Source organism: Pecten maximus, chromosome 6 (assembly GCF_902652985.1).
Source record: "Pecten maximus chromosome 6, xPecMax1.1, whole genome shotgun sequence".
Lineage (NCBI taxonomy): Eukaryota > Metazoa > Mollusca > Bivalvia > Pectinida > Pectinidae > Pecten > Pecten maximus.
In genome coordinates, this window is record NC_047020.1 from 15,527,034 (window position 1) to 15,643,255 (window position 116,222).

Genomic DNA, 116,222 nt, shown 5'->3' on the forward strand with positions numbered 1-116,222 from the left:
GTTCTCATATTAACAGTACTTTTGCACTAAATCCGTTTCCTACTAATGTATTGGTTTTCAGAGTAGATTTTGCTCGCTAATCGCATGTGTAACGTATATGAATATGCTTGTTTGGTTTCACGGATTTGTGACAATGATTACCACGAAACTTTTATGGAGTTTCGTATGTGACACACGTATGTTGATATTACGTGCATTACTCCCATGTTGATATTGGGATCAGGGGTGACGGTTTTGTTTGTTTGATTTTTTTTTTTTTTATATTTCAGTTTTACTTATTTCAGAACTCGGAATTCAAATTAGGTGAAGTATGGTAAGAAATTAACAGTATGGAACAGCCTCTTCTGAAGCATCCAATGTTGAATTCGTAGCAAAAGCTAGTCATGCTAACAATACAAATAAGAAATACGAACTTTTTTTTACGAAGTTCAGGGACTGGTGCAATTTAGTCAAGTTGGATTATTTACCAGCTAAAGTCTAGTACTGTAGCAGTTTATCTATCGGTTTTGGTTCAGGAGTCTGTTTCTGTTTCGGTGTTAAATTCACATTTTTACAGCATAAAATGGCAACATGATTTTGCAGCGGTGTCATACCGTTGCAATGACAAATTTGGAAGGTGCAAGAAGGTTGTTGTCTAAACCTGTTGTTAAAAAATCACCATTGACGTCTAGTCACTTAACACAGATAGTGAACAAATTTAACAATCTAAACAGTTTGATAGATGTTAGAGTCTGTACCATTTGTTTAATTGGTTTTGCAGGATTTTGTCGTTTTAGCGAGCTTGTACAAATGAAGCTGTCAGATTTGTTTTTTCATGATTCTTACGTGGAAATTAAGGTAAAAAACAGCAAAACAGACGTTTATAGACAAGGTAACACCGTGGTGATTGCTCGCACGAGAAATCTTACATGTCCAGTTACGTATTTAGAAAGATATATAATCTTAGCTAAGTTGAATACAGAGTCTGGTCAATTTTTGTTTAGAGCTTTGATTTTTTTGTAAAAATGTAGATGGATATTGTTTGTGCAGAAAAGATAAACCTCTTTCATACACGCGTGTGAGAGAAATTTTTCTTGATGCTATATCTAGGATAGGTCTGAATAAGTGTGAGTTTGGATTACATAGTTTAAGAAGTGGGGGAGCGACCCGAGCAGCGAACAGTAATGTTCCGGATCGGTTGTTCAAAGTTCATGGGAGATGGAAATCGGAAACCGCTAAAGATGGTTATGTCTGAGATGATATACATCATAAATTATCTGTGTCTAGATAATTGGGGTTGTAAACAATAAATAACGAATTTCCGTTCTCCTTTGGTTTTCGATTAAACTATTACCAATGTAACAATCACAGATGCTAATTATAGAGTTAAAAGAATTTCAGTTTTGTGTTCTTATTTCAATTAAAATGTTTAGAAATGAAATAATTTATGTACGTATGAGGAACGAAGGAGAACATAAATAAATTTCGTTTCGTTATATTTTAAATTATGTAAAGTCAGGTGGGGTGTGTTTGCACGTGCAGAGTGAGGATATTGTAGGTCCTTACCTGTATAGAGTCGTTACCTGTATACAGTGTACGTCATCGACGAGATTGTTACCGAACAAAGCGGGCGTACAACATTTTGCAAATTTTGTTTTCTCATTTTAATTTTTTAAGGAATAGGTTAAGTTGTAAGTAAAAGTTGTTAAATTTGACTGTTACGCATATTATTCATGTAGCTAATTATAATATTTCTGTTGTAGAATCTGATTGTTATTTGTACTGGAACAATTTCTCACCAGGATTTACTTGGGATCGCGCCAGAGGACTTTCAGTGTGTGGACTTGTAAAGGCGCGGTCTTAAGTGGTCACTGGACGCGCTTCTTTATTTCAATTTATACGTCATGTTTTCGAGAAGATTAGTTTGTTGTTTTGAGGTTCAGACTAGTTTCATGTTATCATTTCATATGTATGTACAACCAACTAAACTATTACCAATGTAACAATCACATATGCTAATTATAGAGTTAAAAGAATTTCAGTCTTGTGTTCTTATTTCAATTAAAATGTTTAAAAATGAAATAATTTATGTACGTATGAGGAACGAAGGAGAACATAATAGAATTTCAAACAAGTGGCATATCAAAAAATAATATACCAGAATATGATATTGTTAAACATGTACTACATGTATATAGGAACATTGAACAGGAAGCATGTAAATATGCAATGTCACTGGATGTTTAACAGGCAATACATGAAAATCCGAAGCGAAAAAACAGGGGAGTTAGGACACAAGACATGGACAGAAGGAAAGTTGGTGTCCTGCCGTCAGGAGGATGGAAATGCATGTGGTGCATTTGTTCTTCTTGTTGTTAAGTACACTTGTAAACAGTTTTGATAAACAACTTACCAACGCAATGCCTCTTTAGTTATTTTTATCGCCCTTTTTAAATACTGAGGAAAATAGCAATATACAGTCATTTAAGCTATGGTGTAAAGACGTCTTTAAATTTGGTAAAAAAAGCTCATTCAGCAAATTATCAATAACAGGAGATTTACCTGATTTAGCATCTTTCAAGACAACAATGATTTCACTTTGGGATATAGAAATGTCAACTAAAATGTCTGCCACTTCCTTGGAAACGATGACCGGATGATATATTTATCACAGGGAACATCTCCAAACCATTTCAATTATTTTTTTCAAAACGAAAGCGTTTTATCTTGCGTTGTCAACTTTAAGGTCCCCTACAATGACTACAGTGCATATGTGTAAGTAATAGGGATGAGGTGACAGGCCTCCTATGTAAGCCTATATAGAGGTGCGCTGAGGTGACGGGCCTCCTATCTAAGTCAGTATAGAGATGTGCTGAGGTGACGGGCCTCGTATGTAAGTCAGTATAGAGATGGGCTGAGGTGACAGGCCTCCTATGTAAGTCAGTATAGAGATGGGCTGAGGTGACAGGCCTCCTATGTAAGTCAGTATAGAGATGCGCTGAGGTGACAGGCCTCCTATGTAAGTCAGTATAGAGATGGGCTGAGGTGACGGGCCTCCTATGTAAGCCTATATAGTGATGCGCTGAGGTGACGGGCCTCCTATACCAGTCAGAATAGAGATGGGCTGAGTTGACGGACTGACTATGTAAGTCAGTATAGAGATGCGCTGAGGTGACGGGCCTCCTATCTTAGTCAGTATAGGTTGCGCTGAGGTGACGGGCCTCCTAACTTAGTCAGTATAGTGATGCGCTGAGGTGACGGGCCTCCTATGTAAGTCAGTATAGTGATGTGCTGAGGTGACGGGCCTCCTATGTAAGTCAGTATAGAGATGCGCTGAGGTGACGGGCTTACTATGTAAGTCAGTATAGAGATAGGCTGAGTTGACGGGCTTACTATGTAAGTCAGTTTAGAGATGCGCTGAGTTGACGGGCTTAACTATATAAGTCAGTATAGAGATGTGCTGAGGTGACGGGCTTACTATGTATGTCAGTATAGAGGTGCGCTGAGGTGACGGGCCTCCTATACAAGTCAGTATAGAGATGGGCTGAGTTGACGGGCTTACTATGTAAGTCAGTATAGAGATGCACTGAGGTGACGGGCCTCCTATCTTAGTCAGTATAGTGATGCGATGAGGTGACGGGCCTCATATGAAAGTCAGTATAGAGATGCGCTGAGGTGACGGGCATCCTATGTAAGTCAGTATAGAGATGGGCTGAGGTGACGGGCCTCCTATACAAGTCAGTATAGAGATTGGCTGAGTTGACGGGCCTACTATGTAAGTCAGATTTCAGATTTCAGATTTTATTCAACACTCAGACACATAAGATATGTGTAACATGAGGAGGCATACAAATACATTTGACAGAATGGACAGTTAACTTTGGTAATAACAGTTACATGTACATGTGTGTATATAATAACACCAGCCACACACACACACAATGCATACGTTCAAAAACATAATATTCTCATACATGAGCGTGTAATTATACAATTTAGACACGCGCTCGCACACGCACCTATATATAACTCATTCTTATAAATATACACTATGTTTATAAATGTATACATATAAACAGCTTAATATTTAAACCAGAATAGATTTGCACAAGAATTAATTACAAAAGAGGAGACATTTTGGTTACGAAAATAGATAAACCTATCAGAACTTGTTGGTTGCATATTGATAAAAAAAAACTTTAACTTATCGATATTTGGGTTTGTATAATAATAGCGAGGTATATATTTGTTTCTTAGGGAAGATAAAGCAGTATTGTTGCATACAAACAAGTAATGAAATTCGTCGCCAATACTTTCCCCGCATAAATTACATAAACGATTCTCTCTAGAGATATTATACCATCTACCCGTTTCTATTGGGAATTTAACATTCGAAGTGCGCAGTTTTGTTATTTGTATTCTGGCATGTTCTGGCAGATTTAGTAAATATTTTTCTATACAAAATTCTGTTTTGAAAACAGAGTAGAATTGTCCACGAGATGAGTTAGCACAGTCGGAAAACCATCTTTGTATAAACTGATCAATCAAACGTTGTTTCAAAACATCTTTGTAGAAATTATCAGGCATCTGTATTTTATTATCAAATATAAAGGAAAATCCAGTTTCGTTAAAAATATTTTGTAAACATTTAATCCATTTAAAGGAAAAACTAGCGTCATTTTGCAATTGTAGGGCTAATTGTAATAGAATGCTACTTAATTTATTATCATTGCTTAACAGTCTATTCCAAAAACATACCAATCTTAATTTAACATTTATTTCTAACGGCACACGACCTAGCTCACCATAAATCATAAAATTTGGGGTAGTAGACCTCACTTTCAGAATCCTTTTGCAAAACTTAAGGTGAAACTGCTCGGTCATTTTCAAATTTTCGAATCCCCATACCTCTGACCCATACAATAGGATCGGCTCTACTAAGGAATCAAAAAGTTTTAGTTGTATATCTATCGGAAGAGAAAGATTCCTGATTTTTTTATATATAGAAAATGTTGACTTTTGTGCCTGATCGATCAGTCTACGTCTCGCGTTGACAAAATTGCCATTGTAATTAAACGTAATTCCTAAGTAAGTGAAATTATCTACATTTTCTAAAGTTTCATTTTGCAATAAAAATACATGATGTTGTTTGCTTTTTTTCTTACAAAATACCATAACTTTTGTTTTATTTATATTAATTTTAAGCTTCCAAGTTTCACAATAAATCTGAAATACATTTAACGCACTTTGCAATCCTTCTGGACTTTCTGAGAATAACACAGTATCATCAGCATATAAAAGCACAAAAATTTCAACAAAAATATGTAGTTCATTAAAAAGCTTATCCCGTAAAGTTTCAAGTGGATGACTACCTAAAGAGGCAAAATAACTTTCAATGTCATTAAGAAATACAGAAAAAAGAAAGGGAGATAAATTTTCCCCTTGTCTGACTCCAATTAGGCAGGGGAAGAAATCAGACGTTTTGGAATTGAATTGAACACATGATTTAATATTATTATACATGTTAAAAATAACTTTGAAACATTTACCACTTACATTACTGTTATGTAATTTTTGCCAAAGGCCTGCTCTCCATACAGTATCAAAAGCCTTTTTAAAGTCTATAAAGGTACAGTATAATTTTTTTCCGCTTGAAAGATATATAGATATGAGAATGTGCATAACGAAAACGTTGTCTATAGTTGAGTAGCCTTTCCTAAAGCCTGCCTGATTTCGAGATATTAAATTAATTTGTTTTTCATATTCATTAAGGCGAGTATTTATTATTGAAGTAAATAATTTGCCAAGACAACTTATCAATGTGATAGCTCTATAGTTATCTGGGTCTTCCGGACTACCTTTATTTTTGTATATCGGTTTGATGATACCGACACTCCAACTATCCGGAATAATCCCCGTGTCTAAAATTATATTGAATAATTTACAGTAAACAGGGAGCATCTCCGGTGGGGAGTTTTTCAAATATTCATTCAAAATACGATCTGGGCCGGACGCTTTGTTATTTTTTAGTAATCGAATAGCTTTCTGTATTTCTAGCTCGTTTATTGGTCGGTTCAGTGTATTATTGACGTCATTATCGTTATCATCAAGGTTATCAATTTCATTTACAACATTATCATTTTCTTCTTCAGATGTGTTAAGTTTTTTAAAATAATCATGTAAAACGTCTATAGGTATGTTCGTTTCCGTTTTCTTGTTTTGTGAAAAATTGTTCAGCGTTTTCCAGAACTCTTTTGGGTTCCGTTTCGAGTTCTCCCTTAATTCTTTTACGCATTTCGCTTGATATTTTTTGTAGTTCTTTCTTAGTTGTTTTCTATATTCTCTCCCTTTTATATTCTTCGTGAGCTTAGTTTCTGTTGATTTGTTAAATTTGTACCTTATTTTATATTAAAGGCGTTTCTGGCAAGTTTACAATCTTTGTTAAACCAAGGTTTATTTATATTTTTATTCTTTGTTTTATGGCGGTGAGTCACACCTTTCGTGTTTGTAGCGCTATTTGTTAGTACTGTACATATGTCTGTCACTAGACCATTCACTTGATCACTTGTGATAGTACATGTATCACTAAGTAACACATTATTTAAATTCACATTTATATTATGCAAGTTGTTTTTAACTTCTCGTGTAAAATCTGTCGATTTCAAGGGATCCCATTTGACATAATCTCTATTAGAAAAACCTTCTTCATCTCGGACAACTTTTTTTTTCCGGAAAAGCGAATAAGAAATTTATTAGATTATGCACATCTGAAAACAATGGGTTAAAATCACTTATTTCAAAATATTTTATGCACGGAAAGAAATCTGGCATCAATATAAGATAATCAACAACGCTGGAGTCTTAACATGTAGTTTTTCCGAGAAATTTGTCGTACGAGACTCGTCCATTCACGATAAATAAAGAGCTCCGTTTACACATTTCGATCAATTTTGACCCATAATTATTTATACGTCCTTTATCTTGAGAAGATCGAGCGAGAGGGATGTCATATCGAGCTAATCGCTCGAAAGAATACATATTATCGGTAACATTGTTATTATCAACTATATCTAGGATATCATGCAAATTTTCATCTGGTATGATATAATCTATGGCGTCAGAAGTTCTTGAGTTAAAATCGCCCACAAGCATGATTTTTTTGTTTTCTTGTGATAGAATTATCAACTCGTCTTCAATTTCTGTAAATGCATTATCTGATGAATACCTAGAGTTCTCAGAAGGAATATATATACAGTCTGTAAGTATACTTTCATTTAATTCAGACAGAGTTTTAGATATTTCAAACCATAGAACATATTCACACATTGTATCATGAAAATGTATATATTTTGACAAGCGGTTCTTAAAAATAACAGTGATGCCGCCAGATTTTCTTTTGAATTTGGTTCTATATTTTGAAAAGGATACATAACCATTTGGTAGGTCTAATTCATCGTGTTCATCAATTTTTGTTTCAGCACATATTAAAATATCGTAATTTGTAATTAGGCTTCGAAATTCTGGGTCAATTAATTTCGAAGTAATACCACATACATTCAGGAAGCCAATGTTAAGACCATTAGACTTCTCTGGAGCTAAGTTTGGGGTGTCCGATGTGTTGTCCTACAGGACAGTCTCTCGTTGGGTCTGAGTGTCGGCGTTGGGGTCTGATGGAATGTCATTTTCAAACAGGGGCGCGGAGGCACGAGTAGCGCGATCGTCAGTGATTCCGTGTGTACGTCGATTCTCGTGAGGGTGTCCACTGGATGCGCGGTAGTTGCCTAGTGGTGGGCGATTGTTACCCAGGGGTGCGCGGTGAGATCCAGGAGGGTCGTAATGGTTGCCTCTGGGTGCACGCTGATTGGGGTGGCGACTATCCGAGGATTGACGGAAATCTCGCCGGTTTCCAGGGAGTTCTGGTGGGTAGTATGGTCTATCATTCACATATAGTGTATCGTAGACTATTTTGGCCCTGTCCCCTTTTCGCCTAAACTCTTTCATAACCGGATAAAGGGCGGACCGACGGTCACTAATTTCCGTCGGGTACTGCATCTGTATGGAGTATTCCGGTTTGTTACGTAGTTTTTCGGGAGCAGCCTTTAACACACGGTCAAGGTCGTGGTGGTTTACGAATTTGGCAATAATGCTGCGCGGTTTTCCATCACGACGCGGACGAAGACGGTGTATATTTTGGAACGCTATGTCTCTAGCATCTGCTACCTCCAGCTGCTGAGCGATGAAGGTTTTAAGAACCTCCTCTGTGTTCTCCTCGTCAACATTGCCTTCACCTGCGATTCCCGAAAAGATCAAATTATATTTCATGGAATGGGTTTGGAGTCGCAGGAATTGCTCTCTGAGCTCGTAGTTCTCCCGTTCGAGATCACTATTCAATGTTTCAATATATGAAACACGATCATCTATTTCATGATGATGGGCCTCTTCCCTCACTAGAATGTCGCTATGTCGCTTTACTTTAGAGACAATATTTGCGCGTTCATCCTTCAATAAACACATACTGGTGTCAAGGGTTTCGAACTTGGTGTTTATATCCTCAAGGATATCAAGCTTAGTAAGCTTTTTATTCATAACTTTTTCAAATTTGTCTAGTCTATCGTTCATCAAGTTAATATTAGTGAATATCATTTGCATTGTCACGATTGATGTTGATGACGGCGGCTGAGTGGTGGGAGGCTGAGTAGGAGGCGGCCGAGGAGGAGGAGGCTGAAAAGTCTGTATGGGTGGAGACGGCGATGTGATAAACTGGGGAAATGGCGGCGGGGGCCTGTTGGACTGGCCATTCACTATGGAGTGCACATCAGGTTGAAAGTAGGGTGTACTGTGCGATACATGTACATGTTCACGTGCCGGTTCGCATGACTGACTATGAACGGCGTGAACTGTAGACATGGGCATCGAGTTTGATAATTGTTGATATGATTGACTGTTTGGAACATGTTCATTAAAAGTAACATATCCGGGTGGGACAGAATTGTCGGCCATCTGCGGACCAAACAATGAACCGTGGGCATCGGACAAAACCTGGGAAGTCTGTAGATTACTCGTCGGTATACACGTACCCGACATACCTGACACGGCCATCGTACTGTTGTTATTCGCTGTTTTGCACGGCGGGGTCACACCTGAGGTAGAGTTTTTACTTCTGCGGCGTTTTTTCGATGATTTCCCCATTAACGAAGTGACATTATAAACCACAAATATATAACATACAAAATCTCACAGGAAAAATTAGAAAAATGTCATTTCTAAAGGAGTAATATTGTAATAAATCGCCAGCTCTGTGAATACCGACCTGTCCACTCAGTTTAGAGATGCGCTGAGGTGACGGGCTTACTATGTAAGTCAGTAAAGAGATGCGATGAGGTGACGGGCCTCCTATGTAAGCCTATATAGAGGTGCGCTGAGGTGACGGGCCTCCTATCTAAGTCAGTATAGAGATGTGCCGAGGTGACGGGCCTCCTATGTAAGTCAGTATAGAGATGGGCTGAGTTGACGGGCTTACTATGTAAGTCAGTATAGAGATGGGCTGAGGTGACGAGTTTACTATGTAAGTCAGTATAGAGATGCGCTGAGGTGACAGGCCTACTATGTAAGTCAGTACGGAGGTGCGCTGAGGTGACGGACCTCATATATATAGAGAATACATGGTCAGTGTCTTGACTGTCTTCAAAATAAGCTGTATATTGGCAAGGGTAAAGAGCCACTTTTGCCTTTTTTTGAAGACACTGACTTTATATGTGTATTCTATGTATCCTGCAACACTCATATAAATAAGCATTTTTAAGTGAAAAGTTATCAACAATGTTTCAAATATACTCGCCTTTTTAATGTTGTTTCACTTTGAAATAGCTCAGTCGAATTGATGCACTTGCTAAGATTCTAAAATACAACCGTTTTCCGTCACTGCCGAATACAGCAAAATGTATATGGTGGGTGTATTCCGACAGTGCGGCACAGTTGCAGGATAAAAGCTACATTATGTAGTACAGAGATGCACTGAGGTGAAAGGCCTCCTATGTATAATTAAGTCGATATAAAGATACTCTGAGGAGACGTGCCTCCTACAAGGCCAGAATAAAGATGCAATAAGGTGAGGACCCTCCAATTTACGTCAGTAATGAGATGTTGTGATGTTTGTATACAAGACAATGTAATGATGAATAGAATTAAAGCTCTATGTCAATATAGCAGTAGTGAGATGGTCAGAAGATCTAGAATCGTCCAGTGAAAGGTCGTAATAATCAACTTTAGACACATTAATGAACATAAGTGACAATCATATACGTACAATATCAATGTAAGTCATTTTAGTGAGATATAATTACTTATCGTATGTACAGTGAGATTAATAGGGCTGTATGTGATTATAAGTCTTTCTTCGTGTTATTACATGTAGATAGCTTTATTTACACTTTGTTCCCAGCGGAAAGTAAATATAGTATACTAGATAATGAATTCAGATATGAATAATTACTTCCGATTCTGCACTGCACCACACAGAATTATTTTCATTTAAAGTGTACCCTGAACGAAAAACGATAATCAAATATGTTATTCTTTGTAACCACCAAAGAAGAATGTCGCAAACCGCATCAAAATCGGTTGGCCGAGTGCCGAGATATCGCACATCGAAGTACGCGATTTGCACCTGTCGGTCGACTGCTAATCAGCGTATCGGTCAGTCACGCTGATTTGGAACTCTTCAGTCTATGACGTCACAGGTTGAACGGAGTGACTGTTATGGTGGCCAGTAGCATAGAGGACAGTGTGAACAGTAGCAGCACAAACATGTCTGAATACGATCTGGACATGATATTTGAGGTTGTTGAATTTGGCGAATATTGCCGACAAGAAGTCGGAATCCAACAATATAAGTTTGAGTTTAATTTTTTTTTTTTTAAATAGTGAAATTGACTCTGAAAATGACCGCTTGGTTAACACAGACTGGTGTAATAATCGGTCAATCACCAATAAATGTATATTAGTTAAGTGTTTACCATTTCTTACTCATTACTAAAGAAAGGAACACAGCATCAACATTTTAAAATAAAACAATGTGCCATTTTATTCGCAAATTAATATTCAAATAAACATACCAACAATACAACAGTTCTGGATACTCTGGTTTGTGAGAAAAGACGAACACACGTACAGTAAATTCATTCGTTATATTCTATACAAACCCGCTTCTAGTCATGAAGGACACTTAATTTAGAAAGTAATATATTATAATCATCATGATCTACAATAGACTAAATCTCTCCCCCGTATGAATACCAGTGTTGAAGTCTACAACAAACTTCTATACATATACAGATTTTATCCCATATTTTACATGCCATGGTCTCGGGGATTAAGGACGATTAAATGCTTGAGAAAGATATAATTTATATACGATCGTTGTCAGTGAAATTATATAAAAGTGATTCGCAACAATTATAATATAATTGATACTTTCTGTACAGGTATAAAGCATAGGTACTTATTAAAACCATCATTTTAGCTCCGTTTTTTTATGATAAAAAACATACAATTTACATTATTGTATTTCATCGTGACTAATCATAATCAATACTAAAACTTATAAACTCGCAATGATTTTCGTGTATGTTTTTTTCTTCAAATTTTATGTATTTTTGCTATTATTTTTTTAATTGTGTCATTATTATGAAGTGATCGAGATCCTTGTGGTTTTGCTTTCCATTCGTGTCGCAAGTCATATCTTCACTTAAAAAGGGGCTTTTAATAGATGTATAAACATGTTCGGAGAATTACGAATTCTCAGAATTGAATGGGTTAGTATACCGCTAAACAATTACCAGGTGAAGAGACCTATATATACTAGTATAACAGGATTATGGATTGGGAGAAAGAAAATAGTATTTTGACAGATGCACAATTCGGATTCAGAAGGGGAAGTTCAACAGTCGATGCCATTTTTGTGTTACAAACTTTAATCAATAAGAGACTAAGAAATAAAAAAAGACTTTATGGTTGTTTTATAGATTATAGGAAAGCTTTTGATTTTATCGATAGGGGGAAATTATGGAGTAAACTGATTAACGTTGGGATTCGGGGAAAATTTTTAAAAATTATTTGTTCACTATACGAAAACGTCAAAGGTTGCGTTAAATTTAATGGTCAACTGAGTCAGTGCTTCCCTAACAGAACCAGGCTCTTACAAGGAGAAATATTGTCACCAATACTGTATTCAATATATGTAAATGATTTTGAAATGAATTTCATTAGTGATAATTGTCCTAGTTTTGAACTGCAAATGCTTAATCTCTTTTTATTGATGTATGCTGACGATACAGTCCTATTTGCCGATAGTCCAGAAGGTCTACAATGCATGGTAAACTCCTTATATGATTATTCTAAAAAATGGAACCTGGAGGTGAATGTCGAAAAAACGAAAATTATAGTCTTTAGAAACGGTGGGAAAATTAGATATAATGAATCGTGGAAATATAATGAGCTGGATGTAGAAATTGTTAATAGCTTCAAATATCTAGGTATGCTTTTTAATTACAATGGAAAATTTACAAAAACACAGAAACATCTGGCAGAACAGGGTAGGAAGGCATTATTTTCGTTAGCATCTGCCTTTAAAAACCATTGCCTCAACATAGAAACGTACTGCTCAGTTTTTGATTCACATGTAAGTAGTATATTATGTTATGCAGCCGAAATATGGGGACAGCACAAAGCGCCTGATGTAGAAAGAGTACACTTAAACTTTTGTAAGAAAATACTGAAGGTTCAAAAATCTACAAGCAGTGACCTAGTATATTGTGAATTGGGTCGTTTTCCTATGTTGGTTGTTAGGAAACTAAGAGTGTTTAAGTATTGGCTAAAATTGAAGAAAACAGAAAACCTAATTGTGAAAACTTGTTATGATGAACGTGTGACAGAAAATGATGAGTGGGTAAGTAATATCAAGACTGAATTAGCAATATTAGGGCTTAATTATATGTTCGATGCTTTCATTCCGATCAACTATGCTTTTCAAATACTAAGACAGAGATTAATCGACATTACCACCCAAAACATTCTAGCAAAGATATCTGTTTCACCAAAAGGTTTATTATATCAACATTTGATAGATCATTTCTGTGTCCAGCTTTATTTACGTAAACCTATTGAAGATAAATATAAACATATGATTACAAAATTCAGGCTGTCATGTCACAAACTGAATATTGAATTCGGTAGACATCATGGTATTATACGTAGAAACAGAATATGTAATAAATGTAATTTAAGAGATGTAGAGGATGAATTCCATTTCATTTTGATATGCCCTTATTATAATGATTTAAGGTTAAGATTTATCAAACAATATTATCATAAAAGACCATCTGTTTTTAAATTAACGCAACTTCTAAGTGTCCATAATGTAAGAGAATTGTCCAATTTAGGTAAATATCTTTACCTAGCATCAAAAAGGCGTAATTGAAAACTGTATTGATCATATAGACAAATGTATTATATATATATATATATATATATATATATATAGATATTATCTTGGTTATTATCCTCTATATATTGATAAGCATGATATGTTTTCTAAGTAAAACCATTTTGAAAGATACATGTATATTTTTTTTTCGAATTATCGTTTCATGTAAAATGTAAAATGAATTTATGAAATTACATGTCATTGCACCATAATATGATATTATGTTGGTCACTCTCCTTTTTACTTGTATAATTTATTAATTGATATGTTATCACATGTTGTCATTTTCACCTATGGGCCGAAAGGCCTACGGAATAAAATGAACTGAACTGAAAAAAAAAATATATATATATATATATATACACGTAGGTCTCTGCCAGGTGTGAAATTACGGTCCACAAACTCGTCACACCTGTCACTGCACCACAGGTGTCTGTGATTTCTGATGTTCTAATCGGCACACGCCGATAATTGCTTGTGAGTTCACGCGTTTGGTTTCCGTGCACTTCAAAAAAGTCCCGAAGACATGCTTTTACAGGTTGTACTTAAATTAAGTTTGAATTTTATTAAGAATTGCGTTTATACTATAGGGAATACATTTTCAAGTTGTTGAAATCAAACACATTCTTTTTGGAATTCAGTGAGTTTCGTTTTCCTTACAAACGAAAAAATTCGTATATCAAAGGTTTGTCTATAGAATAATAAACCTAAGTTACCTCATTCATATATATATATATATACCCATGCTGTTGAAAATTTACGCTATGAATCTTGTCTGGGAGTAACTGGTCGCGGACAATTACCCAAAAATCACAAATAGCGGTATCATTGCTGTTTTGGCTAATAAACAATTAAAAATGATTAGCATTTATTTCACATCTTGTATGAATTGCATTTTAAACTTGTATTACTAGAAGTATTATAACCGAAATCAATACTGGTACATTTGTATGTAACAAACCGGTCATGTCCTCATAATAAAGGCTATATGATGTAAGTCGTTATAAACGGCCCGTTATTCAAAAATGTCATACATGTTACAACGACCCGTTAAAATAATTAAAAAAAATATCTAAATATACATGTTATATACGACCTGTTATAATAGAAAATAAATAAGATGATACACGTTGTATTTTGCCCGTTATAATAGAAAATTAGTAAGATGTTACATTTTGTATATGGCTCGTTATGAGAGAAAATTGGTGAAATGCTACATGTTATATATGGCCCGTTTAAAAAGAAAATTATATGTCCCTGGTTTCGGTAGCACTTGTAATTAACTAATTCACAAATATAACTCGGAGAGTTTATTCAGCACTTTCATTTTTGTTGTCTTATTCGCATTAATTACAGGCACGTGTTCACGTTTGTTTCTATATATTTCCTATATGGTGGCGCCGATCGTGTTCAACCTATGACGTCACAGGTCAGAGGTTACCAAAACGAGGTATTCGGCTTTGGGCTTCAGGTGTGTTTTCGAGAATACTCGCAATTACTCGGTAATGGGTCGACCGATTTTGATGCGGTTTTCTGCATTCTTATTTATTAATCAATACCAATAACATATTTAAATATAATTTTTCGTTCAGGGTAAGCTTACACTTTAAGACCCGAAACGAAAGTAAGCTTAGATGACGTCATCAGATGTTGTGTAGCTGAAGTGACGGGCGCGACAAGGTGACGGAGATTTAGCCTCTTCCAAAAAATACGCAGTGGTAGTCAAAATTATAGGAAAATCGGGAACCAATAAAGATTTTATTCACATCGCTGAGGGGGGAACCACAGAATGGTCACATGTCCCTCGCTTCGAAAAGTAGTCATCGTTAGCCTAGATCTTTGTCACCAAAGAGCTTACACGCGCCCGTTGGGGAAAGCTAACTGGCATGGCTAACCAGGATGTGTGGCGGTAAGACACGAAATATATTCAGTTGCATTAGTCTATTGCCTTTGTTAAGATATAACCAGCACTGCCATTTTATTGCGAAGGTTGCATAGTCGTCGTTGTAAAGCAGTTTATTGAAAATGTTTGTAAACAGTATCGTTCTCGCATACTATGGTAAGTCTGTTAGCTGTCTAGTATGGGGCGATGGCCGATCAAAGACTATGACAAGGATCGCATGCAGATAACATAACTTGAAATTATGTGCAAGAAGGTAATTGAAGTTTGCCAGATATGTATACGCAACGCAAACTCGCGTATCTTACGCATTCTTGAGTATGGATTAGGCAGAGACCTAGAATATTAATATATAGGTCTCTGGGACACGAGTTAAAAATTAAAAAAATTACCTAAAAATAATGAAAACCGCTAATATAGATTAAGAGAGTCATCCAAAATATTGACAATGGACATTTGTTTGACTGTAGATTAATTGCAATTTAATCAATGTGTTATTAAATGGGTCATGATCAGTAAGAGGGATATGTTTAGTAACGGAGGGGAAATAACTCCTACAGTATAGTCAGTTTCTCGGGTACTAAACAAATAGTAACGGAGGGGAAATAACTCCTACAGTATAGTCAGTTTCTCGGGTACTAAACAAATAAACTGTTTTTATCATTACTTTAAAATTACTCTCAAGAAAGTACATAAGGTAGTATAATATAATCAAATAATTTTGTATATCATGATTTGTTTGTTATAAATACTTCATGCCAATTTACAACAAAAATGAAGATGTAAATTAACTAATCTGGAAAAGTCTATATCACGAAGGGAGGTAATAGTTTGTGTAATTTTATCAAAATATTAATGAATTTTCTCCGCTTGCATGTAGAAGCTTGAAAAATTCACTAAAAATGCCTTGATATATAAGCTTTCAATTAACATATAGATATTATAAATATTTTCTGGTTAAAAAAAGCAAAAACTCAAACGAACATACCACACTCAGGTAGGGGATTGTTTTTCACCTATGAAAGAACAAGTATTTCACTAAGCCTAAGAAACAAGAAAATACTTTACATCTCACAGATAAATGGTGGCCCCCTTCCTTACTTTGACTTTGATACTAAGCATCAAGGCTTACTTCAAATGCACTACCAATAACATGTGCTCAGGCAAACTGTCCTGGCAAATTTAGACATTGTAGTTATACATCCCTTTTCACGCCATCTGGCGATAACTGAAGTCCCTAATGGATTTGTTACTAAGAATAGTCAAAATCACTTAAACAGTAAATTTTGCAATATATTATTTAATAACGGTTTAATTTATCTGATACAAATGTAACTGACTATAAAATCCAATTTTAAATTTCTTATTGTATGACCTCAGACCCTGACGTTTCTCTGGGCCTTTGGCCCTTTGATTTATTTTTGCATTTGTATGATGTGAATGCACAGTAATTTAATCAAAGTACTGAAAGTACTGTAGCGCTTAAACTCATGTGCAATTTTATCATGATCAGTTGACAATAGTTTTACAGAACACCAGCTGCAGCTAAAGAGGTAAAGCATTATTCATGCTCTTCTCTCAAAGGCAGTAACAGTTGCCCGGTTTCAAATAATCCATATATTAAATCCCAGTTTACTACTATATAAATAGACTATATATTATATAATAGTAGTTGGATTTTTTAACGTCAGGGACCTTTCAGGTCCTTTGCCGTTTTAGACGTCAATGAGAAAAGTTATGGGGGATTGAGGCTGATCTGGCCAATCACAGCTGTCCCAATTATATACCTTCCCTGTTGCGTATAGTTCCTGTTTTACCAGTGTAATGACGCTCGCTGGTCGCAATCAGTGTATCCTTGTTATCTACTACTGTTTCTCAATTTACAATTAGCATACTATTGAAATGTCAGGAAGTTGCGAAAAAGAACTGAATAATTACTGCTTATCAGGTCACATAGTTATACAATTCACGAGAGTGCCGGGGTGGGCATTGGATTGGTTGTCCAATCACTGCGCTTCTACATCATCAGAGGCTGAGTATGCAAATGTTGCTTGTCACTACGTACATGACCATCTTTGATTTTGAGAACTGAAGATTGTTATTACTTACTCTTAAAAAGTACTGGGAAGATATTTCTCAAATTTCACTGGTAGGCTTACTGAATGGGTTTCTCCTTGGTATAGTTGTGCCCAATCAATTCAATTTTGAGTCTGATTTTGAAACAAAATGGCCAAGAACTGGCAACAAAAAGCAAGTGGATTTTGACACTTTAAGTTGGTTATCGGTTTTTTTCTCCGGGTACTCTGGCTTTCCTCCACCCCCAAAACCTAGCTGGCACGTCCTTAAATGACCCTTGTTGTTAATAGGACGTTAAACAAAACAAACCAAACAAGCGCTGTTTTTATACTGAAATTGCATTTAATTTATACATCTAAATAAAATCCTATTCGATAGAATTGGAATCCTATAGGTTTGATATCAGACTTCAATCTCTGCCATCTTTGTTGTTTCATATAAGCTGTATGAAATCTGGGTGGGAGAAGTAACTTTTTTCCCCTTTACATATCTTTATGCAGCAAAAACAATCCAGAGTCTTTGTTATACTGAAGATCATATCAACACATTAGTGTGAAGGCACTTTTAAATGTTTCAATCTATTTTCTTTTCCTGAGAAAAGGTGGTGGTGTGCTTACAAGGGCAGGTGTGCTTGTTAGGTCAAATACCCTTCCTTAAAAATACTCATTTCAAATTGTTGACTAAATTAACAAGTTACATAAAAGTAAGATGATACAATTCATGATTAGTGGTGTAACGATTTACTGATGCATCAATTATTGGATCACAGAATGGTGCATCGATGCATCGTCTATCCTTGATTTGTATCGTGATACATGGAAATTTGTAGTTATCTCCCTTGACCAACATTTGCCTACGTTTTGCATTACACAACATGGCTGACGAGGCCGTTTCAGCGACTTATAAAGCTGCCTGTTGGAGTTCTTTCAAATCCGAATTATCTAAATTCAAGAACGCTTTGTGGGAAACGGGCCAATTTTTTTTTTTTTTTTTTATCAAATGTAGACGAAGTCTCTAATATTCCCGAAATACCAAAAACAAAACACAACTACAGTACGATGGAATATCAGATATCTGATAGGTCACCAGCTTCTCGTATACTGTGATACATATCGTATGTGACCCCTGTATCACGATACAAATCGTATCGCTACCCAGTACCCACCTTGAGATTAGTGTTGGGAATCGGTTGAATTTTTGTGATCGATCATCACTTGTGTGTAACCGATCGATGATCGATTAAAATCGATTAATTTCCAAATGTATATTTTGTATTCATGTCTCAATATTTTGTGAAATGCTTTCAACAACAATTTCAGTAACTAATAACTGTTATACCTATATAGCTACATGTATACTATCTTCCTGTGTGTTCATTTGTTTATTACACAGATAAAAATGAACCAAAATTGTTTTTTTTAATAATTTTATCCAACACATAAAAAACAACAACAAAAGGATTGTTCATTGGAGTATTTAGCTCATTGGAAGTTTTTGCACGGGCTGTAAAATGCTTTAATCCATCCGTTATCGAAAGTCTAATATACTTTGAAAACAAAAGTAGAACTGTGACTTACCATTGAAGGAATACGACTTTCTGCACATTTTATAAATAGTTTTTGTCATATTTAAGGTATCAGTACTTAACAGACCTAATGCTTCATGTTTTCATTAAAAACCAAAATGTTTCCATAAAATAGACCCTGTGCGTTTACCGGGAAGAAGGATCGTATACATTGACGTTGCTTTTATAGCTAGTCGCTTATGTTCTCACAAACAAAATCTTAGTCATCGGTACGTTTGCATTCCTCCTAGTATTACAACACTGTACCAGTTATTGCGACGCTTGATTTTGTATGATACAAGCATAACCATTTCCCGCAGGCGACTGTTGTAGGCCTAGACATTGTCAAGCTGAACTTGCGGATGTTAAATCGGCGAATATATTTTCATAAAACCTGAAGTAGGGCACTTCCGACGAAACTCGATTACTTATTTCTTACTCGATTAATTGATCAAACGTCTCAAACAAGTGATACTCGACGAACTCGATTAATCGGAACACCACTACTAGAGATACACAGCTCTATCCATAATTACAGTTATGTATTGAATATACTTAATAAGATGATATAATCCATAATTACACTTAAATTTTGAATACTTATCAAGATAATATAATCCATAATTATATACACTTATATATGTATTGAATACTTAACAAGATGATATAATCCATAATTATATACACTTATGTATTGAATACTTAACAAGATGATATAATCCATAATTATATACACTTATGTATTGAATACTTATCAAGATAATATAATCCATAATTATATACACTTATATATGTATTGAATACTTAACAAGATAATGTAATCTATAATTATATACACTTTTTTTTTTTTTTTTTTTCGTACTCAGAGTTGGCTCATATAGTCACATCTTTGGTAACTCCATCAATACAAATAATAAATAATAATACTTTTTTTTTTAAATAGATAAACCTTGCGAGGTGCGTGTTAGTATTTATTAGTTCGTGACGTTAATTGTCTAAAATGTCTGTAACTGCATACGTGCTATATTTTTTCATCTGACATCGAAGTATCTGGTGCTATTTAGAGCACCGAGCCATTTCATCATCGTACAATAATTATTAATATTATTATTAATATTTCTTCTTCTTTTTTTTCATTCATCATATTCTTTTTCTTTTAATATTTCTTGATTTAATTTACACTCTTAACTAGTATACTCTGCCGCTCTCTTTCATACACACATGTTTTATATATATAAACAACAGTAAAGTGTCACTTTCTTTTCTCTCTTTCAGGACATCTTCATGCGTTCTCTTTCACACTCACTCGGTTAAATTTACGTGTTGTTAATTTTGATAGTTTTGTTAGTAATAATTTTTATAATATTGAAATCTAGAAACAAACAAAAAAAAAGAAAGGCGAACAAAGTTTTTTCCAGCGGTTGGGGAGCCCCCTACCAGCATGGATAACCTTTGGTTACATCAACATTGTGTCTCTTTTAAAACAAACAAAGGTTATATATATATATATATACATGGGGCAAAGAAGTAATTCAAACAGTGTAAACAATAAGGTTTGTTAAATTTTCGAGGCAATCCGCCCCTTTATCAAAACACAAAAAATCACAAATACAATCACATAATATATATAAGAAGTACTGGAAATACAATAAAATACAATAAGAATGTTTTAGTAACTGGAGAAACCACAATGAACCCTTCGGCAAACGTGGGCCGAAGGCGGATACTATCGTGATTATATACACTTATGTATTGAATACTTAACAAGATAATATAATCCATAATTATATACACTTATATATGTATTGAATACTTAACAAGATGATATAATCCATAATTATATACACTTATATATGTATTGAATACTTAACAAGATGATATAATCCATAATTATATACACTTATATATGTATTGAATACTTAACAAGATAATGTAATCCATAATTATATACACTTATGTATTGAATACTTAACAAGATGATATAATCCATAATTATATACACAGTAACACTTATATATGTATTGAATACTTAACAAGATAATGTAATCCATAATTATATACACTTATGTATTGAATACTTAACAAGATGATATAATCCATAAATACAATTCAATATTGAATACAAGATAATGTAATCCATAGGTTTGATATTAGACTCCTCTGCCATCTTTGTATTGAATACTTATATAAAATAATAGGAATGCGCTAATTTTTAAAACTTAAGTAACCAGCTTTTGGTTAAAAAAAAATCTCTTTATCTGGATTGATTGGGCACAACACTGGTAGCCAGAGGTCTGGGTTCATTCCTTAGCAGAGGTGTTGAAATAATTATAATTTCAATTACTTTTCTTTATAGTGGAGGCCATGTAGGAACCCGGAAATACTAATTTTAATGACTTCTACAGTGGAGCCCATGTAGGAACCTTGAATTACTCGGTTTTGCTTCCTCAAGCATTGGTGTAACCCTTGAAAGGTCAAAGAAGATTCTTTCCTGGATGAGAGTGTGTAACCCTGGTAAATACTATATAGCTGCAATATATATATATTTCTTAACTGGAGAGAACTTCTTTTTAGCTTGATAAGACAATTAAGCCAAGAGTTCCCGATTTTGATTCCTATCAAGGCTTTAGATAAATATAATCTATACTGGCCGCTATCAATTTGTAACATTAAATCGCAACGATTAAGTTTTCCTAACAAACTTATAATTACAAAACTGTGTTTTCATTTCAGCAGGTGAAGAGTTTTGACAGCTGCAGGTATCTGTTTAGGAAGGATAAAGTAGTGCCATACCTTCAGTAACATGACCTCTCCAAGATCGACCCCCCGAGACTTATTCTCTGTGTTTGTTGGACATGTACAACAAAGTGTCACCAAGGTATATATTGAATTGGATGATTCCTACCCTTAGGGAACATTTAGTCGTAATCTATAACTTGTTCTTATATTGCCTTCATTGTATCAATTTTGAATTTTGCTTTCACTTGTATGTCAGTATTCTCTGCTGTTTACAATACGACTGGATATGTGCCATTTATAAAGCAATTTACCAGGACCCTAAAGCCTTTAAATTAATGAACAGATAGCTATGTCCCTGACAAGTACCCTGCAGGAAATTTTGAAAATATAATCGAAAATTTGACAATTTACTTGTCTGTACTTTCGTTATTACTACTTGACAATTATATACAAGTATATACACGTAAATGTACATAAATATATATATGTACAGATCTATAGATTAAATTAGTAGTAATGGGAGAGATCATCGTCCAGTGGCTTATAAAGGAAAGTACATCAACACCATAGAGAAGGACAGACCGGTTTTAGAGCTGGTAGGGGAACAACCGATCCTTTTGCTGCTAAACAAATTAGAGCAGGTTATAGAATGGAATTCTAACTTAGATACATGTACATCCTTTGTAGACTTTAAAAAAAAACATTTGACAGAGTGCACCGAGACTGCGTGATTATGAGCATATATATCTTAAAGTGTACCCTGGAACGATTTGCTATGTTAAGCTTAAAAAATGTGATTTAGGATGAAACTAAAAATGCTGAAAGTCCGACTTTCATAGCGACTTTAGTTTTAGAGTAATTAATAGTTCAATCGTCAGGCAGATGCAAGTAGAAAGTTTCTTGTACAAACTTTCTGCTTCCCACTAATGTTGTAAATGAATTAAAACTAGAAAGACCATCAGGTTTGGGTGATAGCTAAGGTTTATTACTGTATTGTCATTGTTACGTAATATTGCGTAAATTATCTGTCATTACATAATCTGACTAAGATTACATAATATTGCATAAAGGAATACGTAACATATTCATAATTAATACAGATACATTTAGAGGAAAAACATGTAATAAACCATGTAGTTAATTGTCCTGGACAAAGGAACCCTAGCTTGACTCTCTAAACTACTGATACAATCACAAAGTCTACTTCTACATAACACACATTAACCTACTCTACAGATACAAATAACTGACATTTTCTAACATAAGAGAATTATAATAAAGGGTGGGTGGGAGAGGTAGAGTTTTGAAGCTGCCGACTTTCAAAGCAGCAACCTACGTGGTCTTTACAGTAACGCAGAATTTTTGAAAGTGAACGTTTATCCGAGATTTCAATATACATACTAGAATTTTGGTTTGATTCAAAATGATTGGATGTTCCTTACCCTATCGAAAATTTGTTGTGTCCCAGGGGAAAACACAACTGGGCCACCATTTGTTTACATCGCTACGCAGTATGAAAAAGTCCGAGAGGATCGAAAGGATCGTAAATCGCGGGACTACGAGACATAGAAAATGTTACTTATGTTCTAATAAAAACGATGTAAAAGGCTTACAAAATCACGAATATAGTAAATTTTAGTTCTGACAGATTAACAAACCAGAGGATAAGATTTTCTTGCGTGTAAAATTATAAAGATTTCCGATGCGCAATACCGGAAGTAAAACTTTGTATACACACAACCGGAGAAGAAACACGTGTGTAGCAGACCACGTAAGAGTGCTTCCTCTCACAATTAATAACATATTATCACAATAATACATACATTGCGATTTTTCTCAAAAACACACCTGAAGCCCAAAGCCGTTGACCTCGTTTTGGTGACCTCTGACTTGTGACGTCAGAGGTTTAACGGGATCAGAGCCGTCATATAGGAAATTATATAGAAACAAACGTCAACACGTGCCTGCAATTAATGCTATTTTTTGAATTAGACAACAATAATGAAAGTGCTAAATAAACTTTTTGAGTTATATTTGTGAATTAGTTAATAAAAAGTGCTACCCAAACCAGGGACATATAATTTTCTATTATAACGGGCCATATATAATTTTATCATATGACTACCGTTATATACGGTGTCATAAACCCATCACATAAATTTTCTTTATGACACTAGTGTAATAACACCTTTCGCTACGCTGATTGGCTGGTTCCGTGAGAACTGTATTCATACGCGTGGGAACGACCTACTTCTTTTTACTACGACTCGTAAAAATGGCGACTAGTGCTTGTAAACTTTGAAAAAAAATCAACTGAACGACAAATTGGTCTATTAACATAACATATTGTACAATCAAAGATAAAATCCAAGATGTAAACATCCTAAGTTTTTTAATTATATTTATACTATAAGATGTTAGATTAGGCCTGGCAAACATCTATTTTATGACCCCTAGTAACATATTTCAACTCCGATAGAAAATTGCGGTTGTGTTGTCCGATGAGACATATCTAGTCTAGCTTCTTTTCAAATAAACAAATAATAACATTATTTAACAAAATCCTCATGAAAAACGGCAATGTAGTTTGTTACAACTTGCCTTCAACGGTTACTCAGAATAACATGCTGACACTGTCGTCGACAAACACGTGTAATGTCAAAACAAACAACACTGCCAACAAATCGGCATCCAAAGTCGCTTTTCACGGCAGTCTGAACACAATGTTCAGTGGGAATATTCACGGTGGAACATTTCACATCTCCATAAACTCCCGCGAGGACGAGGATAAACACAAAGCAGTGAAAAGGCGCCGTACAATGGTTCTGTACGACAGCGACAGCGAATAGACATTTGTACAACGAAGCCTCCATTATCGCGCCAAGTGACGTCACGGCTTCGTCACATCAAAAACAGTCGCTCATGAACTTTCAAACTAAAAAAATTTCCTCATTGTTTCAAACACCAAGGACAATTTATCTATTATAGATTAAATGAAAAAATGCTGAAATTTTGTTTTGAGACGTGTATTTAATAAAATGAATCCTTTTCAAGAGTCAGTTGTGTTAGAACTATTTCTTCTCTCGTCGGTATAATTGACCTACTTCGAAGGTTCGGGTGATTTGGTTGAGATGTGACGATTCAAGGCAAAAGAGAAAATCAGTTTTTGATGGGGAACGATGAAAGAAAACGTCATATGATAAAAAGAATCTGTCATTCGTTTCCCTTCATATTAGATTTATGATACTCGTTTAGAATTTTTTATTTTTGCTCGCCAGAGGCTCGCAAAAATAAAAAATTCAAAACTCGTATCATAAATCTAATATGAAGGGAAACTCATGACAGATCCTCTATATATATATATATATATATATATAACATGTAGCATCGCACTAATTTTCTCTCATAATGAGCCATATGCAACATGTAACATCTTACTTATTTTCTATTATAACGGGCCAAATACAACCTGTATCATCTTACTTATTTTCTATTATAACAGGTTGTATGTAACATGTGAAATTTGAATAATTTTCTATTTTAACGGGTCGTAACATGTATGACATTTGAATAACGGGCCGTTTATAACGACTTACATCATATAATTAAGATCTAGTAATAGAAGTTTAAAATGCAATTCATACACGATGTGAAATAAATGCTGAAAATTTTGAATTTTTATTAGCCAAAACAGCAATGGATACATTGCAAATACAATTGAAGATACCGTTATTTGTGATTTTCGGATAATTGTCCGAAATTGATAAAAAAACTTGTCCATGAAAGATTAGTAACTCCCAGACAAGATTCATTGAGTAAATTTTCAACATCGTGGGTATATGAATGAGGCAACTTAGGTTAATTATTCTATAGACAAACCTTTGAGATACGATTTTTTTTCGTTTGTAAGGAAAACGAAACTCACTGAATTCCAAAAATAATGTGTTTGATTTCAACAACTTGAAAATGTATTCCCTATAGTATAAACGCAATTCTTAATAAAGTTCAAGCTCAATTTACGTACAACCTGTATAATATACACAAATGTACTAATTACACTAATGTACATTTTACACCAATGTACAGATTACACTAATACAGATTACACTAATACAGATTACACTTATGTTACAGATTACACTAATACAGATTACACTAATGTACAGATTATACTAATGTACAGATTACACCAATGTACAGATTACACTAATATACAGATTACACCAATGTACAGATTACACTAATGTACAGATTACACCAATGTACAGATTACACTAATGTGCAGATTACACTAATGTACAGATTACACCAATGTACAGATTACACTAATGTGCAGATTACACTAATGTACAGATTACACCAATGTACAGATTACACCAATGTACAGATTACACTAATATACATTACACTAATGTACAGATTACACCAATGTACAGATTACACCAATGTACAGATTAGACTAATGTACAGATTACACCAATGTACAGATTACACCAATGTACAGATTACACTAATGTACAGATTACACTAATGTACAGATTACACTAATGTACAGATTACACCAATGTACAGATTACACCAATGTACAGATTACACTAATGTACAGATTACACTAATGTACAGATTACACCAATGTACAGATTAGACTAATGTACAGATTACACCAATGTACAGATTACACCAATGTACAGATTACACTAATGTACACATTACACTTGTGTTACAGATTACACCAATGTACAGATTACACTAATGTACAGATTACACTAATACAGATTACACTAATGTACAGATTACACTAATGTACAGATTACACTAATGTACAGATTACACTAATGTACAGATTACACTAATACAGATTACACCAATGTACAGATTACACTAATGTACAGATTACACTAATGTACAGATTAGACTAATGTACAGATTACACTAATGTACAGATTACACTAATGTACAGATTACACTAATGTACAGATTACACCAATGTACAGATTACACTAATGTACAGATTACACCAATGTACAGATTAGACTAATGTACAGATTACACCAATGTACAGATTACACCAATGTACAGATTACACTAATGTACAGATTACACCAATGTACAGATTACACTAATGTACAGATTACACCAATGTACACATTACACTTGTGTTACAGATTACACCAATGTACAGATTACACTAATGTACAGATTACACTAATACAGATTACACTAATGTACAGATTACACTAATGTACAGATTACACTAATGTACAGATTACACTAATGTACAGATTACACTAATACAGATTACACTTATGTTACAGATTACACTAATGTACAGATTACACTAATGTACATATTACACCAATGTACATATTACACTAATGTACACATTACACTTGTGTTACAGATTACACCAATGTACAGATTACACTAATGTACATATTACACTAATATTACACATTACACTAATGTACACATTGCACTAATACAGATTACACTAATACAGATTACACTAATGTACACATTACACTAATATACACATTACACTTAAATCACCACTTTTAACGTCCCCTTCTTCATATTGACTGTACATGTACCTCTAAATAACCTATCAGATAATCTCAGTGAGAGAGCATGCCCATGACAGCTCCCAGGGGAACTGAATGTCTTTGTTGAACATATAGTGTAAAACATCTCTATTGTTGAAATAGAGAAATTGCTCAGGAGATTACACCTACTAATGTATTAACCTTTGCATTTCCTACAGGCTGATTTGATGGAGTTATTCAGCAAATGTGGCAGAGTTGAAGATCTCTTTGTTGTGGAAAATCAGCGAGCTGGAAGCTTCAACTATGGGTAATAATTGAATATAGGACAAAATCATGAATGATCATTTGTAGTATGTAATACCATTTTTATCTAAGAATAAGTCACTGCTCACCCATGTCTATGACAGTTCGGTAAAATTCCCGCTTCATTCTTTAAAAAATAAATCTCTTGGCTGCATGCCACTTCCTGCACCCTCAGAATCCTGGATTCCCATTGTATCAGAACTTGTGGTTGCTAGGGAAGTTAATAAGGCTGCTAAGGCAGTACTTCCCCTACCAAAATCTCAAAATACTGTACTCTGATTTTAGACTTCTTATAACAAATTATTTGAAATTAATTTGGTAAAAACATTGATTTCAAGAAAGAAAATATACCTTAATTGTACATTGAAGTTGACTCTGTTTAAACCGGACACTGTCCAGTCCAGATCTTTGTAAAATCTTTGGGTAAGATTCTTAAGCTGCCAAACACTTGGCAAGTCTTGTTTTTGGCAATTTAAGAATTGTCCCCCTATGGTTGAGATCCCCCTGTCTCACTCGGTCCCAAGGGGGTGAAAGATTCTATTAATTATGTATGTCCTTATCTACTTCATGCATTGAAAAGGACAGAGGACTCCATTATTAAGATGAAAGCAAGTTCTGATTTAAAGGAAGTGCCATAAATCATAGCTTTTCAATTGACAGAAGAATGATGTGATAAGGAATGTAATAGCCTTATTAGATTATATCTTATAAGTTTTGTACCTATGTTACATTTTAAGACAAACACTTTCTACAGATGCAATATATGTAATTTCAAGATTTGTGTGTACAATGTATATACATAATATTACATACATATCTAACACAGTAACACAAATGATGAAGGAACACAACTTTATGACTTGTGCCCTGACCAGGCCCCTAACTCACGATCTATGGCACCCAATCATCTAGCCAGAAATACCCACAGCTTATAACGCTATGCAACATCCATGTTCTTCAAAAAGAATGTTTCAGTGGCACAGTGATGGTCAGACTACCCTGACATGATCATAGTGACAAGTCGTCTTTTAGATAATAGGAATACCTGGATCGCAATGTATATACATGTATACATATCGCCATGGATGATACTACATTATATATATATAACAACTATATTATTATATTGTACAATCCTAAACTGTCTACAAACCCGGCCGAATTGTATAGTCCTAAAGGAGTCTGGTTTAGACAGAGTCCATTTTACCAAATATGAGAACATGAACAAAACAAGTTTAAAAGTTAAGATTGATCTTGAATTTCTTAATTTTGTGAGACTCTTTGCCATGTTATGTTTGACCCTGAATGTCTTCCAACTATCAATTCACTATACAATAGAAAAACAAAACTTAACAGGATAAATGTGTTATGATACACGTTTAGCTTCCATACTGTTTAATTGAGAATACCTTGTCTCCTTAAGCTCTTAAGCTGGACAAAGATTGGCAATAAAATAAGATATTACTGTAGTATTATAGTATATTGATTTTTGTTGGAAGGTTTGTTCACTTCAAGACAATTGACAGTGCAGTGAAGGCAGTAACAGAGCTACACCGCTGGCCACTACATGGAACCAAACTTGTGGTTGATCTGGCCAAAGACACTTCTAGGAGGATTGAGAAAGGTTGTAATAAGGCATGCACTGTATTTATCCACAAATAAGACCCTTCCCTCAAAATGAGCCCCCTTCTTTATTTTTGCAGAATCATCAATTTTAAAATAGTAAGCTAAAGCCTAAAATCTCTCCTCAAACATTTATACTAAACTTGCACCGGGGCAGGGAGCTAGCTTATTAGGTCACCTGAGACAAAGTCTCAGTTGACCTATTGCGATCGCCTTTTGTCCGGCGGCTTCCGTCGTAAACAATTTACATTTTCAATTCTTCTCAATTACCAACAGACCCAGAGACCTGATATTGGGTGTGTAACATGCTGGGATGAAGGGCAACAAAGTTTGTTCAAGTGGATGACCTTGACTTCATTCAAGGTCACAGGGGTCAAATATGCTAAAATCTTTAAACAACTTCTTCTTGTTAACCAAAATTCCCGGAGACCCAATATTAGGTCTAGCATGCTGGGATGAAGGGCTACAAAGTTTGTTCAAATGAATGACCTTGACCTTTATTCAAGGTCACAGGTGTCAAATATGCTAAAATCTTTAACCAACTTCTTGTTAACCAAAAGGCCCAGAGACCCAATATTAGGTCTGTAGCATGCTGGATGAACAGCTACAAAGTTTGTTCAAGTGGATGACCTTGACATTCATTCAAGGTCACAGGGATCAAATATGCTAAAATCTTTAAACAACTTCTTCTTGTTAACCAAAAGGCCCTGAGACTCAATATTAGGTCTGTAGCATGCTGGGATGAGGGGCTACACAGTTTGTTCTAGTAGATGACCTTGACCTTTCTTCAAGGTCACAGGGGTCAAATATGCTAAAATCTTTAAGCGATTTCTTCTTGTTAACCAAAAGGCCCACAGACCCAATATTAGGTATGTAGCATGCTGGGATGAAGGGCTACAAAGTTTGTTCAAGTGGATGACCTTGACATTCATTCAAGGTCACAGGGATCAAATTTGCTAAAATCTTTAAACAACTTCTTCTTGTTTACCAAAAGGCCCTGAGACTCAATATTAGGTCTGTAGCATGTTGGGATGAGGGGGCTTCAAAGTTTGTTCAAATGAATGACCTTGACCTTCATTTAAGGTCACAGGGGTCAAATATGCTAAAATCTTTAAACAACTTCTTCTTGATAACCAAAAGGCCCTGAGACCCAATATTAGTTATGTAGCATGCTGGGATGAAGGGCTACCAAGTTTGTTCAAATGGATGACCTTGACTTTCATCCAAGGTCACAGGGGTCAAATATGCTAAAATCTTTTAAAAAACTTCTTGATAACTAAGTGGCCCAGACACCCAATATTGGGTCTGTAGCATGCTATGATGAAGGGCTACCAAGTTGGTTCAAATGGATGGCCTTGACCTTATTCAAGGTCACAGGGGTCACATATGCTAAAATATATCATAACTGAGGTGACCGTTAAGGCCCATGGGCCTCTTGTTTGAGGATAAGTTTGGTATTTTTAGCTCACCTGGCCCAAAGGTCCAGTGCGCTTATGCCATGATGGAGTGTCCGTTGTCATTGTACCTCCGCCAGTCATCAATGTTTCCTTTAAATCCCTACTAGTCCAGAACACCTGAATTTATTTTGATGATATTTGGTCTGGAGCATAAATGGAAGGTGTGGTTTATTGGCAGGAAGAATGGGGCCCATAGGGGAAAGGGAGGTAAATCCTTTAAATTCCTACTTGTCCCGAATACCTGAATGGATTTTAATGAAATTTAATCTAGAGCATTATTGGGCAAATGATATCTAAAAGTTGTATAAACAAATGTTTTGGATCCCCAGGGGTCCAATAGGGGAAATCCCTACTAGTTCTGAACACCTGAATGGATTTTGATGAAATTTGGTCTGGAGCATTATTGGGCAAGCAAGATCTAATGTCTATAAACGAATGATGTGGCACTTTTTGGGCAGGAGAAAGAGGGTCCAATAGGGGAAATATAGCAAAAAAACCCTTTAAAATCCTTTTTCTTTTTCAAGAATGACAGGATTTGGTCCACCTGTATTTTGAACCGTTGTTAAGAGAGGCAGTTCAAAAGTAGGAAAATATTTGAAATAGAACTTTTTGCCATAATTACTGAAATTTTCAGGTGAGAGATTTAGGCCATCTGGGCCTCTTGTTTGTAGGTTAAACTTAAAATATGGTCCTCCAAATCACCTACATATTTTCATGGGTTGCCTAGGTGAAAGGCAAGTGTGTTGTCAGTGTGCCACCCCACCATCCGAAGTCACAGAGGTCACTGAGGTCAAGGGTGTCTAGTTGCATGATTCACATAATGTCACATTTTAAATGCATACTCTGCCAGTTTATATATATTCATTTAATTCAAAGTTTTTTTCGGTCTTTCAGCTGATGAGTACATATATGATGTGAATATTTTTATAGGAGACATTTGCTTGGACGATTTGTTTGAGGGAAAGAAGGAAGACTCATCCACGACTCATATTACCAGCAGTCCAGCCAATGTGATGTCTGGGACCAACCAAGGGGTCAAAGATGTGATGTATGTGAGCAGGCTGAGGGAGACCTGTGTATCCCTGGGGATGCAGGCTAGACTACAAATGTCACCAAGCTCAGGTAAGGTTCAATAATCACAATATTTGATGGATAGTCATTAAAAGTTCTTGCGTATTTTGTAGTATAATAATGTAGAATAATGAGCTACTTCCTAACCATGTGTAAAAATGATTCCTCCCTAATTATATTCATGAAAGACGCAGTAAAGTAATAAATAACATTTGGTCTGAAAGTATGACCGTTGTCAATGTTTTCTGACTTGTGTGTAGCAGAAAGTCCTATCTATGGAGGAAAATTCTATACATTTCATAAGAAGTGGAATAGTAGCAAGGTTTCAAACACTTAATGATAAATTGTAATTTGGTTGATAAATTGTATTACTGGAAGAGATAATTGACCTCATAATCACAATGTGGGATATTAAAAAGCTGTCTTATGACTATTTTACCAACATTATGTATCCCACTTGACCCTGACAGAGAGACAGTTGAACCATCTAGATGTGGACTGCCTGATGTCGAATATTAGTAAAGCTGAACGTGGCCGTGTTTCTGCCCTGGCTGAGACACTCCCAGAGGAGGCCAGCATTGAGAATGTCACAGAGAAACTCTTGCTTGGGTAAATATATCATCTTTTTGTACAACTGAAGCTTTTTAGCTAATTTATCAATGTCACAATCAGTTATCCTTGTTATCTAGTCACAGCAAATCTGGTTGCTGATGTCACTACAAACCTACCAATTATTATATGTTATTAGAAGTGTTCAACAAATAAAACAAATTGTATGAGGAAGCTTATAACAACTCTCGGTGATAAAAAGTACTGCTTTACTTATATAATTACATCAGGTAATTTCCCATAATAATACACACTATACTGTCAACAACTCATCTACCTGCTCGCTCAAGAGGAACCAATCTCTGACACACTTCACAGTTTAATCTCAACCTTGGGTCGGTACTCTGCTGGTGTTTTCATGGGTGTAGAAATGAAATGATGCCTATTAAATCTTTAAATGACTGAAACAATAGCATTACTACCAAGGTGCTCAGAGTACATCTAAATAAATAGTCACTGTCGTCTATTAAATCGGATAACATACACAACTCAAGTAACAGTAACATTTTATACACACATGCGCAGCTCAACTTCCTGTACTTGTACATGGAAATGGCATGGTGATCAATGGGTTATCGGTAAAACGTAAGTATAGGCCCATCAAACTGTATTTTATTAGCCCATCATCATCAGATGGTGGGCTAGTCAAATCGCCCTGCATGCTTCCATGGACCATGCTTTCAAGAGGAAAAAAAAGAAAGAATTGAAAAGTAGAGAGAGGATTAGTTTGACATACAACCCAATAAAGATCATTCAATTGTGTGCGCTAAGATCTCTCTGGGATCTCTTGTATGTAAGTGTAAGGTAATGGTTTTGTTACATTTTATATATAATGTGTGTTAGATTTAACGATTATTTGATGTGACATTAATAAATGTTATTCGGTTGAATTCCGTTTCATCGTTATTCCTTTTGCAAACATGATATGTACATCATATTGTATTGAAGTGTCTAAGTGAAAGAAACTATCATGTCTGTATATCAGCAAAACTAAACTTATGAGTGACAGAGCAAAGTTATAATGATGATAATAATGTTGACAAATATTAACCGAGCTTTGCACCAAAAATGACAGCTCCCTTAATTTGAACACTCGGATAACTCAAACTTTTCTCGTAGCCCTGTCGAGTTTACGAAGATCCACACTGTACTTTGTTTCCATATATATGTATAGCTTCATGTTGATTGGTTTATAATATGATTATCCTATTTCACCATGTTATATTGTACAACAACTGTTGGGCAGTACAGTAGATGAAATGGAGCTGGCACTGAGGATGTAATCCCCTTTGATAATCTTTCTAGTGATGTCTTTACAGGACTGGAGAAGACCTAGCATTGGGGAGAGAGAGGGTGAAAGACTTTGTATCAGCCTTGCATGATGTGATGGGTACTGTTAACACCTTCCTGAGAGAGAACCAAATTGAGGCATTAGAAGATGAAGATAAAACTAAATTTGTCTTGGATAGTACATCGGTCAATGAAGACAAAGAATTTCAGAATGAAGACAACCTAATGAAAGAAGACCAAGATGAGGACAACCTATTGTTGGACCCATCACACAGGACTGAGATAAATGGTATGGTCAGTGATGTTGGTCTGATGAATTTTGAGGACATAGCAGACCAAGCCTCTAAAGAGGAAAGCAGCCTTTCTTCCTCTGATGACAGTGATACCTGTGTGTTAGGTGGAGATTCTGGTGTGGAGTCTGATCATAAGTCTCCCACTGCGAGTTTGCCTTTCGTTCAGCATGAAGTTAACCCAGAACTGCAGTCTGATGTTACATCTGAGGCAAAGAAACCAGAAATCCTGTCTTCTGCTGTTGTCCAGAACTATTTAACCAGAGGTGAGGTTATTACGATGTTTATTTGCCTGGAGATCCAGCACAAACAAATCCACTGAGTTCAGGCATAGGCGTCTGCATCTGATTAATATTTATAGTAAAATATTAGCCCCTACTCCTTCTATAAAAATATCAACAAGGTGTAATAATTGAAGATCGGGTGATGCATCAACTATGGAAAGGAAGTAGGCTATCTGTCTTTGAGCTGTTTTAAAATGGACAGTCTGATTGGTTGACAATTGTAGGTATAGTATTGTTTACAGAGCTGTCGACCAATCAGATTGACCATTGCAAAACCACTCTAAAATATATAGCCTACTTCCATTTCACAGTTGATTAATCGTCAGCTATCACAACCACTTTTGGTTCATTTTCTCATCTTTAAGTCAAGGTTAATTACTGAAGTGTGTGTGCATTTGATATTTTATTCTCATTGAACTTAAATTAAAAGTGAATCGAAGCTTGAAGCCCCTGCCTTTTACTTTTCACATGTTATATCTTGTGGAAGTAGTAGGAGTAGGGGCTTATATGTTTTTCCTATCAATACTATCCAGATGCAGATACCTGTGATGTAGGCTACCTGACAGAAAATTTAGAATTCATGTTGCTGTAAGAGGACAGTAATAATTATACCCTGTACTCAAAACTCGATGATAGACATGATGCCTAAAACTGTTGAAATCCCAGTAATTTCCATTGTTCTAACTTCTAACGTTTACATGTAGAAATGTAGATCTATTATAAACTTCATGTTTAACTAGTTACATTAGTATTTAATATGGTTTCTGTGAACGGAAAGTTTATGTTGAATTTTGTTTTACAGCTTCCTTTGGGCGAGGGAGGGGATATGGTAGAGGCACTCCTGCCGTGATAGGGAGAGGCATGGACACCTTCCAGGGCTATGGCAGAGGTAATTATAACATAAAAATGGGAATCGTCTTCTAGAGGGGATTACCATCAAAACTGTTTTGCTGCACATACATTTGTATACATTACCAAGAAATATTGTGAGGCATAAATAGATTAATTAACATGTTGGACTGTTCATCAGTCACATTGGGGTCAAATTTAGCCAAATTTCCAGCTAAGCTATCTTAGTAAGTAGAATATAACTCAAATGATGGAATACTCAGGGGAAAATGGTCAGCAAATTAATTGGAAAAGGGAACTGAAGCCAACACTCTGATGTATGGTAGATATTTATTGTCCCTCCTCAGTGCTGTATCTGTATATTTTACAGGTGTTGGGCGTATGTTTTGAAACAAGTCAAGGACGATTTGTGGTAGCTGATGTACAAATGGATGCTGTCTGATGAAAATTCACGTGTGAGATTGTAAAGAGCAGCAGGATACATCTCTCTATTGTGGTGGTTAATATAGATGTCTGAAATTATCAGTGATATTTTACTCCTAGTTTTAACTGATAAATTTCAACATGTATAGTTTTTCTGACATTCAAATCGAACAACAATGTTCTGCTCAAATTTCTGTTAACAGAAAAATGTGAGTGTCTTGTATACAGTGGTCGATGTTTAGAACGTAAATATCTACTATCTTACATCAGTGACTCTTATAATCAAAATCTTTGTATGAAAATAATATTGTAACAGTACATAATTATACTGTAGATAAGGAGCATCATTTTTGCTCAATTTATGGTTAGTGTTAAAATGATATATATTTATAAAAAATATCACATCAGTTTAATCTATAATACTCAGTGGCAGTAATTATCAATTCTGAAAGTTGATACCTAAGGGTTAACGATACAAAATGTTGTTCACAGAGTGGTCAGGTTTTTAGTCATTACTTCGATATCTCATGATATTGAAACATTGAACATGAAGCACACGGAAAAGTGCAATGTTTTTTGATAAACAGAAAAGAAATAGTTTCTCGTTGTATACACTGTTGCAATTTTGTTGAATTTAAAATCAAATCATATACATTGAATGTTGCACAATGTAGGGCTTGGAAAACTTACAGTAAGCTATATGACATAATGAAAACCATTAATATTCATTACACTTTATCACAACATGTAATAGTTCATTTCAATCAAATTTAGCAAAATATTTCCAGTAAAAATGTTTAGGATAACATTCCAATTACACATTTTTGATATATACCAGTATCAAAAATATTAAAGCATTCCAGTTATAGATTTCTATTAAAATTTTTGGACATTGTAAAATATTTTCATTATTTTGACAAAATTCAATACATCTGAACACTTATTTTTCCTTAGATTAGAAATTAACAGAATGAATTCTTGATCAGTGAATATGTTTCTTTAATGGTACAAAACCTTTTTTATTGTGGTTCAAAGTGTATTCTATAACATCCAGCCCGAATGTTAAGTCTTTATATTTATACTAAAAGTATTTAATCACACTGTATTTTTTGAAGTCTTAAGAATGTATAATTAAAAATATATTATTGTGTCATAAATTTTCATATGTACTGTTAAAGTTAACACACAGTATGTTACTGGAACAGTGTTTAGCTGCTAAACATCTGTGGGTAGAGTCTAACAGTTTATGTTATCTAACGTCCATATGACTGGGAAGAGTTGGCTGCCCTGGTAACCATATGTAACAAGTTCCGTTACCATAGTTACACATAAGTTATAAAGATTACTGTTACTTTGGCACACTCAAATTTTAGGGCATACTTAGGTAACAAAATATCCACACCCACCATACAATATACAGAAACTGCAATAAGTGCAGTCATTATTTAGCAGAATGTGTTTATTGTGTAAAGTACTGAAATAAGATATCTGTTTGCATGAAGATTTTTGAAAGTATGTAGGAGTAACTATTGTATTATATAAGAATTAATTTTTATATGTCATTGTAAGGTGATCTTAAATCCAAGGACATGTATATTTTGTTTGCAGTTAAGTAATTATTAATGTTGATGGGTTTAAGATATACCTTCAATGACATGCTGTTGGTTAGTGGAGCTTAATTGATACAGTTGGGTCCATTTGTCTTGTCTTAAAAAATAAGTTGTTTTCCAGTGCATGTTGTCATGGTGACAACATGTACTTATCTCTTCCTCTGCATTACAATGATGAAAAAAAAACACGTAAATGATAATTGAATATACTAAGTATTACTTGTATCTTTTATATTTGTAAGCGTCTTTTCTAAGATCAGTTTTATGTACTACATAATTTTTAACCTAATAGAGTTCCATTCAAGATCACCATGACATATGGTAGTGCTGAATTGTGGTAGTGCTGAATTGTGGTAATCTTGAATTAAACTTGGTACGAATAAGGAAGAAAGCTGTAGTGTAGTATATAATGGTCCATGGTGAGTGCTCTAGAAAATCTTACCGTAATTTTAGATTTTCAAGATTGATGTATATTTTCAATATCTTTTTTGGAAGATGGTATAAAAAAAAATTCCAGATATCATTGATATTGGAGGATGAATTTCATTGCTGAAGATATACAGATACCAGCTTCTTTTCTCTGTAAGGTTTGAAATTTAACATTGACACCTATATTTCACCCACTCTTACAGGGATGGTTGTGTAAGTTACATGATTAAAACCTCTTCCATTGGCCATTTGGTCATCAAATCTTATTCATATACACTGTATATGTAAAAAATTTAAAACATTCTCTTGTGTAATTATGAAGATTGTTGTAGGAATAGGTCACCAAAGCAATTAGTTTGCTGGTTTGATTTCTGCATTAGGTGTTCTGGGAAGCAATTAGTGGGTGTGTATAGGGACACTATATGTACTATGGTTTAGTCAATTTGTTTAAAAAAAATAATTACTTTGTTTGTTTTTGAATTTTTCAGTAATGAAAATTTGATCACACAACTCTCTACTCAATACATTTCCCCTCAATTGTGTAATCAATAACTATTTCCTAAAACCATTATCTGTAAATTGATGTTATTACAGGGTGAATTGAACTATGGACTTGGACAACTAGTTTTGGCTTAGGAATCGTCTACTGAAAGAGCTGTTATGAAGCAAGTGAACTTAAAATGGGACACTGATTATGTAGAAGATAAATGATTGATAAAGGGAGGTGCTCATATAGGAGAAGAGGTGCCTTTTATAATATCTGTTTGACCTATTAGTTTCAGAAAGTACTTGTAGTTGAATTATATTCATTTAGATTTGATATATTTTTTATATAGAGTTAGTTCTAGTTTCTCATTTACTCGGAATTCTATTGTTTCCGAAAATTACTTTACCTTGTTCAGTTCATTTTCAGTTTGTTATTAGAATACATTTGTAGTTTGATTCATAATTAGATTATAGTGGTAGTAGTAAATATTATATACTTTAATTGTACAACATACAACAAGGGGAAATAGTATATTATGTTAATGTCCCAAGGGACCCTCATTATCTACTGGGGTGATGGTGTTACTATATTGTCCCGAGGGACCCTCATTATCTACTGGGGTGATGGTGTTACTATATTGTCCCGAGGGACCCTCATTATCTACTGGGGTTATGGTGTTACTATGTTGTCCCGAGGGACCCTCATTATCTACTTGGGTTATGGTGTTACTATATTGTCCCGAGGGACCCTCATTATCTACTTGGGATATGGTGTTACTATATTTTCCCTAAGGACCCTCATTATCTACTGGGGTTACGGTGTTACTATATTGTCCCGAGGGACCCTCATTATCTACTGGGGTTATGGTGTTACTATATTGTCCCTAAGGACCCTCATTATCTACCGGGGATATGGTGTTACTATATATTGTCCCTAGGGACCCTCATTATCTACCGGGGATACATGGTGTTACTATATTGTCCCCAGGGACCCTCATTATCTACCGAGGTTATGGTGTTACTTTATTGTCCCCAGGGACCCTCATTATCTACCGGGGATATGGTGTTACTATATATTGTCCCTAGGGACCCTCATTATCTACAAGAGCTACATGGGATATGATATTGTGTTATTGTCCCTAAGGACCCTCATTATTTACAAGACCTAAAGACTCTTGCTTTGGCTTCTTTCCTCTGATGTTGTGCTGCCAGGTTTCTTGGCTGTGTTGCATTTAATATTTTCTCAACACAATTCAAAGTTTTCTCTCAAAGACTTTTAAGAGTAACATGTGTATAGTATGTAACACAAGGATTTGTCACAAATTCCCATCCATGTTTATGAGTACTGTACAAATAATTACTACATGAGGAGGTGCCATATATCTGTAATATTTCTAACAACATATCTATGATGTCAGTGTGTGCCATAACCAGAGTACGGTTAAGGGGGCCTAATCAAGTTGGGTTCCATCAGAAAAATCAGAGTTGAGGCCGACATTCAAGGTCACTGATTTGTCAGTTGGCTCGGAATCGCTATTAGCAGCCATGGCAGCCTCTGTACCTGGGCTTGTTTCAATCGACAACTACGTATACACATGTGCAGATCATTTGGTTGGCGATTTGTACCAAGTCCCAGTCGATTGTACATAGATATTGCTACTAAAGTCCTCGGTTACAAACTTATGTTTTCTCCTTCAGTTTGGTAAAATTCTACAATGTTTGACTTTATTATCTTGGTGCAATTTTATAGAATTAAATGTTTGTTTCCTCAAACATGTAAAAAAAGAAAAAGGAAAAAAATATCGGTCATCATACATATATCATACATATATGTCTGATATTTGTGTTGCTTTAAAAAGTCCAAATGTCTCATGCAATTACGTTTTTTATCCATTGTCTGTCAAGAAAAATCAAAACTGTGAATTACGAATGTATATTATAATAGCAAATTGAATATTTTAGAATCATGATACAGTAGATATATACACACTATAGGGAAAGTCCAAATACATGTAGACTCAATCTAATTAAAATTAGACTTGTAATTTCCGTTCCTCTACGATACACTGCAATACAAGATCTAACGATGCCCCGTAGGAGTTCATCTCAGCATGACCTTTGAGCTCAGCCAATCAGCGTGTCGCCTATGAAATTTTCGGTGTGATTTCATTCTTCGGAAGTATAAATACTTACGTAACGTTCCCGGGGTATTCCGATGGTCGATAGTAACGGTAAACAACATGGCTTCACCCATTCCACCTCACCGAGAACACTCCAACAGATTTATATTTTTACAAACGCGTGCTGCCTGTGAGATTTTTCATTAATCATACAAAGAGAGAGAGAGAGAGAGAGACAGTGAGGACAGCAGCGTCGTGTAAAAATAGTTTGGTAGGGAATAACGTGTACGGTAACGGTTTTCGAAATCCGGTTGCCAACACAGTCCGTCCTGTTGACTAAGACAATATATAGGCCTTATCGATTTCTGTTCTTCTTTCAATGTAACGCCCAGGGATTAGCAACTTTTTTTTATTATCGTAGCCATTTGAGTAGTCTACGAAAGTTTGTGAAATTTTGCGTATTTCAAATCAAGCGCTGATTTGAGTCTCCAATAATAAGGAGACGCAACCGAAGGCTCGTATAAGGCTGTTTGTCATTGGTTGACTGATGACGTCATTGAACAATTATCATTGGCTTATATTTAAAGCTCAAAGGTCATGCTGAGATGACCTCCTACGGGTGTTGTTAGATCTTGTATTGCAGTGTATCGTAGAGGAACGGAAATTACAAGTCTAATTTTAATTAGATTGCATGTAGACTGTAACAAATTCTCAAGTCCCTGCGTGAAGAATTTTTTTTAAAGATATTTTAGGAATTTCGGTGGGCTATAATCAAAGAAATATGCATAATTGGGCTGAAAAGCACCGTAAACTAAGAAAAAACTAGCTAATCGATCTTAATTTACTTCAGATACAGTAATCAGCTTTATAGATCATACTTAGAGGTATAGATTTTATTCGACTCTTGAATTAAAATGTTAAAAAAGGACAAGGGAGTTTGACACATTCTAGGTATTCGACACTATTCATGTTTTCAGACATGACAGGGTTAGTTTAACATGTCCTGTGTAGTTTTGTTTGTTTTATGATAATACCATGTTTTATGATAATACCACAGTTTTATGTTGCAAAAAGGTGATAGATCAAGGCAGATATATTTTACCAGGTTCAATTTTGACTGTTTTTATCACTTCAAATGTATATAAAGATTTGTTTCTTTACAATAAATGCTTACTTTTGATAATCATAATGATGTATACAAATATTTTATGATGCAGTATGTAATTCTGAAACCTAATCTCTCTTCTGACTGAACTCTTGTTTTTTTCTTCAAAATTTAAATTATAACGTTGTGAAAATTGCCATTAATTTTGCTTCCACTTTCATACGAATTTTGGAGAAGTGAAATTTCAATTGATTTAAAAAAAAAAAAAAAATTCACTTAATGTTTGAATTATTTTCATAAGCTGCCTGTTTATCAAGCAAAATATTGCTTCTCATATTCTTCCCAATGTAATTGGACTACATAATAAACTTGATAAAGATTACATTGATGTCCTTAATTCAGTTTAGATATTTTTGACAAATTCTAAATTCTATTGGGACATTTTAAGGCATGTACAGTTTAAATATTTTTGACAAATTCTATATTCCATTGGGACACTTTCAGACAAATGTTGTACACACATTCTTGATATTGTCAGATGGTATGCATAGTAAGGCAGCATACACCCTTAAGTTTAAAAATGTTTAAACAAAGCCAAAATAGTGACTATCTTGACAATTGTCATTTGTGATTTTCATGTAATAACAGTAAATATTTTGCAACATTAATTTTACGCAGATTATCTAGTCAACCTACCAATATTTTTCGCATTAATCATTATCTTGGAAGTTTTCACCAGTGGTGGTGACAGTTTAATTTTTTATGGACTACTGGTAGTTTAGTTTATTTCCTTAAAGGGGCATTCCTTCGTTTGGCCATCAGAAACATGCACAATTTCTATTGCTGAAATCTTTATCCCAACTATGATAATATGAGTGTTTGTGCCTACAGTCCCTGTGGCAATTTCAGACATTAAAAGCTGTATATTCTTGTGAAAAATGTGAAATCATATTTTGATAACAGTACCTCAGTGTACATTTTTTTCATTTTGTCTTAAATGATTAAACATACTGTACTATATTTTTATTTTGTTTTAAGAGATTAAACATACCGTAATAATAATACACTCTTATTTTGGAGGCTATTCATTTTGTACAAATCATTAACAAGTAGCATTTCACAAGAGTTTAAGGACACAAAACATTTCTGGGTTATGATAGTTTCCCTGTAACCTGCCAGAAATCATGTGTATTGGATGTATAACTCCTAAATTTCTGTTCTGAAATTAATAGACAAACGAGGTATTGAATAGAAAGTTGGTAGAATCCTTGAAATATGCAATTCACAAATCCTTTGAAACTGATGTAAAGTAAAACCCCACTTACTCGAACCTGCATTCCTCAAACATTTACCGTTGAACTATTCAATTGGTCCCTACATCATCCATATTGTAATTTTTTTTGTTAATTAATCTTGGATAACTTAAACTGCCATTCATAGAATACCCTGTATTTCTCCGACTTATTTTTGTCTCCTTCCCTTCATATTCATAGCATTAATCCTACCTATTTGTCGAACAGGTGTGACACCTGACAATTTTTTACCTGTTGAACACATGGTAAAGGCATGAGATAGAGATTTTACCGGTATGCTCTACAAGAAGATGTATTGTAATATTTTCTTCATGACATAAAAGGGACCGATTATAGTGCTTTATTTTATATGATATTGTATAACGTGACTAACTTCTATACCTTATTTCTATATGACTGTTAATGCTATTTATCAGGATGACTACAGACCTTACCTTAAAGAGGCTTACAGCATGACGGGCGTAAACGGACATCTCCGATCATTAAAAGCTCATACACGTTTCGATGTACAATAGGGCTTTCCGAACTTTTATTCTATGAAAACATTACGACTATGTCATAAAGACGGCTGAAACTCCAACCTGGAGAAACAAGGTGGAATATACGGCAAATCTTTTTTGTTAAATCGCGCAGCTGTTTGAAGTTATCACTGACGTGCGGCACTGTGCACGTGCTTGTTTCTTTGATGTGTCAATCAAATTAGACTCCACTTTATAGCGGGGACTTATTGCGGGTTGCGATTAAATAAATAATATTTTAAAAATGAGGTTTTAATATCACTTTTCAGCATTTTATAAGGAAAATAAAATGAAAAACTCAACAATTCCAACAATCTGTCATGTGTAAAAAATCTTTTTCTATTAGCCAATTTTTCTGATCTCTGCGGGCAAGCCTCTTTAATTAATACAACTGTAATTACGGAGAATGCAGCTTTCTGGTTGGTTGAGTTTTTCCTTTCATACCTCTCTGAAAGAAAACGTAAATGATGCAAAAAACAAAATCACAATACAACCATGAATGTTGCTTAATAATTTGTTCGAAATAATCCCTTATTAAATAAATAAAAAAATGCATATAAAACGTTTTATAAATATCAAATACAGTTTTCAGTACTGGATTCTTAGAAAAATTTGCAAACAATTTTTTTGTCATACCCTAATGAAACTTAAACAATATTGACATCACTGCTGGTAACTAAAATGGTCAAGTGTTTAAATTTTTTGTATGTCTTCCTTTTCCATACCACACTAATCAAAATTATTATGAATATTGGCTATCGGAAAGGTTTACTGTGAGACCACAAAATATACTGTAGGGAAACATCATAATTTGTAATACAGTGTAAACATATGATCACTACCTAACCTCTTAGTAATTTGTATCCCTCAAACTATTGATGTGGTCTTTGGAGTTCGAGTTAGCGGTATTTTACTGTATCATCATAATTTCTGTTGATTGACTGCATTGCATGTTTGAAGACTTTTCCAGTATCATATAGTATAATATTCCAGTATCATATAGTATAATATGAAAACATTGAGTGGAATGCACTGTTAACACATTGTAAAACATGTCTTGTTATCATATATATTTCCTATTATCAGACTTTTAAAAAATTGTATCATTATATTAGTAAATATTTTTATTGAAATTATCACAGCTTTTTCTTGTTTGTTATGTTATGAATATAATGAATCTATCTGTCTTTTCCAATACAGACATGTATAATCCACAAGAATGCTTAGATTGTAACCACTGTCAGTTTATGAATTGAATATATAGAGAAAATATGTGTGTATATACATGTGTGAATATATATATTCATTCACAGCAATCTTGGCTGGCAGTATATTAGACTGTAAACCCTGTGAGATCACATGTATTATGAGATACAAATTGCTATCACATGATGTTGTTTCCCATAGTGATTGGTTAGTGAAGATCAAGTGCTGATTTATATACAGGCACCAAATGTAATAGGAATGAAAAAAACCCACAGCCGGACCGGGGTTTGAACCCTGGGACCTCCAAACACTAGCCAGACGCTCTACCAATTAAGCTATCTGATCACCGATGATCAACCCAGTCCAGTTCCGCTACACATGTTATACACTGTTGGGTGGTTTCATTGCACTGGTGGACAAACAGCCATTGCCATATTTAAAATCAAAGTTTTTTGGATTCAGTATTCCTTCGACTTATGTTATCGCCCAATCAACAGCCAGAATTATTTTAAGTCATTTAGATGGATTTCCTTCTTGTTGCTGGTTGCTCCCTCAAAGATCAACATACCAGTATGTTTTGTATGTATGGGACACCCATTGCATGCCATCTAGAGCAATTTGGGTGTCTTGCCCATGCAAGGACAAAAACAGCTTCCTGAGAAAAGCAAACCTCTCCAGCAGGGATTGAGCCACACACCTCTGACCTTTACTAAAAGTTGCTTTCGTCAGATACTGTACTGAGCTTTTGTGGCCTTGGTATCTAAGAATTGGTTACCTAAGTTTGAACATTGACCAAATAATCATCAAATAATAATTGACATATACTCATATATATATTTGTTTTATTTAAAACTGAAAATATAGTTTCACAGAATTAAATACAACATGTAAGATGCACCATTTCATTTTAAGAATACAATATTTACATGTATGTTCATTTAAAAATAAAAGATTCAAATTTTAAATACAGGTATTTTGTCAAAAATAAATTTTCCCCAAACAAACATTAAAAGAGGTGATAGTGTATACGAGGCTGTCCAAATCTCTGAACAATTGCAACATGTAATTTTCTACACCAAGTCCTTTCCCCCGTGTTTATGGAGAATTGGCAAGGAAACAGCATAATTATTATGTAATACCTTTCTTTGATGGACTGGAAAAAAGTCTCATCAATAAGCTAAACCAAGTCTTCTACAATCCCCTTCCCATTGTTTATGGAGAATTGGCAAGGAAATAGCATAATTATTCATGGATCGCACAGCCTTGAAAAGTACTTGAATTTAGAGGGTGTGCTAAACATAAAAGTCTTTGACAACGATTTTGGGACTTTAAACTCCTTGAATTCAGCTTAAGAGTCTTGAAAAGTACTTGAATTTTACAACATAAACCATTTTGAATGTTTAATGTGTCTGATTTAGTAATAAAACAAGAAATATCTTTAAAAAACATAAATGGCATAGTTTTAATGCTGGTGGTTATAATGTAAAACTTCTGGTGAAATAAATCAACGAACTAATGCGTTTCAGCACGGATAACAAAATTAGATCAGTTTGAATCATTTTTGGTGATAATACAATCTGCATTTGCATCAGGAATATAATTTTATTAATGCGTCATTTGAAACTTATTCAGCTTGCATTCTTAACTTTGTTTCGTTTTTAACTGCAAATCTGCATTTTGCATTTACCACTACACTGACCAATCACATACTTCATCTTGACCATTAACGCCACCTGTCGCGTCATATCCGGGGCCAAAAGAATACTATACGGCTATGCCGAAAAAATAATTTTCACAAATGTAATGATTCGCTTCGATCCCGAGAATGTCATCCGTCTAAAAGATCCTAAATTCCATCTAGTTTAGCACCCATTTTATCGACTGCATTATCCTGACTTCAAGTGTTTCTGTTACAATTCCGGTGCAGTAAGGGAGGTAATTATAACTGTGCAAAACATGATAAAAATTAGTCTCTGTCTTAAAGGTGGATCCAGTCCATCAAAGAAAGGTATTTAATACCTTTCTTTGATGGACTGGATCCACATTTAAGGCAGAGACTAATTTTTATACACCAATCAAATTTACAGCTGTCAAATTCATTTATCAACCAATCTCATTGAAGTTTAATAATTGCTACACGTAGTTTTGTTTCCTTAACCTGCATATTAATTTGACTATTTTTACAAAAAGTATTGCCCTTTGTTTATTTCAGTATTTGAATCTTGTCTGGAGTTAACGATTTTTACAGACCTCTTTGAATCTTAGTAGGCTTTTTAACCATGATATATAATAGAAGTATTTTCCTAAGTTGTCTTTTGCATGGAAAGTTTAACATACGTAAGTATTTATTTCGGTATTTGAATCCTGTTGATCTTGTCTACATCCTAACCCTCAGTTTTCAAACTTCGTACACTTTGCTATGACAAGGAAATTGTATGTTCTAAGTGTCACTTTAATTAGACTATCAACCTTGTATTAGTTGTTTTCTTTTTGGTATGGATGTGGTGTATACAATGCCACCCAATAGTACTCTTGTCCTTATATCCATGTACAAAAATTGTACTTTCAGAACAGATAGATTTAATATGAGGTACAAAACAGTTTTTAAAATCAGGAGGTAACAATATACAGATTCGATTATAAACATGTATAAAAATTCAGAGTAAAATTGAATTCAACATGATACTCTATAGACACAAGAGAATAGAGAACAAATGGGCCAGGGTGAACTAGAAATTCATCAGTTGCATTGTTTGTTGGCTTAACTCATGAACAGCTAGAGTCATTTTGATGTAGCACCTCTCCTTGTAGTAGTTAGTGGTTACCTCATTGAACAACATATGGATGGCCCATCTGGTGCTATAAAGATCATTTGAGGTACAATGTCTTTACCAAGGATACAACAACATAAGACAGTGTATGATCTCAGAGTCTGGACATTTAACCTGATGCTTGAATTTGTGATGAAGGGTTGTAATTCTGTTAAAATGAATACCCCTGCCCACTTTCATGATCACAAGGCAATACAGGCCCATTGGGTATTTGTTCGAGCTTCCTTTAATTTCTATATCATGATTACTAGGTGTACATTATTTATATGTTATGAGGTACTCTGGGTAGGTCAGATCTTGATCGTACACCACAAACTCGCGGTCACTAAAGCCTCCACCGTCCGCCACTACGGATGTGAATACCTCTGAGTGCTGAGTACAAACCGGTGTACTGCAGGCTTTGCACGGTGGCCGTCTGAAGTTTTGACCACTTTTTGTGATGAAGATATCTCCAAGGCACATTCTCACAAGGAACATGTAACTGTAACCCTGGCCATCACGATCTGTAAATAGTAGGTAATCTTTAGTCAACTCCATCCATCAATATGCTTATATTATTGGAGACGGGCTGATATACAATAGAGACATACAGTACCTTTTATTCATATCAACATCAAAGACCCATATACTACATGTATAAAGATTATCCAGGTATATATACTATAAAGTCTGTCAAGGTATATATACTATAAAGACTGCCTAGGTATATATACTACAAAGACTGTCAAGGTATATATACTACAAAGACTGCCCAGGTATATATACTATAAAGTCTGTCAAGGTATATATACTATAAAGACTGTCCAGGTATATATACTATAAAGTCTGTCAAGGTATATATACTATAAAGACTGCCTAGGTATATATACTATAAAGACTGCCCAGGTATATATACTATAAAGACTGCCCAGGTATATATACTATAAAGTCTGTCAAGGTATATATACTACAAAGACTGCCCAGGTATATATACTATAAAGTCTGTCAAGGTATATATACTACAAAGACTGCCCAGGTATATATACTATAAAGTCTATCAAGGTATATATACTACAAAGACTGCCCAGGTATATATACTATAAAGACTGTCCAGGTATATATACTATAAAGTCTGTCAAGGTATATATACTACAAAGACTGCCCAGGTATATATACTATAAAGTCTGTCAAGGTATATATACTACAAAGACTGCCCAGGTATATATACTATAAAGTCTGTCAAGGTATATATACTACAAAGACTGCCCAGGTATATATACTATAAAGTCTGTCAAGGTATATATACTACAAAGACTGCCCAGGTATATATACTATAAAGTCTGTCAAGGTATATATGCTATAAAGACTGCCCAGGTATATATACTATAAAGTCTGTCAAGGTATATATACTACAAAGACTGCCCAGGTATATATACTATAAAGACTGTCCAGGTATATATACTATAAAGTCTGTCAAGGTATATATACTATAAAGTCTGTCAAGGTATATAAACTATAAAGTCTGTCAAGGTATATATACTACAAAGACTGCCCAGGTATATATACTATAAAGACTGTCCAGGTATTTATACTATAAAGTCTGTCAAGGCATATATACTACAAAGACTGCCCAGGTATATATACTATAAAGTCTGTCAAGGTATATATACTATAAAGTCTGTCAAGGTATATATACTACAAAGACTGCCCAGGTATATATACTATAAAGTCTGTCAAGGTATATATACTATAAAGTCTGTCAAGGTATATATACTATAAAGTCTGCACAGGTACAAATGTATATATACTATAAAGTCTGTCCAGGTATATATACTACAAAGACTGCCCAGGTATATATACTATAAAGTCTGTCAAGGTATATATACTATAAAGTCTGTCAAGGTATATATACTATAAAGACTGCACAGGTACAAATGTATATATACTATAAAGTCTGTCCAGGTATATATACTATAAAGTCTGTCAAGGTATATATACTATAAAGACTGCACAGGTACAAATGTATATATACTATAAAGTCTGTCCAGGTATATATACTATAAAGTCTGTCAAGGTATATATACTACAAAGACTGCCCAGGTATATATACTATAAAGTCTGTCAAGGTATATATACTATAAAGTCTGTCAAGGTATATATACTATAAAGACTGCACAGGTATATATACTATAAAGTCTGTCAAGGTATATATACTACAAAGACTGCCCAGGTATATATACTATAAAGTCTGTCAAGGTATATATACTATAAAGTCTGTCAAGGTATATATACTATAAAGACTGCACAGGTATATATACTATAAAGTCTGTCAAGGTATATATACTACAAAGACTGCCCAGGTATATATACTATAAAGTCTGTCAAGGTATATATACTATAAAGTCTGTCAAGGTATATATACTATAAAGTCTGTCAAGGTATATATACTATAAAGTCTGTCAAGGTATATACATGTATACTACAAAGACTGCCCAGGTATATATACTATAAAGACTGCACAGGTATATATACTATAAAGTCTGTCGAGATATATATACTACAAAGACTGCCCAGGTATATATATGTACTGCATGTATTAAATGTTTGAAGATTTTTCGTTGCTGTAAATATATAATAAACTATGTTTTCTCCTGTTTTTTCCGCCTCAATGTGATAATCCTGTCCAAAAACCGTTTAAAACAACGTTATTTTTACTGTACTTTCTTCCCTCAAGGAGAGCAGAGACATTCTCATTATCTAGAAATTAGATTTCCTAAACATTGACAGTTGAGTGGATACCTACCAACATACTGATTGGATTTCGATGCCACCTCTGCTGCATACACCCCATTTCCGACCCGACCAGCATTAGCTAGACGGTTGTCAAGGCCTTGGTGTGTGATAGTTTTTACAAACGGGCTTTTTGTACCATGAAACAGATATGCTTCATTGATCTCATGATTAAGGTACTGTGTCATCGATTTATCAAGATGTTTTGAAGTTGTGACTGGCCCCTTGGACCCAGTAATATTCTGAATCTCCTTAAAACTGCTCACAACATATGCCTGGCGAAACAGTAGCTGGCACATATGGAGATAATTCTCTAACAACTTTATACTCTCTAGTCGCTCTATCTTAATAATGGTGCGTGATGCCATCCCAGTTTTCTTAAAGGCATTTTCAATGAATCCACATGTCTGTTGGTCCACTTGAAGAAGTGCAGGAGACGACTTGGCGTCCATCGTCCATTCCTTGACACTTTTCATGTTCCTGTACTTTGTCCAGTAGGGAGGAGGGTGGGGAGTCTCCATGTACTTGTACTTAAGGAACTCTTTAGTGTTCCTAGCAGGAATGGTTGATGTAACTGTAACAGACATCACATAGTTTTACACAATAATAACCTTCTCTTATTATTTGTCTCCATTAAATGTTAACTATCATGTTCAAGTACAGATTCGACAGTTAATGAAATGTAAATTTCTTTTTTTACTTTTGTCTTTGATACATAAGGAACTTAACAAAATATCTTTGACCAGGTTAACAATATATTTTTCAATCCAAGACAATATAATCTTCACACTAACTCTTTGACACATTTCTTTACCTCGCCTTTGGATTTTCTTCTTTCCCTGTAGTTCATCTCTAAACGCCTATAAAGAAAGAAAATGATATCATTACAAATCTATCTATTTTAAAGTGAATACCTGTCAATAATGACCTCAAATTGCTTATAGTTTATATTGATGATCACTTTAGACAATAAGTCTATACCGTATGCAAGTATAATATGGGAGATAACTCTGTCTCAATGGGATGGAAAAACAAGCAAAGTATGGGAGACAACTCTGCTTCAAGAGTATGGGAAATAATGGCCCCTCACAAGTATGAGAAATAAATGCCCTACACAAGTATCATAATACACAGGTTAATTATGAAAGACAACTCTACCCCGAAAGAATGGAAAAATGACTGTCCTATGCAAGTAAGGGAATTAACTGCCCACAAGTATCATAAGGGAGATAACTCTACCCTTCAAGTATGGTTTAATTAGGTTTCTATTGTTTAATATCCTTTCAACAGCTATAGTCATAGAATGGCCTCCCAGTGTGTGTGTGAAAGATGCATGCGTGCAGTGTATGTGTGTGTGTCTTGGGAGGCTGCTGTATCTTTGTGTTAACTTGATTCCTTGTGATAGAGCCAGAAATGATTTACGTTGGCTTTATAGTCACTATCTCAGTGAAGCATACTGGCGAATACACCCAGCAGAACACCTCATCCGATCACATCATACTAACAACATTGGGGAAATGTGCGGGCCCTCACTAAAGACCAAAAGTGAGGAAGTGTAAGGGAGAAATGAGGAAGAAGAAAGTTGTAAGGAAAAAAAGAAAAATTAATATCAAGAATTCTTACGCACTACATCCTGCAGGGCATCTAAAAGTATGGAAATTAACTACTTTACACAAGTATGGAAAATAACTGCCCTACAGGAGTATCATAATGCACAGGTAAATTATGGGAGTCAACTCTACCCACACAAGTATGGGAAGTGATTAACCCATGAACCCAACATTACAAAAGTACCTGGGTGGGTAAGATAACTATTTTTTTCTAAACAGATTAGTGGAAAGCCAGCCAGTATTACCTGTTCAATATCTTTCCAATCCTGTCCGAACACAATAACTTTTACATCAGAGAGACAAGTTTGGTGATTTTGCACGTATTCACGTATGCTACCCACTATAGCACTGGCTACAGTATCCTTTGGGTACTTAAGGAAGCCTGTCCCTAGGGCAGGGAAGGCAATCGAGGTGTAGCCATTGTTGTTGGCTTGAGACAAACAGTCTTGTACAAAGTCAAATAGAACCTTGAGAAAACAACAAAATATCAAAATGTATCAAAATTAACATATCAAAACTAACATTTCAAAATCAACATATCAAAATCAACAAATCAAAATCAACATATCAAAATTAACATATCAAAATCAACATATCAAAATTAACATATCAAAATCAACATATCAAAACTAACATTTCAAAATCAACATATCAGAACTAACATATCAAAATTCATTTTTTTTCGTCTTAAAAATAATGTAATATTTTCATAATGTGTGTGCATGTAAATTGGTGAAAGGGGAAAAACACTATAGATCAATTATCATGATCGCTTTTGAAAACCACAGCTTTTGTACATAGACAGTACAACATTAATTTACCCTTTACCTCTTCTGGTCGTTTATATCCAGTCTGCTTGCTGTAAAACGAGGTGAACGTTCCGTGGAAAACCTTTTTACAGGGGAGGTTGTAGCTACCAGTGATGGCCAGATCTCCCGGGAGGATCCCATTAGGGTAAGAGTTGTCACACTCAGTCTGTAGGGAGGGGCCAGCCGCAGTCAATAGGGACTTAGCTAGACCAGACCCACCACCTAATTTCAGGTCCTTCGAGGTACTGTTCACAACAACATCCACCTGTAATTAGCATATGTACCATCTAAAGAATTCTATTTATACTTTACAAAATTAAACTTTTTTTATTCATAATTATCAAATAGAATTTTTTTTAAATCAACTTAAAGCTAGAGAAACATTATCAATCTCATATATTTTGTATTCCTTCTTTGGAAAAATATTTTTGTCCTTTAGAGAAAACAACTTACTTCATGTACATATTTGAATTGTTGAATTTTTTTTCAGAATATGTAAAGTAAAAATAAATATACAATTATATTGACACGTTTTTATAGTGATCAAACAATGATTTTTTGATATCTGGATCAATCAAAAAATTAATTAATGATTTATATTTACAAAATCCAAGAGATCCCAGAGGGATATTGACAACCACCAAGATGGCATAATCTTAATTGGTTCTTGTAAATGTTATCTTTCCTCTTAATTATCTGTTAAAATCAGACAATTAAGTTGTACATTTTTTTTAACAAAATATGAATATAACTTCATCCAAGATAACTACCTGTCAACCATTTTGTAATTCTGAGAAGCATCAAAGTTTAAAATTGAACATCATGCATAAAGGATAAGGTGAAACATACATTTAAAATTATAGAAAGATATCCTTTTATGACTTCTAAAGGAAATAACAATAACAGAAATTATTAATGTCAGGTTGACAAAGAATGATCAGAATAGTCCACCTATTCATTATAGGTTTAAAATGTGTCCACATTAATTACTAAACAGTTACACCCCTATGTTGTCATATTACCTTTTGTTCAGCCATTTTACCATAAACAACTTCAAAATTGATTGGACCGATCTTTGCCTGAGTGGGTCCTGAATTAGCTGCTGCTCCAGGTGCTGTAAGGATATACAATACATATACAACAGGGTCAATGGGCCTGTATCACTCTGCTACTTCATGCAATTTTAATAATGATATGGATGATAAACGGAATACCTCTTAATTACAATATGATAGTATGTTAAGTTTTTTTTTCATTTATAACTTTGTGGCCTGTAATCCCATCTTACTACTAGCTCCACATTATGACCTTTTAAGGTCTTTCAGTTATTTGAGAATTTAAACATTTAATTAAATAAGTTTTAATATCATTGAGGTAACCCCATAGCCCTAATATCCAATCTTGCTTTGTTTACAGCATCCAGACCTTCTTTATTTGCTTACCCATCTTACTTAATCTTTCTTTCACAGTAATTTCAAGAAACCGACTAGTTACATCTGACACCTTGTCAGCATCCAATCCTGAGTGATCTTGTCAGGAGTTTTCTAATTGATGGGTCAATTTTAATTTCAAATGCTTTCATTCCCAAAGCTGACACTGACAGGACAACAGCTCATTTTCTCAACGATAATACTCCACATTAGTTACACTTACTTTGTCTCTTGAAGTTCTTTTTTTTCTTTTCTTTCCAGCATGTATTCGTTTACAACAGACTTTGGAGATCATCATCTCAATATGCTAGTAATGACTGGCCTAATACCATTACCCTGGGCCTCTAAGTTATTGTGAAGGAGTTGTTAAGGAAAAGTTGATGCTGATTGAATGATGGTGATGACCGACGATGCACTTTAGCATTAATTGCCCTTTGTAATATCTACACTCCTGTTGTGAAATTACACTTTATACAACTACCACACTCTATTCATGTACATACTGAATGGTTGGTTTATACTCACAGACGGTCTGGGCAAGGGACTTGGCAGCAGAGAGGAATTCCTGCCAACAGGAACAAGTCACAGTGAATTCATAGTAGTTTATTTTCACTACTCATGATCAAAGCCTTAAATAATATGGCAGGTGATCTCTTAATTCAAGTTCAGGTAATTAGTATAGTAAATAATATTGGGAGGGAAAATATTGGTCACATGTGAGAGGGAGTCAATTAATTGAGGTGGTCACTAAGACAGGTTTGACTGTATCTGTAATCACTAAGGCATGTTTGACTGTATCTGTAATCACTAAGGCAGGTTTGACTGTATCTGTAATCACTAAGACAGGTTTGACTGTATCTGTAATCACTAAGACAGGTTTGACTGTATCTGTAATCACTAAGACAGGTTTGACTGTATCTGTAATTACTAAGACAGGTTTGACTGTAATCACTAAGACAGGTTTGACTGTATCTGTAATCACTAAGGCAGGTTTGACTGTATCTGTATTCACTAAGGCAGGTACTAAGGCAGGTTTGACTGTAATCACTAAGGCAGGTTTGACTGTATCTGTAATCACTAAGACAGGTTTGACTGTATCTGTAATCACTAAGGCAGGTTTGACTGTATCTGTATTCACTAAGGCAGGTACTAAGGCAGGTTTGACTGTAATCACTAAGGCAGGTTTGACTGTATCTGTAATCACTAAGACAGGTTTGACTGTATCTGTAATCACTAAGGCATGTTTGACTGTATCTGTGATCACTAAGACAGGTATGACTGTATCTGTAATCACTAAGGCAAGTTTGACTGTATCTGTAATCACTAAGACAGGTTTGACTGTAATCACTAAGGCAGGTTTGACTGTAATCACTAAGGCAGGTTTGACTGTATCTGTAATCACTAAGGCATGTTTGACTGTATCTGTAATCACTAAGACAGGTTTGACTGTATCTGTGATCACTAAGACAGGTTTGACTGTATCTGTAATCACTAAGACAGGTTTGACTGTATCTGTAATCACTAAGGCAGGTTTGACTGTATCTGTAATCACCAAGGCGTGTTTGACTGTATCTGTAATCACTAAGGCAGGTTTGACTGTAATCACTAAGACAGGTTTGACTGTATCTGTCATCACTAAGACAGGTTTGACTATCTGTAATCACTAAGACATATTTGACTGTATCTGTAATCACTAAGGCAGGTTTGACTGTATCTGTAATCACTAAGACAGGTTTGACTGTATCTGTGATCACTAAGGCAGGTTTGACTGTATCTGTAATCACTAAGACAGGTTTGACTGTATCTGTAATCACTAAGACATGTTTGACTGTATCTGTCATCACTAAGGCGGGTACTAAGACAGGTTTGACTGTATCTGTAATCACTAAGACATGTTTGACTGTAATCACTAAGGCAGGTTTGACTGTATCTGTAATCACTAAGACAGGTTTGACTATCTGTAATCACTAAGACATGTTTGACTGTATCTGTGATCACTAAGACAGGGTTGACTGTATCTGTGATCACTAAGGCAGGTTTGACTGTATCTGTAATCACCAAGGCGTGTTTGACTGTATCTGTAATCACTAAGGCAGGTTTGACTGTAATCACTAAGACAGGTTTGACTATCTGTAATCACTAAGACATATTTGACTGTATCTGTAATCACTAAGGCAGGTTTGACTGTATCTGTAATCACTAAGACAGGTTTGACTGTATCTGTAATCACTAAGGCAGGTTTGACTGTATCTGTAATCACTAAGGCAGGTTTGACTATCTGTAATCACTAAGGCAGGTTTGACTGTATCTGTGATCACTAAGACAGGTTTGACTGTATCTGTAATCACTAAGGCAGGTTTGACTGTATCTGTAATCACTAAGGCAGGTTTGACTGTATCTGTAATCACTAAGACAGGTTTGACTGTATCTGTGATCACTAAGACAGGGTTGACTGTATCTGTAATCACTAAGGCAGGTTTGACTGTATCTGTAATCACTAAGACAGGTTTGACTGTATCTGTAATCACTAAGACATGTTTGACTGTATCTGTCATCACTAAGGCGGGTACTAAGACAGGTTTGACTGTATCTGTAATCACTAAGACATGTTTGACTGTAATCACTAAGGCAGGTTTGACTGTATCTGTAATCACTAAGACAGGTTTGACTATCTGTAATCACTAAGACATGTTTGACTGTATCTGTAATCACTAAGGCAGGTTTGACTGTATCTGTAATCACTAAGACAGGTTTGACTGTATCTGTAATCACTAAGACAGGTTTGACTGTATCTGTAATCACTAAGGCAGGTTTGACTGTATCTGTAATCACTAAGACAGGTTTGACTGTATCTGTAATCACTAAGGCAGGTTTGACTGTATCTGTAATCACTTAGACAGGTTTGACTGTATCTGTAATCACTAAGACAGGTTTGACTGTAATCACTAAGACAGGTTTGACTGTATCTGTAATCACTAAGACAGGTTTGACTGTATCTGTAATCACTAAGGCAAGTTTGACTGTAATCACTAAGGCAGGTTTGACTGTAATCACTAAGGTGTGTTTGACTGTATCTGTAATCACTAAGACAGGTTTGACTGTATTTGTAATCACTAAGGCAGGTTTGACACTATCTGTAATCACTAAGGCAGGTTTGACTGTAATCACTAAGACAGGTTTGACTGTATCTGTAATCACTAAGGCATGTTTGACTGTATCTGTAATCACTAAGGCAGGTTTGACTGTAATCACTAAGACAGGTTTGACTATCTGTAATCACTAAGACAGGGTTGACTGTATCTGTCATCACTAAGGCAGGTTTGACTGTATCTGTAATCACTAAGACATGTTTGACTGTATCTGTCATCACCAAGGCGGGTACTAAGACAGGTTTGACTGTATCTGTAATCACTAAGACATGTTTGACTGTAATCACTAAGGCAGGTTTGACTGTATCTGTAATCACTAAGACAGGTTTGACTGTATCTGTAATCACTAAGACAGGTTTGACTGTATCTGTAATCACTAAGACAGGTTTGACTGTATCTGTAATCACTAAGGCAGGTTTGACTGTATCTGTAATCACTAAGACAGGTTTGACTGTATCTGTAATCACTAAGGCAGGTTTGACTGTATCTGTAATCACTTAGACAGGTTTGACTGTATCTGTAATCACTAAGACAGGTTTGACTGTAATCACTAAGACAGGTTTGACTGTATCTGTAATCACTAAGACAGGTTTGACTGTATCTGTAATCACTAAGGCAAGTTTGACTGTAATCACTAAGGCAGGTTTGACTGTAATCACTAAGGTGTGTTTGACTGTATCTGTAATCACTAAGACAGGTTTGACTGTATTTGTAATCACTAAGGCAGGTTTGACACTATCTGTAATCACTAAGGCAGGTTTGACTGTAATCACTAAGACAGGTTTGACTGTATCTGTAATCACTAAGGCATGTTTGACTGTATCTGTAATCACTAAGGCAGGTTTGACTGTAATCACTAAGACAGGTTTGACTGTATCTGTAATCACTAAGACAGGTTTGACTGTATCTGTAATCACTAAGACAGGGTTGACTGTATCTGTCATCACTAAGGCAGGTTTGACTGTATCTGTAATCACTAAGACATGTTTGACTGTATCTGTCATCACCAATGCGGGTACTAAGACAGGTTTGACTGTATCTGTAATCACTAAGACATGTTTGACTGTAATCACTAAGGCAGGTTTGACTGTATCTGTAATCACTAAGACAGGTTTGACTATCTGTAATCACTAAGACATGTTTGACTGTATATGTAATCACTAAGGCAGGTTTGACTGTATCTGTAATCACGAAGACAGGTTTGACTGTATCTGTAATCACTAAGACAAGTTTGACTGTAATCACTAAGGCAGGTTTGACTGTATCTGTAATCACTAAGGCAGGTTTGACTGTATCTGTAATCACTAAGACAGGTTTGACTGTATCTGTAATCACTACGACAGGTTTGACTGTATCTGTAATCACTAAGGCAGGTTTGACTGTATCTGTAATCACTAAGGCATGTTTTACTGTAATCACTAAGGCAGGTTTGACTGTAATCACTAAGGCAGGTTTGACTGTATCTGTAATCACTAAGACAGGTTTGACTGTATCTGTAATCACTAAGGCAGGTTTGACTGTATCTAGATCTGTAATCACTTAGGCATGTTTTACCGATCTGTAATCACTGAGGCAGGTTTGACTGTAATCACTAAGGCAGGTTTGACTGTATTCACTAAGGCAGGTTTGACTGTAATCACTAAGGCAGGTTTGACTGTAATCACTAAGACAGGTTTGACTGTATCTGTAATCACTAAGGCAGGTTTGACTGTATCTGTCATCACTAAGACAGGGTTGACTGTATCTGTAATCACTAAGACAGGTTTGACTGTATCTGTAATCACTAAGGCAGGTTTGACTGTATCTGTAATCACTAAGACAGGTTTGACTGTATCTGTAATCACTAAGACAGGTTTGACTGTATCTGTAATCACTAAGACAGGTTTGACTGTAATCACTAAGACAGGTTTGACTGTAATCACTAAGACATGTTTGACTGTATCTGTTATCACTAAGACAGGTTTGACTGTATCTGTAATCACTAAAACAGGTATGACTGTATCTGTAATCACTGAGACAGGTTTGACTGTATCTGTAATCACTAAGACAGGTTTGACTGTATCTGTAATCACTAAGACAGGTTTGACTGTAATCACTAAGGCAGGTTTGACTGTATCTGTAATCACTAAGATAGGTTTGACTGTATCTGTAATCACTAAGACAGGTTTGACTGTAATCACTAAGGCAGGTTTGACTGTAATCACTAAGACAGGTTTGACTGTATCTGTAATCACTAAGACAGGTTTGACTGTATCTGTAATCACTAAGGCAGGTTTGACTGTATCTGTAATCACTAAGGCAGGTTTGACTGTATCTGTAATCACTAAGACAGGTTTGACTGTATCTGTAATCACTAAGACAGGTTTGACTGTATCTGTAATCACTAAGACAGGTTTGACTGTAATCACTAAGACAGGTTTGACTGTATCTGTAATCACTAAGGCAGGTTTGACTGTATCTGTAATCACTAAGACAGGATTGACTGTATCTGTAATCACTAAGACAGGTTTGACTGTAATCACTAAGGCAGGTTTGACTGTAATCACTAAGGCAGGTTTGACTGTAATCACTAAGACAGGTTTGACTGTATCTGTAATCACTAAGGCAGGTTTGACTGTATCTGTAATCACTAAGACAGGTTTGACTGTATCTGTAATCACTAAGACAGGTTTGACTGTATCTGTAATCACTAAGGCAGGTTTGACTGTAATCACTAAGACAGGTTTGACTGTATCTGTAATCACTAAGGCAGGTTTGACTGTATCTGTAATCACTAAGACAGGTTTGACTGTATCTGTAATCACTAAGACAGGTTTGGCTGTATCTGTAATCACTAAGACAGGTTTGACTGTATCTGTAATCACTAAGACAGGTTTGACTGTATCTGTAATCACTAAGACAGGGTTGACTGTATTCACTAAGACAGGTTTGACTGTATCTGTAATCACTAAGACAGGTTTGACTGTATCTGTAATCACTAAGACAGGTTTGACTGTAATCACTAAGACAGGTTTGACTGTATCTGTAATCACTAAGGCAGGTTTGACTGTAATCACTAAGGCAGGTTTGACTGTAATCACTAAGGCAGGTTTGACTGTATTTGTAATCACTAAGACAGGTTTGACTGTATCTGTAATCACTAAGGCAGGTTTGACTGTATCTGTAATCACTAAGGCAGGTTTGACTGTATCTGTAATCACTAAGACAGGTTTGACTGTAATCACTAAGACAGGTTTGACTGTATCTGTAATCACTAAGACAGGTTTGACTGTATCTGTAATCACTAAGGCAGGGTTGACTGTATCTGTAATCACTAAGGCAGGTTTGACTGTATCTGTAATCACTAAGGCAGGTTTGACTGTATCTGTAATCACTAAGACAGGGTTGACTGTATCTGTAATCACTAAGACAGGTTTGACTGTAATCACTAAGACAGGTTTGACTGTAATCACTAAGACAGGTTTGACTGTAATCACTAAGGCAGGTTTGACTGTAATCACTAAGGCAGGTTTGACTGTATCTGTAATCACTAAGGCATGTTTGACTGTATCTGTAATCACTAAGACAGGTTTGACTGTATCTGTCATCACTAAGGCAGGTTTGACTGTATCTGTAATCACTAAGACAGGTTTGACTGTATCTGTAATCACTAAGGCAGGTTTGACTGTAATCACTAAGACAGGTTTGACTGTATCTGTAATCACCAAGGCGTGTTTGACTGTATCTGTAATCACTAAGATAGGTTTGACTGTAATCACTAAGACAGGTTTCACTGTATCTGTAATCACTAAGGCAGGTTTGACTGTATTTGTAATCACTAAGGCAGGTTTGACTGTATCTGTAATCACTAAGACAGGTTTGACTGTAATCACTAAGACAGGGTTGACTGTATCTGTAATCACTAAGGCAGGTTTGACTGTAATCACTAAGGCAGGTTTGACTGTATCTGTAATCACTAAGGCAGGTTTGACTGTATCTGTAATCACTAAGACAGGTTTGACTGTATCTGTAATCACTAAGGCAGGTTTGAATGTATCTGTAATCACTAAGGCAGGTTTGACTGTATATGTAATCACTAAGGCAGGTTTGACTGTATCTGTAATCACTAAGGCAGGTTTGACTGTATCTGTATTCACTAAGACAGGTTTGACTGTATCTGTAATCACTAAGGCAGGTTTGAATGTATCTGTAATCACTAAGGCAGGTTTGACTGTATCTGTAATCACTAAGGCAGGTTTGACTGTATATGTAATCACTAAGGCAGGTTTGAATGTATCTGTAATCACTAAGGCAGGTTTGACTGTATCTGTAATCACTAAGACAGGTTTGACTGTATATGCAGGTTTGACTGTATTCACTAAGGCAGGTTTGACTGTATCTGTAATCACTAAGGCAGGTTTGACTGTATCTGTAATCACTAAGGCAGGTTTGACTGTATCTGTAATCACTAAGGCAGGTTTGACTGTATCTGTAATCACTAAGACAGGTTTGACTGTAATCACTAAGGCAGGTTTGACTGTAATCACTAAGGCAGGTTTGACTATATCTGTATTCACTAAGGCAGGTTTGACTGTATCTGTAATCACTAAGACAGGTTTGACTGTATCTGTGATCACTAAGGCAGGTTTGACTGTATCTGTATTCACTAAGGCAGGTACTAAGACAGGTTTGACTGTATCTGTAATCACTAAGGCAGGTTTGACTGTATCTGTAATCACTAAGGCAGGTACTTAGACATGTTTGACTGTATCTGTGATCACTAAGGCAGGTTTGACTGTAATCACTAAGACAGGTTTGACTGTATCTGTATTCACTAAGGCAGGTTTGACTGTATCTGTATTCACTAAGGCAGGTACTAAGGCAGGTTTGACTGTAATCACTAAGGCAGGTTTGAATGTAATCACGAAGACAGGTTTGACTGTATCTGTAATCACTAATATAAGGGCAGGCAGGTACTAAGGCAGGTTTTACTTTATCTGAAAATCCTTTTAAATGACTTAGATGTTGATTATTTTACCCATAATTACTCACAAGTTACTATTAAGATATAAATACATGAGTAACTATACATGTTTCAATTATTGACATGGTGTTAAAGTTTTATCAATACAGGTAAATCCTTAAGTTAAGCATCACTGAATTTAAGGAAATAATTTGGTTACATAACTTTCCTCAATTTCTGTAATGCCTTTCCATGAATTTTTTAAAAGTTATATTGGTATTGGTAAAACTCATGCAGCCTGCAGTGTTAAAGATAACATATGGAGTATTCAGAGGTTAAAAAAGACATTCTTCAAGTCTATACTTTTGGACAGAAATACAACGGAATAGTGTTGAAAGAATAGCTCCATTATATGATATATTGTTATTGTTATTAAACTCACCTTGTGAAAGGCCTAACTGAAAATCTTATACGATGAAGTAGATAAATATCACATGAAATGGAAATACAATATAAATCTTGCAATACACCCCGGCAGCAAATACATCAATCATGACTTAATGTAGAGGGTGGGTTTATTGCAGGACATGAACCAGCATTTTTATACTTTTTTTAATAAAGTACAATAGACAAGAGTGATGGGTGGGATTAGTACTGGTTCTCTGGGGAGTTACAGGACAACCAATAATCATCGAACATCCTCAGACTGTTGGTCGACAGCAAAACTGTTGTCAGTATATGTACATCCATTTTAGTCACTGTTACAAAGTTTGAATGCATTAAAACGTTTTACAGTGTACAAGTAACTTACCCGAAATATGTTGTCTTCTTTGTAGAATACGATAATATAAATTGTTTTCAAGGTTGTTGACTGATGAGCTTTATCAAATTCTTGTATACACTGGAACATCGTCGTAGCAACCACATCAGGGGAGTATCCCAGGAAGCCTGTGCCTAGTGCTGGGAAGGCTATAGAGGTCTTATTGCTGATGTGGGCCTTCTCAAGACATTTATGTAACACAGACTTCATCACCTGTCATACAAACAAAATCAAACTTACAAAACCAAACTTTAAGCAACCAGATTCTTCTTACTTATACTATTTTAGTTCTTTTTTTACCTCTTTGACTTTGAAGCTTTTAGATTAATCGGACACTGATGACCTTGAAATTTGTTCAAAGTCCTTGAAATTGGTTCAAGGTCATTAACGTTCATCCCTATAGGAAACTGTATCAATTTTAAACTTATGACTCATTTGAAAACAATCAAACTTCATGGACTTGATATCCCCCGCTTTCATGGCATATTGCAGGTTTTTGTGGTTAGGAGTAACCATGTCATTATAGCTCGACAGATTGATAAATTCTGTTAAATCAAAGGGCGATAACTCTGCTACTAAGTTTGATATTTGGTTATACTTGTGGGAGTAAAAGCAGAGCCTTGTGATAGTAGATAAACATACTGTATACATACTGTATACACGGGTTACATATACCTTCTCATCTTGCGTACTGGTCCGTTTCGGCAGGCAAACATGGTAGATCTTCTGACAGGAGAGCCTACCTCCACTTGTCACAGCCAAGTCACCATGACTGATACCCCTGGGGTAATCGTTGTCACACTCTGACTGGATTTTATCTCCGGCTGCTATCAGGAGACTCTTGGATGCTCTCCCTTTGTCCAGTCTGAGCTCCTTCACAGTACTATTCACTATTACATCAGCCTGTAATATAAAATAGTTTGACATCTGAGGGCAAATCCTCCTGTGTTGCTGGTTAACAGTTATAACCATGCCCTCCAAGGCAGGTATACACTACACCTATAAGTCCTCTATAGCAGGTTTACTTAACAGTTATAACCCCGCCCTCCAAGGCAGGTATACATTACACCTGTAAGTCCTCTATAGCAGGTTTACTTAACAGTTATAACCCCGCTCTCCAAGGCCGGCATACACTACACCTGTAAGTCCTATATAGCAGGTTTACTTAGCAGTTATAACCCCGCCCTCCAAGGCCGGCATACGTACACTACACCTTTAAGTCCTCTATAGCAGGTTTACTTAGCAGTTATAACCCCGCCCTCCAAGGCCGGCATACGTACACTACACCTTTAAGTCCTCTATAGCAGGTTTACTTAACAGTTATAACCCCGCCCTCCAAGGCAGGCAGGTTCGCTTAACAGTTATATGATTTTAAGTTCAATTTTGAACCCTATATTTAGACAAGGATATTATCAGTAAAACCTTTCTTTAATTGTTGATGATATTAAAATTTCCATTTGAACTAAAAGATATGTTGAAAATATTTTAAGGTTTATTTATAGATCTATAAATGTCTTTTCTAGGGCTTGAACTTTTTGAGAAACACAATATTTCCCAGTGGAAATTCCAAGAAGTTGGCAAGTATGAGTTCCATGACCTTTCCAGAGAGGTTTACTAGTTAAGTTCACACATCCTTTATGATCTGAACTCCTTTCATATCCCTATTCAAAACATTTACCTGTATCATATCAAAACACCTGCATATCAACAAATTATGTGACCTCAGTGGCTGGAATACGTCGCAGCAATCATCTGTACCTTAAGTTGAGCTATTTGGCTTTAGATTCTGTTAAATCTGTTTGTTAAGGTATAATTTTAATGCTTTAGACGGATAAGTAATGTGGAATGTTTATTATATAATTTATGTCAATCTCGTTCCAACTCTACTTATGACTTTGTGATATAAACATGTCCTAATAAGGTCTGAAATCTGACAATCTGTATACCACAATAAGATCAGACAGTTCTGTCATTCACATATTTTTGAATTGTATCGTTATGTTTAATTAACACTTTAATAAATTAATGTAATACCGTCTCCTCTACAATGTTTCCCTTGATCACTGTAGCCTGAAGTTTGCCAATCATGGTAAACCTGTGGCGCCTTCTACGCCTGACATTCCTTTGTGCAGTAGGCGATTCCTCATCGTCATCATTCTCATCTGTATCCCCAGACGTCCCTCTACTAAAGCGTGATGGATGTCGTTGATATACAACATGATCTGATCTTGAAGGTGGATATACATTTTCCTCTTAAAAGAAAGATAATTATTGTTATTGATCAGTTTTATTAAGTTCCATACACATTCTACTTGTTGAATAAAAAAATGGAGGAATTAATGACAATGGCTAAAAAACCTGTTAAAAATAGTGATCCTAATTTCTACTTTGAACTTTTTACTATTAGTCATCAAAAATTTTAAATAATGTGACGAATAAAAGGACAACTTGTGTCCAGAACCCCTGAAAATCACTTGTCAACACCTGGTATTTAAGTTTTTCCCTATAGACATGCATCTTTATCAACATATTCGAAAATTTGAGGACTGCTAATTGTCAGGGATGAAGGCAGGATATATGGGAATATCCTATTTTACTAAATGGGGAAAAGCCAAGGTTCGAAGGGGCCCAATGGTAGGTCCAGCCCAACTGTAACCAAGGTCAGCTCAGAACACCAGCTCAGGTGTTCCATGTGTGTAAATTAATTACATCATAAATTTGATAACATGACTTTGATTTCATCTAGTTTAAAAAAAAAAAAGGCAATGTTTCCATTTCGAAAATTGTTCTTGCTTGCAGGGAATTAGACCGGGGGAAAACAATTCTCCTGGGGAAAATTTATTCATAAATGGTATTAAAAAGGGCAAGATTGAATCCAGGTGTTACTATACATCAGAATGTCAATCTATATGTTTTTTTCTTGCATTCACAATATAAATGACCACAAAAATTACACTACAGACACTTGGTAGAAATATTTAATGATGTTTAGCCTATATTAAGGGTATCCTATCCCTTCATTTACTGATTTAGATCAGGCAGAAATTTAGATTCCAATTATTTTAATTTCTGAGGGTAAAATATACCACTTAAAATAAATGTACTGCAATACATTTTACAGTTTCATTTTCGAAATCATGATATAAATGAAAATGAAATTAGAAAAAATAATAAACTAAAAATTGGGTAAAAAACTTCATGGACCAGACTAAGGCATACTTGCCAACTTTTTAAAATTCTCATGGGGGAGAAAGTGCGTGAGCGACATTTTTGACCGGAAAACACATTTCACGCGCGACACAGATAGCAAACAAAAACTAAGGGGGAGATAATTTGCTATTGGAAAATAAATTCCTTGCATGATCACTTAAGCTTCCTTCCCTCACTGAAAAAAAGGGTGAAAAAAAAACCTTATTTCAAACTTGGCCAATGATCTTTTTTATTTAAGTTTGGAAAGATAATTATATAAGCAACAAATTACAAAAAATAGCTGCAAAATTACATCATTTTTAATTATTTCTGGAAATGATTTAACTCACTGTTCACTCTAAATAAAAGTATTTACTTAGATATGTTATGAAAAGTATGTTGTAAGATAGATGTCAGTCAATTAAATGCAAATTATCACAATGATATCACTTTCTATCAAGCTTTCTCTCTGGCAGTAAACTTCAAAAGAAAATACCTAAAATGTCACGATAAATATCTAGAGTACAATATAATATCTGAATGAAATTTCAAATGTTTCTTTGGATTACAACAAAGACAATAATACAAAAAAAATAAAAAGGGCTGTACCAGCAGTTGTAATCACTATAGGCTTACAACTCTGTGCTTTGTAGGTGGGGACTGATACTTAAAATCAAAGTTTTAACATGACAGTATTTAGTTTAAGAAAGTGAATATTTGTGGACATGTTTTTGTCGTTCAAAATGTGAATTGGGAAAGTTTCTGCCAAAATAAGTCTCTGCTAATTGACACTAAGTATGCTGATGATACGGTGATTGAAACGACGTTACCTACCGGCAACCAGGCCTTCGGTCTATATGGTCGTTATTGTGAATTTATTTCCTTGTGCTAATTATCTAAAGATCAGCCAATGTTTAAATGTAGTTAACATTTCAATAAGTAATCTGTCACATTCGATACTCCGTTGATAACATTGCCAGTGTTGTTTTCACTTTTTCTGTCCGAGATATACTGTCGAGTAGAGGTCGTTTATGCGCTTGACATCAAAGGCAGTATACGAAGCCATTTACAAGCGTTTAATCAACCATGACTGACCTGCTACAAAACCATCACGCGTCCTCAGCTTAATTGGTTTTAATTAATTGTTTATTTATCGGGGTATTGTCACCCTTGCAGTCAGTGAAGTTTCAGAATTTCGTTACGGTCTGTGAGCAGGTCAGTTAACTGACCAATGCCCCACACATATGTCTTTCAACAGCCAGCAAGCGTTACCTGTCATAGGCCTAAGTGAATCTAACAAGATGAATAGGGGCTCCATACGGGGTTATCAAGACATATTCTCCAAAATCGGGAGAATACACTATGTTTTATCTATACGATCGGGAGACGGGGCAGGGAGTCTGGAATCGGGAAATTCCCGACTAAATCGGGAAAGTTGGCAAGTATGCTAAGGAAATGTATTTAATACTGCAAGTCCAGTACAACACATCATGAAAATCAGAGTTATTTCCCTTGACCAACTATATTCACAATACTTATATAATCAACGCTGTATATACATGTAAGTCCCAAACTCAACCCTTCAAAATTTGAAACCTAAGCAGATACAGATCTAGAAAAAGGCCTAATTATCATGTAATATCCAGTTGACAATTAAGGGATGTAATTTATTTAAGCGTTGATGTCATTTTTGTTTAGTTTCATCAGGGTATATGATATGAAATAAATTTTGTTTGCAAACTGTATGAATCCGCATAGCGGATTCTTACAGAAGTTTGCAAACAAAATTTGTTTCATACCCCGATGAAACTAAAAAATAATTTACATCAACGCTTATAATTATTAATTTTTGAAAATGATTTTCTAATTTAAAACATGTTTATGTACAATTTTACTGGTTTTAAATTATATTCTTTTTCTCAAATCAATACACAACGTCAATTGTCGTATTGTGACGTCACATTTTTCGCGCCATTCTCGGAAAGAATGAAAAGAATTTTTCGACCAATCACATTTGAGTATTTACCATGAAAACAAAGAAAAATTAATTATTTGGGTATAGACAATCCTCGATACTCCAGGGGTTCATGCACTCTAGCTAAGCTTTCACTCAAGCAAAATTAAGCATCACAACCCCTGAATTATCAAGGACGGCTTAAGAGCAAAAGTGAGCATTATAACTCATGCATTAAGTAAAGAGGATTATTGGCTTCAGAGTAAAAGTGAGTGATAACACCTGCATAAAATATCGAGGATGGCTTGATTCTCAGTGAATTTAGGGAGCAATTATATTCATTACCCCTACATGGAATATCAAGGATGGCCTCAGAAATACCTTCGTCACTGCTCTGGTTGGCACCCATCATTATGAGCAAGTCTCAGAGTTACAGGAATGGATCACATGGTATACATCAACACCAACACTAGCTTCAGAGAATTTCCAAACTGAAAAAAAGTTCTACTTTATCATATGTACAATACTGTATCTTACCTAATTAGTGTAATGTGGGCTTACAAAATCATAAAAGATGTGCGTTTAATAAAATCAATGTACAGGGAAAAGGTTTCTTGTAAAATCTGGATGGAAAAATTAGCATGCAGCGAAAACAATCCAAAACAATAACCTGTAGACAAAACAATCCAAAACAATAACATGTAGACAAAACAATCCAAAACAATAACATGTAGACAAAACAAGCCAAAACAATAACATGTAGACAAAACAATCCAAAACAACAACATGTAGACAAAACAATAACATGTAGACAAAACAATAACATGTAGACTAAACAATCCAAAACAACAACATGTAGACAAAACAATAACATGTAGACAAAACAATAACATGTAGACAAAACAATAACATGTAGACAAAACAACAACATGTAGACAAAACAATCCAAAACAATAACAATGTAGACAAAACAATCCAAAACAATAACACGTAGACAAAACAACAACATGTAGACAAAACAATCCAAAACAATAACATGTAGACAAAACAATCCAAAACAATAACACGTAGACAAAACAATAACATATTTTTTTTGTAGACAAAACAAGCCAAAACAATAACATGTAGACTAAACAATCCAAACAGTGACATGTAGACAAAACAATAACATGTAGACAAAACAAGCCAAAACAATAACATGTAGACAAAACAATCCAAAACAACAACATGTAGACAAAACAATCCAAAACAATAACATGTAGACAAAACAATCCAAAACAACAACATGTAGACAAAACAATAACATGTAGACAAAACAATAACATGTAGACTAAACAATCCAAAACAACAACATGTAGACAAAACAATAACATGTAGACAAAACAATAACATGTAACATAAATCAAAATTGTAAAGAAAATTAACTATCAGACAGTTCAATAAGTTTTTCCCATTTTTTCCATTCATTTTCACATTTCAGCTGTGCACCTTCACCTTTACTATTGGCTATATACTTTTGAAATATGTAATGTTCTTTAATTGAATTGATTAAGGCATGAGGATTTAAGACTTTATGCAAGCATCTTGTTTTGTATATAAAAAACTTAATTATGATCAAAATTTCATTGTCTATTCTATTTAAAGGAGAATATCTATTATTTAAAAACACACCAAAAAGAAAACTTTGTTTATTGTATTGAAATGGGATATACAGCGCATCCAAAAGTGTCTCTATACTTTGCAAAAATCTCTGAGTTTCTCTACATTCCCATAAAATATGAACGATAGTTTCTCTTTCACGATTACATAAATTACATATTGGATTATTTACTAATCCCACTTTGAATAAAAACGAATTTGTCATTAAAATATTTTGAACTATCCTATACTGGAACCATTGTAATTTTGTGCTTTTCGTAACCTTGAACGGATTATTATATATATTGACCCAATTCAATTCAATATCTTCAAATGATTCTTCCCATTTTCTTCTACCAGTTGATATAAGAGCATGTTTTACCATAATATTATATAGATCCTTTATAATGATATTTATCATGTCTTATATTTTAGAATCTGTGTATTATCTAAGCCGAATATAATGCAGTTTTAAAGCATTCTTAAAAATCTTAACAGAACTAACCTAGAATAAACTGTAATCATTTCCTGTCTCCGATTGTTCTAAGTTTCGTTTTCCTCCTATCTAGCTAAAACAGGGAAGAAAATATATAACTAAGTCGGCTGAATCATTACTCTCGTGTGTTTTTTTCACCGTTTAATAGCAATACATAATTATATGTGTAAAGTGAGTGAGTTACTGAGATTTGTTATAAAATAGAATATTTCCACCCATGGTTACTAATATTGTTGGAGCAGCATTTGTCACTTCCACAACAATAGTAGCTAATCAGGTTACCTATAGCCCGAGTTTCCGCTGGCCCTGACACCATGTCTGGTGTAGGGGCCAGAGGAAACTTGGGCTAGGTTACCTATTGTCACTTTATCATCAGATGTCTGTAACTATTTTGGTTTCAGTGAAAATAAATATCAGGCTAGCGATATATTATATATCTAAGTCTAAAGAGGGTAAAATATCTTGCTTTCTGCATGCAATGACATAAAAATTTAATCAAAGTACTGCGGAAAAAATAGGATGATAAATTCTTAATTTTCGAAGCACCCCAGTCTACTTTCATTTTCCATATATTTATTTCATTCCGCAAAGGAAAAATAACCGCAGTTTGAAATTCGCTTCGTTCACGGCAAATAAAAAGAGGTTACTGGTTTAGTTGAAAGATAAACATAGATTTTTTTCAGAGACAGATAGGTTCCCTATATATCCTTCAACTATATCACTATTTGATAATCATATAGCCTACATTCTCTCCCGTAGCCATAGTGAAAGTCAACTGGGCGGATTTGCCCCCTTTCATTTTATGATATACAGCATGCCAACTTACCTGTTGTGTGTTAGCCATGTCATAAGATGTGGTGTAAACATTGGACACAATATCACAACACAACAGCGGTAGAAACCTTCCACGAAACCTACTTAGCGGGAATCTCCAACTTCCTTGTTTGGTCTATTTTTAGAATTAGGATTTATCTCTCTTGTTGCATTACGTAGAGCACCTATGCGGGAAAAAATTTAAATTATCGATCTCTAAAATCACAGTAATCACAGTATGACATCGATGTAAGCCTTAAAAGGCTTGTGTGATGTATTATCGCCATGTCATTACAGAATGAGGTTTGTCAAATAGAAGGTTAGCGACTTCGGATTGGTTGTTTCTTCACTAAATAGATATACATAAAAGACTATCACCTTATTTCTGGTATGGATTCTTGCATAGAAAAGAATATGCAGTAGAAGGTGAAGTATGGTACTCCCCATAGAACGTCAGCATAAACTTTGATACTGCTGTATCACAAAAATATTCAATATCATCAGAGACTTGTATATCACATATACAAGTCTCTGATATCATCAAATATAACAACGAAATGTTAAAAAGAGTATATATTAACTATGTCAATGGATATTATTAAATGACTGGTGTTGATCAGTAATTGGCTAAAAAAGAAAAAAAATGCATGAAAATTTGGTGTGTATAATGAAAAACTAAAGAATTCAGGGCGCTTATCTAAAACTGTTATGTTTTTTTTTTGTTTTTTTTTTGTGAAACAGTTACAATAATCAGTGTGTATCTATGTCGTGCCAGGCTTCTTCGTAAAAAGATTGCAAAATCCTGTATCTGAGACTGCCAGAACCACATTTCCTACAATATTATTGTCAACTTAAGTCAAAATCTTTTTAACTTAAGCTAAAATAATACATAATGCAAAAAGATGTTTTTGAACTTAAGTCATAATCTTTTTAGCTTAAGTCAAAATCTTTTTAGCTTAAGTCAAAAAACTTTTTACCTTAAGCTATTTTATATGTATTAAATATCAAAACGGCTTGCCATACATTACAACATTTTACTTTTTTGTTTCATGTCCGTAGTCCCCAGAATCTAAATTAGCCTGGGAGCTAGCTTAATCAATGATGGCTAATTCCAAACACTGGAATATCAAATTGTAAATAAATACTACTTAAAAAACTACAAAACATCAAATTGAGTGACTTTCATAAAGCATTCTTTACTAAACATCATATGCAGCACAAGTATCACAGAGTTCTGTATTGTTATCCTAAGAAAAGGTTTCTGTTTACAGACATTGAGGTAAAGCCTCATCAAACAACACCATGGTATACTTATGTATTTCAGTTTTGTAACCATAACTTCAGTTGTACCAACCTTGAGTATTCTACCAATACATAAAAAAGTCCGTGTGTGTGCCAAGTATATATAGAAACAGGGTCTGTTAAAAGGACCCGTTCCCCTAAAAAATTACCAATTTGCCACTGAAAAATTTCCAATTTTGATGCCACTTTTGAATGATTTAAGTTTTATCTACAAAGACCTATACTAAGGTACTTTTGAAAAATAAAAAAACAGCTATAGATAACAAAATGAAATCAAAAATAATATAAAGGCAATATTCATCAAAGAAAAATTGAAATTTGTATGAATTTCACTATTTTTTGTTTTTCCCAATGTCACATTTTGTCGTGTAGAAATTCCCAATTCCATGGACCCTGGACCCAGTTGAAAAATTGTAGGAAAATCACTGTATACTCTATTCAATAATACAATATATGGCAAAAAGGCCATAACGCCAAAATATATACTGGTACAAACTGGGTTGGGCTAATTGCAGAACAATTAATATAGGCAGATTCTCTAATTGTCATTTCCACTGAATTACAATATCTATATATGGGAGGGCTTATTACTCGGCACAGGCTTATATGATATCATATTATCCATCTAACGGTATCAATCTAGTTACATATCACACTTCCAACATCATTTCCTGATGATTATGATTGACCGAGATATTCTATATATAGCTACCATGACCTTGACCTTGGCACCCTGACACACAAAACATTTCAAGGTATTTATATACTTGCACAAATATGTTGATTTAAATTAATTAAATCTATTTAAAAAGGAAGTAGTTAAGTGATAGCAAATATTTTCTGCAAAATTTTAAAAATTCCTATGTGCAAAGGGACATAGCTACATGTATTTAATATAATGCCAAAAATTGAGATTATGACATGGTTCAAATTTCATCTGTTATCCATTATAATGAGGCCAAATACAATATTACAAATTGATCTTGCAAGCCTCCAGAAAACTGAATTGTGACTGACACCAACAGATACCATCAATGATATGCAATGACAGACAACCAAGCTGAAAGTGATTCCTAAGCATCCGCTGGTTCACAGGCAGCACAATTAACTTACTAAATAAAGCTAGCATTTCAAAGAATTAATTAATTCTATATTAAAGTAATTATACCACAACTTGTAATTTTTTGGTATAGCTCTATTGAACACATTTATTTTCATGACAGTTTTATTTAACTAAATATATAAAGGTATTTTAACTTGATATGATTTAGGAAACTTCATGAAACTACAGGGCCATATATATATTGATATTGAAATAAAAAAAGAAACACACTTAGGTAAAAAAAATAATTGAGTACAGCTAGTACAAGTCTCGGCCCACACTGGCTGTCAAGACAGCTAATACAGGTCTCGGCCCACATTGGCTGTCAAGACAGCTAGTACAAGTCTCGGCCCACATTGGTCGTCAAGACAGCTAGTACAAGTCTCTACCCACATTAGCTGTCAAGACAGCTAGTACAAGTCTCGGCCCACATTGGCTGTGGAGACAGCTAGTACAAGTCTCGGCCCACATTGGCTGTGGAGACAGCTAGTACAAGTCTCGGCCCACATTGGCTGTGGAGACAGCTAGTACAAGTCTCCGCCCACATTGGCTGTCGAGACAGCTAGTACAAGTCTCGGCCCACATTGGCTGTCGAGACAGCTAGTACAAGTCTCGTCCCACATTGGCTGTCGAGACAGCTAGTACAAGTCTCGGCCCACATTGGCTGTCGAGACAGCTAGTACAAGTCATGGCCCACATTGGTTGTCAAGACAGCTAGTACAAGTCTCGGCCCACATTGGCCGTCGAGACAGCTAGTACAAGTCTCGGCCCACATTGGCTGTGGAGACAGCTTGTACAAGTCTCGGCCCACATTGGCTGTGGAGACAGCTAGTACAAGTCTCGGCCCACATTGGCTGTGGAGACAGCTAGTACAAGTCTCGGCCCACATTGGCTGTGGAGACAGCTAGTACAAGTCTCGGCCCACATTGGCTGTGGAGACAGCTAGTACAAGTCTCGGCCCACATTGGCTGTCGAGACAGCTAGTACAAGTCTCGGCCCACACTGGCTGTCGAGACAGCTAGTACAAGTCTCGGCCCACATTGGTTGTCAAGACAGCTAGTACAAGTCTCGGCCCACATTGGCCGTCGAGACAGCTAGTACAAGTCTCGGCCCACATTGGTCGTCAAGACAGCTTGTACAAGTCTCGGCCCACATTGGCTGTGGAGACAGCTAGTACAAGTCTCGGCCCACATTGGCTGTGGAGACAGCTAGTACAAGTCTCGGCCCACATTGGCTGTGGAGACAGCTAGTACAAGTCTCGGCCCACATTGGCTGTGGAGACAGCTAGTACAAGTCTCGGCCCACATTGGCTGTGGAGACAGCAAGTACAAGTCTCGGCCCACATTGGCTGTCGAGACAGCTAGTACAAGTCTCGGCCCACATTGGCTGTCGAGACAGCTAGTACAAGTCTCGGCCCACATTGGTCGTCGAGACAGCTAGTACAAGTCTCGGCCCACAATGGTCGTCAAGACAGCTTGTACAAGTCTCGGCCCACAATGGTCGTCAAGACAGCTAGTACAAGTCTCGGCCCACATTAGCTGTCAAGACAGCTAGTACAAGTCTCGGCCCACATTGGCTGTCGAGACAGCTAGTACAAGTCTCAGCCCACATTGGCTGTCAATTAAGACAGCTCATACAAATGTCTGCCCACATTGGCTGTCAAGACAGCAAGTACAAGTCTCGGCCCACATTGGCTGTCAAGACAGCTAGTACAAGTCTCGGCCCACACTGGCTGTCAAGACAGCTAGTATAAGTCTTGGCTCACACTGGCTGTAAAGACATAGTAAACCAAAGGGAAGTAACTCTGATAGATCAGAATGAGCTAGTATATATACATTTGTATGTGAAAAGCTGATGTAAATATGTAAGCCAATCACACAACATATACACAATGTGAGATAAATACAAGTCAGCAATGAAATAAACAATACTTCATATTTTATCACAGATCTACTTCATCATGATATACATATGTATATGATATACATAAAATACTCTATAAATGGCAATAACATAATATATCAATGACCTCCTTTTTGTGAGACTATATCTTTGGTAGCCTTGATGTTGTGATGTCTATTGCCTGGTAAATGACACATTCTGGGAAGCCCCGATGTCGTGATGTCTATACCCTGGTATATGTTACGACATATCCTGGGTAGCCCTGATGTTGTGATGTCTATATACCCTGGTATATGTTACGACGTATCCTGGGTAGCCCTGATGTTGTGATGTCTATATACCCTGGTATATGTTACGACATATCGTGGGTAGCCTTGATGTTGTGATGTCTATACCCTGGTATATGTTACGACATATCGTGGGTAACCTTGATGTTGTGATGTCTATACCCTGGTATATGTTACGACGTATCCTGGGTAGCCCTGATGTCGTGATGTCTATAACCTGGTATATGTTATGACATATCCTGGGTAGCCTTGATGTCGTGATGTCTATAACCTGGTATATGTTACGACGTATCCTGGGTAGCCTTGATGTCGTGATGTCTATACCCTGGTATATGTTACGACATATCGTGGGTAGCCCTGATGTTGTGATGTCTATAACCTGGTATATGTTACGACATATCGTGGGTAGCCTTGATGTCGTGATGTCTATACCCTGGTATATGTTACGACGTATCCTGGGTAGCCCTGATGTTGTGATGTCTATATACCCTGGTATATGTTACGACGTATCCTGGGTAGCCTTGATGTTGTGATGTCTATACCCTGGTATATGTTACGACGTATCCTGGGTAGCCCTGATGTTGTGATGTCTATATAACCTGGTATATGTTACGACATATCATGGGTAGCCTTGATGTCGTGATGTCTATACCCTGGTATATGTTACGACATATCGTGGGTAGCCTTGATGTCGTGATGTCTATACCCTGGTATATGTTACGACATATCGTGGGTAGCCTTGATGTCGTGATGTCTATAACCTGGTATATGTTATGACATATCGTGGGTAACCTTGATGTTGTGATGTCTATACCCTGGTATATGTTACGACATATCGTGGGTAACCTTGATGTCGTGATGTCTATAACCTGGTATATGTTACGACGTATCCTGGGTAGCCCTGATGTCGTCATGTCTATAACCTGGTACAGTGCATTCCACTTAATCGGGTAACGCTTAATCGGGTATTTCGTTTAATTGGGTAAAATTTCAAAAACCAAAACCATTTTCTCTTAAATCATGTTAAAAAAATTCGTTTAATTGGGTTGGAAAAGTCGTATTTTTCGGTTATTCGAATAGAACAATCGGGACAAAAAAATAGAAATGCTCCGATTTTCACGAAAGTCATCGCGTATTTCTTTAAGTTTTAGACATTTATCAACAAATAGTGTAATTTTGATGGTTCAAATGTCAAAAAACAGTTAAATATTACCTTAAACGGTAATGTTATGTCGGGGTTTTGTCATGTTCAGAACTGTGTTGTTGTTGATTCTGCCTCGTGTGGTTCTTCCCCAACAGGAAGTCGACTAAGAATTGTGGGTAAAATTAAATGTTATTTTTAGAGTCAGCAGCAGGCAAAACGTAATGGGGTTTTAAAAGCATAATTAAGCGACTAGACAATTAAACTTTTACGTCTGGGATGTAAAATCTTCGAAGCAAAAACCAAAACAATAGGTTTTTACCTGGGTCTGATATTGCTACAGATCGATTGATATCACCGCTTACTGTATGTGGCGAATCCAAAGTGAGGGGTTCGCCACGGGGAAATGTGACGACACCGATACACAGGTGAGTTAAAAATCAGTAGCGAGCAGTAAAAGGACAGACGCCCGACGTTAGCTCATAATTCCTATTCAGGTTAGGATTAGAACTGGTTAATAAAAAATATTACATTGGATTTCGTGTTGTTTTATCAGTGACTGCCAGTGTCAAGTTCGTATAAATTTATACCACAGGAAACGACCTAAATAAACTCGGTTTCTCCGATCTCTGTGCTTTGGTAATTGGAAATAATATGGAATATTTTAAACTTCAAAGCGAACATAAGAATGTTTCTATGATAAACATAAATGATTTTAGATGTAATTGTCGGCGAGTCCTTAGATTGTATGTCAAATTAGGAACACACGGATGAAACAGGGATGTATGACCCCCTGATTTGAGGTGCTACGATTGTACTGTGCCGCGAATAAGAAAATCATTAAGGTTTTGTTATTTTAATACACACATTTTTATGGAGGCGTTTACGCCTGCCATATTACAATCACCTACGAGTTGTGACGTCACAATCTCTCACTTTCATTTTCGTTATATTTCCTTTCACAGTTCATTTTGTAGTTTCTTTCGGTTCATATATGATGTAGTTGAACTATATATACATTTATGAAAACTATCAAGACTACAAATAAAGTGCTATTACATGAAAAAAGGTATATTCAGTATAAATTTCTCTTCGGCGGAAGCCCGGAATTTGAGACCTCTGGTGGTAATTTCTATAACTAGGGGTAATGATTCGCTTATACTAGTAGTTCCAAGTATGAGGCACGTCATTGTAGTCCGTCATTCAAAGTAGATGTGCACAGAAGTGTATTAACTATGCTTATACTGTTGTGAACATTTCAGGAACTATTTTGAATAAACAATAAGAATAATGTCTTGTAAATATCTACACCTGCATCGATTTTTGCAAATCTATATCGAAAATACTGTTTGAAGGGAGATAACTGCGAGATTCTGACGTTACCTTACAGAGGACACTTGTTTAACTACTAGGAATAAAGACGGCATAACAACCAAGCGCAAACAAATTCCCGATTTTCATAATACCCTCCAGGTTTTGGCTAACAACATTTCTTTTGTTTAAAACTTGGTAGTTTGTTCACGAGATTTTATGAGATTTGGTCCGATATTTAGCGATCACGTGTTCCGTCTGTTTACGTGAGCGAGCACTCTGTCAAAATGGAGGCACGTGGACACGGGCTTCACACGAAGCATCAAAGTGTGATGTTTGTCGCTAGAAATTAATATCTATCAACATGAATTAAAGGCAAGTTGCTTACAAAGTTTAAATCTGTTTGTTGACCCACTGAAATAAGCGTTTGTTTATTTAGGACGAAACTGTTTACGATAAGTTGTTCAAGCCTGGCCAGACCACAAAATCACAATATCTACTGCGATTATAGTCCGAATTTTCTGACGATCTTCCTATATACTATATGCAGACTTTAATCAGCGATATCAACACCAGAACCCTTCGGGTTACTGCGATAACTGATCGAAGTCCCTGTGTTTCAAATCTATGAATCGGTAGACCTAACGTGATCGGTGATGGCGTGATGGAATTCGATCGTTTATTTTTTAAAACTAAGAAAACTGGCACATATCTGTCGTGGTGGTCATTTGTGCTGTACCTTCCCCGACAGAGACAATATACATAATCTGGGCTTTTGTGATAAGGTTTACTGCAGTAGCTACTCGCACTCGTAATATATATGAAAATGCTAAATTATTATTGAACCAGCTTGTCTTATTTATATATTATTCAGCTCACGATTCAACCTTTTCAAATGTTTTCATGTAATATAACTTTTTGTTGTTTTCATGAAAAATGATAAATACATGTATATCTATTGGCAATCGATATATCAAATCCATATAATATAAGACTTTCTCAAATATCAATATTCCTCATAACTTTCAAAATAAATCTATATTTGCTTTTGAAATTTAATTAAAAATGTTTGATTTTCATGTCACGAACAAATCCCTTAAAATGATCATCAATCTCCTTATTGGTCTCCAGAAAGTGTGAAAATAAATGAAACTTTTTTGTCAATAATTCTATTTATTATGAATTCATGTATAACCATTTAGGTTTTTTCCATTGTTGACCTTTAAAACTATATATATACAAGCAACAATCTGTGGGATGTCAAATATGGAAGGCTATATAGCTGTTTCAGGATAAATTGCCAAAAATGCTTATAAGTACTGTTTCTTATCACTGATCACATATATTGGGTTTTTGACTATTATGTGTTATTGCTACTTAAGTGTGAATTTTTTCGGCTTAAGTGATAATGTATTTCTTTGTACTTGTGTGCAACAGACATCGCAAGAGTTTAATTCTCCTACATATAATATTGACTCCTACAAAAAGAAGTTGAGTGATCATGAGTGGTTGACTACGAGAGGCATTTTATCAAATCTCATATTGACCATACTGATTGCTCATGATCATATTTCATCCGGCCTAGTAAACTCTAGAAAAAACATCTTAATTTATGAAAGTAGCTAACTCCTTTAATGTATGTGTAAAAATTAAGTATATATATATATCGTACAAAACATCAAACTTCTAATATGGTAGATATGAAACATACATTTAGGCTGACTGCCTGATAATATGATACAATTTGTCGTCATGCGTCGGTCTTCTTCTTAAGACCAAGATATCGCAGAATGGTGTACAAAAGGTTCTTAAGCTATTTTATCAAAATTGTTAATTTCATGGCCCCCTATGTGTCGCATTCCCCCTGGGGAGAGGATACATTTTACTATAGTTTATATAGGAAACTCATCACACATATTTTAGCATAATTTGTTTCATTTTCATTGGAAATTGGTTAGCACGTGGTTAGGGCAAACTTTTCTCAATGATATATTGTCAGAGAATGTCAAGGCCAACGACTTGTTATGGGTTCGAATGTCAAAAATAAAAATCTTATATTGATTATTTTTTTCATTTCATATGAACGAACATAGTCCACTGAAACAGAATGTGCATATTTTATTGTCATCAGATAAAAATATGGCAGAAAGATATGGCACTTGGAAAAGAATCATAAAACTATTTTCTCCAGCAAAAATTAAAAAATAATCCAAAATTGCAGAATAAAAGTTTCTGCTCTTTTATCTATAATATACACATGCAGGCTTGATGATTGGCGCATCGATAACGTATGGCTGGCTACAAATGTTATACTTATATTTGACCTTGACCTTCATTTAAGGTCACGGGGGTCAAATGATGAAGAAAATTCAAAGTTCTTTCAAAATTATTAATTTGGGTCACATTTTAAAGAATCGGCCCTTTTAAAGGTGTGTGCAATGTATCAAGGTCAAATAATCAAAATGACGCAGATATGGCACTTTTAAAAAGAAATTCCTACCAAAATGAAAAAATGACCCAAAACTGCACATACACATGAAGGCTGGATATTTGGCAAACAGATACATGTAACATGTGTAACTGGCTACAAATATTGAGTTTATCTCTCTGACCTTGACCTTCATTCACATTTTAAAGAACCGGCTCTTATGAAGGTGTGTGCGAAGTTTCAAGGGCAAATTATTAAAAATGATGCAGACATGCCCTTTAAAGAATGTTTTCTTGCCAAAATCAAAAATTATCCTTAAACTGCAATTCAATTGTTGGCTCAAAAGGGGTCAATTTGGCTCAATTGACATAAATAACTTCTTCTTTGAAACTAAGCAATCGATATAGCTCATACTTGACTGGTAGCATCCTTTTGGGTAGGGATTCAAAATTGTAAAAATGGTGGGGTTGATCCCCGGGGGGCAGGGTCAAAAGGGGTCAATTGGTTTCTCTGAAACTAAGTTATGGATATAACTCACATTGGTGTGGTAGCAATCCCTATGGGGTTGTACCCAAAGTCAATTTCATTTCATGGATTAATTGCACAATTTGGTATAAAACCTACATTTGTATGGTAGCATGGTTATGGGGTGGGTATTCAAAATTGTACGAATGTTGGGGTTAACCTCCCGGGGGCTGAAGGATGGGACCAAAATAGGTCAATTTCGCTAAATTGACATTTTTACACAATCCTGATGTAAAAATAGGCACAGGGTTCTTTCCCCACCCCAAGGGACTTATACAATCGTATTGAATTGATATCAAATATGAAAGCTTTCTTCAATATTTTGCATGTAAAACGCTGTATATTTATATACAGTACCTATAGCTACTAGGCTATTATCTACATCTTGGTGGTAAATTAAAAAGCAACAAATCACAGTTTATTGTTAATATTGACATTGGATCTATTAAAATAGATGGAATTGATATCTAATTTTGAAATAATTGTCCTTAAAAATGAGGTCTTTGTTAAAAAAAAGTGTAATAACTTTTAAAAGCTGTCAATCTAATTTTGATATTATTCTAAGATCAAAATAGAAAGGAATAAACAATTTTGTTTACAAGATATTGAAAGACATTGTACACTTTCAACAAAAAAGTAGCAGACACTCCCTGTATTTTCAATACATATCGTGTATTGCTTAACTTATCGAAATGCATATCTTATTGTTTCGTCATTTCTAATACCCAGGCCTATAAAATATAAGTTTGTTTTAAACACATAAATGCAAATTTTGAACTACTTAAGTATAAAAGATGGTTTAAAGTATGAATGTTAATGACATGTACCTAAGTAGACGTTGATTTGAAAAAAATTAAAATGTTTGACTTTTTAAGTAAAGGTTTGATTGAAATAAGAAATGTTTAACTTCTTTTAGAAGTAGGTTTGCAACTTTTCAGATGGTTAAAACCATTATGTACATCGGAACAGTCTAAACCATTACATTCATCAGGACTGTGAAAACCATTATGTCCGGTTGGTTTGACACATTTAAGTGGAAATGTTTAGTCATGTTGATATCAGTTTAATTTGTATTCTTGCTTTATTTCAAATATCTCCTTTTACATCTGACTAACGCCTCCTACAGTACTTTCAGTACTTTGATTATACAATTAGTAATAGTAATCTGACAATTTGACATCAGTAAAAGCACAAACAAAAACATCGTTTATTAACAATAATAACGCAAATATTTTCATCCAAAATCGACCCAAGTCTGACTACCATTACGGACCAAATCCAAGATGGCGACAAGCATTTCGGCTTATCGGGTAAGTCGGTTAATCGGGTAAAAAGTCCCCGCAAATAGGCAACCCGATTAAGCGGAATGCACTGTATATGTTACGACATATCGTGGGTAGCCTTGATGTCGTAATGTCTATACCCTGGTATATGTTACGACATATCGTGGGTAGCCTTGATGTCGTGATGTCTATAACCTGGTATATGTTACGACATATCGTGGGTAGCCTTGATGTCGTGATGTCTATAACCTGGTATATGTTACGACGTATCCTGGGTAGCCCTGATGTTGTGATGTCTATACCCTGGTATATGTTATGACATATCGTGGGTAGCCTTGATGTCGTAATGTCTATACCCTGGTATATGTTACGACATATCGTGGGTAACCTTGATGTCGTGATGTCTATAACCTGGTATATGTTACGACATATCGTGGGTAGCCTTGATGTCGTGATGTCTATAACCTGGTATATGTTACGACGTATCCTGGGTAGCCCTGATGTTGTGATGTCTATACCCTGGTATATGTTATGACATATCGTGGGTAACCTTGATGTCGTGATGTCTATAACCTGGTATATGTTATGACATATCGTGGGTAACCTTGATGTCGTGATGTCTATAACCTGGTATATGTTATGACATATCCTGGGTAGCCCTGATGTCGTGATGTCTATACCCTGGTATATGTTATGACATATCGTGGGTAACCTTGATGTCGTGATGTCTATAACCTGGTATATGTTATGACATATCCTGGGTAGCCCTGATGTTGTGATGTCTATAACCTGGTATATGTTACGACGTATCCTGGGTAGCCCTGATGTTGTGATGTCTATACCCTGGTATATGTTACGACATATCGTGGGTAACCTTGATGTCGTGATGTCTATAACCTGGTATATGTTATGACATATCCTGGGTAGCCCTGATGTTGTGATGTCTATAACCTGGTATATGTTATGACATATCCTGGGTAGCCCTGATGTTGTGATGTCTATAACCTGGTATATGTTACGACATATCGTGGGTAGCCTTGATGTCGTGATGTCTATACACTGGTATATGTTACGACATATCGTGGGTAGCCTTGATGTCGTGATGTCTATAACCTGGTATATGTTACGACATATCGTGGGTAGCCTTGATGTCGTGATGTCTATAACCTGGTATATGTTATGACATATTCTGGGTAGCCCTGATGTTGTGATGTCTATAACCTGGTATATGTTATGACATATTCTGGGTAGCCCTGATGTTGTGATGTCTATAACCTGGTATATGTTATGACATATTCTGGGTAGCTCTGGTGCTGGCTGTACAGTACAAATTCCCTGAACAGCCATGTGCCGTCCCCAACGACGCTGTCACAGCGTTCCAGGTCACTGTGGCTACAAGTGTCACTGTTACACCCAGCGATAAAACATGGCGGTCTCTTTATGTTAGCTGGCCGAGACAACAGACATATCTTCCCCAGACATACTCGTGTTAGCAGCATTGTCTTCTCATCCTGATTTCTGTTTCCCTTGGCATCTGAAAAATACCACACACATTCATGTTAAAGTGAGCACCTGGTTATACCTGGAGAGGTCATGTATGTACAATCTACTGAGTTACCCTAGCTCTTATATTTACTTATCTACTGGTAATTATATCTCTTCTTCTTCACTTAACATCAAAAAAGTGTGTCAAATTCTTTGATTATAATTGATAATATAATAATATTGAAGGTTTTTCAATCAATACGATTTTTCTCAAATTTCTCAGTAATATTAGATGCAAATTGATATGATTGACAATAGTTTTTATAAATAGTAATGTTGAACTTGACCTTTAAACCCTACTCATGCATGGGTAACACTCTATGTCCCCAACCTATAAAATGGTGGAGATATCAATCCCTACCAGTGTATTGATCAGCCTTCGTGGAACTCTCAGCGAGGTACATTCCTTGACCAAACATGGCTCTTTCTCCAGACATCCGGATGTCTAATCCCTGTTTCATTATTGATTCCAGGATGTCTGGCTTGGTTCCATGGAAGAAATAAAACTCGTTCACCTCTGGAAAAGTGTCCCGCTTTAACGTTGGGTCAATAAGGTTGGCAGTTTTAATGGCACCCTTTGAGCCTGAAATTGTCTCAAGATGATCAAACACCCCTATAGAACCAGCCTTATGAAACAGTTGGGCTCTAGCATTTCCATACTTCTCAAACAAATCGATGTTCTCCAGCCTCTGAACGTTTGTAACTTTAAGTGAGGTGAACCCCATAAGTCCCACAGCATCACGTCCATGTCCGATCTTGTTTGCCTCCCACGTACTTTCAATGAGATCCACAACCGCTTTCTTTTCCTCTTGTGAGACAGGCACAAGGCAATGGAGTTTCCCATTTGGGGGAGACACTTTCCATTTCTTCACAGGTTTTGATGACTTAAAATGACTCCAATAACTTGGTGGATGCACACTTTGCTCGTACATATCAAGACAGTATGGTTTTGTTCCTCTTGCGAATTCTGATACCTGCGGACGGGGCACAGTGGTTACAGCACCGGTAGCCTGCTTCTCAAATGCCTGGAGAAATTCATCACATATAACTGTAAAACACATGTCTACAGTAAAAATTCCTAAACTTATGAGAAATGTGTTAACTTCCAATTTCACATATTAAAGATTAAGGGAAAATCTCAGATAATAAGAATTTTGTAGTTTGTTAGTTAAGGAATATTGATGAAACTGGTGTCACATTTTTAGTTAAAATACTCAATTATAAACAAGATCACATTGATTGGCTAACTGCAATTTAGATCACTTTCAATTTTTTTTGTCAGAATTCCTATGAAGGTTCATAACCCATTCATCTTCCCTGAACCTATACAATTATAGCCAATGCTTACTGCACAATATGAAATCTAATAGTGATATTTTTTACATTTTAGTGATCCAATGTCAAAAACATTTAAAATCATGACATTACTTTTCCGATAGTGTGCTGGTCATTGCCATAGATAACAATCCTGACATCTGATATGGTAGAGGAGTTCTGACTGCTCCAAAACTTCTCGAAACCCTCAAACATCGCCTTGGCTGACAGTTTTGCAGGATATTTTCGATATCTAGTTCCCAGTGCTGGAAAGGCTATGGAAGTAAATCCCTTAGAATGCATCTCATCTAGACACTTACTCACTAAGTCAATGATCACCTGAAACATATGTTACATATTTGTGATATAAAATCTTGATATGCATGATGGTCAACAATTTGAGTTGGGAAGTTATCATTTTCAGAAGCAGCTGCATGATAAATAAGTTTGAATTTTTTTTTTCAATTTTTCAATTTCTTATATGATCAAACTGAGGTTAATTGATATACATTATTTTTTAACACAGGATTTCAGTGGTTTTCAGAAATACAGTCTGGTAAAAAATATTCATGAATAGATAATTGATAAAATGACATACTGTGTCTAAAGCATTGTATATTAAATTTGTAAAGCCAGACTAATATGTATTTAAAATTAATGATTCCTCACTTCTAATTCTAATCTGATGTAATTCATTAATTGATTCCAGCATACTTAAGGTCATATTTTCATCATTAGTAAGGTTTTTATATGAAACGTATGTAAGTCATGGTAACAATGTTATTGTATACACAAATGTATTCTACAATAGATTTCATGTATGTTATTTCTACACGAAAAAAAAACACTTAAAAATTATTTTTCTACCTTTGAGGATGCATCTTCATTGCTTTGATCAAAGTCACACACACAAACATGGTAAACTTGTTTACAGGAGAGATTTCCAGCATCTGTGAATGCCACATCCTTGGGCTCAATACCGTTAGGATACAGGGTGGAGCAAGATTGTTGTAGGGCGGGGCCGGCCACCCTGTTTAGGGTGTTGGACAAGGTTCCCTTGTCCAGCTTCAGTTCTTTATTGGCACTGTTTACTATCACATCTACCTTTAATATATAGTATTATACAGGTATATCAAACTCGTTACTAGGATCAATGTTGTATACAATACCATAAATACTTCAAATTTGTACACATATGTAATTCACACAGGAAATCTAGCATTCACTACTTTTCCTATTTTGCATTTTAGATAAAAATGCTGCAAAAGTTTAGAGTAATATTTAGTAAATATTTATTTTCATATCAATTGGGGTAGAAAAAGTATATATAAAACCTCTGATGATATAAATATTTAAAACAGACTTTTATTTGGAAAGTCCTGAATACTTATATACATGTAACCTCTTTAGAACATACTATACATGTATATTTAGTGTAGAATATGACAGCTAGCTACTGCATGCATCACAAATTTAACTCTAAACTTTGAAACATAGATTACAATTTGTGTGATTGACTGGAAATATTTTGATTTTTATCCCTGTGTAAATCCCAGGATGTGTAATTCTGTAATTCCTAAGCAAGTGTCGTCTTGTAGTTGTGGTTACCTTCTGATCCTCCATTTTGTCCACCACCACACGAACAGTCATTCCTCCGACAGTGGAGTTGCAGACATCTCGGACTGGTACAACTAAATTGGACAAAAGACTATTGGGATTATAAGCCTTCAACAATCAACATTTTATGTAGAGTAAAACAAGTCTAAGTTCATGATGTCTATCATGGATAGAGTATATAATGTCTTGTGGGGAGTTAATATGATGTTGATCAATTTAGAGTAGCTCATATGATGTTGATCAATTTAGAGTAGCTCATATCATAATGATCAATGTTGATTAGCTCATATCATAATGATCAATGTCGATTAGCTCATATCATAATGATCAATGTAGAGTAGCTCATATCATAATGATCAATGTAGAGTAGCTCATATGATATTTCACTTTAAAACCTGTCAAAATGTTTTATTTGGATAAAAAATATCTTGGGGGATATGACACAGGAAACTTCTTGGTAAAAAATATGCAATTTTTCAAAAAGGTGATTATTTCCAAATAAGTATGAAAAAAACTCTCTGTAAAATTTGGTTACAGGGGGAATCCTAGTTTAGGTGAGAAACTTTACCTACAAGCATTTTTATTTCACCAAAATACGGAAATTTATACATCTTCAGCAAAAAAATATCTTGTTATGAATGAAATCTTGTAGTGACTGATTTAGATATGATAAATAAAAAACTTATGGAAGAACAAAAACATGACCTTCATTTCCCATCAAAATAAAAATAATACAGCACATTATTCTGTAAAAAGGGGAGCTATCTCCCCTATGTATTTCATCCAATATGCAAAAGTGCTCACAGGGGGTATATAACTAATTACAAGCTGTACTTGGACGTTGGTCAGACATTCGATTGGAAATCATTTTTGCCTGAGAAAGTATTTTATGAGGGTTTCATATCTCATTAAATTGGTTCTCATATTTTATTTGAGATGTTTTGAAATGGAGTCATCTCAACATTTTAATTTTTGCTCCCTAAGGTTTGCAATTTCAACATTTTAATTTAAGCCAGCCGAGGCTTAATTTGCAAAAATAAAAACTTCTAAGGCGTAATAGTTTCATTAAATCTCATATGAAATGAAAACTCACATAAGATCATAGTATATAAATTTTGTATGATATTGATAAAAGTCAGTGTGGAATAAATACCTTCAAATATTAAAGAGAAAAATGTTTATACATCCCAAATCTTAGCTACATCATGTTAAAAATTCCATTAATATTATGCTAATATATAGTCTATTTCTAGATCTACTTCATCAAAATTGTGATGATGCTAATTTGCATCTAATATTATGATTCCAATATATAAATGATACTTACATTGATCTATTCTGTCTTTCCATGTCTTCACTTCAGTGCTGAAAGCCTACAATAGAAATATTAAAGACATCAGCATGTCTGACAACAATAGAAATATCAAAGACATCTGCATGTCTGACAACAATAGAAAATTCAAAGACATCAGCATGTCTGACAACAATAGAAATATCAAAGACATCAGCATGTCTGACAACAATAGAAATATCAAAGACATCAGCATGTCTGCCAACAATAGAAATATCAAAGACATCTGCATGTCTGACAACAATAGAAAATTCAAAGACATCAGCATGTCTGACAACAATAGAAATATCAAAGACATCAGCATGTCTGACAACAATAGAAATATCAAAGACATCAGCATGTCTGACAACAATAGAAATATCAAAGACATCAGCATGTCTGCCAACAATAGAAATATCAAAGACATCAGCATGTCTGACAACAATAGAAAAATCAAAGACATCAGCAAGTCTGCCAACAATAGAAAAATCAAAGACATCTGCATGTCTGACAACAATAGAAATATCAAAGACATCAGCATGTCTGACAACAATAGAAATATTAAAGACATCATTATGTCTGACAACAATAGAAATATTAAAGACATCATTATGTCTGCCAACAATAGAAAAATCAAAGACATCTGCATGTCTGACAACAATAGAAATATCAAAGACATCAGCATGTCTGACAACAATAGAAATATCAAAGACATCAGCATGTCTGACAACAATAGAAATATCAAAGACATCAGCATGTCTGTCAACAATAGAAATATCAAAGACATCAGCATGTCTGACAACAATAGAAATATCAAAGACATCAGCATGTCTGACAACAATAGAAATATCAAAGACATCAGCATGTCTGACAACAATAGAAATATCAAAGACATCAGCATGTCTGACAACAATAGAAATATTAAAGACATCAGCATGTCTGACAACAATAGAAATATTAAAGACATCAGCATGTCTGACAACAATAGAAATATCAAAGACATCAGCATGTCTGACAACAATAGAAAAATCAAAGACATCAGCATGTCTGACAACAATAGAAAAATCAAAGACATCAGCATGTCTGACAACAATAGAAATATTCAAAGACATCAGCATGTCTGACAACAATAGAAATATTAAAGACATCATTATGTCTGACAACAATAGAAATATCAAAGACATCAGCATGTCTGCCAACAATAGAAATATTAAAGACATCATTATGTCTGACAACAATAGAAATATCAAAGACATCAGCATGTCTGACAACAATAGAAAAATAAAAGACATCAGCATGTCTGCCAACAATAGAAAATTCAAAGACATCAGCATGTCTGACAACAATAGAAATATTAAAGACATCATTATGTCTGACAACAATAGAAATATCAAAGACATCAGCATGTCTGACAACAATAGAAAAATCAAAGACATCAGCATGTCTGCCAACAATAGAAAAATCAAAGACATCTGCATGTCTGACAACAATAGAAATATCAAAGACATCAGCATGTCTGACAATAGAAAAATCAAAGACATCAGCATGTCTGTCAACAATAGAAATATCAAAGACATCAGCATGTCTGACAACAATAGAAATATCAAAGACATCAGCATGTCTGACAACAATAGAAATATCAAAGACATCAGCATGTCTGACAACAATAGAAATATCAAAGACATCAGCATGTCTGACAACAATAGAAAATTCAAAGACATCAGCATGTCTGACAACAATAGAAATATTAAAGACATCATTATGTCTGACAACAATAGAAATATCAAAGACATCAGCATGTCTGCCAACAATAGAAATATTAAAGACATCATTATGTCTGACAACAATAGAAATATCAAAGACATCATTATGTCTGACAACAATAGAAATATCAAAGACATCAGCATGTCTGACAACAATAGAAAAATCAAAGACATCAGCATGTCTGCCAACAATAGAAAAATCAAAGACATCAGCATGTCTGTCAACAATAGAAATATCAAAGACATCAGCATGTCTGACAATATTAGAAATATCGAAGACATCAGCATGTCTGACAACAATAGAAATATCAAAGACATCAGCATGTCTGCCAACAGCTAAAATCATTCAATAAGCTTGCATGTTCAGAGAACATATCTTAATAGCTCTGATGAATTGATCTCAACTGAGACCAGTCATTTTTTCTCAATTTTCAATTTAATTCTGCAATCTACACTATGCAGTTAGATTGACATATCAAACTATTCGTTGAGCTGCCAACATAACTAAATGTATCTATATTTTTATAGTGGTAAGAAAATTCTCTCAAAGGCCTTGGATTCCAAACAGTGAAATGGCTGGCATTTAGTCAGCATGTACAATATGTCACATTCTAATGGTTTTACAATATCAATGTTGCTTATGATTACTTTTGTAAGAATATTAGGAGAGAGTTTAATCACCCAAGTATTCTGTATACAGAGGCTCCCAGGACAAAAATAAATTAGCACAGCCTCATTCTGGACAGTTTATTTTTCTGTCTGAGATTACAAAGCACAAATGGTAGAATTATCAATGAACCCTACATGGTGGTATTTTGTTAATTGAGAGATTTCCTGATTATTTGGCCTGAACGTCCTGGACATTTTAAATTTGAATCACCTACACTCACTCTTCTACTCAGAAATTATCTTTCCTAGATATTTCCTTGAAAACAGTTCTTACTTTCTACCGATGGGACAAATACTGACCTTCAGCGTTGCCTTGTCTTTTTCGTAGATAACAATTCTGATGTCTTTCAGGGATGTGTCTTGATTTGATTTGACAAACTTCCTGATACACTCACATGCATTCTTGGCTGCAATGTCCTTGGGGAAGGTCAAGAAGCCTGTGGTGAGACCAGGGATGGCAATAGACTCCAGATCATTGTCACTGGCTGTCTGAAGGCACTTTGTCACAAAGTCTATATGTACCTATCCATAAGATAATGTACAATTATAATGGGTATTATAATTCTAATTCTAATAAGCTTCACATGCAATTCAAACTCAAGAAAAGGTAAACTTGAAAAAGTGTTTGATTTAATAAGAATTCACATAACAATTTTTTTTCAATAGATTTTACACTTTTATTATTTCACCCAAAACACCAAAAAGTATCATGAAATTACTGAGCAATCAGAGGTCATGGCCCTGGCAAGAATACAGGATGGTTCAGACAAAGAGGATCATTAGCCAATATTTGACAAGCAACATTTTTATATTGAGGTACCTGTGCTGCATTATTTGTGCCCCACTTGACAAGTGACCCATGGTAGATGTAATCACACGATAGGTTACCCGCCCCTGTTACAGCTAAGTCACCAACAGTGATGCCTTCAGGATAGCTCTGTCGACATTCTGTCTGTAGACTGTCACCAGCCTCCTTCAGCAGAACCTTGGAAGCTGTGCCTTTTGTGAGGTCAAGGTCAGTTGATGTGCTATTTACAATCACATCCACCTGTCAAATAAGATACATGAAACATTCAAAACTTATGATTTAGATTCATTCCATTAAAATTGTAAAAAATAAGTTAATATTCCATTTAAATTGATGAGATCAGTTCATTCAATTAAAACTGATGAATCAAGACTCTTTACCAAACATAATTTAAAACTGACAAAATTGATTATTGATACTCGGTCCAATTCTTCAACTAACCACATGATGCTTTCCCTAATTTCACAGATAGTAAAGTATTAATGTTTTTACAGAAAATTTTCTTCTCATCATGAATCAAAGAAAATCCATATCATACAGTTTCCTTGGCGATGTTTCCTTTCACAACTCTGATCAACACACCATCCACAAGAAGTGTGACAGTTGTCTCCCCTGAAGTGTCATCAGGTGGACCTTCCTCACCTGTTAACAGGGAACATTTATTGCGTGTAACATGGAAATAATTCCCACGGGTGTATGTACAACACTGATGCCACCTATACACAAACACAATGTTTGAACTATCAATTAAATTTTAACATGATACATGTATAGATTCAGAACACTATACATTTATATAAAAACAGATATTTCTCTCTTTAAAATCTAAAATATAACAAATCCACTGTTTTCTTTATAAACTTACCTGATGTAAACCCAAGGTTTAAGTCACTATTGTTCAGTTCACTGTCACTGTCAGATGATGATGACATATCCGACATCTGTGAATATTAAGGTAGCACACTACAGTAGGACAGCCTGGCCATGGGCGATTTTTTTGTTAAGCAAATAACTCCTGTAATATGATATGCATAAAAAATGAAAAAAATAAATGTACACTATAATTGGTATATTCAGTATGAAGTAGTACATACAGTCTTCACATTTGTTAAAACAAAACTTAAAAAATTGGTTCCGGGTTTTCCGAAAGTGTGTTTACACAAGAAATTTAGTTTTGCCTACAGCGAAAAATGGAAGCCCACAGTAAAGGTAAGCTAGCAGGAAAACTTAACTTACAACATATGTCAAAACAAGATTAATTCTTTCTTTAGGATAGAGATATTTAATTTCAAATAGGTTTCGGAAAAAAAATTGTGTAAAGAATTGTCATTTTGGGTCAAATATCAAATATCAAGATATTTGCATACCAAATATGGTATTCACAGCTCTAAAAATCACAGAAAATATGTTTGCTTATCCTTCAGAGCTGTATTAAAATTGCAAATGTTGTAAATATTACAAATAGATATACTTTATTAGAAGTATATGTAGGGTTAACTGGCAATGTTCACATATCTAAAACATGTGCCATATTTTTCAGAATTGGGCATTTTTACTGTACACTGCTACCTGAAACAAACAGGCTGACAGAGGGAGCTTGATTATTGTGTCTTCAACTAAAATAGATGATCATGGGGGATCATAAAGGACCATTGAGGTCCATAGACAACAATAGAGGATCATGGGGGATCATAAAGGGTCGTTGAGGTCCATAGACAATAATAGAGGACCATGGGGGATCATAAAGGGCTGTTGAGGTACATAGACAACAATAGAGGACCATGAGGGATCATAAAGGCACCATTGAGGTCCATAGACAACAATAGAGGATCATGAGGGATCATAAAGGCACCATTGAGGTCCATAGACAACAAAAGAGGACCATGAGGGATCATAAAGGATCATTGAGGTCCATAGACAACAAAAGAGGACCATGAGGGATCATAAAGGATCATTGAGGTCCATAGACAACAATAGAGGACCATGAGGGATCATAAAGGCACCATTGAGGTCCATAGACAACAAAAGAGGACCATGAGGGATCATAAAGGATCATTGAGGTCCATAGACAACAATAGAGGACCATGAGGGATCATAAAGGACTATTGAGGTACATAGACAATAATAGAGGACCATGAGGGATCATAAAGGCACCATTGAGGTCCATAGACAACAAAAGAGGACCATGAGGGATCATAAAGGATCATTGAGGTCCATAGACAACAATAGAGGACCATGAGGGATCATAAAGGACTATTGAGGTACATAGACAACAATAGAGGACCATGAGGGATCATAAAGGACCATTGAGGTCCATAGACAATAATAGAGGACCATGAGGGATCATAAAGGATCATTGAGGTCCATAGACAACAATAGAGGACCATGAGGGATCATAAAGGACTATTGAGGTCCATAGACAACAATTGAGGACCATGGGGGATCATAAAGGCACCATTGAGGTTCATAGACAACAAAAGAGTATCATGGGGGATCATAAAGGACCATTGAGGTTCATAGACAACCATTGAGGACCATGGGGGATCATAAAGGGCTGTTGAGGTCCATAGACAATAATAGAGGACCATGAGGGATCATAAAGGACCATTGAGGTCCATAGACAACAATAGAAGACCATGAGGGATCATAAAGGCACCATTGAGGTTCATAGACAACAATATAGGACAATGGGGGATCATAGATGACCATTGAGGTCCATAGACAACAATAGAGGACCATGAGGGATCATAAAGGCACCGTTGAGGTGCATAGACAATAATAGAGGATCATGGGGATCATAAAGGCACCATTGAGGTCCATAGACAACAAAAGAGTATCATGGGGGATCATAAAGGACCATTGAGGTTCATAGACAACCATTGAGGACCATGGGGGATCATAAAGGGCCGTTGAGGTCCATAGACAACAAAAGAGGACCATAAGGGATAATAAAGGCACCATTGAAGTCCATAGACAACAATAGAAGACCATGAGGGATCATAAAGGCACCATTGAGGTTCATAGACAACAATATAGGACAATGGGGGATCATAAAGGCACCATTGAGGTCCATAGACAACAATAGAGGATCATGAGGGATCATAAAGGCACCATTGAGGTCCATAGACAACAAAAGAGGACCATGAGGGATCATAAAGGATCATTGAGGTCCATAGACAACAATAGAGGACCATGAGGGATCATAAAGGACTATTGAGGTACATAGACAACAATATAGGACCATGAGGGATCATAAAGGCACCATTGAGGTACATAGACAACAATAGAGGACCATGGGGGATCATAAAGGCACCATTGAGGTCCATAGACAACAATAGAAGACCATGAGGGATCATAAAGGACTATTGAGGTCCATAGACAACAATAGAGTACCATTAAGGATCATACTGGACTATTTAAGTCCATAGACAATAATAAAGGATCATGAGGGATCATAAAGGCACCATTGAGGTCCATAGACAACAATAGAGGACCATGAGGGATCATAGAGGACCATTGAGGTCCATAGACAACAATAGAGGACCATGAGGGATCATAAAGGCACCGTTGAGGTGCATAGACAATAATAGAGGATCATGGGGATCATAAAGGCACCATTGAGGTCCATAGACAACAAAAGAGTATCATGGGGGATCATAAAGGATCATTGAGGTTCATAGACAACCATTGAGGACCATGGGGGATCATAAAGGGCCGTTGAGGTCCATAGACAATAATAGAGGACCATGGGGGATCATAAAGGGCTGTTGAGGTCCATAGACAATAATAGAGGACCATGAGGGATCATAAAGGCACCATTGAGGTTCATAGACAACAATATAGGACAATGGGGGATCATAGATGACCATTGAGGTCCATAGACAACAATAGAGGACCATGAGGGATCATAAAGGCACCATTGAGGTTCATAGACAACAATATAGGACAATGGGGGATCATAGATGACCATTGAGGTCCATAGACAACAATAGAGGACCATGAGGGATCATAAAGGCACCGTTGAGGTGCATAGACAATAATAGAGGATCATGGGGATCATAAAGGCACCATTGAGGTCCATAGACAACAAAAGAGTATCATGGGGGATCATAAAGGACCATTGAGGTTCATAGACAACCATTGAGGACCATGGGGGATCATAAAGGGCCGTTGAGGTCCATAGACAACAAAAGAGGACCATAAGGGATAATAAAGGCATCGTTGAGGTCCATAGACAACATTAGAGGATCATGAGGGATCATAAAGGCACCATTGAGGTCCATAGACAACAATAGAAGACCATGAGGGATCATAAAGGCACCATTGAGGTTCATAGACAACAATATAGGACAATGGGGGATCATAAAGGCACCATTGAGGTCCATAGACAACAATAGAGGATCATGAGGGATCATAAAGGCACCATTGAGGTCCATAGACAACAAAAGAGGACCATGAGGGATCATAAAGGATCATTGAGGTCCATAGACAACAATAGAGGACCATGAGGGATCATAAAGGACTATTGAGGTACATAGACAACAATAGAGGACCATGAGGGATCATAAAGGCACCATTGAGGTACATAGACAACAATAGAGGACCATGGGGGATCATTAAGGCACCATTGAGGTACATAGACAATAATAGAGGACCATGAGGGATCATATAGGACCATTGAAGTCCATAGACAACAATAGAAGACCATGAGGGATCATTAAGGCACCATTGAGGTTCATAGACAACAATATAGGACAATGGGGGATCATAAAGGCACCATTGAGGTCCATAGACAACAATAGAGGATCATGAGGGATCATAAAGGCACCATTGAGGTCCATAGACAACAAAAGAGGACCATGAGGGATCATAAAGGATCATTGAGGTCCATAGACAACAAAAGAGGACCATGAGGGATCATAAAGGACCATTGTGGTCCATAGACAATAATAAAGGATCATGAGGGATCATAAAGGACCATTGAGGTCCATAGACAACAATAGAGGACCATGAGGGATCATAAAGGCACCATTGAGGTCCATAGACAACAATAGAGGACCATGAGGGATCATAAAGGCACCATTGAGGTACATAGACAACAATAGAGGATCATGAGGGATCATAAAGGCACCATTGAGGTCCATAGACAACAATAGAGGACCATGAGGGATCATAAAGGCACCATTGAGGTACATAGACAACAATAGAGGACCATGAGGGATCATAAAGGACTATTAAGGTCCACAGACAACATTAGAGTACCATTAGGGATCATAAAGGATCATTGAGGTCCATAGACAACAATAGAGGACAATGAGGGATCATAAAGGCATCGTTGAGGTCCATAGACAATAATAGAGGACCATGGGGGATCATAAAGGCACCATTGAGGTCCATAGACAACAACAGAGGACCATGGGGTTAATAAAAAAAAATGAAGACCATAGAAAACCATAAATGATTATGGAGGATCATAGAGGAAAACAAGGAGAACAGAGGATCATGGAGGGATCATGGAGGGCCATGGAAGACCCTTGAGGACAATATAGGCCACACAGCATTAAACAAGACCAACAAAGAATTAATAAATGTGTAGTGTCCTTCCAATTCTCTTACATTTGTGAACCGAGCTCAGTCAGTGAAGATGATTTAGCACCAACCTATGGATCAGACCCATGCTGGATATAGTTACAAGACTTTTGGTATAGTCACTTTTATGTAAAACCAATAAAGTTAACCAAAACCTCTGTGGATCATTTAAGAAAGAATGTGGTTTTGTACCATGTGACCACTAATTAATGGCCCTGGGGTTATACCTCCCATCAGCATCATGTACTGATCTGAGGTCTGAGGATCATTTTGATTTTTTAAACCTTAATTTATTTAAACCAAATTGAGGCATTAATTAAATTAAGCTACTAATTAGAATCAACAGCTTCAAAATATGATTTGAGGATAAGATCATTTGTAATCTTAACCCTGCCCTATTACTCTAGCCATTGTCTATATATATTTTTTAAAATTTACCATTCTTAATTTCTCACTGTTTACATTGGCAAGAATAAGAAACACAAATTTTCGTAAGGCATGATTAACATTTGTATCTTACCTTAATTTGGAGAGGGTGTCATGTTCATAGTATAACAATACCTCTCCTTCTTCTACACCCTACCCACAGTCTACATTTGACTCCATTTTGATCACCTAGCTGTGTCAACACGTAATCTAGGCCGAAATTCTTCACATAGACATATTTTTCTTTCAAAACGAAAGTAGAAATTTACAATAAAAAGATAACATTTAATAATTAAGTATAGTATAACTATATTTGTCTCCGATTCATTTAACTCCAAATCAATCACATGTGATCGGTTCATTTGCCAGGTGTCGTCGTTACTTTTTTTGTTTTCAAAACGAAAGTAGAAACTCCCAATGAAAATTTAAACGTTCATGCATTTAGTGTGTTGGTACATTTCCGTAGAATAATGATTTTAATTGGTCTCAGTGTATTATCAACGGATGAAATTGGTATTTGCTTACCTTGTTTATCAAATCAGGAATAATTACTGGTCATCGCCAGCCAGGTAGTACAGGTAACGTAAGTACGTACGCTTTTAGGCCCACCAGATGTCAACTTCCTTCTTCAAAGCGTGTCGAATACACAGATACGCTGAAGGGATGAGTGGTTAAACCAGAGTTTTGGCCTAATTATAAGAAGCATTACTGATGTCACAGTCAAGGAGTAAAGAAGATGGCAGTGAATCGAAGGGATATGTGTAAGTGTTTTACCAACAGGTACAGGACCAATCGCTTGTAGCCCTAAAACCGGGAAGTGTATTGATCAGTAGGAGTTGATTTTACATATACATTTTGTATATATACATTGGGGAGTTACAGTCTGCCTTGATAACTAGGACCTACAGCCTACCTTGATACCTAGGAGTTACAGCCTACCTTGATAACTAGGAGTTACAGCCTACCTTGATAACTAGGAGTTACAGCCTACCTTGATAACTAGGAGTTACAGCCTACCTTGATAACTAGGAGTTACAGCCTACCTTGATAACTAGGAGTTACAGTCTACCTTGATAACTACGAGTTACAGCCTACCTTGATAACTACGGGTTACAGCCTACCTTGATAACTAGGAGATACAGCCTACCTTGATAACTAGGAATTACAGCTTACCTTGATAACTATGCCCTACAGCCTACCTTGATAACTAGGAGTTACAGCCTACCTTGATAACTAGGAGTTACAGCCTACCTTGATAACTAGGAGTTACAGCCTACCTTGATACCTAGGAGTTACAGCCTACCTTGATAACTAGGAGATACAGTTTACCTTGATAACTAGGAGTTACAGCCTACCTTGATACCTAGGAGTTACAGCCTACCTTGATAACTAGGAGTTACAGCCTACCTTGATAACTAGGAGTTACTATAAATACATACATTTATGGTGTAATGAATATATCAATACACTTTCCAATCATTGTTGTGTGTTAGACATTCCACAGCTGAACCTGTATATATGTAAACATGAAATCTACTCTATTGCTGTATTATGTGTTTACTCTGAACTGATGAGCTAACTAGCTTGAAAACTACATATACTACATGTAGGTAAAGCATATACATATTTGAGAAGTTAAAGTCTACATATATCTTAATTAATTGATAACTACACAATTGTGCTGTTAAAATCTTTAAACAACTTCTCAATATACCCAAGAAGTACAAGGTCATACTTTTTTTGTCAGTAGCATACTGGAATGAAGGGTTACCATTTAAGATTGTTCAAATATATGATCTTAACTTACTTTTAATGTTTCATTGGTCAAACATGTTAAAATCTTTAATCAACTGTTTCTTATTTACAAAGAGGCCCAGAGTAATGATATTGGTCAGATAGCATGTAGACTTTAAAAATGGGCTATTAGGATCATAGAGGATCATAAAGGATCATAAAGGATCATTGAGGTTAATAGACAACAATAGAGGACCATAGAGGTCCATAAAGGAAAATAGAGGACAACAGAGGATCAAAGAGGATCATTAAGGACCATTTAGGTCCATAGAGGAAACACAAGATCATAGTGGACATGATAGGGAATCGAGGACCAAAAATGATGAAAGTGGATCATAGAGGATCATAAAGGGCCATTAAGGTCCATAGAGGAAAAAAGTGGACCATTGGGGACCATGTACAATAGAGGACAACAGAGGATAAAGAATCATAGAGGACCATGATAGACCCTAGAGGAGTCCACAGTGAGGATTGCCTTGTTTACAGTAACCACTGTGGTCTGTAGGTCCAAATGAATCCACTCAAAGGTTGTTTGATAAAACATCTCCGGTAATAAAACTGAGATCACATGTTCTTTAGTATATGACAAACATTGCCGTTGATGACATTAAACACTAAATACTAGGTAATGTCTTTTTCTGTATTGTTTCTTTTTGTAGGTCCCTCAGCTGATGATAGGGATGTGGTACAGAGGCTGGGAAACATACGATTGACAATGAGGAAAGGACTTCTACAGCAGGAAAAGGTAGCACAGAAATTTTGGAAATGCATATAAAAGAAAACAACATTGTTTTCGATATATATTAATTTACCTTCATGAAGGGAAAGAGAGCTGATTTTTAGGCCTATATGCCTAATTTTAAGGTCATATAGAGGTTGAAGGTTGAATTTAAATTCTTTATCTGGGATATTATAGCACCTGACTCACCATGTAGTTTATGCTACTTGATGTGTATAAAGTAGGATGGCAAGATGGTGTATTGCTCAAAACTTTTGTCTGAAGATGGACCCCTGTGAACTGTGACCATAATTGAGCATAGTTGCGCCTAATTTCCATGTTATGCCTCAGACATAACCATGGTTACCTCAGACATAACCATGGTTACCTCAGACATAACCATGGTTACCTCAAACATAACCATGGTTACCTCAGACATAACCATAGTTATACCTCAGACTTAACCATGGTTATACCTCAATGATCAGACATAACCATGGTTATACCTCAGACATAACCATGGTTATACCTCAATGATCAGACATAACCATGGTTATACCTCAGACATAACCATGGTTATACCTCAATGATCAGACATAACCATGGTTATACCTCAGACTTAACCATGGTTATACCTCAATGATCAGACATAACCATGGTTAAACCCCCTGTGTTAAGTAATCCAGTTTATATAGGACCCCTATTGGTATAATTTTTTGAACTATCATTTTATACACGTTTGACTAAAATATGTTTCCCTTTAGTCCTATTTATGATGTGTCTAACTGCACGTTCTAGTTGTAATAACTTAATACAATTTTTCTTAGCATTAATCCATTAGAGAAGTTTTTACTGTTTTAATTTTACAGTTGGTGTAGCTGCTTCAGGTTAACTGACAAAGAATCGAAAATTTGAAGTGGATATACAGTTTAGTTTATAACATGTCATCACCGGAAACCCACGAGATACCGCTCTTACGTTTGTATCACTAACGTAGAGTAACGATGAGCTGTGTGTCGTTGGTTCCTGACGATGATAACATGTTAGCTACAATAAAACATTATTTTTGTGTCTTCCTGTCAAGGATTTATATCAGTCATATCTCCATTGTGGTTTGTCATCAATAACTTCTACTCTGTATTTTTCAGGCAGATGTAATAGTTACAAATTCCTCGGGAAATCTCAATCTAAAGGCTGGTAGAACCACACAGGCACTGTTAGAGGCTGCCGGGGACACACTACAGGAACAGTGTAATAAAAATTACCCACAAGGCATCAGGCCTGGGGAGGTTGCAGAGACAAACGGAGGCAATCTTGATTGTCAATATGTTTTTTATTGTTTCATGACATCATGGGATGATGCAGAGAGAGCTGCCTCACGAGGAGTATGTATCTGTGATGTGTCTAATTCATTATTTGATAATATACTGGTAGCAACATTAATTTAGAGGGTTAAAGTGATTTTAAAGCTTTTTTAAGGAGACTGAAATCATTAACAATCAACAGTGTGCTAAGTAAAAAAGACAACACATTAACAATCAACAGTGTGCTAAGTAAAAAAAGACAACACATTAACAATTAATCAACAGTGTGCTAAGTAAAAAAAGACAACACATTAACAATCAACAGTGTGCTAAGTAAAAAAGACAACACATTAACAATCAACAGTGTGCTAAGTAAAAAAAGACAACACATTAACAATCAACAGTGTGCCAAGTAAAAAAAGACAACACATTAACAATCAACAGTGTGCCAAGTAAAAAAAGACAACACATTTTATGATTGATGTAATGAATATATCTTACTGTCAGTATAGAGAAATTAAAACCCCTTCAAATAATCTGTATAAACCAGACTCTGTTGCATCACATTCATACTTATACTTATAGTAATTATTAATGGAATTTCATTTCCTCAATTTAAACCCATTTTTAAGATTATTAACAGAAACAAAGTGTGTTTGATAGTAGGTCAGAGATTGAGACTTCAATGTAGATCACACTGCACTAACTAATGTATGTAAACAGCCAATCACCATGCAATTCAGGATGTCTTAGTTTAAAGTTAAAATGCCTACAGAGCCTTTTTTGTCAATATGTAACCATGAATTATCCATTTTTATATGAGTATAAAACTATATTTTTATGAAGGATTTTTTTTTTTTTGGTTTGTTTATGTAACAAAATAACTTCTCTAATCTAAATTCCATGTCTTCATGTTCACAATGTGATGTTTTTCAGGTTTTTTGTAAATGTATGAAAACCTGCCTAAACATGGCGGATTCCAATGGGGTGTGTTCTATGGTTTTCCCGGCCCTGGGGACAGGACTGTTGAAATTCCCAGTGGAGGAGATTTATAACCTAGTGGTGCTGTGTGTCTTAGATTTCTCCAGATCAAAACCACAGTCTACACTTACTGATATAACTATGGTGGTCCATCCCAACGATGATGAGATATTAAAAGTAAGTGACATCCGCAGAAATAGTAATGTTCAAATGTTACAGTAATTCATAGATAATGAATTTGTATTGAGAATTATAGCTGTATACTTCTTTATCCATTATATTATATTTTCCAAATGATTACACTGTGGTCATGTGATATGTGTTATGGAGATATTTGGGGAAGAGTTCTAGCTATATGGACATCATTCTTGGTTGACTTTCACTTTCGCTAGTCTCTGCACCCCTGGATGTGCCTAGGCAAAATTTAAGTCACAATTGACTAGCTACCATGTATGACTTGTGTCTGGGTAAAAAAAAACAACTAATCACGAAGCTGATATCTTTCTTTTGAAGATCATAGAGGAACAACAATCAAGTAAAGGTATTGTGACCTTGAGGTGTGTTTGATGTACATCAAAGACTCCCAGACAGTAAAAGTGAACTTAAACACCTGGAGTATTAAGGATGCATAGACATATTTTATCTCTAAATGACACTGTAAAGTATAAGGGTTGATTACATGTAAAATAAAGGACAGGATGTCGGAATTCAATCTAATTTACTATGTTTTTGATGAGATGGTTCCCTTTTTTAGGGATTTCGTGAAGAAAATAAAAAGTTGCTGAGGAAGCCAAAAGATTGTGCAGGTAAGTAAGTACAGGATAATTGTCAATTAGAACACTTCTCTCAAACCACAGATATAAATTGGGTCAAATTCAAAAACAATGACTACAACCAATACCCAAGAAGTATGGAGTGTTTGAACTTTAATTATCTCATCTCAGAACACATGTATGGAAATTTAGGGACTACCGCCCAGTATACAAAGTATCCAACTAATGGACCTCAGTTGGTGGACTCTATTCCGACCCAGAGCAGTTTTTTTCTCTAAGAAAGCTGAGATCGGACCATTCTATGATGTTGTGGTCGAGTCTATGGAGAAGACACTTTCTCCCTATTGTAGTGGACAGCATTTAATAGCCTCTTATTTAGTGAGGTAGCTTCCAGCTTCACATACCACAAGAAGACTTTGTCTGAAAATGACTCAAAGGGCAATAAATCTCACAAACAGACACTTTAGATTGATAAAAAATCAGCAAACATGGAAAAAATAGGATATAGTAATTGTTCTAGATCTCCAAGGGTCACAGAATGCACATATTTCACCAAACTTGGCACCAAAAGGCCTTACCAGGAACAAGGGCAAAATCTACCAATGAATCTGTCTCATTTTAAACTCCCGTGTGTATATTTTAATGATATGGCTCAGAATATACATTTATGCTGAATAACGGGATACTAACATGCCAATGAAAATTGGGTGGGGTCATAAGATCATAGCATCCACAACCCAGAAAATATGTCTCTGAAACTCATTTCCCCAATGGTAATGTCTTTATCAAATTTTATCAATAGATGTTTCTTAAGTGATGAAGCTTAGAATGATGATCAAGAAAGGAATATTTTTATAGGGTGTTACTGATACCCGACAATTTTGCAATACTGTTTATATAAAACTTCTTTTTGTACTTGTAGAAAAGACCAGGATGTTTTTAAAACTGATTATATACCCACCATTTGAGGACGATTCCTTCACTGTATATTATACAACAGTATGATTGTATCCCTCATAGATCACGACAGTTAAAGGTCCATTATGGTTCTCACAGGTGAATTCTAACAAATGAAGACTTTTGAGTCAACCTTAAAATGTAATTTAAATTTTTGTTTTTTATTTGTTTTTATTTCATTTTGAAGAGACCAAAGGTGATCTTGAACAGAGGAGTGAAAAGATACAGATTGGACGAACTTGCGTTGCTATAGTAACAGGATCCATTGTAGAACAACAGGTATGTGACCTTGACCTACTGGTGACCTTGAAAACTTTTTTTATCCCTTCAGATATCTCATAGAGTTAAACAACGAAATTCAAACGACAAAATAATTTTATAGTCTGCTAATGCAAAAAAGTCTTTGCTCTATGCTCTGAGTGCAAAAAAAAAAAAAAAAAAATGACAACATAATATAAATACCTGTAACGGGGGAAAATCATGCTTGATACTTCAATTAAAAAATCAAATTTGGATTATTGCACAGTGTATTTGTAACCCTGGTACAAAGATGTCTGTCACAATAATAACCAGTTATGCATTATATAATTGAATTGAACTGTGCATGTTGATTACATCACAAACGAGGTTTTGTCAACAACATTTACTGTACCCACTAATAATTCATGTTATAGAGTATCATGCTATGAAATGGGTCAAATCAACTAGGCCAAACAAAACAATATCTGTAGGTAAGATTTCATGGTAAAGAAATCTACCAATTTTATTAGTTCCTATTCTGACAAAACTTAGACCCCTACCAGTGAATTATTACAGTTTGATAACTAGCAGGGCTTGTAGGGGACATCAATACTCAGTTTGCTTGTTCTTTTTGTGGAGGTTTTTTGTGGGTTTTTTTTCAATATTTGTGTGAGTGATTGATCATGATTTTGACATCAAAAGTTTAGGTTAATATAAAAACATCTAGAGCTATTAAATATATTGAACCAGGAAACAAATAACATTTTTTGTTTTGCCTTAAATCACAAACTTGGATGTAAATTCAGGCAGATGTCCTTGTAAACTTGACCAACAATAAGTTGAGACTAGACAGAGGGTCACTGTCCAGGGCTTTCCTAGATGCTGCAGGTGAAGGACTTCAGACGGAATGTGATACATTTGCTGGTGGTCTGAGTTGTGGGGATATTGCTGTGACCGGTGGCTACTCCCTGCCCTCTGTGAATGTGTTCCACACTACACTGCCTTATTATATGACAAAGGAAAAAGAATCCAACATAGAGGTAGCAGACATTTTTCTCCTGACAACATGTATTCTTTGACAACATTGTAATCTTTGACAACATTGTATTGACAACATTGTAATCATTAACAACATTGTAATCATTGACATTATTGTATTCTTTGACATTATTGTAATCATTGACAACATTGTAATCTTTGACAACATTGTAATCATTGACAACATTGTAATCATTAACAACATTGTAATCTTTCACGACATTGTATTCTTTGACAACATTGTAATCTTTGACAACATTGTATTCTTTGACAACATTGTAATCTTTGACAACATTGTAATCATTGACAACATTGTAATCATTGACAACATTGTAATCTTTGACATTATTGTAATCATTGACAACATTGTATTCTTTGACAACATTGTAATCTTTGACAACATTGTAATCTTTGACATTATTGTAATCATTGACAACATTGTATTCTTTGACAACATTGTAATCATTAACAACATTGTAATCATTAACAACATTGTAATCTTTAACAACATTGTAATCTTTCACGACATTGTATTCTTTGACATTATTGTAATTATTGACAACATTGTAATCATTGACATTATTGTAATTATTGACAACATTGTAATCATTGACATTATTGTAATCTTTGACAACATTGTATTCTTTGACAATATTGTATTGACAACATTATAATCTTTGACAACATTGTATTCTTTGACAATATTGTAATCTTTGACAACATTGTAATCTTTGACAACATTGTAATCTTTGACAACATTGTAATCTTTGACAACATTGTATTCTTTGACAACATTGTATTGACAACATTATAATCTTTGACAACATTGTATTCTTTGACAATATTGTAATCTTTGACAACATTGTAATCTTTGACAATATTGTAATCTTTGACAACATTGTAATCTTTGACAACATTGTAATCTTTGACAACATTGTATTCTTTGACAATATTGTAATCTTTGACAACATTGTAATCTTTGACAACATTGTAATCTTTGACAACATTGTAATCTTTGACAACATTGTAATCTTTGACAACATTGTATTCTTTGACAACATTATAATCTTTGACATTATTGTAATCATTGACAACATTGTATTCTTTGACAACATTGTATTCTTTGACAATATTGTAATCATTAACAACAATGTAATCTTTGACAACATTGTAATTTTTGGCAACATTGTAATCTTTGACAACATTGTAATCTTTGACAACATTGTAATCTTTGACAACATTGTAATCATTGACATTATTGTAATCATTGACAACATTGTAATTTTTGACAACATTGTATTCTTTGATAACATTGTAATCTTTAACAACGTTGTAATATTTGACCAAAGGCAAGTGAGCTTATGCCATGGATAGTGCAGAGTGCTATGCCTGGCAGGCAATCTGTACTTTTTTTCATTTTAACAACTTCTGATCAATATAACCAGATGCACAGATACCTGATTTTATGCCTGTAGCATGCTGAGGTGATGACCTTTGGCCTAGAGATCTGATATTGGGCCAGAGCATGCTGGGGTTAAAGGCTACCAAGTTTGTTGAAAATAACTATTACCTTGACTTACATTCAAAGTCACATGGTTCACTGTCTAAAAATCTTTAAACAGCAATTTGTCAATGACCAAGAGACCTGACATTGGGCCAGCAGTATGCTGGGATCAGGGCTACAAAATTTGTTTAAATGAATGACCCTTAAGCCTATACTCTTATATTGTATGAACTGGTTTTTAGCTAATTAACATCTACATAAATTACTTAGATCAATGTCAAAGTTGTATAAGAAGCAGGTGAGTGATACAGGCTTTAAACTTCACTGACAAAGTTATAAGCCATTCCCATATCAAATGTTAAGACATTTTACCAGACAAATGACTGATGGCCCTGACAAAATTCATTCTACAGCTAGGGTTGCTCTAATGCATACATGTAGCAGATGCTGAATTTGTCTAACATTTCATGCTTCATTTAAAATCAAGTTAAGGAGGTTTGTATCTTCCATATCTAGGCTATACAAACAGTGTACTAGTACTACAGCCATTAAACTTTCAGGTTCTACTGAAAACATGTTGAAGATGCTGAAATTGACCTTCAATTGCACTGTAAACTCACATATTATAGAAGTCCTATTTTTGTGCTGAGGCACCCCGCCAAATTGTACTAGTTGTAGTTGTTGTATATGTGAATGTTGTTTTGTACAACAAAAATTGCGAGTGTACAAATTCAACATCACACTACATGTAATTTGATTAAATTCAATTATGTACTAAAGTTTGAGTCAGTTGAGTATTTTAGACTAACTGTCTACTCTATTTTGTATCAGAGATTATTGTTTAACAATTAATCAGGTTTTATAGAATAGGAGAGATAAAGTATTTTGATTAGTTTTATGATTTAAAGTGTGAAGTGTATGTCCTGCTGTAGGTCCTGACACTAGTGGTTCAGCAATGCCTGATGCAGTTAGAGGATATGAATCTCCGAAGTATTGCTTTTCCCTGTTTTGCCTGTGGTCAGCACCGCTATCCAGACTCTGTTGCAGCGACGACCTTTCTTCAGACTGTTGATGAGTACATCCAGAACAACAATCAAACTTGTGTTGAGGAGATCTCCTTGGTGATATACCCTGGAGGACCATCTCTGTGGAAGGAAGTCTGGCAGGTCAGTGCCTCCTGCTCTTCTAAATCTGATACTTAAATTCATCAAAATTTAAGAGTTTTGCTCCTGATTAGTTACCTTGTTTTTACATCGTACATAAAGGCAACCCAGGAGTTTCAAGAATGAATCTGATAGAAAATATAAAGTAAATCAGTTTAAAAGTTTGTTATTGATGTAATTTTCAATTGAAATGAAATCTTAATTAACTTTTTATACAAAATCCAATAAAGCTGTATGGAAAGTAATGGTAAAGATATCAATGTTGCATCAATTTTAATGGTAAAAGAAGTTACACTTTAGAATACATATGTACGGTAGTAGGTGAAATAACAAAAAAAAAACTATTTTTGATTTCATTTGTCGTGCATTAACCTTGTCCACACCATTTTATGTGAGTGTGAGTATGGGGGGTGGGGGTGGGGGGGTGATATAGATATATTTTTATGGATGTCCGTCTGTCACCCTCAACCACATCCCGATCCATTCATAATCAATTTCATATGTGAAGAAACCCAAAAAAGATTTGGTAACATCAAATTCTAACTTCAAGTTTTACACCTTCTGGTGGTCATTAGTCAAGGTCACCTTTGACCCCTGCTGGGTACAATGTGTCCTGTCTTGTTCTGAATCAATGTCCAAATCAACAGATTTAGTTACTGTTTATATCAAGGTAACATCAAGCTATATTCACATCATCAGCTTCATCCTAAAACCACTTAACAGATTTTGGGGGAACTTGACGAGATGGAAGGCCAAGTTGAAAGCTAAACCAGACATGCAGGGAACCATAGGGAGTTGGCTTTTATTCCTTATCCACTAATATATCTACAGACAATGCCATTTACTTGTTGTAGTCGTACAACTGAAGAAACAATATTCAGAGAATTGAAAAAATTATCCCTTTAGGTTGTTTCCTTTGAGATCAGGTTCCCCATTTTATCTATGTAAAAAATAGACAATAACATTCATTTTGTATGTAAACTATAATAGCAAACTATGACTCCCTCCCCAATAACAAACAGGGGACCTTAGAGACTCTTCAGGTTTCAAACCTATTCATCACAAATGGTTGTGAATTTCATTTCTTCTATCATTTTTTTCAGACATTTGTCAAGGAACTTAAAACTTTAAAGAAAAGACATGTTAAAAGTTCTGACACTGAGGTAAAGCCTGCAGTTCTACCTGGCTGGGGAGCCAGACCAAAGGTGATAGTTAGGCCTGTATATCAGCTGAAGAAAAAACCCAAACATACAGTCATTCCAGTGACTCCAGCTGCTCCGGTACGCGGAACAAAAGAATGGTTCCAATTGAAATACACTGAGGATATTTGTACACCAGATTACTGGGTACACCACAAGGGGGGAACTCCAGTCAAAAAACTCAAACTTTCTCTGGAAGTCTCCCTGAAAAAGGCTTACGTGCTGAAGCAGGTTGATCATAGTACTAGAGATGCTGTTGTCAAACTAGTAAATGAAACTTGGGAAATGGATAAATTTGGAGCGGGTAAAGATGCTAGGGGCTTAGATGAGCTTGGTTATAGTAAAATTGAGGTGAAGGAAGTGCTACGAGTAGAAAACTTGGATCTGTATGAAAAATATGCGACAGAACGACAGAGGATTTTTTCAAAAGCTTCAAAGAAAGGCCAGTCTTTGACCTCAGTCAAAGATAGTAATGGTTCAGATGGAGAAGTTTGTACTTATACCAAAATGAAGCCTTGTTTAAAGAATGAGCTATTTCCTGAGATAAATGAACATTATTTATTCCATGGGACCAAGGAAAACATTATCGAGAAAGTGTTGTCACAGGGCCTGGACAATAGGATGGCTGGGGACAATGCCATGTTTGGTCAAGGTGTTTATGCTGCTGAGAGTTCTACAAAAGCAGATCAGTATGCTGGTTGGTATAAACAATTCTATTGCATGTAATTTTTGAAAGAATCATATTTTATGTAGAACATCAATGGGCGAAGGCAACTTAAATTTGTATAACTGGAATGTCTTTAAACGATTCTTATAATCTCCATTTGGTGCAGAGTGCATTTTAGGAATGATCGGAAACCAAGTTGAAATTTGTAATTATTCATAATATAATGAAGGTAGTCTTCTCAACTTTCATAAGTAGGTAAATGCTTAGTTGTGCATGGTGAATCTTGTGACATGATCAGGAAAACAATATGGTGGACAGGCAGCCATCTTGTATTTTATGGTCAAAGTTTGTTACTGCCGATTCTCAGAAAGTTTTAAAAGGATCTTTTTTGAAATTTCACATCTAGGTTTTTCGTTTGCATATCTGTCTGGTGTGTTTTGCAAATTGATTTGAAACCAAGATGGGAGACAGACAACCATCTTTGCTAGGTGATGTTTGTTATCACTATTTCTTAGAAAAAAACATTGGATTATTCTCATACTTCATGTGTAGGTTGTTCATCCTTCCTAGTTAGTAGAATAAGGTACTGATCAGAAACGAAGATGATTGTTGATTAGTGCTTTCTTAGTCCGTCAAAGGAGACAAAGAACTTTAGGTGATCTCTTTTAGATTTGAAAATAAACTTAAAGAAGATACAAAATTATTATACCTTTTCGATGATTTTTTTCATACTAGTTGAAATTTTGATATTGTGTAAAAAAAATTTCTTGTGTATCTTTATAGATTTCAAAGACAACAGGACTACATCTCCAAAGAAAATGTTTCTGGCAAGAATGTGCCTAGGGGAAGCATATGTATCCAAGACTGCTAACAAGTACAGGCGACCTCCTTGCAAAGAGTGTTTCCAAGACAACTGTGCTCACAAAAAATTTTACGACAGTGTAGTAGGAGATGGGAAGTGGATCTTTCGGGAATTTGTTGTGTACGATCCACGGCAAAGTTACCCAGAATTCCTCATCACATATGTCAGGAAATGATTATATTTTTGTGACAGACATATTATGTACATGACTTATATTTTACTCATATACAAGTGTAATTATTTATTTAGAGTAATTCATATGTTTTTATATTTACATATTGATTTTTAATGTTTATTCACATAAATACATGTTGTTATCTCAATTTTAAGAGTGTTCATTTATATCTTGATTACGATACAATTTATCCTGCAGATAAAAGTTGTTTTTATAACTTTCATACTATTTATACATGTTTGAAATAAACAGTTTTCATCCAATTTATATATAATAGTTTTATCCTATTATAGGTTGCATGACCTTTTCCAATCCTCCTTTGTCCGTTGTTCTTCGTTAGTTTTCACATTTTCATATTTTTAACTCCTAAGCAAATTTTAATGATATTTTGTGATAATTCGTGCACAATTTTGCTCTGTTGCCAAACCAGGTATGTTGTATTGCTGTTTATACATTGTAAGAACTATACCACAACAAAGTTAGGGGGGTATACTGGAATCAGGTTGTCCGTCCGTCCGTCCGTCCGGCCGTCCGGCCGTCTGTAGACGCATTTTGTCCAGACAACTCCTCCTAAACCGATGGGCAAATTCCGATGAAACTTCACACAAATATTAATGATCATGTGTATAGATGTGCATGCCACTTTATTTTTCTCAAAATTATGGTTGCTATGGCAACTGGTCACTATAAACAGGTTTTCCGATAAGAACCATAACTTTAAGTTTGTCCGGACAACTCCTCCTACACTAAATGGCCAATTTCAATGAAACTTCACACAAATATAGAAGACCATGTGTAGATGTGCATGCCACTTTCTTTTTTTTCAAAATTATGGTTGCTATGGCAACTGCTCACTATAAACAGGTTTTCTGATAAGAACCATAACTTTAAGTTTGTCTGGACAACTCCTAAACTAAATGGCCGATTTCAATAAAACTTCACACAAATATAGAGGACCATGTGTAGATGTGCATGCCACTTTATTTTTTTTTTCAAAATTATGGTTGCTATGGCAACTGGTCACTATATTACTGGGTTATCTTAGTTGACCTCTAATTAACAGTTCCAATTCACCATTGACTCATGCAGATTGCGGGGGTATTAGTCAGCCATCCTGGCGACAGTTCTAGTTAGAATTATAACCACTGAGATGAGTTTGAAACATTTTTAATCTGTCTCACCCTTAGGGACTACAAAGGGGCAGGACCAAAAGTGTCAAAATGGCTTTAATTTCAACAATTTTCTTCTCCAGGTTTAGATATATTATATGCAGAATTATTCTTATTATACATGAAAGTATGGAAGATGCTATAATATTGATACTGTAATTGTACTTCACTGCTGTACTTCATGCTGCCCCCTCTTGAGATGGGATGAAATGTAGTTTGAAATGGGTGTCGTGTTTAAACTTTTATCCCATTTATTTGTCCACAATCATCAGATTGTGGGCTTTTCAAATCACCCTGCGTCTGTGGTCCGTTTTCTCAATCTGTTGTCCATCCATAAACAATCCTTGTTATCACTATTTCTTGAAAGGTACTGGAGGGATATTTCTCAAACTTCATGTGTAGGTTCCCCTTTGTACCTAGTTGTGCCATATCTATATAGTTTTTGGTCAGAAAAACAAAATGGTTGATGGGTGGCCATCTTGGACTTTGAGAATTGATGTTTGTTATCACTATTTCTTGAAAATTACTGGAGGGATATTCCTCAAACTTCATGTGTAGATTTTCCTTTGTCCCTTGTTGTGCCAATTTAATTCATAATTTTGATTAGAAAATCAAAATGGCTGCCAGGTGGCCATATTAGATTTTGAGAATTGAAGTTTGTTATCCCTTTATTCTTTAAAAGAACTGAATTAAGGGATGTTTTTGAAGTTCACATGCAGGTTCCACATGTTCATATTATCAGATAATTAAGAGGAAAAGAGGAAAGAAGGAAAAAGTAGAGAGAAGATCAATCTGACATAAAACTAATAAAGATCAATTGACATTCAATGGTGGGCACAAAGATCCCTTTGAAATATCTTGTATATAAACTTCCATATTCTCGCGGTGGCCGAGTGGTTAAGGTGTCCCGGCACTTTATTACTAGCCCTCCACCTCTGGGTTGCGAGTTTGAGACCTACGTGGGGCAGTTGCCAGATACTGACCGTAGGCCGGTGGTTTTTCTCCGGGTACTCCGGCTTTCCTCCACCTCCAAGACCTGGCACGTCCTTAAATGACCCTGGCTGTTAATAGGACGTTAAACAAAACAAACCAAACCAAATCCATATTGTTTTGATAAACAAGAGGCCCAGAGGGCCTGTATCGCTCACCTGGTTTCATGAGATATGAAACAAGAATGATGCTTAAGTATATTTGTTGCTGGTATTGCTATGTCAATATATATCATAAGCATTTTATATGGGAACATGTACATTGGTTTTATTTTAATACTAAAAATGCCAAAAGTGCATTAATCCATGAAATGAAATTGACTTTTGGTGCTACCCCATAGGGATCCTACCACACAAATGTGAGTGATATCCATTGCTTAGTTTCAGAGAAGTTGTTTAAACAAATTGACCAATTTTGGCCCCACCCCTCAGACCCCTGGGGGGTCAGCCCCACCATTTGTACAATTTTTAATCCCCACCCCATAGGGATGCTACCAGTAAAATATGAGCGATATCCATTGCTTAGTTTTATATCAATTCTGCAAACTGACCCCTTTTGGACCCGCCCCTCAGCTCCCAGGGGGGTCGGCCCCGTCATTTGTACAATTTCAAATTAATTCCTACCCCAAGGTGATGCTACCAGTAAAATATGAGAGATATCCATTGCTTGGTTCAGGAGAAGAAGTCAATTATATGAATATAGCCCGACTGACCAAATTCGGCCCCGCCCCTCAGGCCCCTGGGGGGTCAGCCCCATCATTTGTACAATTTTGAATCCCCACCTATAGCCGGATTGACCACATTCGGCCCCGCCCCTCAGGCCCCTGGGGGGTCAGCCCCATCATTTGTACAATTTTGAATCCCCACCCCATAGTGATGCTACCAGGCAAATATGAGCGATAGCTATTGCTTGATTCAGGAGAAGAAGTCAATTATATGAATATAGCCCGATTGACCACATTCGGCCCCGCCCCTCAGGTCCCTGGGGGGTCAGCCCCATCATTTGTACAATTTTGAATCCCCACCCCATAGTGATGCTACCAGGGAAATATGAGAGATAGCCATTGCTTGGTTTCAGAGAAGAAGTCGTTTATATAAATAGCGCCAAATTGACCCCTTTTGGCCCCGCCCCAGAGGCCCCCAGGGGGTCAGCCCTATCATTTGTACAATTTTGAGTCCCCTACCCATAGGGGTGCTTCTGACCAAATTTGTGCAAATTCCAATCAGCGCTTATGAAGAAGAAGTCAAATAAGTCAATTGTTGACGGACGGACGGACGACAGACGGACGGACGACGGACGACAGACGCCACGGTATGGCATAAGCTCACCTTTCTAACAAATTTTCTTCTACTTCAGATATGATAATTGTTTTCATCTATATACATCTATGTTGATTTCCTCTCAGTCTTAAACCTGATGTCTTTCAAACTTAGTAGACATTATGATAATTATATGTAGATCTGTTTTCCAAAGCAACATTTTCATTCAACAGTTTGAAATTGGTCATTGTATATTTCAGTGTTTGTCTGCAGATTTTCCAACTTCATTTTAAACTGGTCTCTAAGAATGTATGTATGATTTGTTATCATCAACACATAGTTATAGTTTTCTCATCAGCATTTCCATAGAACATTTCTTCTTACATTAAATTTCTGTATTTCATGCACTGGCATCAGAAAGGCATAAAGTGTTCTGTTCTGTTCATCCCCTGTTATATTGTAAGATGTTGTAAGTATAATGTAGAGATCTGTTAGGCCTGGGCTTCACATCAATATGTGATTGTCCATTAGTAACCATGTTGTTGGTCCATCTACCTTGTCCAATAGTAACCACTTTGTTTGTCCGTCTACCTTTTCAAATTGTAACCACTTTGTTTGTCCATCTACCTTGTCCAATAGTAACCACTTTGTTGGTCCATCTATCTTTTCCAATAGTAACCACTTTGTTTGTCCATCTATCTTGTCCAATAGTAACCACTTTGTTGGTCCATCTATCTTTTCCAATAGTAACCACTTTGTTTGTCCATCTACCTTGTCCAATAGTAACCACTTTGTTGGTCCATCTACCTCCAATAGTAACCACTTTGTTAGTCCATCTAACTTGTCCAATAGTAACAACTTTGTCCATCCACCTTTTCCAATAGTAACAACTTTGTTAGTCCATCTACCTTGTCCAATAGTAACAACTTTGTCAATCTACTTTGTCCAATAGAAACAACTTTGTCGTCCCTCTACCTTGTCCAATAATAACAACTTTGTCGTCCCTCTACCTTTTCCAATAGTAACCACTTTGTCCATCTATCTTGTCCAATAGTAACAACTTTGTCCATCTATCTTGTCCAATAGTAACAACTTTGTCGTCCCTCTAGCTTGTCCAGTAGTAACTACTTTGTTACTCTACCTCCTCCAATAGTAACCATTTAGTTTGTCCATCTACCATGTCCAATAGTAACCACTTTGTTGGTCCATTTACCTTGTCCAATAGTAACCACTTTGTTTGTCCATCTATCTTGTCCAATAGTAACCACTTTGTTTGTCCATCTACTTTGTCCAATAGTAACCACTTTGTTGGTCCATCTATCTTGTCCAATAGTAACCACTTTGTTGGTCCATCTATCTTGTCCAATAGTAACAACTATGTCCATCTACCTTGTCCAACAGTAACCACTTTGTTGGTCCATCTATCTTGTCCAATAGTAACCACTTTGTTGGTCCATCTATCTTGTCCAATAGTTACCACTTTGTTTGTCTATCTACCTTGTACAATAGTAACCACTTTGTCCATCTACCTTGTCCAATGGTAACCACTTTGTTGGTCCATCTATCTTGTCCAATAGTAACCACTTTGTCCATCTATCTTGTCCAATAGTTACCACTTTGTTTGTCCATTTATCTTGTCAAATAGTAACCTCTTTGTTTGTCCATTTATCTTGTCCAATAGTATCTACTTTGTTGGTCTATCTACCTAGCAATTAACAGAGCCATATGTAGACATAAAACTTGAACGAACTACCTAAGGCCATTTACAAATTCTTGGTTTTGTTGACTTTAATCAACTTTGATTTCTTTTATTGCAGTCATTGTAATTTCTTAGAAATGAAAGAGTATTGAGTTAAAATTTTGGTTAGACAACATGTTATTCCAGAATGAGTAATCTTTGAGGTTCAAGATTATAGATAGAATTTAAAATTATCAGTAAATGTTGAGGTGAAAGTTTGGTATGATAACATATTTACAAATCAAGTACATCTTGTACACATATTTGTTTTAACCAACCTAAAGTTCGAGGTCACATGTCAAGGTAAATAAAAGTAAAATGCAGTTATAATCTCAAAAGGCCATTGGGTAATTTACTAGGGATATTTGATTTTAATAAAACACCTGACTTTAATATTTACCTGTTATCTTATCTTTGCTTTCAGATATTATCCATCAAATATTTTATTAAGTTTTGTATGACTTACACCTGAGAGGGCTGTGAGTAAAATTTTCAATTTGTTATACAAGAGTATAATTATAACAATAATACTTATTCTAATAGACTTTCAGGTCGATAACACTGAGTCAGAAACTCTTCTAGCAAGTGGCCGACAATAAAATGTACAATATTTACAGCAGGCATTTACT

The 116,222-nt window shown here is 35.4% G+C and overlaps 3 protein-coding genes across 3 annotated transcripts; 2 read left to right on the forward strand and 1 right to left on the reverse strand.

Annotated features, from left to right (window-relative positions):
• Positions 1–15,146: 15,146 nt before the first annotated feature.
• Positions 15,147–42,299, forward strand: LOC117329082 (heterogeneous nuclear ribonucleoprotein Q-like). The gene is made up of 10 exons (XM_033886795.1): positions 15,147–15,371; positions 21,359–21,516; positions 21,736–21,880; positions 27,503–27,591; positions 29,087–29,211; positions 31,598–31,789; positions 32,209–32,347; positions 33,667–34,193; positions 35,014–35,100; positions 35,431–42,299. The coding sequence occupies exons 3-10, from the start codon at positions 21,806–21,808 to the stop codon at positions 35,448–35,450; spliced, it is 1,254 nt and encodes a 417-aa protein (XP_033742686.1). The 5' UTR covers positions 15,147–15,371; positions 21,359–21,516; positions 21,736–21,805; the 3' UTR covers positions 35,451–42,299.
• Positions 42,300–46,593: 4,294 nt separating this feature from the next.
• LOC117330056 lies at positions 46,594–97,305 on the reverse strand. Its single transcript, XM_033888275.1, has 21 exons — positions 97,157–97,305; positions 91,913–91,988; positions 91,586–91,689; positions 91,060–91,287; positions 90,540–90,761; positions 87,805–87,850; positions 86,469–86,551; positions 85,728–85,964; positions 84,975–85,199; positions 83,908–84,571; positions 83,273–83,535; positions 64,665–64,880; positions 63,306–63,533; positions 62,622–62,843; positions 54,245–54,284; positions 53,312–53,403; positions 52,309–52,554; positions 51,726–51,947; positions 50,685–50,730; positions 49,884–50,444; positions 46,594–47,604 (listed from the first exon to the last, which is right to left on the reverse strand). The coding sequence occupies exons 2-21, from the start codon at positions 91,986–91,988 to the stop codon at positions 47,360–47,362; spliced, it is 4,266 nt and encodes a 1,421-aa protein (XP_033744166.1). The 5' UTR covers positions 97,157–97,305; the 3' UTR covers positions 46,594–47,359.
• Positions 97,306–97,472: 167 nt separating this feature from the next.
• Positions 97,473–110,587, forward strand: LOC117329083 (protein mono-ADP-ribosyltransferase PARP14-like). The gene is made up of 10 exons (XM_033886796.1): positions 97,473–97,823; positions 99,516–99,601; positions 100,723–100,959; positions 101,815–102,036; positions 102,614–102,665; positions 103,777–103,868; positions 104,636–104,869; positions 107,304–107,537; positions 108,638–109,430; positions 110,184–110,587. Exons 1-10 carry the CDS (start codon positions 97,799–97,801, stop codon positions 110,435–110,437), a joined length of 2,229 nt encoding a protein of 742 aa, XP_033742687.1. The 5' UTR covers positions 97,473–97,798; the 3' UTR covers positions 110,438–110,587.
• Positions 110,588–116,222: the final 5,635 nt, after the last annotated feature.

Bases quoted from the DNA above. Each gene is read 5' to 3' on its own strand.
- LOC117329082 (XM_033886795.1), top strand. From the start codon at position 21,806: ATGACCTCTCCAAGATCGACCCCCCGAGACTTATTCTCTGTGTTTGTT. The intron at 21,881-27,502 runs GTATATATTGAA...CATTTCCTACAG, and splicing joins TACAACAAAGTGTCACCAAG to GCTGATTTGATGGAGTTATT. The intron at 29,212-31,597 runs GTTGTAATAAGG...ATATTTTTATAG, and splicing joins TTCTAGGAGGATTGAGAAAG to GAGACATTTGCTTGGACGAT.
- LOC117330056 (XM_033888275.1), bottom strand. From the start codon at position 91,988: ATGTCGGATATGTCATCATCATCTGACAGTGACAGTGAACTGAACAAT. The intron at 85,965-86,468 runs GTAACCACAACT...TATATATTAAAG, and splicing joins ACAAAATGGAGGATCAGAAG to GTAGATGTGATAGTAAACAG. The intron at 83,536-83,907 runs GTAGGGATTGAT...GGTATTTTTCAG, and splicing joins GAAGGCTGATCAATACACTG to ATGCCAAGGGAAACAGAAAT.
- LOC117329083 (XM_033886796.1), top strand. From the start codon at position 97,799: ATGGCAGTGAATCGAAGGGATATGT. The intron at 102,037-102,613 runs GTAAGTGACATC...TCCCTTTTTTAG, and splicing joins ACGATGATGAGATATTAAAA to GGATTTCGTGAAGAAAATAA. The intron at 104,870-107,303 runs GTAGCAGACATT...GTCCTGCTGTAG, and splicing joins AAAAAGAATCCAACATAGAG to GTCCTGACACTAGTGGTTCA.